The following is a 123,483-nucleotide window of genomic DNA, read 5'->3' on the forward strand; positions in this document are numbered from 1 at the left end:
GATCACATTTAGTGTAAACCATAGGACAACAAGACATGAGGGGAACATAAGGACCCTAACCTTCAGAAGGGCAAACTTTCCTATAATGTGCTCAATAACAGAGAACATTAATTGGGTCCTAACTAGGGATGATCGAACTTTTCAAAAGTTCGGTTCGGCCAGAACATCCGAACTTCCCGAAAGTTCGGCCCGGATTTCAGAACCCCATTGAAATCAATGGGACCCGAACTTCGGTAATCAAAAAACACAATTTTTAAGCCCTAAAACCCAATAAATGCCCCTAAAAAGTGCCTAGGGTTCTGGGTCATGCCCCATTAACTATTAATCACACAAAAAAAAAGTTCTTAAAAATTGTCATTTTTGATAAAAAAGCCAATTATTGAAAAATTAAAAAAAAAAAAAAGAGATTTTTTTATTTTTACTTTGGATTTCAGATCTGGGGGGTCTAAAAGGTGTACATGTGAAGTTTCAGCTCTGTAGCATGTCCAGAACCATGAAAAAAAAAAGATAATTTTTCAGTAGAACAGGGATGTGGGTCGGGACCCTCCTTTAACTTTAACACCTATATGATCTTTTTTTCTGGTTCTGGACATGCTACAGAGCTGAAACTTCACAGGTACACTTTTTAGACCCCCCAGACACTAAATCACACAAAAAAGTTCTTAAAAATTGTCATTTTTGATAAAAAAGCCAATTATTAAAAAAATTTATTTGGATTTCAGATCTGGGGGGTCTAAAAAGTGTGCATGTGAAGTTTCAGCTCTGTAGCATGTCCAGAACCATAAAATAAAAGATCGTTTGTATTAGAAAACTTTCAAACAGGGGGTTGGCTTCGCTGCTGTAACACCTTGCCGGTTTAATAGAAGGCATTTTTTTGGGTTCTTTGCAGTCAGGAAAAACATCTGAACTTGTGTATAGTGGTACTGTGCACAAGTTCAGATGTTTTGCCTGCCTCCAAAACCCCCCAAAAAATGCCAGCAAAAACACACCTGGGCATTTTTTTTTGACGCTAGCGTTTTTTTGGCATTTTTTTGGGTTCTTTTGAGGCAGGCAAAACATCTGAACATGTGTATAGGGGGTATATATAGACATATATGTCTGAATATATACCCCTAGACATATATAGGTGTGATAGTAGCAGAAATATATTACTGTAAATGATTTCATTAGCGCAAGCATTTATTTCTGCTACTATCACACCTATATATGTCTAGGGGTATATATTCAGACATCTATGTCTATATATACCCCCTATACACATGTTCAGATGTCATGTCTGACATCAAACATGTCCTCAAAAAAGCACTGGCAGTGGCAGCCCCTGCAGCATAAAAAATGCTTGCTGGTGAGAAGCCATATGCCTGTGCCGAAGCAATTCAGAGAAATGATCATTTCTCTATAGCGGTCACCCTGCTATGGAAGGGTTTGGTCACCCTGCCATAGCAGTCACTGCCAGTTAACCCTACACTACATTACGGTCACCCTGACACTTCACACTTTCCCTACAGAAACTAAATTTTTGAAGCTAACTTAAGTGTAAAGGAGCACTCTAACTACACTAGATATCCCTTTCCTGACACTAATAAATGCTAAATGACACTTTTAAAGTAAAATTAACAGAACTGCTTCCACTCTCTTCCATGTCCAGTATAACAATGCTAGGAATATGGCGGGGGCGATCTTATATACTGGGGGGCGTATTCACTAATGGTTGGTCTAGGGACCCCCTAGTCACTCCAATCACATTCCTAGCATTCTCCTGCCCCCTCAATTGGCTTTTGCTAATGGTTCTGGTCCAATCACGGGCTTTTAAAGCCCATTTCCTGAAACATTGCATTTTGGGTGGTTCTGGTTGCCGAATTCCAAACTTTTTGGGCAAAAAGTTCTAAATTCGGCCGAACCTCGAACACCCAATGTTCGGGCCGAACCGATGGTTGACCCGAACCGTTCGATCATCCCTAGTCCTAACCTTAGGAACATTGACCATGGAGGAAAAATGGGAATGCTTTAGGAACATATTAAACAAAAGTATCTCACAGTGCATTCCAATGGGAAAAAAATATAGAATAGCCAAGGTCAAAACAGGTTTTCTAAACTGTAATGTAAAAATGCTTATTAGAGAGAAAAAAAATGGCCTTTAAGAAATATGAATCGGAGGGGACCTTATCGGCTTTCCACCAATACAAGCAATCTAACAAGAAATGTAAAAACAAAATCAGGACGGCTAAAAATTACTTTGAGAGACGCATAGCAGAGGAGAGTTAAAAAAAAAACCCGAAGAAATTCTTTAAATATATTAATAGCAAAAAAACTAGGTCAGACCACGTTGCACACATAACTAATGATGATGGGACGATGGTTACAGAGGACACAGAGAAGGCAACTGTGCTAAATACTTTCTTCTCCTCAGTTTTTACACTCAAAAAGGAGGGGTATACCGACCATGACTGTATGGTTAGCAGCAAATCACAGGACTTGACACAGTGGCTAACAGAGGGTGAAATCAAGGAAATATTTGATAACATTAACAGAAATAAATCACCAGGACCGGATGGCTAACACCCAAGAGTACTCAAGGAATTCAGTAGGATTATATCTAGCCCAATGTTCCTAATATTTGCAGATAGTATATAGACAGGAACTGTACCAGGTGACTGGAGGAAAGCCAATGTGATACCAATATTCAAAAAAGGGGGCGGAGGCATATTTCGGGAAACTATAGGCCGTTCAGCCTGACATCGATAGTATGTAAATTATTGGAAGGGATGGTAAGGGACTATATCCAAGAATTTGCTGAGGACAACAGTATCATCAGTAGTATTCAGCACGACTTCACGAAAGGACGTTCTGCCAAACCAATCTGTTAACATTTTACGAAGAGGTGAGCTGTGAGCTAGATAGGGGGAGACCAGTGGATGTGGTGTATATGGATTTCGCTAAGGCATTCGACACAGTTCCCCACAAACACTTAATCTACAAACTAAGGTCTTGCAGGCATCGACCACAAGGTTTGTTCTTGGATAGAAAACTGGTTACAGGAGCGTGTCCAAAGGGTGGTGATAAATAACGCATACTCAGACTGATCTGAATTGGTAAGTGGGGTCCCCCAAGGCTCAGTCCTGGGACCAATTTTATTAAATTTACTGATTAATAACATAGAGGATGGAATCATTAGCTCAATCTCAGTTTTTGCGGATGACACAAAAATAGGCAGGGCAATAACTTCACATCAAGATATAGAAATCTTACAGAATGACCTGAACAAAATAACAACATGGCATATGAGGTTTAATGTAGAGAAGTGTAAGGTATTGCACTTGGGGGCTAAAAACATAAATGCAAATTATGCTCTGGAGGGGGAACCTCTGGGGGGAATCCAGGATGGAGAAAGATCTGGGGGTTCTAGTAGAAGATAGATCAAGCAATAGCATGCAATGTCAAGCTGTAGCTGTCAAAGCCGGGAGAATATTAGCATGCAAAAGGAAGGGGATATATTCCAGATATAAAACTATAATCCTGCCAATGCTCGAGAAAACAGGGGGAGGCACCAGAGAGCCGCTAGGATGAGTCATCCAGCCCTGGCCTCTAGTAACCCTGACCCAGATTCTGTGACTCAGGTTTTAATCGTAGAGCCACACAAATTATTTTACCTACACTATACTACTAGTAGCACACACTAGGGGGCGCTACACGTTCATTACAGGAGAAGAATTTAATTCAGGAAATCAGTCATTTTATCACTTGATGTCCGATACAATAAGCCCGGAGTGCTTTCTTTATTAAGAATCCATAATATCAAGGAATCCAGTAACTCCCATCAAGCCAAATCACCAAAATCCGAAATAAATCTGATAGTGTAGTATTTACCTTTTAACCACTTGCCGACCAGTCACGTTGACTGTACTGCGGCAAAGTGGTTCGTTATCGTCCAGCGACGTAGACTTACGTCGCTGGACTCCTCCCCTTGTGGGCGGCACGCGCGCCACCGGAGGCTAGCTCCCGCTGTTTTCAGTCACAGCGGGAGTCGGGCCAGGGGAGGAGAGGCGGTGATCGTCGGGGAATCGAGTGTGGAGATCCGCCCGCTTGTGTAAACAGAGCGGGCGGATCTCCTATGTGACAGACAGTGACAGATTACAGGGTTCAGCATAGCTCAACCTGCGATCTGTCCTTGTGTCACACAGTCACCTCCCCCCCACACACGTCAGTAAGCACCAGGTACACTTAACCCCTTGATCACCAATAAAAAATAAGGTGCCTGTTGAAATTTTTTTATATCACACATTATTTGTGCAGCCATTTATCAAACCCATGTTTTCAGGAAAAATAATACACTTAACCGCTTTACGACCGACTGCCACAGTTATACGTTGGTTGCGCGCAGGAGGCTAGGGGGCTCCCGCCCCCGCTCGTCAGCGGGGGAGCCGATGCAACGGGCAGGCGGCTCCGATTGCCGTCTGATACCCGCGATCGCTCCCCGCTGAGAGAGAAGAACGGTCGGCTGTTGTAAACACAGCTGATCGTTCTTCTCCCTGGAATGATCACAGAGCACTTGTGATCCTTCTATATAGGAACACAGGTCTCTATGGTCATTTCAGAAGCCACGCCCCCCACAGTTAGAATCACTCCCCTAGGTTTACATGTAACCCCTTGATCACCCACAATGTTTACCCCTTCCCTGCCAGTATTATTATTACAGTAACAGAGCATATTTATAGCACTGATTACTGTAGTAATGTCACTGGTCCCCCCCAAAAGTGTCAAAAATGTCAGTTAGGGGTCCGATCTGTCCGCCGCAATGTCGCAGTCCCGCAAAAAAATCGCAGATCGCCGTCATTACTAGTAAAAAAAACAAAAAACAATAAAAATGACAAATCTTTCCAGTAGTTTGTTGACGCGATAACTTTTGCGCAAACCAATCAAAATACACTTATTGTGATTTTTTTTTTACCAAAAGTATGTAGCAGAAAACAAATTGGCCTAAAAATGGTAAAAACATTTGAAAAAATACATTTTTTTGGGGGAATGTTATATAGCAGAATGTGAAAAATATTGATTTTTTTCAGAATTGTCGCTCTTTTCTTGTTTAAAGTGCAAAAATTAAAAATCACACAGGTGATCAAAGACCACCAAAAGAAAGCTCTATTTGTGGGAAAAAAGGACATCAATTTTATTTAGGTGCACGACTGCACAATTGTCCGTTAAAGTAACGCAGTGCCCCATCGCAAAATATGGCCTGGTCAGGAAGGGGGCAAATCCTTCTGGTCCAGAAGGTGTTAAATGGATTTTAATGCACACAAGCACAGTATAATACCCAATTTCCTAGTAAAATATGATCTTGCGTGGAGTAAATAGATACTAAACATGTCAAGATTTAAAATTGCGCATGCATGTGAATTGGCGACAAACTACGGTACCTAAAAATTGTTCATAGGCAACGCTTTAAAAATGCCTTTACAGGTTATCAGTTTAGAGTTAAAGGTGGGCTATGGCTCTGGGATTATTGCTTTCACTTCAATGTTTGCAGCAAAACCTCACATGTGCATAGCTCCCAACTGTCCCGGATTCCGAGGGACTGTCCCTGATTTGGAACAAAGTCCCTCTGTCCCTCTTTCCTCCTCATTTATCCCTCATTTTGGTCTGATCTATATAGCATACCTCCCAACTTTCTGAGATCGGAATGAGGGACATCAAAAGTATGCAGGTATAGGACACACCCCCCTGCCACGCCCGCTTAAAGGAGAATTGTACAAAAATAAATGATTGGTTAAACTCACAAGTGCTTTATTTTACCACTACTATTCCTTTTTATTGGCTTTTGGCATTTACAAATGCAGCAATTTAGAAATTGAATGAATGGTTTAGCACTGTAAAACACTTTTTGAAAGATAAATAGTGCATTTTAGATACATCTCTATAGATCAGACCAAAATGAGGGACAGATGAGGAGGAGAGAGGGACAGAGGGACTGTTCCAAATCAGGGACAGTTGGGAGCTATGTATATAGTTGTATATATATATAATGCAAATTATATTGTTCAAAAAGTGTTTCCCAGTGCTAAACATTTTATCCAATTTCTAAATTGCTGCATTTGTAAATTTCAAAAGCCAATATAAAGAAATAATAGTGGTAAAAAGAAGCACTTGTGGGTTTAACTAATCATTTTTGTATAATTCTCCTTTAACCACTTGCCGACTGCCGCAAGTACATATACTGCGGCAGTCAGCCCCGTGCAGGCAAAGTGACGTACCGGTACGTCACTCGCCTGCGAGCCAACAGGGGGCGAGCGCGCGCCGCCGGAGGCGCGCTCCCGCCCCCGCTCGTTCACGGGCACCCTCGCGCGAGTGACTGGTTTATCCGATGTCCGCCGGTCACTCGCGATCTCCCGCTAGAGAGGGAGAAAGGCAGGTGGCTGATGGAAACATAGCCGCCTGTCATTCTCCCTGGTGTAACAGCAGAGATCATACGATCCTGCTATGTAGGATCGTATGTCTCTGTGGTTACATCAAAAGCCACGCCCCTTTACAGTTAGAAGCACGCCCCTAGGGACACACTTAACCCCTCCTTCTCAAATAAAGTTAACCCCTTCCCTGCCAGTGACATTTTTACAGTAACAGTGCATATGTATAGCACTCAGGGCTTTTTTTCAGCGGGAACGCGGGGGAACGCAGTTCCGGCACCTCCTGCACTGACTGTATGTAATGGCAAGGGGTTCAAGGTCTATTAATGCTAGCTGCTGGGGGGATCTATTGTTGCTGGAGGATATCTACATTTTGACATTTTTACAGTAACAGTGCATATGTATAGCACTCAGGGCTTTTTTTCAGCGGGAACGCGGGGGAACGCAGTTCCGGCACCTCCTGCACTGACTGTATGTAATGGCAAGGGGTTCAAGGTCTATTAATGCTAGCTGCTGGGGGGATCTATTGTTGCTGGAGGATATCTACTTTTGCAGGGTGGGGAGGGGCGTCTACTGTTGCTCAGGGGGTCTATTGTTGTTGGTGGGGGGGGGGGGTCTACTGTTGCTGGGGGTCAGTTGTTACTGGGAAGGATCTAGTAATGTTGGCTGCAGGGAAATCTGTTGTTGCTGCTGGGGGGTCTATTGTTGCTAGGGGAGGGGGTATTTTGTTGTGAGTGATACATTGTTGCTGGGGGAGGGTCTACTGTTGCTGGCTGCAGAGGAGTCTATTGGTGCTGGCTGCAGGGAGAGCTGTTATTGCTGCAAGAGATCATTTGTTGCTGGGGAGGGGGTATTTCCTTCTGGGTGGTTCATTGTTGCTGAGGGGATCTATTGTTGCTGGCGCATGTGATCTAGTTTACTGTTCTTCTTGTTATTATTAACAATTTCCATACAAATTACTTAGTACCACAATTGTTACATGGTTTTGTATTCTCTAAAAGGAACAGTACTTAGGGGGTGGGTAGGGGGCGGAACCAAGAAATTGAGCAGGAGGTGGGTAGGGGGGCGGAGACTAGGGGTGACTCAGAAAGGGGAGTTCCTGCACCTATTGTCTGAGAAAAAAAGCCCTGATAGCACTGATTACTGTTACGCTGAGCGCTCCGGGCCTCCTGCTGGTCTCGGAGCGCTCACAGCGTATGCCTCCAGGCAGCACTCCAGCGTCTCGGCGTGTGCGTCCCTGCTCTCTAGGGCGTGCGCGCGCGCCGGGACTCTTAGATTCAAAGGGCCAGTGCACCAGTGATTGGTGCCTGGCCTAAAGTGGTTATTAGGGGTTAAGGTTTGTGAGAGGTAGTGCTGACTTAATTAGGCTTCACCTGTGCACTACCCATAAATACCTTCTCCTCCCACAGCTTCCTGCCGGATCTTTGTGCCTTGTGCCTTTGAGAAAGCGTTCCCTGCTGTGTTTGTTTGCTTTGCCTGTTGCCGAACCCGTTGCTACCGACTACTCGCCTTTGAACCTTTGCCGCCTGCCCTGACCTCTGCTACGTCCGACTACGCTCTTGCCTACTCCCTGTGTACCACGCCATATCAGCTGCCAGAGGGGTCGAGTTGTTACTAGGGGACATGACCTTGTAGTTACCGCCGCAGCAAATCCATCCCGCCTTGCGGCGGGCTCTGGTGAAGACCAGTAACTGCTTAGAACCGGTCCTCTAGTACAACCCGTGCCATCGCCTCTCTGGTCCAGAGGATCCACTACCAGTCCTGCCGGTTCGTGACAGTAAGATCCGGCCATGGATCCCGCTGATGTTCCCCTGCCAAGCCTAGCGGACCTCACCACCATTGTGGCCCAGCAGGGTCAACAGCTGGCCCAGTTGACCGCTATGTTGCAGCAGCTCCTGCCTTCTCAGCAACAGCCAGCACCTCTGCCTGCAGTTGCCACCGGTTCCAGAATCCGTTTGTCCCTACCAGACAAATATGACGGAGATCCAAAGCAGTGCCGTGGGTTCCTGTCGCAGTGCTCTCTCCACCTCGAGCTACTGTCCGACCAGTTTCCTTCTGAGCGAGCCAAGGTAGCCTTTATTCTCAGTTTACTGTCCGGGAAGGCCCTGGCCTGGGCTACACCACTATGGGACCGCGCAGATCCTGCCACCGCTTCCGTCCAGAGCTTCTGCCTAGAGTTCCGGAATGTTTTTGAGGAGCCTGCCCGGGTTACCTCCGCAGAGACTGCCTTACTAAACTTGACCCAAGGAGATTCTTCCGTGGGTGACTATGCCATTCAGTTCCGCACCCTGGCCTCTGAGCTGAACTGGAACAATGAAGCCCTTTGCGCCACCTTCAAGAAGGGACTTAACAGCGAGATAAAGGACGTCCTGGCTGCACGTGAGCTTCCTTCCACTCTTAGTGACCTCATCTTGCTGGCCACTAGGATAGACAAGCGTTTCGCCGAAAGACAAGAGGAACTCCTCCTTGAAAAGGATAAAACTCGTCCTAGACGTTACCCTCGTCTGGCTCCCGTTTTTCTGCGTCCACCTCAACCCGCTACTGGGCCTCCCACCATGGAGGCCATGCAGGTGGATCGGTCACGCCTGACTCCGCAAGAACGAAGCCGCCGCAGAGACGAGAACCTGTGTCTGTACTGTGCCAGTACTGAGCACTTCCTTAGAGATTGTCCTCTCCGTCCACCGCGTTCGGGAAACGCTCGCACCTAGTAAACGTGGGAGAGGCGTTGCTAGGTGTGGATTCTTCCTCTCCACGTCTCATCATACCTGTGCAGTTGATCATCTCTTCCAAGTCCTCTTTCTCCGCAACCGCCTTCTTGGATTCCGGTTCAGCAGGCAACTTCATTCACGCCTCCTTGGTTGACAAGTACCTTATTCCAGTAATCCGTCTACCCAAGCCGTTTTTCATCTCTACTGTTAACGGTGAGAGACTCTCTGCCACCGTGCAGTTCCGTACCCAGCCTCTGCAGATGGACATCGGAATATTTCATACCGAGACTTTAGAGTTCTTTGTCCTTCCCTTCTGTTCCTCCGAACTCCTCCTGGGTCTGCCGTGGCTTCAACGTCATAGTCCTGTCCTGAATTGGTCCACCGGTGAGATCCTGCGTTGGGGTTCCTCCTGTTCTGACCGCTGTCTCAAGCCTGCTCTGGTCAAACAGGACCCGCAAGTTTCTCCGCCTCCAGGGCTGCCCAAGCCATACCATTCCTTTGCAGATGTCTTCTGCAAGAAGCAAGCTGAGGTTCTTCCTCCTCACCGACCCTATGATTGCCCGATCGACCTGATACCCGGTTCTACTCCACCTCGGGGCAGAATTTATCCTCTCTCACCTCCTGAGACTCTTGCCATGTCTGACTATATACGTGAGAACATACAGAGAGGATTCATAAGAAAATCTTCTTCTCCTGCTGGGGCCGGTTTTTTCTTCGTGACAAAAAAAGACGGCTCCCTCCGCCCCTGCATTGACTACAGAGGTCTTAATAAAATTACCATCAAGAACCGTTACCCTCTGCCTTTAATCTCTGAGTTATTTGATCGTCTCCGAGGGGCAAAGATCTTCACTAAATTGGACCTTCGGGGGGCCTATAATCTGATCCGTATCAGTGAGGGAGACGAATGGAAGACCGCCTTTAACACAAGGGACGGCCATTTTGAGTATTTGGTGATGCCCTTCGGCCTCTGCAACGCACCTGCTGTCTTCCAGGAATTTGTCAATGATATTTTCAGGGACTTACTTTACACCTGCGTGGTCGTATACCTGGATGATATCCTCATCTTCTCCTCCAATTTGGACCAACACCGAGCCCATGTGCGACAAGTCCTTACTCGTCTTAGGAGGAATCGCCTGTACGCTAAGTTTGAAAAATGTATTTTTGAACGGACCTCCCTGCCTTTCCTGGGATACATTATCTCAGCCCAAGGACTTCAAATGGACCCAGCCAAGCTCTCTGCGGTTTTGGATTGGCCACGTCCCTCTGGTCTCCGAGCCATACAAAGATTTCTGGGCTTTGCGAACTACTACAGGCAATTCATCCCTCACTATTCCACTCTGGTAGCTCCTATCGTGGCTCTCACAAGAAAAGGAGCTAACCCCAAATCCTGGCCTTCCCAAGCCGAGGAAGCCTTCCAGTCCCTGAAATCCGCCTTTGCCTCTGCACCCGTTCTCTCTAGACCAGATTCCACCAAACCTTTCTCTCTTGAAGTGGATGCCTCCTCGGTGGGAGCCGGAGCTGTCCTCACCCAGAAGTCCTCCAGGGGCAAGACTTCAACTTGTGGCTTCTTTTCAAAGACATTCTCTCCCGCAGAGAGAAATTACTCCATTGGGGACAGAGAACTGCTTGCTATTAAATTGGCACTGGAGGAATGGAGACATTTACTCGAGGGCACCACACATCCTGTGTACATCTTCACAGACCACAAGAACCTGGCTTATCTCCAGTCTGCTCAGAGACTAAATCCCCGTCAGGCCCGTTGGTCTCTGTTCTTCGCCCGCTTTAATTTTGAGATCCATTTCCGTCCGGCTTGTAAGAACATTAGGGCAGATGCTCTGTCTCGCTCCTCTGATGTGGTGGGCGACGAGTTAACACCTCAATATATTATCCCTCCAGAACGCCTTATTACAGTCGCTCCCGTGGACCTGCGCCTTCTTCCTCCTGGCAAATCCTACGTACCTCCACGTCAGCGGTTGCGAATTCTCAAGTGGGGCCACGCCTCCCATTTTGCCGGTCATCCGGGGGTGCTAAAATCTCTCCAACTAATCTCCCAAAGGTACTGGTGGCCTTCTTTGGAGAAAGATGTCTCGGACTTCGTCCAGGCCTGTATGATTTGCGCCCGGGATAAAGCGCCTCGCCAGAAACCAACGGGTCTCCTCTTGCCTTTACCTATTCCTGAAGTTCCCTGGTCTCACATCGCTATGGACTTTATTACAGATCTTCCCTCCTCCCATGGCAAGTCCGTTATTTGGGTCGTGGTGGATCGCTTCTCCAAGATGGCTCACTTTGTACCCCTGCCCGGTCTACCCTCTGCACCCATGTTGGCCAAACAATTTTTCCAGCACATCTTCCGTTTCCATGGCCTTCCCAAACATATTGTCTCGGATCGTGGGGTACAATTCGTCTCCAAATTCTGGAGGGCTCTATGTGCTCAGCTCGGGATCAAATTGGACTTCTCTTCTTCTTACCATCCTCAGTCTAACGGCCAAGTAGAACGGGTGAACCAAATTTTGGGTGACTATCTGCGTCACTTTGTGTCCTCACGCCATGACGACTGGGCTGATCTACTTCCCTGGGCGGAGTTCTCCTACAACTACAAACAATCCTCTGCTTCTAACAAGTCTCCTTTCTTTGTAGTTTTTGGCCGTCATCCTCTTCCACCTCTGCCACAGTCTCCCACTCCTTCTTCTGTACCTGCCGTTGACAGTCTTGTACAGGACTTTTCCTCCATCTGGCGAGAAACCCACGCTGCTCTCCTCAAGGCTTCCGCCCGTATGAAGGTTCAAGCTGATAAGAGACGCAGATCTCCTCCGGAATTTCGCCCGGGTGACAAGGTGTGGCTCTCCTCTAGGTACATCCGATTTAGGGTCCCAAGTTACAAGTTGGGCCCTCGTTTCTTGGGACCCTATAAAATCAAGAGTTGTATCAATCAAGTTTCTTATCAGCTCCATCTTCCTCCCTCCCTCCGAATCCATAACTCCTTCCATGTTTCCCTTCTTAAACCTGCTGTCTTTAACCGTTTTTCTCCCAAGCTTGTTTCTCCCACCCCTGTCGCCGGTACCTCCGATATATTCTCTGTCAAGGAGATCTTGGCGACCAAGATCTCCCGGGGGAAAAAATTTTTTTTGGTCGACTGGGAGGGCTGCGGTCCTGAGGAGAGGTCATGGGAGCCGGAGGAGAACATCCTGGACCGCAGTCTCATCCTCAAGTTCCTCGGTACCAAAAGGAGAGGGAGACCAAAGGGGGGGGGTACTGTTACGCTGAGCGCTCCGGGCCTCCTGCTGGCCTCGGAGCGCTCACAGCGTATGCCTCCAGGCAGCACTCCAGCGTCTCGGCGTGTGCGTCCCTGCTCTCTAGGGCGCGCGCGCGCCGGGACTCTTAGATTCAAAGGGCCAGTGCACCAGTGATTGGTGCCTGGCCTAAAGTGGTTATTAAGGGTTAAGGTTTGTGAGAGGTAGTGCTGACTTAATTAGGCTTCACCTGTGCACTACCCATAAATACCTTCTCCTCCCACAGCTTCCTGCCGGATCTTTGTGCCTTGTGCCTTTGAGAAAGCGTTCCCTGCTGTGTTTGTTTGCTTTGCCTGTTGCCGAACCCGTTGCTACTGACTACTCGCCTTTGAACCTTTGCCGCCTGCCCTGACCTCTGCTACGTCCGACTACGCTCTTGCCTACTCCCTGTGTACCACGCCATATCAGCTGCCAGAGGGGTCGAGTTGTTACTAGGGGACACGACCTGGTAGTTACCGCCGCAGCAAATCCATCCCGCCTTGCGGCGGGCTCTGGTGAAGACCAGTAACTGCTTAGAACCGGTCCTCTAGTACAACCCGTGCCATCGCCTCTCTGGTCCAGAGGATCCACTACCAGTCCTGCCGGTTCGTGACAATTACTGTAGTAATTTCACTGGTACCCCCAAAAGTGTAAAAAATGTCAGTCAAGTGTCCGATCTGTCCGCTGCAAAATCGCAGTCCTGCAAAAAAAAAATCGCAGATCGCCGCCATTACTCGTTAAAAGAAAAAATAATAAAAATGACATAAATCTTTCCCGTAGTTAGTAAACGCAATAACTTTTGCGCAAACCAATCAAAATACGCTTATTGCGATTTTTTTTTACCAAATATATGTAGCAGAAAACAAATTGGCCTAAGATGTTAAAAAATTTAGATTTTTACATTTTTTTGGGGCAATTTCATATAAAAAAATTTGAAAAATATTGTTATTTTTTCAAATTTGTCGCTTTTTTTGGTTATAGCGCAAAAAGTAAAAATCGCACAGGTGATCAAATATCCCCAAAAGAAAGCTCTGTTTGTGGGAAAAAAAGGACGTCAATTTAATTTGGGTACAGTGTCGCACGACCGCGCAATTGTCCGTTAAAGTCACGCAGTGCTGAATCGCAAAATAGGCCCTGGTCTTTGAGCAGCCAAATCCTTCGGGGCTTAAGTGGTTAAGGGGGGCGTGGCAGGGGGTGTGTCCTATGCCTACATACTTTTGCTGATAGGTGTCCCTCATTCCCATCTCAAAGAAGTTGGGAGGTGTGCATGTGTGGTAAAATCCCCATTTACATATGAGTGGCAGACCTTTGTGTGCACTTGCATTTGCACTTAAGCATGGGGGGACAGGGGGTGCATTTATTTATTTTTATTTTTTTTATTTTTTTTATTTTTTACACTTTTTTTCATTTAACTGGGGGTGACCAACCCCCCTTGTGATAGCTTTGAGCAGTGACAGGTACTCTTTATGGAGATATCAGGGGTCTATTAGATCCCCAATGTCTCTCCTGCCCTCCAAGGCAGCTGATCAAACACAGTTCAAAACAAGAGGTTTGGGAGGTCCCCGCCCATGAGAGTCAATCTAAAACAATCTAAAAGGGAGGGGTAAATGATACAAAAAGTAGTAAGCGTAGGATGAGTTGATGGAGAGAATAAAAGTTTAATTTTTAGGGTAAGCTTTAGCACAGGTTACCAGGAAGGATCAAATTAGGGATCGACCGATTATCGGCAAAGCCGATATATCAAGGGCCGATCTGCACTTTCCCCGATATATCAGAATTGGCCCCGGAAGTTACCGATATTTATGGAAAGTGCTGTACCGGAGTGATGGCTGCAGCTAGAGGCATCACCCCGGTACCGGCGTCCATAGCAGACCGTCGGCTGTCTTGTAATGACAACCGATGCGGCTGAGAAGCCGCTCGGCTGTCATTACAAGGAGCGGGAGGGGACGTCCCCCCCCTCCCGCCGCCTTATGCGGCTCGCCTGGGTCTCCCGTCCCACCGGGAGACCGGAACAATCATCCTGCATGGTCGCTGAAGACCCGATCAAAGCCGCATTCGGCTCTGATCTGGTCTCCATGCAAAAACCCGGAAGTGATGTCATGACATCACTTTCGGGTACTCGGCGCCAAATTAAAAAAAAATGACAGCATTCAAAACAGCCAAACTAGGCGTTTTGAATGCTTTTAAGTGCAGAGGAGGGGTTTGGGGTCTTTTAGACCCCCCAGATCCCTCCACAAGAGTACCTGTCAAGAAAAAAAAATTAAAAAAAATTTTTTTTAAATGTACGAAAATATCAGCCGATACCGATACGAGATGACCAAAATATCGGTATCGGTAATAAAAAAACAATATCGGTCGATCACTAGATGAAATCCTTTGCACAGAGGGGAAATGAACAGGAATCAAGCATGGGACCATTGTAGTCCCTAGCGGCAAGTTCCTGGCACACGCAATCCTCATCTTTTTGTGGGTGCCTGAGGCCATCCATTATTTTTTTTTTTGCTCACACACTTTCCTGATCAGGACTGACCCCCATTTAAGGATGATGGAGGATGTATGCTCCACCCTCAGCACCATCCATGTGCTCTCACTGGTGGAAACATTGTCCCCATCCTATGGCGTTTGCATGCCTGACTACCTTGTTTTGAAGGGGGTACATTTTTTTGGTAGGTGGGAGACTTTTGTTTGTCAGACAGATTTTTCTTTGGGGGGGGGGGGGGTACTTCTGACTAAAAAATTGTGGCTTCAAGAGGAGGAAGATTTGTGCTCAGGGGTAACTGTAGTGGGATGATTGGAGGTGATGGATTATTGTTAAAGGGTTTTGCTTGGGAGAGGGCATATTTTTGCTGGTTGTGTGTTGCCTTGGAGGGGGGGCTGGGTTTTCTGGGGGCGGGGACTGACTGGCAAGGGGCAAGTACAAACCAGAGGCTCATGGTGCAGCGACCCGGCCCCCACTCTCTCTCTTTCCGGCCTCCTCCTGACCCCCATTCCAGGCTGAAGCTCCGCTCCAGGTACTCTCTACTCACTGGCCGAATCTGGTTTCCTGACCTTGCCAGCAGGGGGCAGTTGGGGGGAGCTGGGACAGCTCGGTCGGGGCTGGCTAGAGGAGGAGAGTCTCCAGTGGATCATGACACTGGCCTCTGCTCAGACACAGCTTACACCATCCATGCTGGGGGGGGGGGGGGGGGGTGGGGGGGAGGGCTGCGCTCTGTCCTTATCTTCATCCTGCACTCAGTAGGTCAGCGGTGGGAGCTTTTTACTTCTCTTCACCAGGAATTCTTTAGGCACGTCTGTGGCAGAGGCAGTGCAGCCTTTATATGTGGCATCAGAGTGGCCAGGGGGGGCAATTGCCCCCCTGGTCCAGTCCTCCCCTGCTTATGGCACAGGCAGCTGGGGCACAGAAGTCCAGAAGCTATACAGGACATTATTATTACTATTATTATCTTATCAGAAGATTTGACAATAGTGCCTTGCAAAGTGCTCATGAAATGCAAGTGCTGTATAGAAGCAAAAGCCACATGTGCTTCCCTTCCACATACACAGTGGCATATGCAGGGCTGGCCCAAGACATTGTGGTGCCTGGGACTAAGAATGAAATTCGGACCCCCCCCCCCCAAAAAAAAAAAAAAAAAATCACCCCCACATCCATTATTTTATATAAATATAAATTTTAGAAAATGTTATATATGCTGTTATCTTTTTCCATAACTAACCACCAGACCGGTCCACCAAACACCCGCTGTCTGTTCTCCTGTCACTCCTGTGTCTGCCGCGGCCACAGCCCTAGAAGATCCAGCCTGCCCTGCGTGAGATGGAGTGCGCTGATGTCTGACGTCATAGCGCATGGATCATGTGAGGGACGTTCCCTGGAGGAGACGCTCCACCTCCTCATACTCTACAGTTTGCACTATGGGCGGCAGTATGAGTTGGGAAAATGACGCCCGTAACCCGCCGCAAACTGATGACACACAAAACTGCTGGGAAAAAAATCTTGGGAGACAATTCGCTGCCCCTCTCCAAGTGCTGCCTGGGTAAATGGACCCAGCGGGACCCATGGTAGGGCAGGCCCTGGGCGTATGCCTTCCAATGAAATCTCCCATGTCAGACGGGAACAGATATCTACGGACTTTCATTGATGATTATTCCACGTACAAAAATACTTATCTGATGAAACACAAGAATGAAAAATCAGAGAAACTTCAAGAGTTTGTTGCCATGTCTAGCAACAAATTCCAACGCAAACCAGGAATAATACGCACTGACAATGGTGGAGAATACATAAGCAAAGAAGTGGCCTCATACCTGAGCAGAGGCGTAACTAGAACCTTCAGGGCCCTGTTGCAAGAAACCATGAAGGGCCCCCGGACCCCTGGCCGGGGGGCCCTTCCCTTCAAACCTGGGGCTCTTCCCACTGATCCTGGGGTCCTTTACTCACTTTATTACAGTACCGCAGCGGGACCCTTTCACAAATTCTGCAGTGGGCCCCTTTCCTTCCATCTTGGGGCCTGCAGCTACAGGAGGAAAAAGGAGGACAGTGATTTCTCTACATGCTGCCCCTGCCGCCACTACTATCCAGGTGTACAGGGGAGCTGCACAGGCCCCCTGGAGCATGGGGCCCGGTTGCGATTGCAACCCCTGTAGTTACGCCCCTGTACCTGAGGAGACGAGGAATGGTAGACCAGACAACCCCACCATACGCTTCTGAACAAAATGGTGTAGTAGAAAGGAAAAAAAAAATATATAGAAATGGCAAGGTGCATGTTGTCGGATGCCAACCTACCTCACAGGCACTGTGGAGAAGCAGTCATGACTGCAACCAACCTACCTAACAGACTACCCTCAAGAGCCAATTAAAAGTACTCATGGATCAAAGCCTAGCGTAGGGCACATCAGAGTGTTTGGATGTAAAGCATATGCATATATTCCAAGTGAGAAACAATCCAAGCCTGACAGAGAACAGAGCCATAGGGGGCATTCTAATAGGCTACAGTGATTAACCACTTGCCGACCACTCACGTTGAGCCTACTGCGGCAAAGCGGTTCGTTATCGTCCAGCGACGTAGACCTACGTCGCTGGACTCCTCACCTTGTGGGTGGCGCGCGCGCGCCGCCGGAGGCTTGCTTCCGCTGTGTTCAGTCAGAGCGGGAGTCGGCCCAGGGGAGGAGCAGCGGTGACCACCACCGCTCTTCCCCGATCGTCGGGGATCGAGTGTGGAGATCCGCCCGCCTGTGTAAACAAAGCGGGCGGATCTCCTAAGTGACAGGCAAGGACAGATTACAGGATTCAGCATAGCTGAACCTGCGATCTGTGCCTGTGTCACACAATCCCCTCCCCCCACACACGTCAGTAAGCACCAGGCATACATTAACCCCTTGATCACCAATAAAGGTTAACCCCTTCCCTGCCAGTGTCATTTTTACAATAACAGTGCATATTTATAGCACTGATTACTGTAGTAATGTCACTGGTACCCCCAAAAGTGTAAAAAATGTCAGTCAAGGGTCCGATCTGTCCGCAATGTCGCAGTCCTGCAAAAAAAAATCGCAGATTGCCGCCATTACTAGTCAAAAAAAAAAAAAACAATAAAAATGACATAAATTTCCCGTAGTTAGTAGCTGCGATAACTTTTGCGCAAACCAATCTAAATACGCTTATTGCGATTTTTTTTACCAAAAATATGTAGCAGAAAACTAATTGGCCTAAAATGTTAAAAAATTTTGATTTTTACATTTTTTTGGGAGGAATTTCATATAAAAAAAATGTGAAAAATATTGTTATTTTTTCAAAATTGTTGCTCTTTTTTTGTTTATAGCGCAAAAAGTAAAAATCGCACAGGTGATCAAATACCACCAAAAGAAAGCTCTATTTGTGGGGAAAAAAAATGACATAAATTTAATTTTTGGTACAGCATCACACGATCGTGCAATTGTCCGTTAAAATAACGCAGTGCCGAATCGAAAAATATGGCCTGGTCAGGAATGGGGTAAAATCTTCCGGTCTTAAAGCGGTTAAAAATACGCTCATTGAGAATTTTTTTGTCAAAGACATGTAGCTAAATACATTTTGGCCTAAATATATGACAAAAATTGAATATATTGGAAATTTTTTAACTGTCAAAGTAGAAAAATATTGTTATTTTTTCAAAATTGTTGCTTTTTTTTATTTATATCGCAAAAAAATGAAAAGCGCAGAGATGATCAAATACCAACAAAAGAAAGCTCTGTTTGTGGGAAAAAAAGGACATAAATTTTGTTTGGGTACGGCGCTGCATGACCGCGCAATTGTCAGTTAAAGTTTCACAGTGCCGAATCGCAAAAAGTGGCCTGGACGTAAGACAGCAAAATCCTCTGGTGGTAAAGTGGTTAAAGTAAGGGTTACAGAATCTTACACCCAAAGACTGACAAAGTGACAATAAGCCATAGTGTTTATTTTGATGAGAGCCCATCATCAGAAACATGGATCCCTGAAAGCTGTGAAATCAAACCAGAGAAAAAGGTTGACTAAAGTGAACCTGTGCAGGAGTCAGAACAAGAGGTGGAACTCACAGTGCCTAATGCCCCATACACACGTGCAGATTATCTGCAGATTGTCTGCAGACTTACCAAAACCATATAATATGAGGTCAAACCTAAACACTTTCAATTTGTATGCAATCCGGCAGTTCCTTGCACTACATAGAAAAGGTAAGTCTGCAGACAAAAGTCTGCAGATAATCTGCACGTGTGTACGGGGCATTAATCAAGTTCCCCACCAGATCCCGCTGAACTGCTTGAAATCTGAAGATCCACTTGGACTACAAAATCGGGATACCACCCCGCAAGCTGTCATTCACCATCAAAACTCACAGCATACTTGAACCAACATCCTGGGAAGAAACAGAAAAACTGCCAAAACGTGAAGCCAATAAATGGAGAAAGGCAGCAGAAGAAGAATTAAAGTCACTTCAAGAAAATAAAACCTGGTCACTCACAGAGCTCCCTCCTAACCACAAAACTATAGGAAGTAAGTGGACTTTCAAAGTTAAGCCAGACCCAGAAGGGAATATCCTCAAACACCAGCAATAAGGATGGGCCGAACAACCCCCATGTTCGGTTCCCACCAGAACATCTAGAGCAGGGAAAAAGTTCTATTCTATTTTCATTCGCTATTGTCACACAATGGGTGGGCTCGGGACGCACTGCTCTGCTCCCCGGGTCCACCCTTTGCATCGCCCTATTAAAGCCTCTGGCTCTAATCAGGTGATGCCATAAAAAAAAAAGCCCCATTGAACTCCATGCATCTGGCGCCCCTGCATGTAGATTAGGGGGCCAGACGCATGGATAGGGGGGGTGGCGCCCCTGCGCCCCCAACGCACCGGCCGCCACTGCTGGGGGGGCACACTGCATTGAAGGGGGCATGCACACACGCTGGTCACTGCATTGAAAGGGGGCATGTATGCTGGTCACTGCATTGAAGGGGGTGCATGTATGCTGGTCACTGCATTGAAAGGGGGCATGTATGCTGGTCACTGCATTAAAAGGGGGCATGTATGCTGGTCACTGCATTGAAGGGGGGCATGTACGCTGGTCACTGCATTGAAAGGGGGCATGTATGCTGGTCACTGCATTGAAAGGGGGTTTGTACGCTGGTCACTGCATTGAAAGGGGGAATGTATGCTGGTCACTGCATTGAAAGCGGAAATGTACGCTTGTCACTACATTGAAAGGGGCATGTATGCTGGTCACTGCATTGAAAGGGGCATGTATGCTGGTCACTACATTGAAAGGGGGCCTGTACGCTGGTCACTGCATTGAAGTGGGCATGTATACTGGTCACTGCATTGAAAGGGGGCATGTACACTGGTCACTGCATTGAAAGGGGGCATGTACGCTGGTCACTGCATTGAAGGGGGCATGTACACTGGTCACTGCATTGAAAGGGGGCATGTACGCTGGTCACTACATTGAAAGGGGCATGTATGCTGGTCACTTCATTGAAAGGGGCATGTATGATGGTCACTGCATTGAAGGGGGCATGTATGCTGGTCACTGCATTGAAAGGGAGCATGTATGCTGGTCACTACATTGAAAGGGGGCATGTACGCTGGTCACTGCATTGAAGGGGGCATGTACACTGGTCACTGCATTGAAAGGGGGCATGTACGCTGGTCACTGCATTGAAAGGGGGCATGTACGCTGGTCACTACATTGAAAGGGGCATGTATGCTGGTCACTACATTGAAAGGGGCATGTATGATGGTCACTGCATTGAAAGGGGCATGTATGCTGGTCACTACATTGAAAGGGGCATGTATGATGGTCACTGCATTGAAGGGGGCATGTATGCTGGTCACTGCATTGAAAGGGAGCATGTATGCTGGTCACTGCATTGAAAGGGGGCATGTACGCTGGTCACTGCATTGAAAGGGGGCATGTACGCTGGTCACTACATTGAAAGGGGGCATGTACGCTGGTCACTACATTGAAAGGGGGCATGTACGCTGGTCACTACATTGAAAGGGGCATGTATGCTGGTCACTACATTGAAAGGGGCATGTATGATGGTCACTGCATTGAAGGGGGCATGTATGCTGGTCACTGCATTGAAAGGGAGCATGTATGCTGGTCACTACATTGAAAGGGGCATGTATGCTGGTCACTACATTGAAAGGGGCATGTACGCTGGTCACTGCATTGAAGGGGGCATGTACACTGGTCACTGCATTGAAAGGGGGCATCTACGCTGGTCACTGCATTGAAAGGGGGCATGTACGCTGGTCACTACATTGAAAGGGGCATGTATGCTGGTCACTACATTGAAAGGGGCATGTATGATGGTCACTGCATTGAAGGGGGCATGTATGCTGGTCACTGCATTGAAAGGGAGCATGTATGCTGGTCACTGCATTGAAAGGGGGCATGTATGCTGGTCACTACATTGAAAGGGGCATGTATGATGGTCACTGCATTGAAGGGGGCATGTATGCTGGTCACTGCATTGAAAGGGAGCATGTATGCTGGTCACTACATTGAAAGGGGCATGTATGCTGGTCACTACATTGAAAGGGGGCATGTACGCTGGTCACTGCATTGAAGGGGGCATGTACACTGGTCACTGCATTGAAAGGGGGCATGTATGCTGGTCACTGCATTGAAAGGGGGCATGTATGCTGGTCACTACATTGAAAGGGGCATGTATGATGGTCACTGCATTGAAGGGGGCATGTATGCTGGTCACTGCATTGAAAGGGAGCATGTATGCTGGTCACTACATTGAAAGGGGGCATGTACGCTGGTCACTGCATTGAAGGGGGCATGTACACTGGTCACTGCATTGAAAGGGGGCATGTACGCTGGTCACTGCATTGAAGGGGGCATGTATGCTGGTCACTGCATTGAAAGGGAGCATGTATGCTGGTCACTGCATTGAAAGGGGGCATGTACGCTGGTCACTACATTGAAAGGGGCATGTATGCTGGTCACTGCATTGAAAGGGGGCATGTATGCTGGTCACTGCATTAATAGGGGCATGTACGCTGGTCACTACATTGAAAGGGGCATGTATGCTGGTCACTACATTGAAGGGGGCATGTATGCTGGTCTCTGCATTGAAAGGGGGCATGTATGCTGGTCACTACATTAAAAGGGGGCATGTATGCTTGTCACTGCATTGAAAGGGGGCATGTACGCTGGTCACTGCATTGAAAGGGGGCTTGTACGCTGGTCACTACATTGAAAGGGGCATGTACGCTGGTCACTACATTGAAAGGGGGAATGTACGCTGGTCACTACATTGAAAGGGGGCATGTATGCTGGTCACTACATTAAAAGGGGGCATGTATGCTTGTCACTGCATTGAAAGGGGGCATGTACACTGGTCACTGCATTGAAAGGGGGCTTGTACGCTTGTCACCGCATTGAAAGGGGGCATGTACTCTGGTCACTGCATTGAAAGGGGGCATGTATGCCGGTCACTGCATTGAAGGGGCATGTATGCTGGTCACTGCATTGAAAGGGGGCATTTACGCTGGTCACTGCATTGAAGGGGCATGTATGCTGGTCACTGCATTGAAAGGGGGCATGTACGCTGGTCACTGCATTGAAAGGGGGCATGTATGCTGGTCACTGCATTGAAAGGGGGCATGTATGCTGGTCACTGCATTGAAGGGGGCATGTATACTGGTCACTACATTAAAAGGGGGCATGTATGCTGCTCACTGCATTGAAAGGGGGCCTGTATGCTTGTCACTACATTAAAAGGGGGCATGTATGCTGGTCACTGCATTGAAAGGGGGCATGTATACTGGTCACTACATTGAAAGGGGGCATGTATGCTGGTCACTGTATTGAAGGGGGCATGTATGCTGGTCACTGCATTGAAAGGGGGTTTGTATGCTTGTCACTACATTGAAAGGGGGCATGTACGCTGGTCACTGCATTGAAAGGGGGCATGTATGCTGGTCACTGTTTTGAAGGGGGCACGCTGGTCCCTGTTTTGAAGGGGGCACACTGGTCACTGTGCATTGAAAGGGGGCATGTACGCTGGTCACTGCATTGAAAGGGGGCTTGTACGCTGGTCACTGCATTGAAGGGGGCATGTACGCTGGTCACTGCATTGAAAGGGGGTATGTACGCTGGTCACTGCATTGAAAGGGGCATGTACGCTGGTCACTACATTGAAAGGGGGCATGTATGCTTGTCACTACATTAAAAGGGGGCATGTATGCTGGTCACCGCATTGAAAGGGGGCATGTACGCTGGTCACTGCATTGAAAGGGGGCTTGTACGCTGGTCACTGCATTGAAGGGGGCATGTACTCTGGTCACTGCATTGAAAGGGGGCTTGTACGCTGGTCACTGCATTGAAGGGGGCATGTACGCTGGTCACTGCATTGAAAGGGGGCTTGTACGCTGGTCACTGCATTGAAGGGGGCATGTACGCTGGTCACTGCATTGAAAGGGGGCATGTACGCTGGTCACTGTTTTGAAGGGGGCACGCTGGTCACTGTTTTGAAGGGGGCACACTGGACACTGTGCATTGAAAGGGGGCATGTACACTGGTCTCTGCATTGAAAGGGGGCATGTATGCTGGTCACTGCATTGAAAGGGGGCATGTACGCTGGTCACTGCATTGAAAGGGGGCATGTACGCTGGTCACTGCATTGAAGGGGGCATGTACGCTGGTCACTGCATTGAAGGGGGCATGTACGCTGGTCACTGCATTGAAAGGGGGCATGTACGCTGGTCACTGTTTTGAAGGGGGCACGCTGGTCACTGTTTTGAAGGGGGCACACTGGACACTGTGCATTGAAAGGGGGCACGCTGGTCACTGTGCATTGAAAGGGGGCACGCTGGTCTCTCTGCATTGAAAGGGGGCACGCTGGTCTCTCTGCATTGAAAGGGGGCACAGTATACCTTAATTACTGAAGGCCCCTTTCACACTTTTGCAACCTCAAAGTCACGCAATTTTTTACAGCGTTTTTTTGCTGCAAAGCAATGCCTATTACATTTTTCTGTTTGCGCCCCCCCCCCCCCCAAAAATTTTGAGCACCAACCGCCACTGCTGGTAGCTGAAGATCATGCAGCAAACTCTGAGCGCATCCACTGTCTTATATAGGGCGTCTGGCGCCAATCCCGGCAGCAGGTGTGAACATGTATCACCCATGCTAACGCACACGTTTGTGCGCATTTATGTGCAAACACGCACGGCCCCATGCAACTTTGCCAGGGCTTTTTCTCAACACATGCTCAGTTTTATTCTGCTTTTTCTCAGCACATGCCCGCCTCTGCTCTGCCTGGTGCCCTGACAGGACCGAAGGAGAAAAAAGAAAAAAAGTTTTTCTTGTTCTTTAAATAAAAGTATTTTCTTTTTAACCCTTTAATTGCCCTGTTTTTATACCTAGTTAGCGTTTGTTGGATATAAAATGGGGTCAACAAAGGGTTCAGTAGAAAAGACTCTTCTTACTCTACTTTGCTTTTTTTCCAGTTTGTTATTTGCCACTCCTCTGACTTCCATCGCTTTTCAGAGGGCAGTTGACAGCCATCTGTGAGACGTTATGTCGGCTCCTCATCGCTTGTTTTAACCCTTAAAAGCCTGCAGTACTACGCCACAACTGCATGCATTGCATGTGGTTGCGGCACAACCCCATTCACTGGAACGGGTTGCGTTCAGGGGTAGTATTGCCCGCCAACTGCAACATGGGTTATAATTTTTGCTACATCTGTTAACCCTGTTATTGTTACCACCTCGCCCCCCCCCCCCCCCCCGAACAGCAAGCGTAAACAAGACCTAAAAGACCTGGAAAAGGGTTTTCCTTCAGTTCCATCTGTACTGGGATTCTGCCCCCATTCTTTGACAAACTGCCACCTTCTCGCTCGCCCATCTTCGCAAAGTCATCTCCTCCACCCCTCCATTACCAAAATTTTACCAAGCAATGGTAATGGAGTTGATGGTGGGTAAAAAGTTTGTTTTGTTCATTCAAGGAAACCTGCATGAAACAAGTATGGAGACCCCCATTGCTGGATTCCCCGCCTAAAAATACTACTTCCCTGGCTGTTAGGTGTATCCAATGGCTACAGTACTTTGTCAGTAATAACTGGCCAGTGGTACAGAATGGGTTACAGTCCATTTGCCCATCCGTGACATGATGCAGGTCCACTGTGACCCTGAACATATTGTTATCAGATCTTCCAGCTCTTTGTTACAGCTAATTACCTGTAACAAAAGGGCTGGAAGATCTGATAACAATATGTTCAGGGTCACAATGGAGACAGGCCAGACGTTGTGTGTTTACAGGCTGCGGTGGACCAGAATCATGGATCTGTATTTGGGCTGTAACCCATTCTTTACCACCGGCCAATTATTACAGCCACTTACTAATGCTGGCCAACCATGGATCAAAATGTGAACAGTTCAGCAAGGACTAGCTGAATTTCTATCCATGTATGGGCTAGCTGGTTGTATGCAAGTCAACCTAACGATCAACTTACAGTATGTACAGCCAGCCTGAACGATCAGTGCCACTAGCTATAGCAGGCAACACTGAACATTGTATTATGATGTTGGGGAAGGCCATATTTTTTCTCGTTCAACCCGCTGGTTATGCATCTAATTTGCTGCACTTTTCACATTTCTTGAGACCCTGGAGTGCCAGGACAGGAGAAACACCCAAAAAAAGAACCACATTTTAAAAAGCAAGTAAGTTTATAAGAAGCATAGTAAGCCTTTTCAAGATTTTTTTTTGCCACAAATTTTTTGGAAAGTTTCGAAATACGATGAAATTTTTTTTTTTTAATGCAAAGTTGTCAATTAATAAAATATTTATAACACACATCATGGGCATACTTAGAATTATACTCTATAAATACTACTACTCCCCCCAAGTATGGGGATACCACATGTGTGAGACTTTTCATATGTGAGACCTGTTGCATAGAGGGAGCCAAAGTCCAAGGAGCACCTTTAAGCTTTCAAGGGGCATAAATTAGGCATTGAATTTACTACCTCTGACATTTTTGAACATCATGGAGCACCAGGACATTATATACACCAAAAATGACCACATTATAGAAAGCAGACACCCCAAAGTATGTTTTAAGAGTCAAAGTAAGCCTTTTTAAAATTTTCTTTGGCCACAATCATTTGGAAATTGTGGAAAGAAGATGAGAAATTATTTTTTTAGTTGTCAATTTAAACATTTTTTTACAAAACACATCATGGGCATACTAAGGATTACACCCCAAAACATACTACTACCCCCTCCCCCCTCAAGTATGGGGATACCACATGTGTGAGACTTTAATTTGTGAGACTTGCTGCATGGAGGGAACCCAAAATCCAAGGAGCACCTTTAGGCTTTCAAGGGGCATAAATTAGGTATTAAATTTCCTTACTGCCTAACACATTTTTGGATATCCTGGAGCACGGGGATAGTATATGCAATTATAAAATTACCTCAAGGTATTTTCTAAGAGTCAAGGTGAGTCTTTTGAAGATTTTAGAAAATGCAGAAAATAAATGTAAATGAAAATGTATTTTGTTACACAAAGTTATAAATTTAATAAGATCCTTCTAACCCACAGCATGGGAATGCTTAGAATTACACCCCAAATCTCATTATGCTACTTCTCCCGAGTATTGGAGTTTGGACTGAATATGTTCTGGACATTGCATCTTGTGTATCACAAACAAATCAACCATCAAAAACAGTCTACAGCTCACCTCTGCATGAGTGGTCAAGGAATATAGCTTAGTGCAGACTCCGATCCTAAGGTCAAGCAAGCCTAGTCTACTGGTACATGACTGCACCCAGGAATGCCATATTTACTTGCTAGGAAGTACAGGAGGTTGAATAAAAGGGTGATCAAAAAGAATACCTGTGGTTCCAGGAGTGTAGTTTTCTGCAGAGGATGGCTGGGGCTGATGTCTTTCAGTATTTATCATAAACGTAAACCCTCCTTCATAATATGACATGGGCAATTCCTTAAGGCCAGTGGCGCATGAAAGACAGTACCCACGATCTTCTCACCCAGGAGTCTCCTAGGAAGGGACCTGATATCCTCCGCTATCATATGCGACCATCTAAGAATTTTCCAGCAATGGGACAACATAAGCCAGGAGGTTACCATGCTTGACCCTTAGGCTTTTCACTGGCCCGCCACTCTCCCAACAGCCCAGAAAAAGCCTAAACCAGATCTTGAAAATACCTACCCATCCAGGAGGTCTCTCTGCTAGCATGTTACCAAAATTATGTTTAAAAAAAATAACATAACCGGGTTGGCCATCCCAGGCTACCCTTCCGCCTAGATAGGTAAGTCACATTCAGCTTCACAAGATTCAGCCTGTTTCCTCATAACAATTGTAAGAAACAAACTATAAATCCTGGTATAGAAGGACTCTGGCAAGATGCAAACAAAGCTGACATACAGAAAGGTAGAAATCAGGTAGGTCTTAATCAAGGCCACCCTTATCCCTCAAGGAGGGCCACCACCCCTTCCAGTGTTTCACGTTGACATCGGTATCATTCAACCTGGCTTCACAATTTGACTTACCGTAATCATCAGGGCCAAACTCGATGCCTAATACTTTGATTTTCTGCTGAGGCCTTGGGAAGGTTTTCAAAAGTGCAAAGCTCTCACCTCCCTCGCTCATCCAAAAAACGTCACTTTTATAACGGTGGACCTTGGAGCCTGATGCCTCGGAATACTGCTCTATCAGTGAGACCACCTTGCACCTCCTCTGTCCCAGAGATAAAGACAGAAACATCATCAGCATAGGCTGCAACCCTCAAGGGCGGCTCACCAGTAATGCCCACCGGCACCCCGCACAACGGTCCGCTCTCTAGCCTTCTGACAAAGGGGTCAATTGCAAACACATATAGCGAAGGGCTTAGCGGACACCCCTGGCGCACCCTGAACCAACCCCGAAGGACTGTCCAACCCAATCGTTACAAGCATGAAGCTCTGCCTCTCTGTACAAAGTTTTAAACCCACCCTCCAGGCCATACTTGTCAAGGAGAAGCCAGAAGTACACATGATTGACACGATCAAAAGCCTTCGCCTGATCCAATGCCAGCAAATACTTTCCCCAGCCTTCAGCCCTACAACATTCCAGAGCCTCCCAGACAGCTAACACCGCTGAAAAAGTGCTTCTGCACTGGACTGAATAGTGCTGCTGACGACAAGTGCCAGAAAATTATCTTCGCTGGAATCTTTCTATCGACGTTGAGAAGGCAAATGGGGAGCCAATTCTCAATCTTCGCAGGATCCTTACCTTTTGACAACAGAATCACAGCAGATTGTCTAATGGTGGGATTGAGCGAACTCTCTTATTAATCCCCCATCTCTTACACCCCATTAAACTTGCCAGTGGAAGGCAATTTGTCAGACCTGGTGTAGAGTCCAGAAAACTCAACATCTTTGCCCGATCTAGGTACTTCTCCCACAGAAGATCCACAAAAAAAAAGACAGAGATCTCCAGAATCCCTGAGCTGAATTTCGTCAAAGAGCCCATAATATCCATTAGCCCAACAACCGTCTTAAGCTGCGCTTTGTTTGCAGTTCTGGTAAGGGTTGGGTGAGTGATATTTCACGTTGTCCCTTTCCAGAACCAAAGAAGCGTGCCAGTCATACTGATACTTCCTAAGGTGAAGTTTCACCTCAGAGATCGCCCCTGAATCTCCACCACTCAAGACAAGGTGATCAAGTTATCTCCTCAGCGGCTGGTAGGCAATGTATTTACTAAGCTGTTTCCTTTTTCCTATGGCCTTGAAAAACCCACTGATCCAACTTTTGGCAAGCTCCCACCACTCCGACTTACTGCTTCAGAAATCCAGGATGGTTACCTGAGCCAGAAAAAAATCCCGAAAGATTGTCTCACCTCCTCGTCATCCAGCAGAGCCAAATTCATCCTCCAAATACCCCTTCCTTTAGGTGGCGTATCTGAAGCATTGAGAATAACAAACAACATTACGTGATCAGAGAACTCCAGCAAACGACACTTAGAAGCCGAAAAAGAGTCCCCCTTAAAAAAAAAACCTATCCTGCTCTCACAACTGCCTCGCTTAGATGTGTAACCCATGCTGTATGAGCAACGTTCAATAAGCGCATCTTCCAGACCTGCTTCCCTGGCTATCATATTAAGAAAGATGCTATCATATCTCAGGCTGTCAGTGGAGCCCTTCCTGTCTTTGGGCTTAGTGACGGTGTCAACATCACCCCAAAGACAACTTACCGAGATGTAAAAAGGAAAGGCTTAATCTTTGTAAAGAGGCATTTCCTCTCCCACCTAGTTTGTGGTCCATAAATATTAATTAAATGTAGATCATGCTCCTATACAGAGACTTCCAGGACCATACACCTTCCAATCTCTACCTTGATAACACACCAACATGTTAGCATACCAGTAAAAAGTTCTGAAACTCCGCTGTAAGGGTCAGCCGCAAGAGGGAGGGCCCATGCCTCCACTCCCTCTTTGCCAGATGGACATCCGCAAGGCTATTAAACCGGGTCTCTTGCAAAAAAAAAAAATAACAGCATCCATCTCACTGAGCAAATATAAGGCCATATTATGAGCCCTTACAGATTTTATGCTGGCAACATTAATCGTGCCACCTTTATCGGAGTGGGAGCTGCCATCAGGGTGATTGAGGTAGACGTTAGCCTGAGCTCCCTCCCCCCTTACTGGAGACCCTGACCTCTTCAGAGTACCCTCTACTCCATCCTAATCCATCTGAGACGGACTTAGAAGACTCCTCCTCTCCCTCAGATATGGTCCCAAACTGGTTTTCCAGAGGTAGATCATCTACCTCCAAAAGATGAACTCGAGGAGGCAGAGGACAGGACTACCTTATTCCTCCTTCTCCCCACTTTAGTCCACTCTCCCTCCTCCCCTGAAGAAGCATCACCCTGAAAAGCCCTAGCTTTATCATCATTAGCAGTGGTAACTTCCTCCTCCCTCACCCTAGAGCCCCCTCTAGAGATCTTACGCTGCCTCAGGGAAGGCCCTGATGAAGCTGCCACCTCAGACCTGCACGAATCTTCCCCTTTGGCAACCTCAGCTAACCTAGATGGCTTAGATACATCTGAAACACTGGGCGCTTGAGACACTACTGGGGAAGATGACACAACTGAAGAAGACTCTGACACAGAAGGGAGCACAGACTGGGGAGTAGACACAAGAGGGTCCACATCTTCAGAACGGGAAACTGACACCTGGGAGCTCCCCTCAAGACAGACTAGCTAAAGCATCCCCACCAACCCCTTGTTGTCCCTTACGTTCCTCCTCCTCCATCCTCAACAGCTATTCCACTACCTCTGGCTCATTATGGAGTGCTTCAGGGCAAAGGCTATAGGCATGGCCCAGCTTGTCACACAGATTACAATGAATACGGTTGCAATCTTTTGCCACATGCCCTGGGTCCTGACAGAGGGAACATCTCTGCACAGAACATGAGCTTAAAAAATGTCCTTTTTCACCACAGCAATGGCAAAGCTATGGTTGTCTAGCATAAAAAGTGATGATCCTGTACCGACCTATGAAAGCTGATGAAGGAATGTGCTGAACTACATTGCCCATGACATGCAATTTCCCTAGCGCTGTCATACCCCCCTTCCATACCCCCCTATCATCTACAACTTTTCTCAGAGGGGCTTGGACATCTACATATCTCCCCAAACCACACTGCCAGATCTGCAGAGGGAATGGACTCATTACGTACTAATATAGTGACATTTTTGTACAGTGGCTGAGGAGCCTTAGGTGACAATCCTGCCCATCTTGGGGACTCTTTCCACCTTTGCTCATAACTCTCCCAAAAGATGTCCAATCCTTCAGCCTTCACAAAAGAGAGGTCGTACTCGTATGACCCAACTGGGCTGATAAGGGCAAAAATCTATCCTTTAAACTCCATCACTAGAATTCGGTCCACCATGTGACAGTACTCACCGTAACTGGAAGTGAAAAACAGATACTTAATGGTTTGGATTGCTTCAAGTGGGACAGTAATATTTGTCAGCTATATCTTCATATAGAAATGTGAAGATTTAATCCCACTTTACACTGGGAGACTTAGACTGTTGTAGACCATTGCCATGAAGTCTGTGACTTCTAAATAATGTGTGTATTCCATGTCCCTTAATGTCAGACAGGCTTCCCCTATTGTTTGTGTATTGAGATAATGTGCATTCCATGTATTGGAGTGTAGGAGACGGACAGACTGATACTGGGGTCTCTTCCTATTTTCTATCTATTGAGCTGGAATGTGGATTGTGCCTGTCCCATTGTTAAATGTTAATGACCTCACATTGTTCTTTCCAGATGTCTAGATAATTAGTTTAGGTTAATTCTGTTCCTGTATACACTTTCATCTGCATATGATACTGTAATCAGGCAGAGGGGAGGGCTTGTGTACACTGTATGGAAGTGACTGATTGTAAAACTCTGTTTTCATTGGATTGTGAATTTCAGGGCCTGTTCCCCACAAGGTCCACCTGAGTGGTAACCTTGTGGGGGAAAACTGTATAAAAGAGCAGCTGTACCATTAAAGTTTGAGTTCTATTTCACCCTCAATCTAGAGTCCTGTCTCTTATTGGCGGAATCTGCTACAAGGGATTGCTATGCTATTCATACTCCCTTAAATAATCACTAAGTTCTTGTAAGAGCTTGTTCCTGCTCCACTCACTGGGGAAAGAGAGGTTCACCCACTGGAACCTGGAGCCTTGTCGTAGATCCAAGGTGGGTAGGAGACGACGAGACCCCAACCAAGCTGCGGCGGTTCGTGGGGTATGAGGTGGCTATGGTATCTGGTGGAGTGCTTGGAGCCCTCGGGAAGCACTAGGAGCATCTGTCAACGGAGGTACCCAGTCAGGGTGCCGGTTGATCCCTTACACACCATATCCCTCCTGTTTGGGGGGGAGGGCTTCTACAATCCATCTCAATTGAACCACATTGCAGGGCTTAAAGGAGCTACCGGACAGTGCCACATTGGCCTGGCATCCACTGACATCACCCCTTGTGATTGCAGAATAGCTGGCCCTACTTAAAATAGGGACAGGTGCAGTCACCACTGCAGCATAAGAAATTACAGCATTCTTTGCTCCATCCTGCGCACCACTTTTAGTTACCAACCCCTCTTTAGATAGTGTATAAACAGCATTATTATCAGAGGTAGATGGAGCAGAGGCTCCTGACACAGAAACAGCATTTACATTACTATTGTCAATTCTTGCTTCATTACCAGCAACTAAGGGGTTACCAACAATGGAAATGTCCTCTTTAGCACTCTTCACAGCAGAGCCCATACACCCTTCACTGGCTGGCTGAACACAGGTGGGATTAAAAGCCTCAGCCAGGCAATTATCTCTATGCCCTCTGCACCATCCATAGGAACTACACCTTCATTTTGCTGCACAGGTATATCTTAAACAAAAACAGCTTTTTCTTTCATCTTTAGCTTTAATGGCTTTGGGGGTACATCATTATCCCCGTCTTCATCCCAACAGGGTAAACTTGCGACCATGTAAAGGCCATTCCAACTCCGTAATAAATGTTAGCATGCCTGATTCCTCCACAGGCTCAGATGGGTCACCTTGCTCCATAGGCTGTTGAGGGGATAAGGGCACAGATATTTCTCCACCCGATGGCACACTGCCGGTCAAATTTTTTTTGGCTGCTTATCACCCCCAGCCTGATTGGTAGAACTGTCATGGTCTTACCTTCTTGCTGTTCTCCTTCGTTTGACATGTGCTGGCGGCCATCTTGGTTTCTGGGTCTCTTGTAGCCTCCCACCCTGCGGCTCCTCCTTCCCACTGGGAGGAGCTGGATGCCTAGCTCATATATATAGGAGGTCTGTGGCTTCAGTTCCCTGCTTGGTCCTCCTGTGTTCACATGCTTCTAAGACTGCTGCTGCTTCTGGTTCCTGTTCCTGGCTTCGTCTGACTACCCTGCTGGTTCCTGATCCTGGCTTCGTCTGACTACCCTGCTGGTTCCTGATCCTGGCTTCGTCTGACTACCCTGCTGGTTCCTGACCCCTGGCTTCGCAAAGACTCTGCATCGGTTTCGCCATCCGTTTGGACTTTTGCTTTATAGCTTGTTTTTCAATAAAGCTTTCTTATTTTCACTTATCTGTTGTTGTACGTCTGGTTCATGGTTCCGTGACATTAGGACCAAGCCATGAATTCTGACGGTACAGGCCCATCCTCGCTACCCACGCTGGTTGCCAGACTTGATCAGCAGGATCACCTGTTGGGTCGGTTCGCCGTGGCGTTGCAAACCCTGCTTGAACGCACGGCACCACAGGCCATGAATTCTGATGGTACAGGGCCATCCTCACTACCCACGCTGGTTGCCAGACTTGATCAGCAGGATCACCTGTTGGGTCAGTTCGCCATGGCGTTGCAAACCCTGCTTGAACGCACGGCTCATTTCGCTCCCGTTGCCGATGGGTCGGTTGTCGCTCCTGGGCCCGCTCCTACTGCCGCTCCGGTTGTTGCGCCAGAGTCTACCCCGACACCTGTTGTTGAGCCTGCGGTGTTTCGGGGTATGTCCGGTTCTGCCCCCCTTCCACAGCGCTTTGGGGGAGAGCCAACTCAGTGCCGAGGTTTCCTTAACCAGGTGGGCATTTATTTCGAGTTGCTGCCACATGCCTTTCCTACTGAGAGATCAAAGGTGGGCTTCTTAATCTCGCTGCTCTCGGACAAGGCCTTGGCCTGGGCCAGCCCTTTATGGGAGAACAACAATCCGGTGGTTGCCGAGTTTTCCAGTTTTGTTGCTTCTCTTCGGAAGGTATTCGATGTGCCGGCTCGTGCTGCCTCTGCTGCGAAGCTCCTTATGTCCATCAGACAGGGTTCACGATCCGTAGCTGAATACGCCATTGAGTTTCGTACCCTGGCAGCAGAGGTGGGCTGGAATAATGAGGCTCTGGTCGCTGCTTTCTCTCATGGTCTCTCGGATGCCTTGAAGGATGAGGTTGCAGCTAAGGACCTACCAGTGGAGCTCGAGTCTCTTATTTCTTTCCTGATTTTGATTGACACCAGACTCAGGGAGAGACCTTCCTTTAAGGAGAGTCTGCGGAGGCCTCCTAACAGATTGGCGCCTACCTTTGTTGTCCCACCCGTGCCTCCCTCTCCTCCCACGCCTCCTGGGGATGACTTGTCTGGGGGTGAACCCATGCAGCTGGGGTTTGCTCGCCTGTCCGAGGGGGAGAGGGTACTCCGGAGACGCGAGGGCCGATGCATGTACTGTGGTCTCGGTGGGCATTTTCGGTTGGCATGTCCGAACCGTCCGGGAAACACTCGCACCTGAGATCCTGTCGGGGGCAGATCGTGGGTGGAGTCTCCTCGTCCCCGGTTTCCCGTGTTGACAAACCACTGATCACTGTTGTCCTCTCCTGGGTCGGGGGCTCGGTGACGACCCAGGCGTTGGTGGACTCTGGTGCTGGTGGTTTGTTCATTGATAGTGTGTTCGCTGCCGCCAATTCCATTCCTCTGCAGGCTCGAGGTTCTCCTCTGGCTCTTGAGGCGATAGACGGCAGACCCCTTCTGCCGCCACACGTGACTCATGAGACCCTTCCAGTGGGGTTAGCCATTGGTGCCGTCCACAGAGAGTCGGTCTGCTTCCAGGTTATTTCGTCTCCACACTACTCGGTGGTCTTGGGGTACCCCTGGCTCCAGAAGCATAATCCGATTTTCGATTGGAGATCGGCCGAGATCCTCTCATGGTCACCGCAGTGTGGGGCTAGTTGCATCCATGGGCCTGTCAAGTTGCTGTGTACTTCCTCGGACTCTCTGTTGCCCCCTGAATACGAGGAGTACCGGGGTGTATTCGATAAGGTGCGCGCGGTTGCCCTACCTCCGCACCTCCCATACGATTGTGCCATCGAGTTACAATCTGGTGCCGTTCCTCCTCGTGGCAAAGTCTATCCACTGTCGGTAGCGGAGAATGAGGCCATGGAGGAGTACGTGAGGGAGGCGCTTTCACGCGGACACATTCGCAAATCCTCGTCCCCGGCAGGGGCTGGATTTTTCTTTGTGAAAAAGAAGGGCGGTGAGTTGAGGCCTTGCATCGATTACAGGGGTCTCAATCGCATCACGATCAAGAACGCTTACCCGATACCCTTGATTTCCGAGCTGTTCGATCGCCTTAAAGGGGCCACGGTCTTTACCAAACTCGACCTGAGGGCGGCATATAACCTCGTAAGGATCAAGGCGGGCGATGAGTGGAAGACCGCGTTTAACACCAGGACCGGTCATTATGAATCCTTGGTTATGCCCTTTGGGCTGTGCAATGCGCCCGCAGTCTTTCAGGAATTCATCAACGATGTTTTCCGTGACCTGTTGCAGCAGTGTGTGGTGGTCTTTTTGGATGACATCTTGGTATATTCTGAGTCCATGGAGACCCACATTCTGGATGTCAAACGAGTGTTGCAACGGTTACGAGAGAACAAGCTGTTCGGTAAGCTTGAGAAATGCGAATTTCACCGATCCCAGGTAACCTTCTTAGGTTACATCATTTCCACTGAGGGGTTCTCCATGGATCCTGAGGAGGTTTCGGCTGTCTTACAGTGGCCCCAGCCCAGTGGTCTTCGCTCCCTGCAGCGCTTTTTGGGCTTCGCCAATTATTATCAGAAGTTCATCAGGGACTTTTCCATGCTAGCCAAGCCTCTCACGGATCTGACCAGGAAGGGCAGTAATTCCCAGGTCTGGCCGCCCGAGGCCATCCGAGCTTTTGAGGCTCTAAAGTCCGCCTTTGTGTCGGCTCCGATTCTGTCGCATCCCAACCCTGGGTTGCCCTTTGTCCTCGAGGTGGACGCGTCTGAGACGGGAGTAGGCGCCCTTCTGTCTCAGCGTAGAACACCAGAGGGTCCTCTGCTTCCTTGTGGGTTTTACTCCCGGAAACTGTCTTCCGCGGAGTGCAACTACCAGATTGGTGACAGGGAGTTATTGGCCATCGTGCAGGCTCTTAAAGAATGGAGGCACTTGCTCGAGGGTTCGGTTGTTCCGGTCCTCATCCTGACGGACCACAAGAATCTGACCTACCTCTCTGAGGCCAAGAGATTGACACCACGTCAGGCCAGATGGGCTCTGTTCTTGTCACGTTTTAATTACGTGGTCTCCTACCTACCCGGTTCCAAGAACATCAGGGCGGATGCCTTATCACGGCAGTACTCCGACCTGTCCAGGGAGGAGTCGATTCCGACTTCGGTCATACCTCCGAATCAGATCCTGGCCGCCATTCGCACCAGCCTGACCTCTCCCCTGGGTGAGCAGATTTTGGCGGCTCAATCTGGTGCTCCCTCTGGGAGACCCAACGGCAGATGTTTTGTGCCTGAGGAGTTGCGCACTCGGTTGTTGCGAACCTACCATAACTCCAAGACCGCGGGGCATCCTGGAAAGAATCAGCTGTCCTGGGCTGTTTCACGTCTGTTCTGGTGGCCTTCCCTACGTTCCGACATCACCGCATATGTAGCGGCATGCTCCGTTTGTGCCCAGAGTAAGTCCCCTCGACACCTTCCGTTGGGCCTTCTGCAACCCTTAGCCACCGGGGAGCGCCCATGGTCACACCTGGGGATGGATTTCATTGTGGACCTCCCTGCATCCCGAGGCCATACGGTCATTCTCATGATTGTGGATCGGTTTTCCAAAATGTGCCACTGTGTTCCTCTCAAGAAGTTACCCTCTGCACAGGAGTTGGCCACGATTTTTGCCAGGGAGGTCTTCCGGTTGCACGGTTTGCCCAAGGAGATTGTGTCGGATCGGGGGAGTCAGTTTGTGTCCAGGTTCTGGCGCGCCTTTTGCTCCCAGTTGGGGATTCATCTCTCCTTCTCCTCGGCCTACCACCCTCAGTCCAATGGGGCCGCAGAACGATCCAATCAGGCCTTGGAGCAATTCCTTCGTTGCTATGTCTCCGATCACCAAGACAATTGGGTTGACCTCTTGCCTTGGGCTGAGTTTGCCAGGAACACGGCGGTGAACTCTTCCTCTGGGACGTCTCCCTTCATGGCCAACTATGGGTTCCAACCTGCCGTGTTACCGGAGGTATTCTCTCCCCAGGATATTCCGGCTGTGGAGGATCACCTTTCCGTCCTACGTGCTTCTTGGGTACAGATCCAGAAGTCCCTTGAGGTCTCTGCGCAGCGCCAGAGACTCCAGGCTGATCGCAGACGAGCGCCTGCTCCTTCCTACCAGGCCGGAGACCGTGTATGGTTGTCCACCTGCAACCTCAACCTTCGAGTGCCCACTCCCAAGCTGGCGCCTCGCTTTGTTGGTCCCTTCCGAGTGCTTCGCAGGGTAAACCCGGTAGCCTATGCCCTTGCGCTTCCTCCTGGCATGCGGATCTCCAACGTGTTTCATGTCTCCCTGTTGAAGCCACTGGTGTGTAATCGTTTCACTTCCTCGGTTCCTCGGCCTCGTCCGGTCCGAGTGGGCAATCGTGAGGAGTATGAGGTGAGCAATATCCTGGACTCACGCCTGGTCCGCGGTCGGGTGCAGTTTTTGGTTCATTGGCGTGGTTATGGTCCAGAGGAGCGTTCCTGGGTTCCCTCCGCAGATGTCCATGCTCCTGCCTTGCTCCGAGCCTTCCACGCACGCTTCCCTCAGAAACCGTTCTTTACTCCGCGGAGGAGGGGCCCTTGAGGGGGAGATACTGTCATGGTCTTACCTTCTTGCTGTTCTCCTTCGTTTGACATGTGCTGGCGGCCATCTTGGTTTCTGGGTCTCTTGTAGCCTCCCACCCTGCGGCTCCTCCTTCCCACTGGGAGGAGCTGGATGCCTAGCTCATATATATAGGAGGTCTGTGGCTTCAGTTCCCTGCTTGGTCCTCCTGTGTTCACATGCTTCTAAGACTGCTGCTGCTTCTGGTTCCTGTTCCTGGCTTCGTCTGACTACCCTGCTGGTTCCTGATCCTGGCTTCGTCTGACTACCCTGCTGGTTCCTGATCCTGGCTTCGTCTGACTACCCTGCTGGTTCCTGACCCCTGGCTTCGCAAAGACTCTGCATCGGTTTCGCCATCCGTTTGGACTTTTGCTTTATAGCTTGTTTTTCAATAAAGCTTTCTTATTTTCACTTATCTGTTGTTGTACGTCTGGTTCATGGTTCCGTGACAAGAACTTTCACCACTTTCCACAAGCATATCGGCATTTGGTGGAGGATGCAAAGATTTTCCAGTGTGCTGGGCAGAAACACGATCCATTACCAAGGAAACATTTTTACAGGATACCAACTGTGATTTCTTACACTCTGATGATGCCTGTACTCCGTTGGCCTCCATGGGCCCTCTGCACATTGCATGGAACCGATCCTCATTGCTATATTTTTCAGTGAATGCCCAACTGGTTTCCTTCAGCACAGCCACCAGCAGACTCTGCCTCTCCACTTTAGCCTCCAAAGCCATTACTTCAGGCCACATCTGCTTACTCTTAGAACTGTGAAGCCGACCACTAGTATGTTTTTATGTTTAAAGTCAAACCTTAACTTTGCCAGTACCTCCTCCTCCTTGGCAACTTTTGCAATCCTCACACAAATTTTCTTCCTGTAGGTCTCCAAGCTGTGGCCTCTTGCTGGGTCATTTCCCAAGTCCTCAAACACTGGTATGGAAGGACCAGTACTTTGGCCGATCCTCTGGGTCCAACCCAGGCTCCTGCCTTCACTCTGGATATAGAAAACAATCAAGCTCCCTGTTGCTCTCCTGAGCTCCAATGAGGGCTACTGATCCAAGGGAGCTTGATTGTTTTCTTTAACCAGAGTGAAGGAAGGAGTCTGGGTTTGACCCAGGGGAAGGTCCCCTGGATGGCCAACCCCACACCATAACCCCCCTCCAAAAATTATTTGGACCAGTGCGCAAAGCAAGGTCCATAAAGACACGGATGAACGATTTTGGGGTGGAGGAACTTGACTGGCCTGCACAGAGTCTTGACCTCAACCCGATAGAACACCTTTGGGATGAATAAGAGCGGAGACTTCAAGCCAGGCCTTCTTATCCAACATCAACACCTGACCTCACAAATGCGCTTCTGGAAGAATGTCAAACATTCCCATAGACACACTCCTAAACCTTGTGGACAGCCTTCCCAGAAGAGTTGAAGCTGTTATAGCTGCAAAGGGTGGGCCAACTCAATATTGAACCCTACGGACTAAGACTGGGATGCCATTAAAGTTTATGTGAAATGACAAACAAACACAAGGGCGCACTGGCCTAGTGCATTATCCTTTAAGCAGGTTTATTAAAATAATGAATTAAAAATACTCACAAACGAGTTCTTGATAAAAAGGCACATCAAATAAAGTGTAAAATCCTCAGCATCGAGATCGGGATAGAATCGTCCCCTAAAGCTGTACAGGCTTTACGCGTTTCGAGGCAGCGCCGCTTCTTCAGAGCCTGAAGAGCATGTCTAAACCCATGCTTTATATAATGGACAATGAACAATGACTCAGTGGATCAGATACAATTAGGAAAGATCCCTCCCACTCCAGGGCGTGTGCATGGGGTGCCCACCCACAAGCTCCCATCTATTGTGGATAGAATCGTAACCCCATAAGCAGGAGAGGGCGGTAATATAGTGTATTTTTTTGGCCTAAATTTATGAAAAGATTTATGCGACCGGAGACAAAAATATAGGATATACTTCCCCTTATGAGAAGGACATTCGGGACTATTGAATACAATACTCTTTGACTACTCCTCCCTACCTATGTGACCATGAGATTACCTGGGTGCCTGGGATTACCATCTATATAACTACCTGCCTAATCCATTGTACACATCTTAACACTAAGGAAGTTGTATATCCTCTCTTCATGGTGGCGTCTGAATAATTATATACTAGTGCATTTGGACCTATACGATATAATAAAGAATTAATATACATATCACATAGAAGCGTACAAATACCTCTATAGTATATGCACTGGTACGCCTTATAAGGTGATTGTCATGCTAGGAGCCCCATCGCTGCGGACGTTAGGTATTCCTCCTGGCATTCCCTGTTGTCACCTCATTTGCCCCCTGATGCTGCTCTGAGCACCTTTACCATTTCACATTCTCTATCACTGCCCTTGGTGGTTTGGACACTTTTGCACCCTATTCCTTAATTTTCACTCCCATGGCTTTCCTATTTCTTTTGATTGTTACCTAGCACTGAGGCACCTCCCTCCCTTTTTTTCCCTCCCTCATTTTTCACTTTTATTCACCCTTTCACCTTTGCTTTCACAATTCGCACCTCACTTTATTCAGTCACCATTATTCACTCAATATCATTGCTGGGTGTGGCCTTTTACGTACATTCTCCAATATACATATATACACTCTCATATATTTTTATATATTTTTACCAATTAGTTTTCTCCTTTTTCAGCATTCCTGAAGTTTTTCAGATGATCCAGCTTATCTCCCTCGATTTAATTGAATTTAATTCATCTAGGTATTTATACTTACCTCTAGATTTACCCTTTATATCAACTTTATTACTCCCTACCTGTCACTGTAGTCACAGTGAAAAATTTTCTTTATATTAATCGAACATCCTTACCCATAGATATCCTTGGAGATCAACATCCTGATATCACCTCCCAAACACTTTTGTCACCTTCATGACATCGTAGAATGCCTGTGTGGTGTGCCTTTGTCCCCAGTCTGGGCTCCTACAGCTCCCGGAACAGACTTCTCTGACCCCTTGGGAGCACCCATCTACAACATCTTGTATGAAATGACCTTCCCTTGAAATTATGATTTGGGGTGCACTTGGCTCCTGACGAGTGGAATGTATCCACGAAACGCGTCAAGTCTAATATGGATGCACTCCTTACCAATATTAACATGTTACCTGTTTTAATGTTTTTATCAATGATCTATTTTTCTCATTGTGTATTTCTTGAGTTATGATTTGGTATTTACGATGCCTTTTATTACATTGGGATTGTGCCATTTCACACATGTATTGTTGATGTCACCTGTATCAATGTGTTTATGCCATATATGCTATTTCCTCATGACATACATTAAAACCTTTATCTTTATAAAATTGCATTCTTTATTGTGACCACCGACTCCGCACACCTCATTTAAAGTCCCGCTTTTGTCCCCCCCTTTCCCGTTTTACCTCATTATTACCTATATAGGGCATCGGCTTTTCTATAAACTATTTTACATTGATGCTATGTCATGTACTTTTATTTTATATATAATTCATACCACATTATATATATTCTACCAACATGCCGATCCCCTGCATTATCTTTTTTATCCCCTACTTTATCCTTCATATTCCCCTTCCCCCCTTATACAATGAACAGGGATGGAGGCGGCTAGCCCTGGGCAGGCACCGCCTCATTTAAAGTCCCAACTGTCTTTGTCTCTCTGTTTGTTTTGTCTTTGTCTGTCCTGTGTTTTGTTATATTTTTTGAGTAATTTGGATATATGGTCCACGTCTACTATACAACTGCATTCCGCGAATATCTGCTGGCCCACAGGTCCGCATCACTTGGGAACACTAGCTGGTTCTCTGGTCACTTAAGCCCTGAAGAAGCGAAGTCAAGCGAAACGCGTTGGCTGTACAGGGACCTTATCCATCCTTTTCTGACTGAGATCCCACTATCTGGTTACCTACCCTGTGTTCTCCAATTTTATATTTTATTTTTTATATATTTGTTAGATGTATGTGTGTCTTTTAGGCATGTTTCTTCATGCTTTTTATGCAACACCCAATAAACATGTATTTTAAACTTACTATTGTGCGGCGTTAAACATTTGACCACCTCATTTGGGCCCTCAAAACCCCATCTTTTTCTGTCCTTATTTCTGTACATTATGCAGGGGTGTGGCCCATATTTTACGGCATTTGTTTTTTGAATTTATGAAAAAAGATTATTTGTTTGCAAAATTTTATAAAAGAAACTAAGAAAAGTGTGTTTTCTTTCAATACTTTCAGTAATTTTTGTTTATGTAGCAAAAAAAAACAAAAAAAAAACCCAGAGGTGTTTAACCACTTTAACGCTGCTCACTGTGCTGCTACTGCGGCACAGTGGCTAGTTATTGTCTGGCGACGTAGGTCTATGTCAGCAGACATTCCCCTCTCTCGGCGGCGCGCGTGCGCCGCCGTAGGCTCGCTCCCGCTGTATTCAGTCACAGCGGGAGTCGGGCCAGGGGAGGAGCGTCGGGGATCGAGTGTGGAAATCCGCCCGCTTTGTTTACTTTGTTATCTCCTAAGTGACAGACAGGGTCAGATCACAGGGTTCAGCATAGCTGAACATGCGATCTGTCCCTGTGTCACTCAGTCCCCTCCCCCCACACACGTCAGTAAGCACCAGGCATACATTAACCCCTTGATCACCATAAAAGTTAACCCCTTCCCTGCCAGTGTCATTTTTACAGTAACAGTGCATATGTATAGCACTGATTACTGCAGTAATGTCACTGGTACCCCCAAAAGTGTCAAAAATGTCAGTCAAGGGTCCGATCTGTCTGCTGCAATGTCGCAGTCCCACAAAAAAAAAATCGCAGATCGCCGCCATTACTAGTTTAAAAAAAAAAACATAAAAATGACATAAATTTCCCGTAGTTAGTAGCTGCGATAACGTTTGCGCAAACCAATCAAAATACGCTTATTGCGATTTTTTTTACCAAAAATATGTAGCAGAAAACAAATTGGCCTGAAATGTAAAAAAAATTTTGATTTTTTACATTTTTTGGGGGGGAATTTCATATAAAAAAATGTTAAAAATATTGTTATTTTTTCAAAATTGTCGCTATTTTTTTGTTTATAGCGCAAAAAGTAAAAATCGCACAGGTGATCAAATACCACCAAAAGAAAGCTCTGTTTGTGGGGGAAAAAAAGGACGTCAATTTTGTTTGAGTACGGCGTTGCATGACCGCGCAATTGTCAGTTAAAGTCACACAGTGCCGAATCGCAAAAAGTGGCCCAGACGTAAGACAGCAAAATCCTAATTTAATTTGGGTACAGCGTCGCACGACCGCGCAATTGTCCGTTAAAGTATCGCAGTGCCGAATCGCAAAATATGGCCTGGTCAGGAATGGGGTAAAATCTTCCGGTCTTAAAGCGGGTAAAAATACACTCATTGAGAATTTTTTTGTCAAAGACATGCAGCTAAATACATTTTGGCCTAAATATATGACAAAAATTGAATATATTGGATATTTTTTAACTGTCAAAGTAGAAAAATATTGTTATTTTTTCAAAATTGTCGCTTTTTTTTTATTAATATCGCAAAAAGTAAAAATCGCAGAGATGATCAAATACCACCAAAAGAAAGCTCTGTTTGTGGGAAAAAAAGGACGTAAATTTCGTTTGGGTACGGCGTGGAATGACAGCGCAATTGTCAGGTAAAGGCACACAGTGCCGAATCGCAAAAAGTGGCCCAGACGTAAGACAGCAAAATCCTCCGGTGGTAAAGTGGTTAAATACCACCAAAAGAAAGCTCTATTTGTGTGAAAAAAAATATATAAATTTTATTTGGGTACAGTGTTGCATGACCGCGTAATCGCCAGTTAAAATAGCGCAGTGCTGAATAGCAAAAAATGGCTTGGTCATGAAGGGGGTAAAACCTTCAGGAGGTGAAGTGGTTAAATAAAAGTGATTGTTTATGATACACAATGTGCAGAGCAAAGTAAATGTCATTCAGTCTGGGTTTACATCACAGGGAGAATGAGAAGAAAGGCTTTCCAGGAAGGTGGAACAAAGGAGGACGGTGAGGGTTATGATTCTTCCTTGCAGACAGACAGACATGTATCTGCTCACTGATAAGATATGATAAAGAGTCTGATGCAGGACAATGATTGGGTCATTCTAGTTCCTGGATGACACACGGACAGACATTCCTTCTCAGAATCTCAGACTACTCAACTGTCAGCGAATTAAATCTCTGACCAAAGAGGAAGATGGAACTCAACGGGAACCCCCAGGGGGCTCTCTGCATCCTACTGTTCTTCTTTGCAGCTGGTAAGTTACATTTTATTTCATAGTAATTAAAGCAGATCAAAAAACAATAAAATATACACTGCTCAAAAAAAATTAAAGGAACACTTTTTAATCAGAGCATAGCATCATAAGTCAATTAAACTCCTGGGATATTGATCTGATCAGTTAAGTAGCAGAGGGGGTTATTATACAGAGATGTATAGTAACTAAGTAGAACTACTTCACTACTGTACTTAAGTACGGAAAGGCGGTATCTGTACTTTCCTAGAGTAGAATTTTTTTCTCCTACTTCCACTTTTACTTCACTACATTTTTTCAATGATTTCAATACTTCTACTCCAATATTTTTTTTTGTGCTGCATAGTTACTCGTTACAATTATAAAAATTACCACTGCCAGAACAGTAGATGGCAGGTTTCATGAAGCTCAAAACATGTGTATTATCAGCGCATACGAAAATAAATGCTACTGTGTGTATAAATAAAAGCTGCATTTGAAATAATAAAAAACAATATGATGTTCAAACTTTTGACTTCTTTCTTTAATAACTACATAACACAGTACTTGTACTTTTACTTTCAGTACTTGAGTAGGAAAATTTTAAAAAAAAAACTACTTGCAATACTTAAGTACAAAAAATGTTGAATACTTTAGTACTTCTACTCAAGTCACTTTTTGATCAAGCACTTGTACTTTTACTCAAGTATGGGTTTCGAGTACTTTATACAACTCTGGTTGTTAATCAGTTTCATCTGCTTTGGTGTTAATTAAATTAACAACAGGGGCACTAGATGGGCAACAATGAGACAACCTCCAAAACAGGAATGGTTTTACTGGTGGAGTGGAGGCCACTGAATTCTTTTCCCTACTCATCTTTTCTGACTGTTTTTCACTAGTTTTGCATTTGGCTGGGGTCAGTGTCACTACTGGTAGCATGAGGCCATACCTGGACCCTATAGAGGTTGCACAGGCAGTCCAACTCCCCCAGGATGCCACATCACTACGTCCCATTGTCAGAAGGTTTGCTGTCTCTCAGCACAGTCTCAGGAGCATGGAAGAGATTCCAGGAGACAGGCAGTTACTCTAGGAGAGCTGGACAGGGCCATAGACAGTCCTTAACCCATCAGCAGGACCGGTATCTGCTCCTTTGTGCAAGGAGGAACAGGATGAGCACTGCCAGAGCCCTACAAAATGACCTCCAGCAGGACACTGGTGGGAATGTCTCTGACCAAACAATCAGAAACAGACTTCATGAGGGTGGCCTGAGGGCCCAACGTCCTCTAGTGTGCCCTGTGCTCACTGCCCGGCACGGTGGAGCTCGATTGGCATTTGCCATTGAACACCAGAATTGGCAGATCCACCACTGGCACCCTGTGCTTTTCACAGATGAGAGCAGGTTCACCCTGAGCACATGTGACAGACGTGAAAGGGTCTGGAGAAGCTGTGGAGAATGTTATGCTGTCTGTAACATCGTTCAGCATGACCGGTTTGATGGTGGGTCAGTAATAGTCTGGGGAGGCATATCCATGGAGGGACACACAGACCTCTACAGGCTAGACAATGGCACCCTGACTGCCATTAGGTATTAGGATGAAATCTTTGGACCCATTGTTAGACCCTACGCTGGTGCAGTGGGTCCTGGGTTCCTCCTGGTGCACTACAATGCCCGGCCTCATGTGGTGAGAGTATGCCGCCAGTTCCTGGAGGATGAAGGAATTGATACCATTAAATGGCCCCCACACTCACCTGACCTAAATCCATTAGAACGTCTCTGGGACATTATATTTTGGTCCATTCAACGCCACCAGGTTGCACCTCAGTCTGTTCAGGAGCTCAGTAATGCCCTGGTCCAGATCTGGGAGGAAATACCCCAGGACACCATCCGTCATCTTATTAGGAACATGCCCCGACGTTGTCAGGCATGCATACACGCACGTGGGGGCCATACAAACTACTGAGGACCATTCTGAGTTGCTGCAATGAAATTTCAGCAAAGTGGACTCGCCTGCTGCATCGTTTTTTCACTTTTATTTTCGGGGTGTCTTTAAATTCAGCCCTCTGTAGGGTGATAATTTTCATTTCTATCAAACAATGTGGCATCCTTTCCTTCCTAACACATTACCCAGTCCATACCAGTATAGATCCTAACACATTACCCAGTCCATACCAGTATAGATCCTAACACATTACCCAGTCCATACCAGTATAAATCCTAAAACATTACCCAGTCCATACCAGTATAGACTCTAACACATTACCCAGTCCATACCAGTATAGATCCTAACACATTACCCAGTCCGTACCAGTATAGATCCTAACACATTACCCAGTCCATACCAGTATAGATCCTAACACATTACCCAGTCCATACCAGTATAGATCCTAACACATTACCCAGTACGTACCAGTATAGATCCTAACACATTACCCAGTCCATACCTGTATAGATCCCAACACATTACCCAGTCCATACCAGTATAGATCCTAACACATTACCCAGTCCATACCAGTATAGACCCTAACACATTACCCAGTCCATACCAATATAGATCCCAACACATTACCCAGTCCATACCAGTATAGATCCTAACACATTACCCAGTCCATACCAGTATAGATCCTAACACATTACCCAGTCCATACCAGTATAGATCCTAACACATTACCCAGTCCATACCAGTATAGATCCTAACACATTACCCAGTCCATACCAGTATAGATCCTAACACATTACCCAGTCCATACCTGTATAGATCCCAACACATTACCCAGTCCATACCAGTATAGATCCTAACACATTACCCAGTCCATACCAGTATAGACCCTAACACATTACCCAGTCCATACCAATATAGATCCCAACACATTACCCAGTCCATACCAGTATAGATCCTAACACATTACCCAGTCCATACCAGTATAGATCCTAACACATTACCCAGTCCATACCAGTATAGATCCTAACACATTACCCAGTCCATACCAGTATAGATCCTAACACATTACCCAGTCCATACCAGTATAGATATCCAGGATGATATTTTTCCCCATTGAGATCTGATGTGTTTTTAACCACTTTACCACCGGAGGATTTTGCTGTCTTACGTCCAGGCCACTTTTTGCGATTCGGCGCTGTGCGACTTCAACTGACAATTGCGCGGTCGTGCGACGCCGTACCCAAACGAAATTTACGTCCTTTTTTTCCCACAAACAGAGCTTTCTTTTGGTGGTATTTGATCACCTGTGCGATTTTTACTTTTTGGGCTATAAACAAAAAAAGAGCGTTTATTTCGAAAAAATAACAATATTTTTAACATTTTTTTATATGAAATTCCCCCCAAAAAAGATGTAAAAACCAATTTTTTTAAAACATTTTGGCCAATTTGTTTTATGCTACATATGTTTGGTAAAAAAAATCGCAATAAGCGTATTTTGATTGGTTTGCGCAAAAGTTATTGCGTTTACTAACAAAGGGAAAGATTTCTGTCATTTTTGGTGGTTTTTTTTAATGCGTAATGGCGGCGATCTGCGATTTTGTTTGCGGGACTGCGACATTGCGGCGGACAGATCAGACCCTTGACTGACATTTTTGACACTTTTGGGGGTACCAGTGACATTACTGCAGTAATCAGTGCTATATATATGCACTGTTACTGTAAAAATGACACTGGCAGGGAAGGGGTTAATTTTATTGGAGAGGGAGGGGTTAATGTATGCCTGGTGCTTACTGACGTGTGGGGGGGGAGGGGACTGAGTGAGTCATGGACAGATCGGATGTCCAGCTATGCTGAACAGTCCGATCTGTCACTCCCTGTCACTATGGAGATCCGCCCGCTCTGTTTACACACAGCGGGCGGATCTCCAGACTCGATCCCCGACGATTGGGTAAGAGCAGCGGCGATCGCCGCTGCTCTTCCCCTGGCCCGACTCCCGCTGTGAATGAAAACAGCGGGAGCGAGCCTCCGGCGGCGCGCAAGCGCCGCCCAGAAGGGGGAGTGTCTGACGACGTAGTACTACGTCGTCAGACGATAACGAGCCACTCTGCCGCAGTAATATTACTGTGAACAGACGTAAAGTGGTTAAAATATTCCTTTAATTTTTTTTGAGCAGTGTATTTAAATTGTTTCCTTTGTTTTCACCTGGTGGCTCTGACAGTAACACAAACACTTACTGGAGAAAGGTCCAATTACATTGGTAATCGGTGTAGAGTTCCATTACATTGGTGGTTAGTTTAGAAGGGTTTCCTACATTAGTGGTCAGTGCACAATTGCCTACTTACACTGGTGGTCAGTAGAGACGTAGCAGTTTACATTGGTGGTCAGTGATCACCAGCTCCCTTACATTATTGTTCAGTAGAGAAGAGCTCCCTTGCATTGGTGACCAGTGTAGAGGGATCCCCTTTTATTGGTGGTAGTGGAAAAGGGTCCCCTCATATCGGTGATTAATAGAAAAGAGGCCCCTTTACATCGGGGACCAATGTGGAAGGATTCCCTTACATTTGTGGCTAGTGGAAAAGGGACAATTATGTTGGTGATCAGTGGAAATGTGTCCTCTTACATGTAGGGACAATGGAAAATGACTCCCTTTTATTTTTAATGCATTACATTGGTAGTCATTGGGAACAATACTTCTTGGATTGATGCTCATTGGGAAGAAAGCACCTTACATTGGTGGTCAGTAAGAAGAATGCACCTTACATTGGTGGTCAGTGGGAAGAATGTCCCTTACATTGGTAGTCAGTGGGAAGAATGTTCCTTACATTGGTGGTCAGTGGGAAGAATGTTCCTTACATTGGTGATCAGTGGGAAGAATGTTCCTTACATTGGTGGCCAGTGGGAAGAATGCTCCATACATTGGTAGTCAGTGGGAAGAATGCTCCTTACATTGGTGGTCAGTGGGAAGAATGCTCCTTACATTGGTGGTCAGTGGGAAGAATGTCCCTTACATTTGTGGTCAGTGGGAAGAATGTTCCTTACATTGGTGATCAGTGGGAAGAATACTCTTTACATTGATGGTCAGTGGGAAGAATGCTCTTTACATTGTTGGCCATTGTAGTGTCCCATTACATTGGTGGTCATTAGAAATTAGGTTCCCTCACGATACTTACCTGGGAGGCTAGACAAGAGGCTCTCACCGGTCCCATGATTGTATATCCCAGTATATTGGGGACATACTAAGTATTAATACCCCAGTATTAGTAACATACTCCAGTATTTATTCCCCAGTGTATCGGTGGTTTACCCCAACAGCAAACAGAAAATGTATTTTATTGTGGATTCAATTGATTTTACCTTGATGCTCAACTATTTTATTGCTGATAGCACATTTTAGTTACAGTTGGCAGGCACAGCAATGGGCACAAGGTTTACACCAAGCTTTGCTGATTTATGTATAGCATCATTGTAAGGCTTATATCTTCTGGCCTGGGGGAAGGCTTGGCATGAACCTCATCATGTGGAAACGATTTATAGATGACGTCTTTTTTTTTCCAATAAAAGTTTTATTTTATTTAGAATAAGTGCACAAGATACAGCGATGATCAACATTCATCGAAGTCAAACGTAACACGCACCGTGGTACATAAACTTTTGAAGTTATTAACCACTTGCCTACAGGGCACTTTCACCCCCTTCCTGCCCAGGCCAATTTTCAGCTTTCAGCGCTCTCACGCATTGAATGACAGTTGCGCGGTCATGCTACTATGAAATCTTTATCATTTTTTTCACACAAATAGAGCTTTCTTTTGGTGGTATTTAATCACCTCTGGGTTTTTTATTTCTTACAAAAAAAAAAAGAAAAAAGACAGAAAATTTTGAAAAAAAAAAGTTTTCTTATTTTCTGTGAGTAAATTTTGAAAATAAATAAATTTTTTGTCCTTCACTGATGTGCGCTGATGAGGCGGCACTGATGGGCACTGATAGGCTGCACTGATGGGCACTGATGAGGTGGCATTTATGGGCACTGATGAGGTGGCACTGATGAGGAGGTACTAATATGCCGCACTGATGAGCACTGATAGGTGGCACTGATAGGCGGCACTGATGAGCACTGATAGGCAGTACTGATGAGCACTGATAGGCGGCACTGCTGGGCACTGAGAGGCGGCACTGCTGGGCACTGAGAGGCGGCACTGATGGACACTGATGGGTGGCACTGATGGACACTGATGGGTGGCACTGATGAGCACTGATGGGTGGCACTGATGAGCACTGATGGGCAGCACTATCAGTGCCCACACTCAGTGTCCATCAGTGCCTAGATGAGCAGGCACTGATGGGCACTGACAGGCAGCACTATGGGCACTGATTGTGGGCACTGATGGGGGGCACTGATGGCGGGCACTGTGGGCACTGATGGTGGGCAGTTATGGCATTTTATTTCCCTCTTGTGTAATCAGGGCACTGGTGATCAGTGCCCTGATTACATTTCTCTGTGTCCCCTAACCGCTGATCGGCTCTCCTCTTCTCAGTCTCTGTGTGAGGAAGGAGAGCTGGCAATGAGAGATGATCTCATATGTTTATATTTGAGATCATCTCTCATTGGATGTTCCGATCACGTGGTAAATGACCGCTGTGATTGGCCATTCACCACGATCTGTGATTGGCTGTGTCCAAGGGACACGGCCGACACAGATTTTCCACGATGCGCGCGCAGGAGCGTGCGGGGAGCCTGTTACTGGGAGGCCGTTTAAAGACGTCTTTCGGCTATAGCGCGGGCGGGAACTGGTTAACAAAGGTTTATAAAACTTAATACACATGTTGGAGGATGGGGGGGGGGGGAGGGGGTGAAAGGAAAACCATGTAGATATACAGAATCAATTTAGACAATCATTTATCAGTTAAAGGTACAACATATCTCTTTAGGAAACAACTTGGATCGAAGATGTTTATATCTACATAGCCAATTTGTTTGAGGAGAGACATCCCCTCACAGCCCTGGTGTGGGGGGGGGGGGGGGCGGATGGATGACATATTTTTTTATTTGTGTGGGAACCCATCAAAAGCTTTTGTCTTTTTTAGAACAAGTGAAAAAAATGACTCCTTTTAGCTTTTTATCTTTAGAGCCCATTCAGACTAGCGCGACACCACTTTGGGGGGCGACCTGTGAAGTCGCGGTGCAAGCTGTGCACTGCGACTTTGGAGGAGCGACATGCAGAGACTTCACATAATGGAAGTCTATGCAAGTCGCTCCGAGGTTGCCCCAAAGTAGTACAGGACCCTTTTTCTAAGTCGGAGCGACTTGTGTCGCTCCTATTAGAACGGGTCCTGTACTACTCAATGGACCACGACCGAGCGCGACTTGTCAGGCTGACAAGTCGCGCTAGTCTGAATGGGCTCTTATGTATATTTATTGATGATAAAATTGTAACCAAAATGTTTAGGAAATCGGTATATTATATTAGGTTTATTTTAAACACCAGTTGCCACCTATTCCAATAGCTAACTTTTCAGTCACCCTCTATCTGCAATATTTACATCTATCATCACCGGTGGTTGTTTCTCCCTGCTGAGACTACTCCTTTAGATCCGGCTGTCCGCATGCTTCTTCTTACTCTTTCAGCTTATATTTACATTTTAAATTTATTCATATGAATTTTTATTGTGTTTTTTTAGCGCTGCAGTTTTAATAAAAAAAATACCTTATCTCCTGGTCTACTATGAAGGTTAATTATGCTATAAAGTGCCCCTTTAATAAGTTTTACATCGTCCATATTAAAAGAAATGTCAAAATTCGAATGCATGAAGACTTTGAGAGGACGGATTTTCATGCACAAAATGTCCAGGCATCTGAATAGATTCTTCAATAGTCTCATCACTAAGGAGTTAAATAGTGACATTAAATTATTTGTGTTTGATAAACTACCTACTATATCCTGAACCAAACCTTCCTTAAATGGGATTCCTTCAGAGGTTACTAGAGGGGTTCCTTGAGAAATGAGTCATTTCTGCCTCTCGGATAAGCTTGTGGTAGATGGTTACTTTGTAGCAGAGGTATCAAGGAAAGTACACAACCCAGTTGCTCCTTTAACCGCTTGCTGACCGACCGTATACAGTACATATACGGTGGCAAGGTGGTGGGACCATCTTAATATTGCCTGGACCCTGAGCAAACATTTTCTTGGGCCCTCCCAAATCCACTTATCAACTATTTTCAGGCAGTGCGGGCTCAAGGGGCAGCTGCTTTGGGCCCCAAAACAATGACTGGGCCCAGGGCAGCTGCCCCTTTTGCCCTGTGTTAAGGATGGCCATGCCCTGATTACAGTAAAGAAAAGACAGTGCACATCAGTGACACCAATCAATGCCCATCAGTGACACCAATCAATGCCCATCAGTGACACCAATCAGTGACCCCAATCAGTTCCCACAGTGACCTCAATTGGTACCTATTAGTGATGCCAGTCAGTGCCCATCAGTGCCTGCTCATCTATGCTGCCCATTAGTGCTGCCCATCAGTGCTCATTAGTGCTGCCCATTAGTGCCCATCAGTGTCGCCCATCAGTGCCACCTATCAGTGCTCATCAGTGCCACCTATCAGTGCCCATCAGTGTGGCATATAAGTGCCTCCTCATCAGTGCCCATAAGTGCCACCTCATCATTGCTCAGAAGTGCCACCTCATCAGTGCCCATCGGTGCAGCCTATCAGTGCCTATCAGTGCCACCTCATCAGCGCACATCATTGAAGGAGAAAAATTACTTATTTACAAAATTTACTGACAGAAATTAAGAATCTGTCTTTTTTTTTTTTTGTAAAAAAATGTAAAACCCAGTGGTGATTAAATACCACCAAAAAAAGCTCTATTTTTGTGAAAAAAATGATAAAAATGTAATATGGGTATGATGGCGCAATTGTCATTCAAAGTGTGACAGAGCTGAAAGCTGAAAATTGGCCTGGGCAGGAAGGGGGTGAAAGTGCCCGGTATTGAAGTAGTTAAAGAGGTTCTAAAGGCAGAAGGTTTTTTTTTATCCTAAGGGGATGTAAACCCTCATTTTTTTTATAAAGATGTTAAATATGTCTATACTCACCTGCTCTGTGCAATCGTTTTGCACTGAGCAGCCCCAATCCTCTTCTTCTGGGGTCCCTCACTGGTGCTACAGGCCCCTCCTCTTCATTAGGTGCCCCCACAGAAAGCCACTTTTCCCTTGGGGCACCCGAGTCCTGCTGCTGCATCCATTGACCAAGAGAGCGTGACTCCCCCCCCCCCCCCATGTCCTTGGATTTGATTGACAGCAGCAGGAGCCAATGCTATCTATCTGTCCAATGAGGAAAGCGATAGCAGCTGCTGCCGCTGTGCTCTTGCATATGGCTGGATCGGATCGGGCTCAGGTAATAAAAAGGGGGGGTCTGGGGGGGAGCTGCAGCACAGAAGGTTTTTAATGCATAGAGTGCAAACCTTGAGGCTTTACAATCACATTAAAGCAAATGTAAAGGCAGAAGGTGCATTCTATGCATTAAGATAAAAAGCCTTATGTGTACAGCAGCCCCCCTTTAACCTCCCTAATACTTACCTGAGCCCCCTCTCGATCCATTGATGTTGCACAAGAGACTCAGCTGTCTGGGACTCTCCCTCCCACGGTGGGCGGCATTGGTTCCCGCTGCTGTCAATCAAAGTCAGTGAGCCAAGAAGGCAAGAAGTGGCGGGGACGAGCCGCGGCTCCGCCTCTAAATCGACACACAGAGCAGCAGTTCGGCTCGGGCACTCCCATAGCAATCTGTTTGCTGTGGGGGCACTCGGCAGGAGGGAGGGGCCAGGAGCGCCGCTGAGGGACCCGAGAAGAGGAGGATCATAGCTGTTTGTTATTTTTAAACAAACAAACAAAAAAAAGACTTTAACTACTTTACCACCGGAGGATTTTGCTGTTTTACGTCCAGGCCACTTTTTGCGATTCGGCACTGTGTGACTTTAACTGACAATTGCGCGGTCATGCAATGCCGTACCCAAACGAAATGTACGTCCTTTTTTTCCCACAAATAGAGCTTTCTTTTGGTGGTATTTGATCATCTCTGCGATTTTTATTTTTTGCGATATTAATAAAAACATGCCACAATTTTGAAAAAATAACAATATTTTTCTACTTTGACAGTTAAAAAATATCCAATATATTCAATTGTTGTCATATATTTAGGCCAAAATGTATTTAGCTACATGTCTTTGATAAAAAAATTCTCAATGAGCGTATTTTTAACCGCTTTAAGACCAGAAGATTTTACCCCCTTCCTGACCAGGCCATTTTTTGCGATTCGGCACTGTGTTAATTTAACGGACAATTGCGCGGTCGTGCCACGCTGTACCCAAATTAAATTGACGTCCTTTTTTGCCCCACAAACAGAGCTTTCTTTTGGTGGTATTTGATCACCTGTTCGATTTTTACTTTTTGCGCTATAAACAAAAAAAGAGCGACAATTTTGAAAAAATAACAAAATTTTTCACATTTTTTTATATGAAATTCCCCCCAAAAAAATGTAAAAATCAAAATTTTTTAATATTTTAGGCCAATTTGTTTTCTGCTACATATTTTTGGTAAAAAAATTGCAATAAGCGTATTTTGATTGGTTTGCGCAAAAGTTATTGCGTTTACTAACTAAGGGAAAGATTTTTGTAAGTTTTGGTGTTGTTTTTTTTTTTTTTATCGAGTAATGTCGGCGATCTGCGTTTTTTTTGCGGGACTGCGACATTGCGGCGGACAGATCGGATCCTTGACTGACATTTTTGACACTTTTGGGGTTACCAGTGACATTTCTATAGTAATCAGTGCTATAAATATGCACTGTTACTGTAAAAATGACACTGGCAGGGAAGGGGTTAATTTTATTGGAGAGGGAGGGGTTAATGTATGCCTGGTGCTTACTGACGTGTGTGGGGGGAGGGGACTGAGTGACACAGGGACAGATCGCAGGTTCAGCTATGCTGAATCCTGCAATCTGACCCTGTCTGTCACTTAGGAGATCCGCCTGCTCTGTTTACACAAGCGGGCGGATCTCCAAACTAGATTCCCCGACGATCGGGGAAGAGCAGCGGCGATCCCCTGGCCCGACTCCCGCTGTGACTGAATACAGCGGGAGCGAGCCTCCGGGGGTGCGCGAGCGCCGCCCACAAGGGGAGGAGTCCAGCGACGTAGGTCTACGTCGCTGGACGGAATCGAGTCACTTTGCCGCAGTACAGTCCCAGTGACTGGTCAGCAAGTGGTTAAACAAAAAAAAAAAAAAGACTTTAATATCACTTTAAGCCCCCATTCACACTGGGGCGACCTGTCAGGTGACCTGGTGTGGTTGGGGGGGAGCTGGGACAGCTCGGTTGGGGCTGCCCGGGGGAGAGTCTCGAGTGGGGCATGGACTCGGCCTCTGCTCAGACACAGTTTACACCATCCATGCTGGGAGGCCTGCGCTCTGTCCTTGTCTTCATCCCTCACTCAGTAGGTCAGCAGTGGGGACTTTTTACGTCTCTTCACCAGGAATAGTTTAGGCATGTCTGTGGCAGAAGCAGTGAAGCCTTTTTACAGGACATCAGAGTGGCCCAGGGGGCTATTGCCCCCCTGCCCCCTGGCCCAGTCTTCCCCTGTTAGAGTAGCGCTGCACTGGCTTTTGGTTCTAGGTGTGATGTAGCTCCCAGTGAAAACTTTTTGTTTTGTTTTTTTTAGGCTACGGTGACATGTGGGCGCAGCGGATCACGGGCAGAATCGCGGTAATTACCGCGATTCTGCCCGCATTCCGGAAATCAGTGCAAATCGCCGGACGCCTGTGCGATGCCCGTGATTTGCAATGGCACCCCAAATGCTGTGCGATGTTGCCGTGATTTCCGCCTGCCGAATCGCAGTAACATCGCGCAAACAGAATCGCGGGACGCATTACGTACAAAAGAAGATCCGGTGGGACGGAAGACCCGGGCAAAGCCACGGAAGGCGGCAGGAGGGGAGCGTGGGGGGGGCGTCCCCTCCCGCTCGTTGGGGTAATGATCGAGCGGCTCCCGAGCCGCATCGGTCATTACCGCCCGAAAACCGGCCGCCGGCTCTAAAAAATGGTACCAAGATGATGCCTCTAGCTGCAGGCATCACCCCGGTAAACAACCACTTAAATGCAGCCAATGTAGACCTACGTCGGTTTGTGTTAAGCGGTTAACAAAGTCGCCAACAGTGATCACTTGAAAAAAAACCTGACAGGCTGGTTGTACTAAAGTACTACCAGCCTGTCCATACACAGATTGAACTTTGTCCAATTCCTGCTGGAGTGGCCGGATTTCGATCCGTCTATGGCCAGCCTTAGTGAGAAGGCTTTCACTGAACACTAAAAAGATTAAAAGACGTTCACTAGAAACAACAAGCTATCAAAAAGCAGCACAACCTTTAAATATTTCTGGTCCACGCACAATGGGCTTAAAAAATGTCCTAATGTGCATGGACACATAGGATACCATTAGCTGATCCTACAGGCAAAATGCTTCCTCTAGAAGCAGCATATTTTTAAGCCTGCATGCATGGACCCTCACAGCGAGGATGCTGATTGCATTATCTAGCTCAGCCTTTCTCAACCAGGGTTCCTCCAGAGATTGCTATGGGTTCCTTGAGCATTAACTACTAACACCAATGATCTTTTAGCTACCAGTAATGGTGGGGCTCTTCTCAATGACTACAAATGTAAGGAGTATTCTTCCCATTGGCCATGACAAGTATTTTGAGGGTTCCTCATTGTTGAGAACATTGAGAAAGTTGGGTGTAGCCTATAGCCAGAAACTAGAATGAACACTTACTGATCTATATGTAGCAGGTTTTCCAGGCATAGGGTCTGCCATTGTTACCGGCAACACTCCCAGCACCTTTAAGCTGTAACTCCAGGTGTGAGAACTGAGACAATGACCATTCCGGCATCTTTGGTTTGTGTGTTTTATTATGTTTTGGGGATAAAAGAAAGGAATGAGTGGGATGCTCCTCTGGCTCAACTAGGTACAATTTTGGGACTCTTCTTGAAGAAAATGCCTGTCAGCGCTGTCTTGACGCCGGCCGACGCTACCCAACGCTTCCTGACGCTTTGATATACTGTAACACTGAAAACTGTGCTGGAACCTCAACCTTAATCCAGAAGATCCAGGACTGTAGAACACTTGACTCCTGAGACTGCTTTGCTCCCTAGTCACTGAACAGCTCCCTCCAGCCCTGCGCTGGTTTGAGGTAGCTCTTTGTACACTGCCTTGCGAAAGTATTTGGCCCCCTTGAACTTTGCGACCTTTTGCCACATTTCAGGCTTCAAACATAAAGATATAAAACTGTAATTTTTTGTGAAGAATCAACAACAAGTGGGACACAATCATGAAGTGGAACGAAAATTTATTGGATACCGTATTTATCGGCGTATAACACACACTTTTTCCTCCTAAAAATGGAGGAAAAAGTAGCTGTGCGTGTTATACGCCGATATGAGAAAAAAAATGTCCAGAAAGCAGCACCGAGAGGTAGAAGGGGGCGGGCGGCGCCAAGGAGAAGGAAGGATGCGCTGTCATCGGAAGTCCCGCCTCCTATGCCGACGTCAATCATAGGCGCCGGGACTTCCGATGAGAGCGCATCCTTCCTTCTCCTCGGCGCCGCCCGCCCCCTTCTACCTCTCGGCGCCGCCCACCCCCTTCTACCTCTCGGTGCTGCTTTCTGGACATTTTTAAAGCGATGTGTATAGTGGCGCTGGCGAGGCTGCAATTATTGGCGCTGGCGAACGCTGCATGTATGGGCACTGGCAAAGGCTGCATGTATGGGCACTGGCGAAGGCTGCATGTATGGGCACTGGCAAAGGCTGCATGTATGGGCACTGGCGATGGCGAGGCTGCAATTATGGGCACTGGCGAGGCTGCAATTATGGGCACTGGCGAAAGCTGCATGTATGGGCACTGGTGCTGGTGAGGCTGCAATTATGGGGGCTGGCGCTGGCGAGGCTGCATGTATGGGCACTGCGCTGGCGAGGCTGCATGTATGGGCATTGGTGCTGGCGAGGCTGCAATTATGGGCACTGGCGTGGCTGCAATTATGGGCACTGGCGCTGGTGAGGCTGCATGTATGGGCACTGGCGAGGCTGCATGTATGGGTACTGCAGTGACGAGGCTGCATGTATGGGCTGCTGCAAATCTCAACTGGTACATTCCACACTTTACAATGACTCTTCGGGGCCCAAACTGCAGGTACCCGCTCTATACTTCAGGGACCTCAACCTAGATACCCCCTCTACTACTTCAGGGTCCTCCGACCGGGCACCCCCTTTACTGCTAGCTGACTTTTGGATCCCAGAACCTTCTCCGGAGTGGTCCCCTCTGACACTAGGCAGACCCCCAGGGGTAATCCACAGTACTCATGACCTTTGTAGGCTTTCCTGGGACTGGACCCCTCTCTCTCTCTCCGCTGGTTCTCGGCACACCGGATTCTCTTCAGCTCAACTCAGCACTCTCTGGATTCTCAGGCAGCACCCAGAGACATCCACCTTCCTCAGACAGGAGGAGAGACAGCTGTACTCTTCCTCCTGGGACTCTGCTTCCCGCCAAAGGTGCTGAGTCATGCACTCCCCTCAAACTTATACCCACTCCCAGAATCCTCTGCGGCAGAATCTGCCTTCTGGGGTAGTTATAAGCCTGAATGTGTCCCTGATTGGGTTTCCTCCACAGCCCTATGAGAAACCTCTCACAGAGCCAGTGGGGAGACTCCCCCTCTCAGCAGACACACCTGAGAGCCATGACACCCTGACCAAAAATAAATCATGGCCTTGCTGTTAGGCAAACAAGGCCCACTATGCATTTACCTAGCACCTACCTATATGTAGGGTGCTACATCTATATCATCATGTAGCATTCAACAGAATATATGTAAAAATCAAAATCAATCATCAATGACCCTAAGTATGATGTTGATTGTATAGATGCAGTGATGGCGAACCTTGGCACTCCAGATTTTTTGGAACTACATTTCCCGTGATGCTCAACTACACTGCAGACTACGGGAGCATCATGGGAAATGTAGTCCCAAAACATCTGGGGTGCCAAGGTTCACCATCACTGGTATAGAGATTGCTCAAAAGTATCAAATCAACAATCAGTTCACCAGAAAGTTGCCAGTGATGGACATTTTCTATTCTATTAGTAATGTTTTACTCTATTTTAGTGACAGAAGATGTGACTCCAGTACCGATTACACCAACCACCCCGGCAAATAAAGAAGTCACTGAAGACTCCTTGTGTCAGAAGCTACTGGAAAAGTTGAAGAATATTTTCTCCCATTCTCATGAGGAGATGAACCATTCACCAGCTGGTCATGCTCTGACTACGTCAAAGCCTATGAACGACCTGGAGCTGCTGGAAAAGCTCTTCTGGTCTGCGGAGGAGTCACAAATATACCACCATCAACCAAAAACCCCTAAGCCAGAGATAACTCAAACGCTGCTTAAAAACTTGCGCTTGCCCAATGCAATGCTCAGGAAGACTGACAAAGGGGGAAATAAAGCTAAAACTACACCTACTGCTAAAAAAACTACACCAGCTGCTACAATCACACCTATCACTAAAATGAGGCCAACTGCTACTAAAACCACACGTATCCCAAAAACGAGGCCAAATACTACTAAAACCACACGTACCACAAAAATGAAGCCAACTGCTATTAAAACCACACGTATCCCAAAAACGAGGCCAACTATTACTAAAACTATACGTACCACAAAAATGAAGCCAACTGCTATTAAAACCACACGTATCCCAAAAACGAGGCCAACTATTACTAAAACCATACGTACCACAAAAATGAAGCCAACTGCTAATAAAACCACACGTATCCCAAAAACTAGGCCAATTGCTACTAAAACCACACAAATTCCAAAAACGGGGCCAACTCCTACTAAAACCACACGTACCACAAAAACAAGGCCAACTACTACTAAAACCACACGTATTCCAAAAACGGGGCCAACTCCTACTAAAACCACACGCACCACAAAAATGAGGCCAACTACTACTAAAACCATACGAGCCACTAAAACGAGGCAAACTACTACTAAGAGTACACCAACCACTAAAACACCTTTAGCTGCAAACCTTGGACTAAAAATTATAGTTCCCACCGAACTCCAACCTACTTCTAATGCCTTAGGAAGGTCCACTAATATAACAAATGCCAATGCTGATTTTGAGAGGAAAATTCTTTTTGATGGTAACAGAGCTGAAAAGATGATCAAAACCACAAGAAGACCAAATGAAAATGGCACAACACCCAACAAGCCACATACGTCGAGGCCAAGCACCAATGAACAGTGCCAGCCGTTCACTGTGCAGTATAACTTTACCTGTCTTTCACTGCCCAATGGCACTTTACATGACCTCCAAGAGAGAGTTTTCAGCATTATGAATAAAACTATCCAGAACATAATGGAGGAAATACAGGTGGTCATTAAAAAGTGATACTTCATCCTAGATGATGATGGCCATTATTCTCTAATGCACCAGCACAATAAAATTTAAAATCGTTAGATACCACAAGCTGCACTTTAAAAAATATTAGCAATAATAAAATTTATAAACTGACTAAGTTGTGTTTTATATGTAAATGTTTTCGGGTATTCTTTCAAATTTTCGTGGTAAGTTTTTTTTTAGAGCACATCTTTATTATTCTTCTTTTATATGTTATTTTTGGTCACATTTTATTGTGGCAAATACATTTTACCAGTTTTTTTTATTTTTTTTTTAACACAAATAAAAATGAACAGCTGAAGAGATTTGGAAAGCTGGGGAAGGATTAGACAGGAAAAACACACCTTTTTTAGCCACTTACCCACTCAGCACTTAATGGACTCCACTGTCTGTTTACACCCAACTACCCTCCGATCCACCAGAGGTGGAGCTCTAAGAGGAAAAGGTGGAGCATAAAGAGGAAGGGGTGGGGTTTACAGATGACAGGGCGGGTATGAAACAGGAAAGGGCGTGGCCTTGACAGGAAGGGGTGGGTCATAGTTAAATTAGGGGGTGCATGAAGTTAGTCAGGCCTAGGGCAGCACAAAACCTAAATACACCACTGCTTAAACCCCCTTCCTAACCGGACCAATTTTCAGCTTTCAGTGCTCTCACATTTTGAATGACAATTACTCAGTCATGCAACACTGTCACCATATGAAATTTCCGTCCTTTTTTTCACACAAACAGAGCTTTCTTTTGGTGGTATTTAATCATAATTGGGTTTTTTATTTTTTGCGCTATAAATGAAAAAAAGACCGAAAATTTTGTAAAAAATTACATTTTTCTTCGTTTCGGTTTTAAATTTTGCAAATTTAGTAATTTTTCTTCATAAATTTTGGCCAAAATTTATACTGCTACATATCTTTAGTAAAAATAACCCAAATAAGTATACATTTTTTGGTCTTTGTGAAGGTTATATAGTCTACAAGCTATGGTACCAATCATTGAAAATTAATCACACCTGATGTACTGAAGGCCTATCTCATTTCTTGAGACCCTAACAAGTCAGGACAGTACAAATATCCCCCAAATGACCCCTTTTTGGAAAGTAGATATTCCAAGGTATTTAGTAAGAGGCATGGTGAGTTTTTTGAAGTTGTATTTTTTCCCACAATTATTTTCAAAATGATGATTTTTTTTAAAAAACAATTTATTTTTCACAAAATGGTCATATTACCAAGTTATTTCTTATACACTGTATAGGCATACTTGCAACTACACCCCAAAATACATTCTGATACTCCTCCTGAGTATGGCGATACCACATGTGTGAGACTTTTCCACAGCCTGACCACATACAGAGGTCTAACATCCAAGGAGTACCTCCAGGCGTTCTAGAAGCAAAAATTACACATATAATTATCTGACGACCTATCACACTTTTGAAGGTCCTGGAGCACCAGGACAATGGAAATGCACACAAAATGACCCCATTTTGGAAAGAAAACACCCCAACACATAATCTAGGAGGCATAATGAGTCTTTTGAACATGTCATTTTTTTCCACAAGTTTTTGGAAAATGTGGAAAGAAACCCAAAACGCATTTTTTTTTTTTTTACACAAAGTTGTCCATTTATAAGACATTTCTAACACATAGCATGTACACAGCAAAAATGACACCCCAAAATACATTCTGCTACTCCTCCTGAGTATGGCGATACCACATGTGTGACACTTTTCCACAGCCAGGCCACATACAGAGGCCCAACATGCAGGGAGCACCGTCATTTCCTGACTTTCCATTACAATTTTGTGAGGCACTGTAGGGCACTGATAAGCATTGTAGTGGCACTGATGTGGCATGGATGTGGCCCGGATGAGCACTGACGTGGCATGGATGTGGCCCGGATGAGCACTGACGTGGAATGGATGTGGCACTGATGAGCACTGATGTGGCACAGAAGAGCACTGACGTGGCATGGATGTGGCACTGATGAGCACTGACGTGAGATGGATGTGGTACTGATGTGAGATGGATGTGGCACTGATGAGCACCCTGACGTGGCATGGATGTGGTACAGATATGCACTGACATGGCATGGATGTGGCACGGATGTGGCATTGATGTGGCACTGACGTGGCATGGATGTGGCATGGATGAGCACTGACGTGGGATTGATGTGGCACGGATGGGGTACTGACGTGGCATGGATGTGGCACGGATGAGCACTGATGTAGCATGGATGAGCACTGACATGGCATGGATGTGGCATGGATGAGCATTGAGGTGGCATTGATGTGGCACGGATGACCACTGACGTGGCACGGATGAGCACTGAAGTGGCATGGGTGTGGCACGGATGACCACTGACGTGGCATGGATGTGGCACGGATGAGCACTGACATGGCATGGATGTGGCACAGATGAGCACTGACGTGGCATTGATGTGGCACGGATGTGGCACTGACGTGGCACGGATGAGCACTGACGTGGCATGGATATGGCACGGATGAACACTGACGTGGCATTGATGTGGCACGGATGAGCACTGATGTGGCATGGATGAGCACTGACATGGCATGGATGTGGCACGGATGAGCATTGACGTGGCATGGATGAGCACAGATGTGGGATGAATGTGGCATGGATGAGCTCTGAGGTGGCATGGGTGGGCACAGATGTGGGATGGATGAGCATGGATATGGCATGGATGAGCACTGAGGTGGGATAGGTGGGCACAGATGTGGCAGTGATGAGGCACAGGTGAGGCATGGATGAGCACGGATGTGGCATGGATGAGCACCTAGGTGGCATGAGTGGGCACGGATGTGGCACAGATGATGCATGGATGATGCATGGATGGGGCACAGATTAGCCTGACACCTGCAATCGTTTCTGCCTGAGAGAGAACGGTCAGCTTTTCTAAACACAGCCGACCGTTCTTCTCTCTGGAATGATCACAGAGCGCCTATGATCCTTCTATATAGGAACACATGTCTCTATGGTCATTTCACAAGCCACGCCCACCCCCACACTTAGAATCACTCCCCTAGGCTCACATTTAACCCTTTGATCACCCACAGTGTTTTTTATTTATTTATTTATTTATTTATTTTTTACCTAATTTTACTTGTTATTTGTTGTTTCTTTTTTTAAAAATTTTTTTCATTTCATGTATTGTCGAAAAAAATGTAATAAAAACATAAATTAAAAAAAAATAAAAAAAGATCACTCACAGTGTTATATAAATATGTTATATATAAATATATTATAAAATATAAATATTATATTAATAATAAATATATTATAAAATATAAAATATATTATAAAATATATACATATAATATATATAATATATATTAATAATATAACTTATAATTTATAATATTTGATATTTTTCTGATACTAAGGTGATACAGTGTAATCCTCTCAGATTACGTTGTATCACCTCCTTTTTATGTGTGTGTGTTTTGTGCAACTTTTGAATTTCCCTCCCAGTTCCGCTCCCATGCACCATTGCTGCTGTAGGGAACGGAACCAGGAAGTCATCAGATCGATGGACGGCGCGGCGGGGATCTCTGCGGCGATCACAGCAATGGGAGATCATCGCTGGATCGCCAGTAGAAGGTAAGGAACCCCGCTGCACGGCTCTGCACATCTACCCCCAGCGTGACTCGGCAATACCGATCCTAGCATGAAAAAACCACCCGAGTCACTCTCGGGGGTTACCGCTAAGGCAGTTAACCAAAAATATGTAGCAGAAAACAAATTGGCCTAAAATGTAAAAAAAATTTAGATTTTTACATTTTTTTTTTCGGGAATGTTATATAGCAGAATGTGAAAAATATATATATATATATATATATATTTTTTTTTTTCACAATTGTCGCTCTTTTTCTGTTTATAGCGCAAAAAATAAAAAAATCGCACAGGTGATCAAATACCACCAAAAGAAAGCTCTGTTTGTTAGAAAAAAAGGACGTCAATTTTATTTAGGTACAGCGTCGCAAAAATAACGCAGTGCCGAATAGCAAAATATGGCCTGGTCATTAGGGGGGGGGGGGGGGGGGAATCTTCCGGTCCTGAAGTGGTTAAAATCCCTGCAATGTTCAGAGATCACCCCGAGGGGAACTCCAACAAAAGTGGAGTTACACTTTAAGGTTTTTCACCTAAATGCATTCTATGCTTACTGCGGCAAAGTGGCTCTATTGCCCGAAATCACGTACCTGTAAGTCATTACGTGCGATAGCTACTAGGTGGCGTGCATGTGCCTGCCGGCGGCGCGATCGCACGCTGTTTGGACAGAGGGGGAGTCCACCGCCCACCATCGATCGATACCGAGAGAGGCAGAACGCTGGTCTGTCTATGTAAACAAGGCAGATCGCCATGCTAACCAGAAACACAGATCTTTGTCTTCCCCAGTCAGAGCACCTCCCCCACAAATTTAATTTGGGTACAGCGTCGCATGACCGCGCAGTTGTCCGTTAACCATTTAGGCCCCAGGCCTATTTCTGACACTTTTTGTTTAAATCAGTATTTTTTCCTGGAAAACTACTTAGAACCCCCCAAACATTATATATATATATATATTTTTAGCAAAGACTCTGGAGAATAAAATGGCGGTCATTGCAATATTTTTTGTCACGCAGTATTTGCGCAGCGGTCTTTCAAACGCCATTTTTTTGGAAAAATTACGAAAAATCACATTTCACTGCATTTTTAAAAAAAACTAAACAGTAAAGTTAGCCCATTATTTTTGTACATTGTGAATGATGATGTCACGCCAAGTAAATAGATACCCAACATGTTACGGTTTAAAATTGCGCACACCCGTGGGATGGCGACAAACTACGGTCAATAGAGATCTCAATAGGCAACACTTTAAAAAAATGTAACGGTTACCAGTTTAGAGTTAAAGTGTAGCTCTTTTTTTTTAATTATTGCTCTCGCTCTGGCGATCGCGGCGATACCTCACATGTGTGGTTTGAACAGCGATTTAATTCGCAGGTCGACTTCCGTATACGTTTTCTTTCGTGCACGAGCTAACGGCGACGGGGGCGGCTAAAAAATTTTTTTTTTCCTATTTTATTTCTTTTTTTAACTTTATCACAGGTTTAAAAAAAAAAATCTGATCACTTTTATTGCTGTCACAAGCAATGTAAACATCCCTTGTGACAGCAATATGCAGTGACAGGTACTCTTTATGGAGGGATCGAGGGTCTAAAAGACCCCAAACCCCTCCACTACACTTCCCTGTACTCAAAATGCCAAAAACTGCATTTTTGAATACACTCGTTTTTTTAATCTGCCGCCTTTAGCAGCCGAGTAACCCATACGTGACGTCATGGACGCCGCCTCCGGGTTACGCAATCGGAGACCCGATCAAAGCCGCTTTCGGCTTAGATCAGGACTCCATCCAGACGGTGGATGTGCCGGCTGGTTGCTCGGGTCTCCCGGTGGGACGGGAGACCCAGACAGAACGGCGGAAGGTGGCGGGAGGGGGGGGGTTGTCCCCTCCCGCTCGCCTGGGTAACGATCGAGAGGCTCCCGAGCCGCATCTGTCCTTACCGCTGGAAAGCTGACCGCCGGCTCTAAACAACGGTACCGGGGTGACACCTCTAGCTAGAAGCATCACCCCGGTACAACCCTGCGAAGTCAGCCGACGTAAATATACGTTACTTTGCGGTGGTTACATTAACACAGTGCCGAATCGCAAAATATGGCCTGGTCAGGAATGGGGTAAAATCTTCCGGTCTTAAAGCGGTTAAAAATACGCTCATTGAGGATTTTTTTGTCAAAGACATGTAGCTAAATACATTTTGGCCTAAATAAATTACATAAATTGAATATATTGGATATTTTTTAACTGTCAAAGTAGAAAATGTCAATTTTTTCGCAAAATTTTCCCTTTTTTTTATTAACCACTTCAATACAGGGCACTTTCCTCCCTTCCTGGCCAATTTTCCCCTTTTAGCGCTGTTGCATTTTGAAAGACAATTGCGCGGTCATGCAGCACTGTACCTACACCAAATTTATGTCATTTTCCCCCCACAAATAGAGCTTTCTTTAGGTGGTATTTGATCACCGCACATTTTTTTCCTTTTTGCTAAACAAATAAAAAAAGACCGAAAAGTTTGAAAAAAAAAAAAAAAGTTTTTTTGTTTATGTTATACAATTTTGTAAATAAATATGTTTTTTCCTGCACTGATGAACACTGATGAGACTACACTGACAGGCACTGATGAGGAGGCACTGATGGAGTGGCACTGATGGGGTAGCACTGATAGGCGGCACTGATAGGCGGCACTGATATGTGTCACTGATAGGTAGCACAGATATGCAGCATTGGTGGGCACTGATAGGCGGCACTGCTGGGCACTGATAGGCGGCATTGATGGGCACTGATAGGTGGCACTGACGGGCACTGATAGGTGGCACTGACGGGCACTAATGGGCACTGATAGGCGGCACTGGTGGGCACTGATGGACACTGACAGGCGGCACTGATCAGCACTGACGGGCGGCACTGATGGGCACTAATGGGCACTGGTGGGCGACACTAAAAGATGGCAATGATGGGCACTTGTGGGCAGCACTGTTGGGGGGGCACTGGCGGGCAGCACTGATGGGGAGGGCAATGGGGGGCTCCCTGTAGTGGGCATCCCTGGTGGTTCTAGTGAAATCCCCCCCCGAGGGTCTGCACTGGTAATCAATGATCTGATTACCAGTGCTGACCCCCCCCCCCCCGTCAGGGGAGCCGCCGATCGGCGCTCCTTTACTCGTGCCTGTCAGGCACGAACTAAGGAAAGCCGATCAACGGCTGTTCCTGTTTACTATGTGACCAGCCGTGATTGGACACGGCTGATCACATGGTAAAGAGCTACGTCAGTAGTCTCTTTACCGAGATCGGAGATGCAGGGTGTCAGGCTGACACCTCGCATCACCGATCGCCGCTCTGCGCGCCCCCGTCATATGACGTCCAGTCAGGATAATACAACCACATTCCCGCCGTCAATTGCCTATAGGGCGGGCGGGAAGTGGTTAATATTGCAAAAAATGAAAAGCGCAGAGGTGATCAAATACCACCAAAAGGAAGCTCTGTTTGTGGGAAAAAAAGGACGTAAATTTCATTCGGTACAGCATTGCATGACTGCGCAATTGTCAGTTAAAGTCACGCAGTGCCGAGTTGAAAAAAGTGGCCTGGACGTAAAGCAGGAAAATCCTCCGGTCCTAAAGTGGTTAATTGATGAAGAAATTAGATTTTTTAAATTTTTTTTTATTAGATGTGTTTTATAGCAGAAATTGAAAAATATAGTTTTTTTTTCTTTTCAAAATTGTCGCTCTTTTTTGTTTATAGCGCCAAAAAATAAAAACCGTAGAGGTGATCAAATACCACCAAACGAAAGCTCAATTTGTGGGGAAAAAAGGACGTAAATTTTATTTAGGTACAGCGTCGCACGACTGCGCAATTGTCAGTTAAATAAAAATAGCGCAGTGCCGTATCGCAAAAAATGGCCTGGTCATAAAGGGGGTAAATCCTCCGGGGCTGAAGTGGTTTCGATGAAAAACCTTCTGTGCTGACGACCCCCCCCCCTTTTCCTTAACTGATCCGATCCAGCAATGTGCACAAGCAAAGCGTATGTATGCCACGCTGTTCAGATTCTGTTTTTGGTTGTAACATGACAAGATGTGGAAAATGTCAAGGGGTATGAATACTTTTTCAAGGCACTTTATGTGCAATATAGTATCCATTATTCAAGTGGACAAATTTGTAAATAAAATATAACAAAAACAGTGATATGTCTCTCAAAAAATTGTAGTAAAATGTCCTTAATAATAAAGTATCCTTAATAATATAGGTGTCCAGTCAGAATCAAAGTGCAAAAAATTGAAGTGCTCTATAAGAAATGACTCGTGCCCAATAGGCCTCCACCGCATGGCTGAAATGCAGGCTCACCAGACTTAATCGCTGTCTATATTATAAGATAGCAATTATGGCCTCAGGTAGGGGTATCTTTCCTCTCGGACTGTAATGGATCTCCGTAACGTACAAACAGAGGGTAAACAGGGATGTCTCAGCCAGCCACACCAGATAAATCAACCAAGGCATGAAAAAATGCTCATAGTGTAGTATTTATTGGAAACCAACAAAAATTAAAATAGAATAAAAACAAGCTAAAAAGCATTATCTAAATCTTGAAAATGCCAGAAACAACAGACTGGCAGTAGATAAAACAAAAGGTCCAATAAAGTGTAAGAAGAAACTGACCGTGCAAAAATACACTTACATCTGATGCCGCCAACCTAAACATCACCAAGCTCTGGTGATAGGCCTAAGGTCCATTCTATGTTTAGGTTGGCGGCCCCAGATGTAAGTGTATTTTTGCACGGTCAGTTTCTTATTGCACTTTATTGGACCTTTTGTTTTACCTAGTCCCTTACTAGTTCTTACGCGTTTCGTCACTCATTGACGTCATCAGATGCTATTGGTCAGACATACTACACTATTCTGGCTTGTTCTTCCTTTGAGGTGATTTGTCCATGTTTACATGGTTTTTATATTTGCATTGGCGCTGCCTCTATATTTTTTACAATTTTTTAGTTATATTTTATTTACAAATATGAACACTATATTGCATATATATTTTCATTTATTTCATGTTGGACACTTTATTGTGATGCAATAATTATTAGTGCCAAATTTCTCCGCTGCACTATCGCAGTCCCAACATAAATCGCTGATCGCCACCCATACCAGTATAAAAAAAAAGAAATTCCAGTATATATACCATAGTTTTTAGATGCTATAACTTTCACACAAACCAATAATATAAACTTATTGGAACATTTTTTTTTTTTTTTAACCAAAGGCATGTAGCAGAATACATTTTGGTCCGAATTAATAAAGAAATTAGTATTTTATTTTTTTTTAATATGTTTTATAACAGAAAATAGAAAAAAAAAGTTTTTTTTTTTTTATTTTTTATTTTTTACAAAATTTACGGTCTTTTTTCTTTTTTGGAATAAAAAAAAACAAAAAAAAACACCGTGGTCATCAAATACCACCAAAAGAAAACTATTTGTGTAAAAAAAGATTATATAAATTTATTTTGAGAACAGTGTTGTGTGACTGTGCAATTGCCTGTTAACCACTTTACCACCGGAGGATTTTGCTGTCTTACGTCCAGGCCACTTTTTGCGATTCGGCACTGTGCGAATTTAACTGACAATTGCGCGGTCATGCAACGCCGTACCCAAACTAAATGTATGTCCTTTTTTTCCCCACAAACAGAGCTTTCTTTTGGTGGTATTTGATCACCTCTGCGCTTTTTATTTTTTGCGATATTAATAAAAAAATGCAAAAATTTTGAAAAAATAACAATATTTTTCTACTTTGACAGTTAAAAAATATCCAATATATTCAATTTTTGTCATATATTTAGGACAAAATGTATTTAGCTATATGTCTTTGACAAAAAAATTCTCAATGAGTGTATTTTTAACCGCTTTAAGACCGGAAGATTTTACCCCATTCCTGACCAGGCCATATTTTTTGATTCGGCACTGCGTTACTTTAATGGACAATTGCGCGGTCGATGCTGTACCCACATTAAATGTATGTCCTTTTTTCCCCCACAAACAGAGCTTTCTTTTGGTGGTATTTGATCACCTGTGCAATTTTTACTTTTTGCGCTATAAACAAAAAAAGAGCGACAATTTTGAAAAAATAACAATATTTTTCACATTTTTTTATATGAAATTCTCCCCCAAAAATGTAAAAATCAACATTTTTTAACATTTTAGGCCAATTTGTTTTCTGCTACATATTTTTGGTAAAAAAAAATCGCAACAAGCCTATTTTGATTGGTTTGCGCAAAAGTTATTGCAGCTACTAACTACGGGAAATTTATGTAATTTTTATTGTTTTTTTTTTTTAACGAGTAATGGCGGCGATCTGCGATTTTTTTTTGCGGGACTGCGACCTTACGGCGGACAGATCGGACCCTTGACTGACATTTTTGACACTTTTGGGGGTACCAGTGACATTACTACAGTAATCAGTGCTATAAATATGCACTGGTATTGTAAAAATGACACTGGCAGGGAAGGGGTTAACTTTTATTGGTGATTAAGGGGTTAATGTATGCCTGGTGCTTACTAAAGTGTGTGGGGGGAGGGGATTGTGTGACACAGGGACAGATCGCAGGTTCAGCTATGCTGAATCCTGCAATCTGTCCCTTCCTGTCACTTAGGAGATCCGCCCGCTTTGTTTACACAAGTGGGCGGATTTCCACACTCGATCCCCGACGATCACCGCCTTTCTTCCCCTGGCCCGACTCCCGCTGTGACTGAAAACAGCGGGAGGGAGCCTACGCCAGCGCGTGCGCGCCGCCCACAAGGGGAGGAGTCCAGCGACGTAGGTCTACGTCGCTGGACGTTATCGAGCCACTTTGCCGCAGTACGCTCCATGTGAGCAGTCGGCAAGTGGTTAAAGTAATGCAGTGCTAAATAGCAAAAAATGACCTGGCCATGAAGGGGGTAAAACCTTCCGGAGGTCAAGTGGATAAAATAAAGTATTGTTTAAAAGATTGTATTTATAATTAACTGTAAAATGTTCTCTTACAGAAAATAATGAATTTATAAGTGCATATGGAGTCTGTCAACCATGTCATGGCCAATTTTGCCCAATTTTTTTTGAAGGCTAAATTGGTAATTTTATGGTCAAGTCAGTTTTAACAAAACCACATCCAGAAACATTATAAAGGAAAAAAATATGGTGAAAAAAACACTTGCTGGTTTATCCAATAATTTTATCCATCAAATGTGGACCTATCAGGGGAAGGAGGGGGAGGGGGGGCTTTGCTATATACATTGTGCTAGAAGGTGCTTATCCTTATTTTAGGAAATTGGGATGTAGCGACGCTTGGGGATGATTGATATGCAGGTTTTCTTTGCAAGAGGGTCTGCATTGACGATCTTCAGTTAGAGGAATTGGCTTACTTTCCAAGGCCTATTGGCAAGGGACTGCACAAGTATTCAACAGAATTTTCTGGGGCCCCAGTAGAGTGGTTGCAGTCCAGGTCTGTTAGAGGCTGACTACCCACATGACCCAAACACAATGTTGTCATGGTGGTGAGACAGACCGGAGACCTGTCACTGCGTCATGACAACCACGAGTCCATTGCCTAAGCCATAATTATCTTGTTTACCTGGTATAGGCCACTGGAATAATGAGGATCAGCACTCTTCTTGCTGGAACATTGCGTTACTTAGGTAAAATGCTTCACAACAGTTCATACAGCATTGTGTTTAGTAGTGCAAAGCAAAATAACTTGTAAAATCCATCATCTCATGGTTTCATCAGATATGGTTGTGTCATGGTCATGGGTCAGGCTTGGAGACCAGGAGCTATAGCAGTAGAGAGACTCCCACTGACCAGCAGGATAGGTATACAAGCAGGTCACCCTGGCGGAAGAGGCAGGCTCACCCAAGGTGCGGACTCTAAGCACTAACCCATTATTCACCAGAGATCCTCATGGTGCAGATACATTTTGCTGTTTGTTAGTACCATGTCGCAGTCCTCCAGGAGGAGAGCAAGCCGGGGTCCAGTAGCAGATGTAGCAGGTAGGGATCAGACAGAAGCGTAGTCAGTAAATAAGCCAAGGTGGGTAATAAGTGGTTGCAGGTTGGGATGAAGCAGAAGTGTAGTTGAGGAACAAGCCAAATGTTGGTAACGAGTGTTAGTGGAGATACGGAATGACGAGAGAAAGATATTGGCTGGAGAGAGCACAATAATCTGGCAAACAGGAATTGCAAAGACATGGCTTAAATATAAAGTTCATGGGAGGAGCAAAGCATTCAAGGATCACTAGAAACAAAGTGGGAAGGGCAGTGTGAAGGGGGGCAGTATGACGGGGGAGCAGTGAGACAGGTGGAGGGTGTTATGACAGGGGGCAGTGTTACAGTTGAGGAGGCAGTATGACAGGGGGGGCAGTGTGAAGGGGGGGCAGTATGACTGGGGGGCAGTGTTACAGTTGGGGAGGCAGTATGACAGAAGGGAACGGGTGATGGGTGAGCAATGTGGCAGGTGGGGGGCAGTATGATGGGGCAGTGTGACAGATGGGGGGAAGTATGATGGAGGGCAGTGAGACAGGTGGAGGGTATTATGACAGGGGGACAGTGTGAAGGGTGGGCTGTGTGACAGGTAGGGGGCAGTGTAATGGGGCAGCGTGACAGATGGGGGGAAGTATGATGGGGAGCAGTGAGACAGGTGGAGGGTATTATGACAGGGGGCAGTGTTACAGGTGGGGAGGCAGTAAAACAGGGGGAACAGAGTGAAGGGGGCAGTATGACAGGGGGCAGTGTGACATGTGGGGAGGCAGTATGACAAGGGGGACAGTGTGACAGGTGGGGCAGTGTGACAGATTGGGGGAAGTATGATGGGGGCAATGTGACAGGAGGAGGGGCATTGTGACAGGAGGGGAAGCAGTATGACAGGGGGAGGCAGTGTGGCAGTGGGGGGGGGGCAGTATGACAGGGGGCAGTGTGACAAGAGAGGGGCAGTATAATGGGGCAGTATGACAGGAGGGGGGCAGTGTGGCAAGGGAGCAGTATGATAGGTGGGGGGCAGTATGACAGAGGGGGCAGTGAGACAGATGGGGCAGTGTGAGAGAAGGGGGAGAAGTATGGCAGGGGGAGGCAGTGTGGCAGCAGGGAGGGGCAGTATGACAGGGGGGCAGTGTGACAGGAGAGGGGCAGTATAATGGGGGCAGTGTGACAGGAGGGGGGCAGTGTGGCAGGGGGAGCAGTATAACAGGTGCAGGGCAGTATGGCAGAGGGAGCAGTGAGACAGATGGGACAGTGTGAGAGAGGGGGAGCAGTATGACAGGTGGCTGCAGTGTGACAGGAGGAGGGGCAGTGTGACAGGTGTGGAAGCAGTATGACAGGGGAAAACAGTGTGGCAGCAGGGGGCAGTGTGACAGGAGAGGGGCAGTATAATAGGGGGGCAGTGTGACAGGAGGGGGGGCAGTGTGGCGGGGGGAGCAGTGTGACAGAGGTGGAGGCAGTGTGACAGAAGGAGGGACAGTGTGACATGAGGGGAAGCAGTAGGACAGGGGGAGGCAGTGTGGCAGCAGGGGGGGCAGTATGACAGGGGGGCAGTGTGACAGGAGAGGGGCAGTGTGACAGGAGAGGGGGCCAGTGTGGCAGGCAGCGCAATATGACAGAGGGGGCAGTGAGACAGATGGGGCAGTGTGAGAGAAGGTGTAGCAGTATGACAGGTGGAGGCAGTGTGACAGGTGGGGGGGGCATTATGACAGGGGGCAGTGTGACATGGTAGGGAGGCAGTATGACAGGGGGGACAGTGTGATGGGCAGGCAGTCTGACAGGTGGGGGGTATTATGACAGGGGGCAGTGTTACAGGTGGGGAGGCAGTATGACAGGGGGGGGCAGTGTGATGGGCAAGCAGTGTGACAGGTGGGGGGCAGTATGATGGGGGCAGTGTGACAGATGGAGGGGAAGTATGATATCTGTCCTGGGTATTTTCAGTCTCAAGATCAGAAGATCAGGAGTGATCACTTCTCAGATTCATACATTGTTTGTGGACTATAACTTTCCTACAGACTAAATAATATAAACTAATTAGGGTTATTTTCACCAAAGAAATGTAGCAAAATGCATTTTGGCCTAAATTTATAAAGAAAGATTATTTATTTGCAAAACTGTATACCAGAAACAAAGAAAAACACATTTTTGTCACAATTTTCAGTCTTTATTCGTTTATTTAGCAAAAAACAAACAAACAAAAAAAAAATAAAAACCCCAGTGGTGACAACAGAAAGCTCTATTTGTGTTGAAGAAAATGATAAAAATTTCCTCTGGGTACAGTGTTGCATGATCGGGGTGCTGTGGCCTAGATGGCAATATGTTTCGGGTGTGGCCTAGATGGAGCTGCGCTGAAACCGCTTCCACTTGTCTGACATTCGGGCTCTGTTTGGAGTGCGGGGTTTGGTCTTTCTTCATTTCCGCGCTTGCATATTTAGCCGGGACGGGCTTTTCCACACCGTCACCTTTTCAGTGTGAGTCACCCGGAGCCATTTGGGATAGGGACCTGTAGCACCCCAAGTTTTCTAATTTTATGGTCACAGATATTACTTTCAAAAAGTAGCAGTGACATCATCACTGTGTTGCACATAGCTTGTGCAGAGATCAGAGCCGTGGGAGGGACATATCAGGCTCCACCCACTACAGGCTGCCTGCAGGAAACTACAGGAGGAGGTGGGAACATAACCAGTCACCCTGCAGAAGTAGAGGGAGAGAGCAGAGCTGTATGAGGGCCCTAGCAGGCTCCACCCACTACAGGCTGCCTGCAGACAACTGCAGAAGGGGGTGGAGACAAGACCAGTCACCCTGCACAAGGGGAGAGAGCAGAGTAGTGGGAGGGGCCCAGCAGGCTCCACCCACTACAGGCTGCCTGCAGACAACTGCAGAAGGGGGTGGAGACAAGACCAGTCACCCTGCACAAGGGGAGAGAGCAGAGTAGAGGGAGGGGCCCAGCAGGCTCCACCCACTACAGGCTGCCTGCAGACAACTGCAGAAGGGGGTGGAGACAAGACCAGTCACCCTGCACAAGGGGACAGAGCAGAACTGTGGGAGGGGCCGAGCAGGCCCCACCCATTACAGGCTGCCTGCAGACAACTGCAGAAGAGGGTGGAGACAAGACAAGTCACCCTGCACAACGGGTGAGAGCAGAGTAGTGGGAGGGGCCCAGCAGGCTCCACCCACTACAGGCTGCCTGCAGACAACTGCAGAAGGGGGTGGAGACAAGACCAGTCACTCTGCACAAGAGGAGAGAGCAGAGCTGTGGGAGGGGCCCAGCAGGCCCCACCTACTACAGGCTGCCTGCAGAAAACCACAGGAGGGGCGGAGAAAAGACTAGTCACCCTGCACAAGAGAAGAGAGCAGAGCTGTGGGAGGGCCCCAGCAGGCTCCACCTGCTACAAGCTGCCTGTAGGAAACTAAAGGAGGGGGTGGAGACATAACCAGTCACCCTGTACAAAAAGAGAGAGAGAGAGAACGGTGGGAGGGGCCCAGCAGGCTCCACCCACGTCCGGCCACCTGCAGGAAACTACAGGAGGGGGCGGAGACAATACCAGTCACCCTTCACAAAGAGAGAGAGCAGAGCTGTAGGAGGGGTTCAGCAGGCTCCACCTACTACAGGCTGCCTGCAGGAAACTACAGGAGGGGGCGGAGACAAGACTAGTTACCCTGCACAAGGAGAAAGCACCGGTCTTTAAAGTCTCACACTGGATTACTGCACAGATCTGTGAGAAATACATAACAAGGGGTCTATTTATAAAAACTTTGCTACATGAATGTCTCAGCATTAGCACAGCTGTTACAGGATAATCCTCATCAATTTATTGAATACATGTGTTTCCTATTCACGAATAATCCCCATAATGTGTTTATTAAGTGTATTTCCTCTGATCATCAGCTCCATCTGGTGGTTATAATGGTTTATTTTCCTAATTACTATATTTAAGGGTCATACTGTATTAATTCCACTAGATGGAGCTGACGATCTGAGGAAATACACTTATGAAACAAATTATTGGGAATATTCAAGATGGCTGTGCGCATTTTTTTTTTTTCTTCTTTAAATTGACCCCCAAGGTTCAAGTAAGACACATGCCTCTTGGATTTAAACAATACAATACAAAACAATACAGTATATCTTTATCCTGAAGTTCACAGAATGTTTTGACTATACATACAATTTAAATTGTATTGTTGTCATTTTGCTCATCCAATAAACGAGGGTGAATCCAGACATGAGAATTTTTTATAAGCACGTCCCATGGTCCCTATGAATTGTATGCGGAGGTGAGCGCCAAATAATTCCAACATGGCGGACGCTATCGGGGGACTCAGCACAGATAAATAACCACGAGGAAGGCAGCGATGGATAGCCAGGACGTGATCTGAGAACTATGATTATTGGAACATCCCCCATAGCACTGCGTCTTTATAGCATCATGGCCGAGGTCCAGATCACAGGCCGTCCGTGTCGCGCATCCCGCCATGGCGAGGGAGCCTGTGGAGAGACATAGGAGAAGTGCAGATTTTGATATAATAACATTTAGATACATTTTGATTCAATTAGATACATTTAAAAAAGCAACTATAGTCAATACATGTAATGTCTATTGTATACTGATAAATGGGGCTCATTCACATAGCGGCCTCATCAGTCACTTTCAGGCACTCCAATCTGAACGTTCCCTTTGTATCGGCTCCTCTCCTGGACTGAGTGCCGGTTCACACATATGTGATGTCAGACATCGCATGCAATTCGGAACGCACTGCTGTGCAAATCCCATGTGATGTCTGTGCAATGCGAATTCAGTCATGCAGATTGTATGGCTGAATTTGCATCGGATTCGGACACAACTCCCAGAATGGGATCGCATGGGTGTTCACACCTTTGCGATCCGATTCCTGTCCGAACTGACAGTTTGCACAGCGATATGCAAACTGATCTGGGGGTGTCTTTAACTTTGTATTGACACCCCCAGCGATTTGCATATGGCAGTGTGAGCTGCCTGTGAGTTGAGTGCGATGAGGGAACCCGCAGTGGATTCGCAGGTATCCTGCACCGCATATATGTGAACCTGGACTGAAACGGCTTCCTCTGATTTCACCGCACACTGCGAGCGTCTGACCATGTGCATTAGAAGCTGCAGCAAGTCACTTAGAGCCCCGCCCAGGGCCGGGACAAGGGGTGGGCAGGAGGGAACAGCTGATGTGAGGTTGAAGGACACCGCAAGGAGATTGGGGGGGGGGGATTTATGTTGGAAAGGAGAATTTGGGGGCGGCAGGGGGTATTATTATAGGGGGGTGTGCTAAGAGTGTTGATTTGATGGATTTGTGTTGGGAGGGGGAATGGTGTGTAGAAGATTTGTGCTAGGAGGGGGGATTTGGAGTGGGGGGGGTGTGTACTAGGAGGGGAAATGTTAGGGGTAGAGGATTTGTGCAAGAAATTGTTATTTTTTTGGAGGGGGCATTTGAGTTGGGGGATGGGCAAAAATTTGTTCTGGGAGGGGGGGGGGGGAACTTCAGCAGGGGGGCGGATTTGTACTGGGAGGAGGGGGGATGGGGGGTAGAAGTTTTGTGCTAGGAGGGGATATTTGTGCTGGGGGTGAGATTTGGAGCGGGGGGGATGTGTACTATGAGGGGAAATGTTAGGGGTAGCGGATGGGCAAAACATTTTTCTGGGAGGGGGGGAAATTCAGCAGGGGGGTGGATTTGTACTGGGAGGAGGGGGGATGGGGGTAGAAGTTTTGTGCTAGGAGGGGGTATTTGTGCTAGGAGGGGGTATTTGTGCTGGGAGGGGGTATTTGTGCTGGGAGGGGGGATTTGTGGTGGGAGGGGGGATTTGGAGTGGGGGGAGGGTTGTACTAGGAGGGGAAATGTTAGGGGTAGAGGATTTGTGCAAGGAGTAGTTATTTTTTTTGAGGGGGCATTTGACGTGGGGGATTTGGGGGCGATGGGCAAAATTTTTTTCTGGGAGGGGGGACTTCAGCAGGGGGGTGGATTTGTACTGGGAGGAGGGGGGGATGGGGAGTAGAAGTTTTGTGCTAGGAGGGGATATTTGTGCTGGGGGGGGATTTGGAGCGGGGGGGATGAGTACTGTGAGGGGAAATGTTAGGGGTAGAGGATTTGTGCAAGGAGTAGTTATTTTTTGGAGGGGGCATTTGAGGTGGGGGATTTGGGGATGGGCAAAAATTTGTTTTGGGAGGGGGGGGGGACTTCAGCAGGGGGGTGGATTTGTACTGGGAGGAGGGGGGATGGGGAGTAGAAGTTTTGTGCTAGGAGGGGAGATTTGCGCGGGGGGGGGGGGGATTTTGAGTGCAGGGGGGGGGGATTTTGAGTGCGGGGGGGGGGGTATGTGTACTAGGAGGAAAAAAGTTAGGGGTAGAGGATTTGTGCAAGGAGTAGTTATTTTTTGGAGGGGGCATTTGAGGTGGAAGATGTATGAGCATTATGTGCCAGCCAAAATCCCCCCACAAGAACACTGAGCACTAATCTGTATGCTTACCCCTAAGCATAAATCCTCCCTCCTCCCTATACAAACCCACCCCCCCCTGCTGAAATCCCCCCTCTCAGCACAAATTTTTGCCCCCCATCCCAAAACAAAAACCTTCCTACCACAATTCCTCTACCCCTAAGATTTACCCTTCTAGTACACATCTTCTCCCCCCTACTTCAAATCCCCCAAATCCCTCCTCCTAGAACAAATCTTCCTCACCCTGACCCTCCTCCCAACACAAATCCCCCTAGATCACCACTCTTAGTGCACCCCCCCCCCCCCATTTCCTCTCCTAGAACAATATTTATCCCCCAAAATTCCCCCTTCCATAATAAATTCCTTCCCCCCAGTGGCGTACCAATGGGGGGGGGGGCGGGGGTGCGGCCCGCCCCGGGTGCCACTCACTGGGGGGTGTCAGCCGGTGTCCTGCCCGGTGTGTTTAGAGTCAGACAGATCCCGCAGTGTGAAGGCAGCTCCTTCAGTCCGTGCTGCTAGTGGGGGCGGAGCCACGGCGGGAATAAGGGGGCGGAGCCGCGGCGGGAATAAGGGGCGGAGCCACGGCGGGAATAAGGGGCAGAGCCTCGGCGGGAAGAAGGTGAGTGCCCATTGCAAAAGTGTGTGCTGGATAGGAGGGGGATGGGGCAGCTGCATATAGAGGAATTGATCTTTCTCTATTCTTCCTGCAGCTTCCTGCTGAATAACTGATTCTCCTCCTCTCCCTCCTGCAGGAAGAATAGGGAAAGATCAATTCATCTATATGCAGCTGCCCCATCCCCCTCCTATACAACTTCTTTTGCTGGCCCCCCAAAGTTCTTAACCTCCTCCAGTGCTCCTAATCCCTCCCTCAGTGCTTTTAGCCCCACCCCCAGTGCACTAGACCCCCCCTGTTCTTTAGCCCCCCCCCCATGCTCTTCAACTCCCCACAGTGCTTTCTCCCTCCCCCCTAAGTGCTCCCCGTCCCCCCAGTGCTCTCCACCCCCCTGGTTTTCCCTGCTCGCCCCCCAAGTGCTCCCTGTCCCCCACAGTGCAATCCACCCCCTGCACCTTCCAACCCCCCTACAATGCTTTCCAAACCCCCTATTAATTCTCTCCAGTTCCCCCCCCCCCCCCCCACCGTGCCCTTCAGCACCTCCAGTGCTCTCTGCTTCGTCTGTGCTCTCCGGCCCCCCTAGTGCTCTTCTATCTTCTATCATGTCCTCAGCCTCTGACCATCTCCTGTATCATGTCCTCAGTCTCTGACCATCTCCTGTATCATATCTGCAGTCTCTGACCATCTCTTGTATCATGTCCTCAGTCTCTGACCATCTCCTGTATCATTTCTGCAGTCTCTGACCATCTCCTGTATCATGTCCTCAGTCTCTGACCATCTCCTGTATCATATCTGCAGTCTCTGACCATCTCTTGTATCATGTCCTCAGTCTCTGACCATCTCCTGTATCATTTCTGCAGTCTCTGACCATCTCTTGTATCATGTCCTCAGTCTCTGACCATCTCCTGTATCATATCTGCAGTCTCTGACCATCTCTTGTATCATGTCCTCAGTCTCTGACCATCTCCTGTATCATTTCTGCAGTCTCTGACCATCTCCTGTATCATGTCCTCAGTCTCTGACCATCTACTGTATCATGTCCTCAGTCTCTGACCATCTCCTGTATCATGTCCTCAGTCTCTGACCATCTCCTGTATCATGTCCTCAGTCTCTGACCATCTCTTGTATCATGTCCTCAGTCTCTGACCATCTCCTGTATCATATCTGCAGTCTCTGACCATCTCTTGTATCATGTCCTCAGTCTCTGACCATCTCCTGTATCATTTCTGCAGTCTCTGACCATCTCCTGTATCATGTCCTCAGTCTCTGACCATCTCTTGTATCATGTCTGCAGTCTCTGACCATCTCCTGTATCATGTCCTCAGTCTCTGACCATCTACTGTATCATGTCCTCAGTCTCTGACCATCTCCTGTATCATGTCTGCAGTCTCTGACCATCTCCTGTATCATGTCCTCAGTCTCTGACCATCTCCTGTATCATGTCCTCAGTCTCTGACCATCTACTGTATCATGTCTGCAGTCTCTGACCATCTCTTGTATCATGTCCTCAGTCTCTGACCATCTACTGTATCATGTCTGCAGTCTCTGACCATCTCTTGTATCATGTCTGCAGTCTCTGGCCATCTCCTGTGTATCATGTCTGCAGTCTCTGATCATCTCCTGTATCATGTCCTCAGTCTCTGACCATCTCTTGTATCATGTCTGCAGTCTCTGACCATCTACTGTATCATGTCTGCAGTCTCTTACCATCTCCTGTATCATGTCCTCAGTCTCTGACCATCTCCTGTATCATGTCCTCAGTCTCTGACCATCTCCTGTATCATGTCCTCAGTCTCTGACCATCTCCTGTATCATGTCTGCAGTCTCTGAGCATCTCCTGTATCATGTCCTCAGTCTCTGACCATCTACTGTATCATGTCTGCAGTCTCTGACCATCTCCTGTATCATGTCTGCAGTCTCTGACCATCTCCTGTATCATGTCTGCAGTCTCTCACCATCTCCTGTAATATGTCTGTAGTCTCTGAATATCTCCTTTAGCAAGTCTCCAATCTCTTACTCAAACTTAAACACATTGCTAATAATATTAGCTATCTATCTATGCTGAAGGTAAGACTGTGCAGGGGAGGCAGAGAGTGCAAAAGGGGGAACTGTGATTAGAGAGATGGAGGGCAGACTGTAAGGGGCACTGTGATGGGGGGCTGTGAACTTTGTGCAAAAAATATTCTTGAAAACATTACATTTTTTTGTGGGTGTTTTTACATTTTAAAGTGGGGGGGGGGGGTGCCAGATATAGGATCCGCCCCGGGTGCCAAATGCTCTAGGTACGCCACTGCTTCCCCCCAATTACCAATTGTGATGCCCCCCACCTCACATGATACTACAGTGCCCAGGGCAGCCACCCCTCCTGCCCACTCCTTCTCCCGGCCCTGCTTGTATTTGCATAACTCCTCCCAAGAGTACTAAGGAAGGGTGCTGTGATGTTTTCAGGAACTACAGGGGTTGATTTACTAAAACTGGAGAGCACAAAATCTGACGCAGCTCTACATAGAAACCAATCAGCTTCTGATCGGTGCCCATCAGTGCAGCCTATCAGTGCCCATCAGTGCAGCCTATCAGTGCCCATCAGTGCAGCATATCAGGGCCCATCAGTGCAGCCTATCAGTGCAGCCTATCAGGGCCCATCAGTGCAGCCTATCAGTGCCCATCAGTGCAGCCTATCAGTGCCCACCAGTGCAGCCTATCAGTGCCCATCAGTGCAGCCTCTTCGGAGCACATCAATGAAGGAGAAAAATTACCTGTTTGCAAAATTTTATAACAAACTATAAAAACTGTTTTTTTTCCCATCATTAGTGATTAAATACCACCATAAGAAAGCTATTTGTTTGAAAAAAATGATAAAAATTTCATTTGGGTACAGCGTTGCATGACCGCGCAATTGTCATTCAAAGTGCAACAGTGCTGAAAGCTGAGAATTGGCCTGGGCAGTAAGGGGGTTTAACCACTTGCCGACCGCATATATACTGCGGCGGTCAGCCCCTCCTGGGCAAAGTGAGGTACCGATACGTCACTCGCCCACAAGCCTCTAGGGGGCGAGCGCGCACCGCCGGAGGCGCGCTCCCACCCCTGCTCGTTCCCTGACATCGCCACGCGAGTGACCGGCGCCTCCGATGTCCGCTGGTCACTCGCGATCTCCCGCTGGAGAGGGAGAAAGGGAGGCGGCTGATGTAAACAAAGCCGTCTGTCATTCTCCCTGATCTCACTGCAGAGATCATACGATCCTGCTATGTAGGATCGTATGTCTCTGTGGTTACATCACAAGCCACGCCCCCCACAGTTAGAATCACGCCCCTAGGGACACACTTAACCCCTTGATCACTAATACAGTTAACCCCTTCCCTGCCAGTGTCATTTTTACAGTGACAGTGCATATGTATAGCACTGATTACTGTAGTAATGTCACTGGTACCCCCAAAAGTGTCAAAAATGTCAGTCAGGGGTCCGATCTGTCCGCCACAATTTCGCAGTCCCGCTAAAAAAATCGCAGATCGCCGCCATTACTAGTTTAAAAAAAAAAAACAATAAAAATAACATACTGTATTTTCTGGCGTATAAGACTACTTTTGAACCTCAAAAAAATCGCCCAAAAATGGGGGGTCGTCTTATACGCTGAGTATAATATCTCCAAGGTAACCTAAGTGTAAGTATTACCAGTAGATGAAAATTAGGGGGGTCGTCTTATACGCCCAGTCGTCTTATACGCCGGAAAATACGGTAAATCTTTCCCGTAGTTAGTAAACGCAATAATCAAAATCCGCTTATTGCGATTTTTTTTACCAAAAATATGTAGCAGAAAACAAATTGGCCAAAAATGTTAAAAAATTTTTTTGATTTTTACATTTTTTTTTCATATAAAAAAATGTGAAAAATATTGTTATTTTTTCAAAATTGTCGCTCTTTTTTTGTTTATAGCGCAAAAAGTAAAAATCGCACAGGTGATCAAATACCACCAAAAGAAAGCTCTATTTGTGGGAAAAAAAGGACGTCAATTTCATTTGGGTACAGCATCGCATGACCGCGCAATTGTCCGTTAAAGTCAAGCAGTGCCGAATCGCAAAATAGGCCCTGGTCTTTCAGCAGCCAAATCCTCCGGGGCTTAAGTGGTTAAGTGCCCAGCAGGCAAGTGGTTAAGGAGGTTGAGAATGGCTGTGGTAGATTGTTTTATTATAAATCTGCCTGTACTCACCACCGCCCTCCAGGTATTTGTTGGAGTAGGTGAAGCACTGCTGCTCGCTGCCACGGCATTTTACGGACTTGTATTCCTGGCACGAGTCTGCCAACACGCTGAAACATCCCATACAGGTCAGGCCATTCTCAGACTGCTCACTGATCACTAAGAAGTAAAAGAAAATGGGAGAAATGAGAACCAGCGCCATGGCATTATGTAAAATGGTGTTGTTAGGTTTGAACCCTTCTGGATCATAGAATGAATGTCTCCTGGAATGCGATCTTCATTTTGACCATAATCAATACTAAACAGCTGGTTGTTCCGTGCATACAGTTGCGCTTGCATCTAGGGAGTCAGTATACAAATGACCAAGAGAGCTTCCATTGCGTAGTATAGTACATAATTGAGGGAAGAAATTAGCATCGACTCACTGTTAGGAAGTTCACCGTCAGCTTGTTTGGTGTGTCTCCAGTGTTCGGCCGCGCAGTACTTCCGCGTTCCACCGGCCGGAGCCACCTAACCGGAAGTGACGTTGACGCTGCTTTGCCGCTCTACGCGTTTCGTCACTGCGACGTCATCTGGGGCGGTACTAGGCCACGTACTCCCGGAGCTTATATAGGCCTGCGTATCCTAGCGACCATTATGTGTACCTCCGCCATCTTGGTACCCTCACGCGAGTCATACCGGCGGCCATCTTGGTATCTTTGGATATAATGGTCCGCAAATACCGGATACCAGGTTATTTGTTTACATCACGTGAACTTCCTTATACAGCGGTCCCCACATATTAATGCATACATCTCATAAACATAAAGTGACAATAATTAGTGAAAAAACGTGCCATAAAAGTGCTGAGAGATGAGCCGAGTGGGTGATCCGCTTTTTAATAGAAAGATATAGATTGTAAAAAATGTTAAACTTTTATTGTGAACACATTAAAACATTTAAAATGAGGATAAAAAATGAAAGATTAAAAATATATAAAAAATCAGCATAAAATTAAAATAAAAATAAAAATAAAAAAAAAAAAAAAAGATTTATTGCGGACGAAACGCGTAGAGCGGCAAAGCAGCGTCAACGTCACTTCCGGTTAGGTGGCTCCGGCCGGTGGAACGCGGAAGTACCGCGCGGCCGAACACTGGAGACACACCAAACAAGCTGACGGTGAACTTCCTAACAGTGAGTCGATGCTAATTTCTTCCCTCAATTATGTACTATACTACGCAATGGAAGCTCTCTTGGTCTTTTGTATACTGACTCCCTAGATGCAAGCGCAACTGTATGCATGGAACAACCAGCTCTCACAGGCATCAGGAGAAGGGAGACACAGTATATTAGAGTGAGAAGGGAGAGGACTTTTGGTAAGTGCTTTACCCACGGTATTAGCACTTCTCACTCCTAACACGCGCAACAGGCGTTTTTACTTTCTCACTTTACACTGCATAGTGTTCTGTAATATTCACCAAGGATGTCAGTTTCCTCTTTCAAAGGAGGCCACAATAAAGTATCTATTTGATCACCTACTGCACTTAGCACTTTTTTGCACTGGTCACTATATGATTGTTTACATCCGATGAGTGATACATACACGGTACAATCCAATTGATACACGATTACTACCGTTTTATAATTTTAATTTAATTTTAAATCTGCACTATATTGCACATTTAATATTTGCACAACACCTGTTCACCAACAAGCACTGTGCACTTTCATTTTTTGGATCATATACAACGAAGTAATTCGCTGTGCAAGGTGGTAGCGCCCCATACCAACACCTTCCAAAAAACCCCCACATTTCTTTACCCTTGTGGTAAGTTGGAGGCAGCATAACCATCTGATCCCCACACTCTGCATTTAAAACTGTTGGTTCAGTGCTTGTGTTGCTATCCATAGCGCGGGTGCACCCCAAACCTCTTTTTTACTAATACTAAACAGCGTCTTCCAGTGCCAAATCTCACCTTCTGTGTTATAGTACTCCAAAAATCAAAAAGTGAATGCACGTCCCTCATGTCCTCACAAAAAAAAAAAAAACAGTTTTCATTTTGGCATCTAAATTTGATTTAGTTTTAGTTATAGTCTTTTGACTAAAATGCCATTTTAGTTTTAGTCCCATTTTAGTCATCTGCAATTGTTTTTAGTTTTAGTTGTATTTTGGTCAACTAAAATCTCCAGTACATTTTATTTAAATAAAATCATTTTAGTCAACTAAAATCGAATGTGTTTAGGTAAATTGAAATGCATTATTTAAGCATTGCTAAAGAATTTCCAAACTCATTATATACTCCTGGAGTAAAAAAATCTAATATCATGTTATTATTTATGGTATTAGGGTTTGAACAAACTCACAGCTGATTAGGTCTGAGGGACAGCCTGTAATGCACAGTGCTCTGGATGCCGGTGGTCACTGGTCAGAAGAGGTCTGTAATGCTGCACAGTGCTGGATGTTGGTCTCAGGTCTGAGGGATGGCTTGTAATGCACAGTGCTCTGGATGCCGGTGGTCATAGGAGGCCTGTAGTGCACACACAGTGCTCTGGACAGACGGTGGTCTGAGTGGAGGCCTCAGGCCTGTAACTGTAATGTACAAACTTACAGTGGGTGCTCTCTGCTCTGGAGGGTCGTCATTGTGACTCGTGACTTTCATCGGGCCTGTAATGCACAGTGCTGCTCTAGACATTCATCTGAGGACTCGGAGGCCGGTAATGCTGGCTGCACAGCTGCTTGCTTGCTGGGAGAGGAAGCAGGCGTAGCTCCATGGAAACTGGAAGCTAGTACAGGGTAAACGTCCGTGCCTCACATTTTCGCTTCGTTTTCGTTCGTTAACGAAAACGGAATTGATTTTCATCATAGTTTTCGTCGGTGGATAAAAATGTGGTTTACTTTTCGTTTCGGTTTCGTCACTGTAAAAATGCAGCTAATGAAAATTTTTGACGAAAACGCTTTCGTTGATGAAATTAACACTGACAAAAAACAGAAAACCCTGTTTTTATTTTTTTAAGTGACGCTCAAAACCCTGTGAGCGAATAGAAAACATCATCAACATAATTTGATTACAGTATCTCACATAAGTGAGTACACCCCTCACATTTTTGTAAATATTTTATTCTATCTTTTCATGTGACAACACTGAAGAAATGACACTTTGCTACAATGTAAAGTAGTGAGTGTACAGCTTGTATAACAGTGTAAATTTACTGTCCCCTCAAAATAACTCAGCACACAGCCATTAATGTCTAAACCGCTGGCAACAAAAGTGAGTACACCCCTAAGTGAAAATGTCCAAATTGGGCCCAAAGTGTCCATATTTTGTGTGGCCACCATTATTTTCCAGCACTGCCTTAACCCTCTTGGGCATGGAGTTCACCAGAGCTTCACAGGTTGCCACTGGAGTCCTCTTCCCCTCCTCCATGATGACATCACGGAGCTGGTGGATGTTAGAGACGTTGCGCTCCTCCACCTTCTGTTTGAGGAAGCCCCACAAATGCTCAATAGGGTTTAGGTCTGGAGACATGCTTGGCCAGTCCATCACCTTTACCCTCAGCTTCTTTAGCAAGGCAGTGGTCATCTTGGAGGTGTATTTGGGGTCGTTATCATGTTGGAATACTGCCCTGCAGCCCAGTCTCTGAAGGGAGGGGGTCATGCTCTGCTTCAGTATGTCACAGTACATGTTGGCATTCATGGTTCCCTCAATGAACTGTAGCTCCCCAGTGCCGGCAGCACTCATGCAGCCCCAGACCATGACACTCCCACCACCATGCTTGACTATAGGCAAGACACACTTGTCTTTGTACTCCTCACCTGGTTGCCACCACACACGCTTGACACCATCTGAACCAAATAAGTTTTTCTTGGTCTCATCAGACCACAGGAGATGGTTCCAGTAATCCATGTCCTTAGTCTGCTTGTCTTCAGCAAACTGTTTGCGGGCTTTCTTGTGCATCATCTTTAGAAGAGGCTTCCTTCTGGGACGACAGCCATGCAGACCAATTTGATGCAGTGTGCGGCGTATGGTCTGAGCACTGACAGGCTGACCCCCCACCCCTTCAACCTCTGCAGCAATGCTGGCAGCGCTCATACGTCTACTTCCCAAACACAACCTCTGGATATGACGCTGAGCATGTGCACTCAACTTCTTTGGTCGACCATGGTGAGGCCTGTTCTGAGTGGAACCTATCCTGTTAAACCGCTGTATGGTCTTGGCCACCGTGCTGCAGCTCAGTTTCTGGGTCTTGGCAATCTTCTTATAGCCTCGGCCATCTTTATGTAGAGCAACAATTCTTTTTTTCAGATCTTCAGAGAGTTTCTTTGCCACAAGGTGCCATGGTGAACTTCCAGTGACCAGTATGAGAGAGTGAGAGCGATAACACCAAATTTACCACACCTGCTCCCCATTCACACCTAAGACCTTGTAACACTAACCAGTCACATGACACCGGGGAGGGAAAATGGCTAATTGGGCCCAATTTGGACATTGTCACTTAGGGGTGTACTAACTTTTGTTGCCAGCGGTTTAGACATCAATGGCTGTGTGTTGAGTTATTTTGAGGGGACAGGAAATTTACACTGTTATACAAGCTGTACACTCACTACTTTACATTGTAGCAAAGTGTCATTTCTTCAGTGTTGTCACATGAAAAGATAGAATAAAATATTTACAAAAATGTGAGGGGTGTACTCACTTTTGTCAGATACTGTATATGTAGCACTACCCCCAAAGGGGCCACTGTAGATTCCACAGGTTCTTTCCCAAGTCAGAGCAAGGCAGCCAGGCGTACAGCAGCAGTCCATCCTCTATGGTTTATTAAACAGTCTAGGAGATTTGTTGGCAGAACTTGGGAGGGAGGTTCAGGGTGGTGCAGGATACTCCAAAACAAAATATATTGCTAGCTGAGGACACCTCTCACTTAGCAACAGTAGTTTAGGTAAGCTTAAAGCGGAGTTCCACCCGATTTTGTGTTTATTAAAAGTCAGCAGCTACAAAAAGTGTACCTGCTGACTCCTAATATACACACACTCACCTGTCCCACGGTCCAGCGATGCGGCCGGCGGGAGCCTCGGTTCTTCCCTTCTTCTCCCCATGGTGCCATTATCTCTGGTGTGGGCACCCGGCTGTGACAGCTTGCGGCTTCACAGCTGGATGCGCACTGCACATGCGCGAGTCACGCTGCACGTCCTAAGTGGACGGCAATCTTCTGGGACCTCTGGCATGTCCCAGAAGATTGCAGAGAGGAAGGGGGAGAGGAGAACTTCCGCTCGAGCCACCTAGGTGGAAGTGGGAGCTGGTCCCTATCAAATCTAGGTACCCGCTCCCCCCCCCCTCCCCAAAAAAAATGATATGTCAAATGTGGCATGTCAGGGGGTCAGGAGGCCCTAAAGCGGAAGTTCGATTTTTTGGTGGAACCCCGCTTTAAGTAGTCCATGGTTAACATCATGGACTACGTTTCCCAATTGGCCAAAAGGAGAAGCCATGCCATTGGCCATGGAGGAGGAGGGAGGAGATGCAGAAGACTGAGGGGGAAGAAGCCGAAGTGGCCGCCACTGTCTTTGCTGCTGCCGCCTGCCCTCCCTCCACTTGTCCAGGCAAGGTGAGTGAGCCGGAGATGGGGGTGGGCATGAAACAGAATGAGCACAGACTAAGGCGGACTTGGATAGCTACGGTTCATGACTGAGGACCATGAATTAACTTTAGTGCAGAAAAAGAGACTCCACTTCAAAGTCCTGGCAATAGTCAGTCCATGGGGGCAGCCTTCAGTAGGGTAGTCCAGTCTCCAGTCCAGAAAAGGGGTCCAAGGATAAGCAGTCCCCCTTCTCTCAGTGCAAAGATCCATCCCCACAGGGGAAAAAAGACAATCTCCCCAGGGCTCCAGACTATTTAACAGTAATCCAGTCACCATCTGAGCACACCTCCCCAGGGATTAGCTAGGCCAGTGGCGGCTGGTGCATTGGGGGCGCAGGGGCGCTGCCCCCCCTGTAAATGCGTCTGGGCCCCTAATCTACATCCACCCAGTTGTGTGACAATAGCGAATGGAGATCCTCCTCCTGGCCAATCAGGAAGCGGGTCCTGAGACCCGTTTCCCAACTGGTCGAAAGGAGAAGCCATGTCATTGGCCATGGAGGAGAAGGGAGGAGACGCAGAAGACTGAGGGGGAAGAAGCCGAAGCCGCGGCCACCGTCGTTTGCTGCTGTTGCCTGCCCTCCCTCCACATGTCCAGGCAAGGTGAGAGAGCCGGCGATGGCGGTGGGTATGGTGCGGTCTGTCTGCCACCCCCCACCCCCACCCCGGCCCATGAAGCACCAGCCGCCACTGAGCTAGGCTCTACCGTATATTCAGGCCGGGTATTTGAATTCTCCCTCCTATGATCTAGAAGCTTCTTCCAGAGGCATGGGGAGAGAATAACACTCCTAGCCTGGGAGGCTCTTGGCAGGCCAAACAGAACAATCCCCGCTCCTGTGACTACAGCAGAAGCCAAAAGACTAAATTTACCTAACAGCCTAAAATGGAGGACACAACATATACAGTGGGTACGGAAAGTATTCAGACCCCCTTAAATTGTTCACTCTTTGTTATATTGCAGCCATTTGCTAAAATCATTTAAGTTCATTCTTCTTCCTCATGAATGTACACATAGCACCCCATACTGACAGAAAAACACAGAATTGTTGACATTGTTGCAGATTTATTAAAAAAGAAAAACTGAAATATCACATGGTCCTAAGTATTCAGACCCTTTGCTGTGACACTCATATATTTAACTCAGGTGATTTCCATTTCTTCTGATCATCCTTGAGATGGTTCTACACCTTCATTTGAGTACAGCTGTGTTTGATTATACTGATTGGACTTGATTAGGAAAGCCACACACCTGTCTATATAAGACCTTCCAGATCACAATGCATGTCAGAGCAAATGAGAATCATGAGGTCAAAGGAACTGCCTGAAGAGCTCAGAGACAGAATTGTGGCAAGGCACAGATCTGGCCAAGGTTACAAAAAGATTTCTGCTGCACTTAAGGTTCCTAAGAGCACAGTGACCTCCATAATCCTCAAATGGAAGACGTTTGGGACGACCAGAACCCTTCCTAGAGCTGGCCGTCCGGCCAAACTGACCTATCGGGGGAGAAGAGCCTTGGTGAGAGAGGTAAAGAAGAACCCAAAGATCACTGTGGCTGAGCTCCAGAGATGCAGTCAGGAGATGGGAGAAAGTTGTAGAAAGTCAACCATCACTGCAGCCCTCCACCAGTCGGGGCTTTATGGCAGAGTGGCCCGACGGAAGCCTCTCCTCAGTGTAAGACACATGAAAGCCCGCATGGAGTTTGCTAAAAAACACCTGAAGGACTCCAAGATGGTGAGAAATAAGATTCTCTGGTCTGATGAGACCAAAATAGAACTTTTTGGCCTTAATTCTAAGCGGTATGTGTGGAGAAAACCAGGCACTGCTCATCACCTGTCCAATACAGTCCCAACAGTGAAGCATGGTGGTGGCAGCATCATGCTGTGGGGGTGTTTTTCAGCTGCAGGGACAGGACGACTGGTTGCAATCGAGGGAAAGATGAATGCGGCCAAGTACAGGGATATCCTGGACAAAAACCTTCTCCAGAGTGCTCTGGACCTCAGACTGGGCCGAAGGTTTACCTTCCAACAAGACAATGACCCTAAGCACACAGCTAAAATAATGAAGGAGTGGCTTCACAACAACTCCGTGACTGTTCTTGAATGGCCCAGCCAGAGCCCTGACTTAAACCCAATTGAGCATCTCTGGAGAGACCTAAAAATGGCTGTCCACCAACGTTTACCATCCAACCTGACAGAACTGGAGAGGATCTGCAAGGAGGAATGGCAGAGGATCCCCAAATCCAGGTGTGAAAGACTTGTTGCATCTTTCCCAAAAAGACTCCTGGCTGTATTAGATCAAAAGGGGGCTTCTACTAAATACTGAGCAAAGGGTCTGAATACTTAGGACCATGTGATATTTCAGTTTTTCTTTTTTAATAAATCTGCAACAATGTCAACAATTCTGTGTTTTTCTGTCAGTATGGGGTGCTATGTGTACATTCATGAGGAAGAAGAATGAACTTAAATGATTTTAGCAAATAACTGCAATATAACAAAGAGTGAAAGATTTAAGGGGGTCTGAATACTTTCCGTACCCACTGTACTTAGCCAATAAATAGGTGCATGCATTGTATTGTGGAATCCTGTGAGATCGTAGGGGATGTACCAGAACTAATGCTGGTTGGTGGCAGACTTTACCTGGGGGTTTTGAAGGTAAGCAGTTGTCACTCTTGCAACATTGGTTGCTGGTCACCATTCTGGTGTATGAGGTCCTCAGTGTGATGACATCTGAACATTGATCCGAGCTCCCGCAGGCCCTCAGAAATACCCAGGTAGGCACTGAAAATGAAAGAGGAAAACTCAAATCTACAAACATAAACAGAGGAAACACAAAAAGGGAACATTCACCGTCTACTGTTTACCTTGACACAAATCAGGGCTCGTTTACACTTGCTTCAAAATGTGGCATTGGGCACGCTTTTTTTAAACCACTCTGAATGCCAATCAAAGGTCCTGTCACTAAATAAAATGGTTCCTTACAGTCCTCGTCACACGTTGTGTTTGCTTTGCTTCAAAAATTATACCTCCTGTCACTTTCTTGGTGCTTCAAAGCCTCCATAGAAGTCTATGACAACTCTCTCTAACAGCACCTGCAGCTTTTGAGAGGCTTTTATTCAGCTTTAGCTTTGCTTTTTTTTTTGGAGGAATTGCAGATATTAGATATCCCAGGATGCACAAGCGAACTAAAAATACATCCTCAGCAGTCACTCCAGTTCATGTGTATATATTTTGGAAGTATCTGGCCACATGTCACATATGTTGTGCAGCGTGAAGCAACAGGAAGGTGAGCGGGGCCCGGACTGGAGCGGAACAACTAGCAGTCGGCACACGTGGTGCGCAACATGGGAATTCTATAGCAGAAGGTGAGTGGGGAGAAAAGACTGAGCAGCGGAGGATTAGCAGAGCAGAAGAAACTAGCAGATGTCACATGTGGTGAGCAGCATGGGAGCAATATAGCAGGATGTGAGCAGGGACTGGAGAGAAAGGAGAATCAGCAAATCAAAGGATAAGCAGAGCTGGGGGATACTAATGAGTGGGGGATCAGCAGAGCTGGGGGTTTAATCCTGAGTGTGGGATCAGCAGAGTTGGGGGTTACTAATAAGCAGATAATCAGCAGAGCTGGAGGTTACTACTGAGTGGGGAATCAGCAGAGCTGGGGGTTTAATCCTGAGTGTGGGATCAGCAGAGTTGGGGGTTACTAATAAGCAGATAATCAGCAGAGCTGGAGGTTACTACTGAGTGGGGGATCAACAGAGCTGGGGGTAATACTGAGTAACACTAATGAGCTGGGGATCTCCTTGAGCTAAGGTACTAATGATCTGGAGATCTGATAAACGGGGGTACTAAAGAGATGAGAGTATTACAGAGTTGGGGGTTCTACTGAGCCCCTTTGAAAAAAATAGAACATCAACACATAGAGGGCATTTACCAAGCTTCATAAAATCATCACCGAAGCATCAGAAACACATCAAAAAAGCAAGTTAAAGTGGTAGGTGCTTTAACCACTTAAGCCCCGGAAGATTTTACCCCCTTCCTGACCACGGGGTTTTTTGCGATTTTTTACTGCGTGACTTTAACGGACAATTGCGCGGTCGTGCGACGCTGTACCTAAACGAATTTGGCGTCCTTTTTTTTCCCACAAACAGAGCTTTCTTTTGGTGGTATTTGATCACCTGTGCGATTTTTACTTTTTGCGCTATAAACAAAAAAACAGCGTCAATTTTGCAAAAATAACAATATTTTTCAAATTTTTTTATATGAAATTCCCCCCAAAAAATGTAAAAATCTGAATTTTTTAACATTTTTGGCCAATTTGTTTTATGCTACATATGTTTGGTAAAAAAAAAATTGCAAAAAGCGTATTTTGATTGGCAAAAGTTATTGCGTTTACTAACTAAGGGAAAGATTTCTGTCATTTTTGTTGTTTTTTTTTTAACGCATAATGGCGGCGATCTGCGATTTTTTTGTGGTACTGCGACATTGCGGCGGACAGATCGGACCCTTGACTGACATTTTTGACACTTTTGGGGTTACCAGTGACATTACTGCAGTAATCAGTGCTATACATATGCACTGTTACTGCAAAATGACAGTGGCAGGGAAGGGGTTAACTTTATTGGGGAAGGAGGGGTTAAGTGTGTCCCTAGGGGCGTGCTTTTTACTGTGATTGGCTGTGGCTTGAGGTGTAGGAACAGTGATCAACGGTCCTACATAGTAGAACCGTATGATCACTGTTTCTACACAGGGGAGAATGACAGGCGGCTTGTTTACATCAGCCGCCTGACTTTCTCCCTCTGCACTGACGATCGGCGAGTGACCGGCGGACATCGGGTCCGCTGGTCACACGCACTGACTTCCCTGTGAATGAGCCGCGGCGGGCGCGCGCCTCCGCGGGTGCGCGCTCGCCCGCTATTGGCTCACAAGGAAGTGACAGGCAAGTGACGTATATATACGTCACTTTGCCTGGCCGGGGCTGACCGCCGCAGTATATAGTCGTGCAGCGGTCTGCAACCGGTTAAGCACTTCCCATCTGGGCAAATTCTGAAACTTCGCTCCTACGTGTAAAAATCTACTTTTTTTTTTTGCTAGAAAACTATTTAGAATCACCAAACATTATATATATATATATATATATACAGTGCATTGCGAAAGAATTTGGCCCCCTTGAACTTTTCAACCTTTTGCCACATTTCAGGCTTCAAACATAAAGATATAAAACTAATTTTTTTTTGAAGAATCAACGAGTGGGACACAATCATGAAGTGGAACGAAATTTATTGGATATTTCAAACTTTGTTAACAAATAAAAAACTTAAAAATTGGGCGTGCAAAATTATTCAGCCCCTTTACTTTCAGTGCAGCAAACTCTCTCCAGAAGTTCAGTGAGGATCTCTGAATGATCCAATGTTGACCTAAATGACTAATGATGATAAATAGAATCCACCTGTGTGTAATCAAGTCTCTGTATAAATGCACCTGCACTGTGATAGTCTCAGAGGTCCGTTTAAAGCGCAGAGAGCATCATGAAGAACAAGGAACACACCAGGCAGGTCCGAGATACTGTTGTGGAGAAGTTTAAAGCCGGATTTGCGTACAAAAAGATTTCCCAAGCTTTAAACATCCCAAGGAGCACTGTGCAAGCGATAATATTGAAATGGAAGGAGTATCAGACCACTGCAAATCTACGAAGACCTGGCCGTCCCTCTAAACTTTCAGCTCATACAAGGAGAAGACTGATCAGAGATGCAGCCAAGAGGCCCATGATCACTCTGGATGAACTGCAGAGATCTACAGCTGAGGTGGGAGACTCTGTCCATAGGACAACAATCAGTCGTATACTGCACAAATCTGCCCTTTATGGAAGAGTGGCAAGAAGAAAGCCATTTCTTAAAGATATCCATAAAAAGTGTCGTTTAAAGTTTGCCACAAGCCACCTGGGAGACACCAAACATGTGGAAGAAGGTGCTCTGCTCAGATGAAACCAAAATCAAACTTTTTGGCAACAATGCAAAACGTTATGTTTGGCGTAAAAGCAACACAGCTCATCACCCTGAACACACCATCCCCACTGTCAAACATGGTGGTGGCAGCATCATGGTTTGGGCCTGCTTTTCTTCAGCAGGGACAGGGAAGATGGTTAAAATTGATGGGAAGATGGATGGAGCCAAATACGGGACCATTCTGGAAGAAAACCTGATGGAGTCTGCAAAAGACCTGAGACTGGGACGGAGATTTGTCTTCCAACAAGACAATGATCCAAAACATAAAGCAAAATCTACAATGAATGGTTCACAAATAAACATATCCAGGTCATAGAATGGCCAAGTCAAAGTCCAGACCTGAATCCAATCGAGAATCTGTGGAAAGAACTGAAAACTGCTGTTCACAAACGCTCTCCATCCAACCTCACTGAGCTCGAGCTGTTTTGCAAGGAGGAATGGGCAAAAATTTCAGTCTCTCGATGTGCAAAACTGATAGAGACATACCCCAAGCGACTTACAGCTGTAATCGCAGCAAAAGTATTAACTTAAGGGGGCTGAATAATTTTGCACGCCCAATTTTTCAGTTTTTTATTTGTTAAAAAAGTTTGAAATATCCAATAAATTTCCTTTCACTTCATGATTGTGTCCCACTTGTTGTTGATTCTTCAAAAAAAATTACAGTTTTATATCTTTATGTTTGAAGCCTGAAATGTGGCAAAAGGTCAAAAAGTTCAAAGGGGCCGAATACTTTTGCAATGCACTGTATATATATATATATATTTTTTAGCAGAGACCCTTTAGAATAAAATGCTGGGTGTTGCAATTTTTTATGTCACACTGTATTTTTGCAGCGTTTTTTCAAACGCAATTAAAAAAATAAATAAAACAACTTTCTTGAGTTAAAAAAAAAACAATTTTTTTTTGGTTTTTTTGTTTTTTAAATAATGTGAAAGACGATGTTACTTTGAGTAAAAAGATGCCACACTTTAAAATTTTGTCAGCCCGTGGAATGGCTTCAAACTGGGGTGCTCAAAATTCCCCATAAGCGACCGTTTACACGCCTTTACAGGTTACCAGTTTAGAGTGGCACAGGAGGTCTGGTGATAGAATTACTGCTCTTGCTCTAACGTTCATGACAATACCTGACATGTGTTTACATATGCTTTGGGGACTAAATTGTGTTCGCATTTGCGCGTAAAAGCGGTTGGAAAGGGGGTGCTTTAACCACTTAAGCCCCGGAAGATTTTACCCCCTTCCTGACCAGGGGTTTTTTTGCGTTTTTTTACTGCGTGACTTTAACGGACAATTGCGCGGTCGTGCGACGCTGTACCTAAAATAATTTGACGTCCTTTTTTTCCCACAAACAGAGCTTTCTTTCGGTGGTATTTGATCACCTGTGCGATTTTTTTGATCATGCGCTATAAACAAAAAAAAGCGACAATTTTGCAAAAATAACAATATTTTTCACATTTTTTTATATGAAATTCCCCAAAAAAAAATGTAAAAATCAAATTTTTTTAACATTTTAGGCCAATTTGTTTTCTGCTACATATATTTGGTAAAAAAAAATCGCAAAAAGCGTATTTTGATTGGTTTGCGCAAAAGTTATTGTTATAAGTTATTTACTAACTAAGGGAAAGATTTTTGTCATTTTTGTTGTTTTATTTTTTAACGAGTAATGGCGGCGATCTGCGATTTTTTTTTGCGGGACTGCGACATTGCGGCGGACAGATCGGACCCTTGACTGACATTTTTGACACTTTTGGGGGTACCAGTGACATTACTACAGTAATCAGTGCTATACATATGCACTGTTACTGTAAAAATGACACTGGCAGGGAAGGGGTTCATTTTATTGGAGAAGGAGGGGTTAATTGTGTCCTAGGGGCGTGTTTCTTACTGTGATTGGCTGTGGCTACTAGTGTAAGAACAGAGATCAACGGTCCTACATAGTAGAACCGTCTGATCTCCATTTTTACACAGGGGAGAATGACAGGCGGCTTGTTTACATCAGCCGCCTGCCTTTCTCCCTTCCTGGCGAACGATCGCGAGTGACCGGCGGACATCGGGTCCGCCGGTCACACGCACTGACTTGTTAGGGAAAGAGCCGGGGCGGGCGCAGGCCTCAGCGGGTGCGCGCTCGCCTGCTATTGGCTCACAAGCCTAGTGACGTACCGGTACGTCACTTTGACTGGCCGGGGCTGACCGCCGCAGTATATGTGCTTGCGGCGGTCGGCAAGTGGTTAAATTGTTTTGTTTTTTATTATTTTTTTTTTTTCTTAAATATTTTTATTAATTTTTACTTGAGTACAAAAGAAAAACACAACATTTCAAGACAAAACCACACAATCAGAAAATATAAAAAGAAACATACATACAAATATAACATTCCCAAAATAAATACATAAATATGAAATATCCCTCCATGCCTCTATGCTTCCCTGATTCGAGAAAAAAGAGGGAAAAGAAGTAAAAAAACAAAAACAAAAAAAATAAAAAACCACACTCACCACTGTGAAAACAATATCTGTTAATGTAGGAAGGGGGAGCCCCCCCCCGGATCCACCTACCAAAACTCAAAATTACCTAAATCCTCATTCGGTGAATCACACAAGAAAAAAAAAGGGGGGGGGGAGGGGGATGTGAGTGAATTATATTTATTATTAGTCAAATAAATAATTATTTGTTTAACCACTTTACGTCCGCTCACAGTAATATTACTGCGGCAGAGTGGCTCGTTATCGTCTGACGACGTAGTATTAACGTCGTCAGACACTCCCCCTTCTGGGCGGCACTTGCGCGCCGCCGGAGGCTCGCTCCCGCTGTTTTCATTCACAGCGGGAGTCGGGCCAGGGGAGGAGCAGCGGCGATCGCCGCTGCTCTTACCCGATCGTCGGGGATCGAGTCTGGAGATCCGCCCGCTGTGTGTAAACAGGGAGTGACAGATCGGACTGTTCAGCATAGCTGGACATCCGATCTGTCCATGACTCACTCAGTCACCTCCCCCCCCCACACGTCAGTAAGCACCAGGCATACATTAACCCCTCCCTCTCCAATAAAATTAACCCCTTCCCTGCCAGTGTCATTTTTGCAGTAACAGTGCATATGTATAGCACTGATTACTGTAGTAATGTCACTGGTACCCCCAAAAGTGTCAAAAATGTCAGTCAAGGGTCCGATCTGTCCGCCGCAATGTCGCAGTCCCGCAAAAAAAATCGCAGATCGCCGCCATTACGCGTTAAAATAAAAAACACCAAAAATGACAGAAATCTTTCCCTTTGTTAGTAAACGCAATAACTTTTGCGCAAACCAATCAAAATACGCTTATTGAGATTTTTTTTACCAAACATATGTAGCAGAAAACAAATTGGCCAAAATTTTTTTTAAAAATTGGTTTTTACATCTTTTTTGGGGGGAATTTCATATAAAAAAATGTTAAAAATATTGTTATTTTTTTCAAAATAAACGCTCTTTTTTTGTTTATAGCGCAAAAAGTAAAAATCGCACAGGTGATCAAATACCACCAAAAGAAAGCTCTGTTTGTGGGAAAAAAAGGACGCAAATTTAGTTTGGGTATGGCATCGCACGACCGCGCAATTGTCAGTTGAAGTCGCACAGCGCCAAATCGCAAAAAGTGGCCCAGACGTAAGACAGCAAAATCCTCCGGTGGTAAAGTGGTTAAGGGACGGAACCTGAGATGTCTACATAGTCCATCTCCCGATTCCACCCTCCACCCTATTTATCATGTTTCATACCCAAATACCAACTTTACACTGCTCCATTACCTTGAACAGAAAAAAAAAAGGGGGGGGGGAATTATTATTTATTTTATACAATTTTTTTTTTTTTTTTACACTTGCTTTTTTTTGTACTAACTTTATTGCTATCACAAGGAATAATCAACATCCCTTGTGACAGCATGGACCGTGACAGGTCCTCTTTATGGAGAGATCTGGATTCTATTAGACCCCAAATCTCTCCTCTGCCTCCCCCATGCAGCCGATCAGACAAAGATCAGTCTGATTGGCTGCTTTCTGTTCCTTGCCGTTTCGCCAGGTGAACAAAGAGGCGAAACCAGAAGCGTCAAACTGCTCGTCACTCCTGGGGTTACAGAGAGAGAGAGGAATGACGTCAGTTCCTCTCTCTCTGTACTGGGCAGCCATCGCCACCAACCGCAGCATTTCCGGGCTCCGCGAGAGCCCGGGAAAGGCGACGGCGATGGAGGGAGGGGGTGGGACCCTCCTCCGCCACCCGCAAAAGTGATTAAGTGGTTAATTAGCCACTTGGATTACTTCTGCATTGCTCAAAATGGTTGGCTGAAAAGAATAATACCGGGATGATGCCTGTAGGTAATACTGGAACTGAGTGACGTCATCATGGCTCCAGCCAATCACACAGCCTGGAGTGCGCAAACCCAGAAGAAAGACAGATGGAAGATGTCAGCCCTCTTGGTGGTGACAACACGCCGCTGGAGAGCTTTGTTCCAAGGTAAGTAATTCATAATTGGCCAGTATGCAATGCATAGTGCCGGGGCAAGGTCATCTAAAGCCCAGGGCGAACATGCCAAATTTTCCACCCCCCCACCCCAAGATGTATAAGCATTATGTGTCAGTGAAAATCCCCCTCCCCCCTAAAAAATGAAATTGAGCACTAATCTGCATGCTCACCCCTAAGCATAAATCCCCCCTCCTCCCAGGCTCATTGCCCCCCCCCCCCCCCCCAGGCTCAAATACTCTCTGTCTCCAAATGCCCCCAGCACAGATTCCCCCTCCAAAAAAAAAAAAATTCCCCCTCATAACACAAGCCATCTACCCCTTTCTCCAAATCCCCCCCCCCCACCACAAATACCTCCAAATCATTCCTACTAGCACAACCCCCCCCCCCCAAAAAAAACAAGTATATCCCCTCCATCATATTACTTTAATAGCACAAATCCCCCCTCATAACACATTTCCTCTGCCACCATCCCCCCTCCCAACATAAATCCCCCCCAATTAACCATTCCTAGCACACCTCCCCAAATCTGCCTTCCTAGAACAAATTTTACACCCTGTTATCCCCCAAATTCCCCTCATTAGCACCACCCCCCCCTCCCCAATCTCCTTGTGGTGCCCCTCCACCTCAAATGATGCCACAGTGCCCATGGCAGCCGTCCCTCCTGCCCAGCCCTTGTCCCGGCCCCGGCGATGCATACTAGCACATTAAGCAATTGCCTTACAGGTGTTTTTTTTTTTTTTTTAATAAGCTGCAGTTTGCTACCGCTTTAAAGCTATTAATTTATTAATTTTCAAGTATCATTTTTAAGAATAATTGAACCTTTAAAACACATTATCCCTTTTAAGCTGTACAGAGAATAATTTGTAATATACGGTAATGTCTTCTTTCCTTCTGACTTTTTTTTTTGCATCTGCTTTGAAAGCTATTATCATATCCAGACTGTGTAAACATTGCTCTGCTTACTTTCATCCTGTCTGCAGTCTGCACTTTGCAGAAGACAAGAGCTCTACTCCACATACAGTACCTGTTTGATTGAACGTCTTCAGTGTGATGTACAGCCCAGCCCAAAGCCTAATTTGGAGACTATAGCTGGCAGGACAACCAGTACTTGGTTGCCCCTAGGTCTTAGTACCAGTGGTGTATTTTGGTTTTGTGCTGCCCTAGGCAAGACTAAAATTGGGCGCCCCCCTCCCCCTCCTATGTAAATTTGCCGTACTCCTTCTTTTTTAATGGATGTGACTCCTTTCAAAATTGAAGGACTACAAGTCCCAGCATGAACCCCTGAGAGAGAGAGAGAGAGAGAGAGAAAGGGAGGTGGGTGAGGGGAGATGAGAGAGCAAGGGGAGGGGTGAGAGAGAGAGAGGGAGGGGGGATGAGAGAGAGGGGGGGTGAGAGAGAGTGAGAGAGAGGGGGGATTAGAGAGAGGGGGGATAAGAGAGAGTGAGAGGGGGGATGAGAAAGAGAGGGAGAGGGGGGATGGGAGAGAGGGGGATGAGAGAGCGAGAGAGAGGGGGGGATGAGAGAGAGAGAGGGGATGAGAGGGAGAGGGGGGGGATGAGAGAGAGAGAGGGGGTGAGAGAGAGAGGGGGGGGGGAGAGAGAAAGAGCTGGGGATGAGAGAGACAGGGGGGTAAGAGAGATGAGAGATAGAGAGGGGGAATGAGAGAGATGAGAGAGAGGGGGGGTAACAGAGAGAGGGGGTGAGAGAGAGAGAGGGAGGTGAGAGAGAGAGGGGGTGAGAGAGAGAGGAGGGTTGATAGAGAGAGGGGGGGGGTGAGGGGAGGGGGATGAGAGAAGGGGTGTGAGAGAGAGAGGAGGGGTGAGAGGGGGGGTGAGAGAGAGAGGGGGGGGTGAGAGAGAGAGAGAGGGTGAGAGAGAGGGGTGGTGAGAGAGAGGAGGATGAGAGAGAGTGAGAGGGGGGATGAGAGAGGCGGCTCTAGCAACCAGTGGCCAATAGAGTCTCAGGTGGAGGGGGGGCGGCTTCTTTGCTGCCCCCCTGCAAAGTGCCGCCCTAGGCCTGGGCCTTGTTGGCCTAAGCCAAAATCAGCACTGCTTAGTATACAATGCTATAGTTCCTGGCCAGACGGAAGTGGGACCGAGTGAAGATAACAGGCAAGAGTCATAGTCAGTGCAGAAGAGGCAGGTGGTGGTTTGGTAAGGCTGGTAGCGTAATCCAGAGAACAGTTCCAAGGTCAGGGCAGTTAGCAGGCAATTGTAATCCATCCAGTAAACAGTCCAGGGTCAAGGCTGGTGGCTATCCGAAAGAAGAACCCAAGTTCAAGGCAGAGGTCAGCAACAAGGGAATCCAAGATAGGTTGACAGGCAGGGACCAGTGGCAAAACTACCAGGGTTGCAAAGGTCTCACTTGTGTAGCACTGCCCCCTAGGGAGCTGCTGAGATTGGATTCCCCTGGATTACCCATAGCAACAGTCAGTAAAACTTATCACTTTAACGCTTGGCTCAGACAATAAACCGTCCAGTGGATTTGGTTTTTGTGTTTTATTTTGAACTGGGATGGGAGAAGGGATGAGTGGGACACTCCAACTATGAACTATGCACAAATCTTGAGGACAACTGACTGTAGAGTGTGCGGCAAGGCCGCTGCTTCACCTTGTCACTGAAGGGAAGTAGAAGATATGTTCCTGAATTGATTCCTCTTCAGGGTCCTAACTTGGCACCCCCTTTCTCACTTCCTGCGCATGCTGGCTCCTGTCCACTGACTCTCCACTGGAGTGGCCCCCTTCCTGGGCAGACCCCTGGCAAGTTTCCCGGTACTCACGAACACTGTTTTTCCCTGGGTTGCTCTGCCTCCAACTCTCTTGTCAGTATCCTGGACCTTCTGGCTCAGCATCATATACTTGATCCACTAGGCCAACTGCCTGTGATCACCTTCCACATCAGACAGGAGGAAAGACAGCCGTCACCCTCCTCCTGGGTCCTGGCTTCCTTCCCAAAGATGCCCTGTCACATGTGCCCTTGGCTTTTATAACCTATCCCAGGATGCACCGCTGTTCTGCCCACCCACTGGGACAGCCACAAAAGCCTGTGTGTCACTGGCTGGGTTTCCTCCACTGTCCAACAGGCTCCCCTATTAGATACAGCGGGGACATTCCCTCAGCCCAGATGAATCACACATGGACACATGCAACAGGCCAAACTATTGATCAGGTTCTCCTGATAAGCAGATGGAGCAGGCTATATTTTACCTGCTACTTCACTGTTAAGCAGGCAGCGTAAACTATCCTCCTTTCCTAGCACCTTTCTAGGAGGGTGTTACACTTGCGACCAGGCCTTGGCATTCCATCACTGTGGGTCCAAGATGGCAGAAACCGCCCAGCTGCAGAACATGTGAAAGTAAGGCTTGGTTCACCCTGCTGTGACCACAAAGTTGTGTGACTTGATTGCAACTTGCTTGCATTTCCTTGCGACTTGCTTTGCAATTGCTTTCACTTTCCCTGGGACTTCCCTGGGACTTGCTTTGCACTTGCTTGCGATTTCCTTGTACCGTATATACTCGAGTATAAGCCGACCCGAGTATAAGCCGAGGCTCCTACTTTTACCACAAAAAGATGGGAAAAATGATTGACTCGAGTATAAGCCTAGGGTGAGAATGCAGGGTGGCGGGCATGGTACAGGAGAATGCAGGGTGGCGGGCATGGTACAGGAGAATGCAGGGTGGCTGGCATGGTGCAGGAGAATGCAGGGTACTGGCATGGTACAGGAGAATGCAGGGTGGCTGGCATGGTACAGGAGAATGCAGGGTGGCTGGAATGGTACAGGAGAATGCAGGGTGGCTGGCATGGTACAGGAGAATGCAGGGTGGCAGGCATGGTACAGGAGAATGCAGGGTGGCAGGCATGGTACAGGAGAATGCAGGGTGGCAGGCATGGTACAGGAGAATGCAGGGTGGCTGGCATGGTACAGGAGAATGCAGGGTGGCAGGCATGGTACAGGAGAATGCAGGGTGGCAGGCATGGTACAGGAGAATCCAGGGTGGCAAGCATGGTACAAGAGGATGCGGGGTTGCGGGCATACTAGTGCGGCTGTGTTTCACTTACCTGTTCCAGAGGCGCCTTCATTTTAAAAATAGCGTCGCCCGGCGCCGACACGTCATTGCGCACGCGCCGCCGCCGCTCGGGAAAGCTGGTATACGTTCGGCTATTCCCGGCCTGTCCCGAGCGGCGGCGGCGCACGCCCGGTAACATGTATACGCCGGGCGGCGCCATTTTTAAATCTTAAACGGGTCGGAGCGGCCCGGAACTTTTTTTTTTTTTTTTGACTCGAGTATAAGCCGAGGGGGACGTTTTCAGCACAAAAAAATGTGCTGAAAAACTCGGCTTATACTCGAGTATATACGGTAAGTTCCTTGGGACTTGCTTTGCAATTGCTTGGGATTTCCTTGTGACTACCTTGCCACTTTTGTGATCCAACAATGCAGTTTAGAGTCGCATTAGACCCCACGACTGGAGAAAAGGGCCCTGGGCTCGGAGGAATGGGTCCCAGGACCTATGGAAAGGGCCCCGGAACCAATGGAAAGGGGCCCGGCAGTCTTTATGGTTTATTGCCCTGGGGCCATAAAGATTCTAGTTACGCCTCTGGCAATGATAAATGAGTCATGACTGATAGGGAGCCAAGAAGAAAACTCTATCACAAGCAGTGCTGTATTTTTGCCTAGGCCAACAAGGCCCAGGCCTAGGGCAGCACTTTTCAGGGGGGCAGCAAAAAAGCCACCCCCCCCCCTTCACCTGAGACTCCATTAGCCACTGGTTGCTATAGCCACCTCTCTCAACCCTTCCTCTCTTTCTCACCCCCCTTCTCTCTCTCTTTCTCACCCCCCTTCTCTCTCTCACCCCCTCTCTCTCTCTCTCTCTCTCACACCCCTCTCTCTCTCATCCCCCCTCCCTCGCATCCTCTCATCCCCTCTCTCTCTCTCTCTCTCTCTCTCATCCCCCCTCTCTCTCATCCCCCCCTCTCTCTCTCATCCCCCCTCTCTCTCATTCCCCCCCTCTCTCTCTCTCTCTCTCTCTCTCTCTCATCCCCCCTCTCTCTCATCCCCCCTCCCTCTCTCTCATCCCCCCTCTCTCATCCCCCCTCTCTCATCCCCCCTCTCTCTCATCCCCCCTCTCTCTCTCTCTCATCCCCCCTCTCTCTCATCCTCTTATCCCCCCTCTCTCTCTCATCCCCCCTCTCTCATCCCCCCTCTCTCTCTCACCCCCCTCTCTCTCTCTCGCTCTCACCCCCCTCTCTCTCTCTCTTCCCCACCCCTCTCTCTCTCCCACCCCCTCTCATGAGATCTCAGGGGTTCATGCTGGGACTTGTAGTCCTTAAATTTTGGAGGGAGTCACATCCATCTAAAAGGAAGGAGTGGGGCAAATTTACATGGGGGGGGGGGCGCCCAATTTTAGTCTTGCCTAGGGCAGCACAAAACCAAAATACACCACTGATCACAACAAGCCCAGAGGTCTGGGCTTGTGGCATTCAAATAGAGTGCCACAGCTGTGAAACCAGAAGGGGCAGGGTGTCCTTGACTGACCACTGCCTAGTAACTAGGACACTTAGCACCGCTTGGCACAGTGCCGCCCGCCAATCAATATGTGAAATGCGTCAGGCCAGGAGGGGAGAGCAGCCACAGCCCTCCTAACCTTCAATGCCCGGATGATTTATTTGCTGCACTGCATTCACTTTATCCCTTAGGTAACAAACTTCTGGAAGAAGGTATTTCCTGCATAGGCTCTGCTCATCCTCCAGAATGCATACCCAGGCCAGCCATCAGAAATGTTGGGGCCCCTTACACAGCTTTAGGCCTGAGCCACCCCCTGGCCTGACCACCAACACGACAAGGCAGACTCTTTTGAGCATGACCCTACACTAACACTAACTGCATTACCCTTTTAAGGCCCTCCAAATCTATCCTCCTCTAGCAAATCTAAGAGACATCCCAATCCAGCAAAGAGACAGCCTCATATATTCAGCAAGGAGACATTCCAATCCAGCAAAGAGACATCCCAATATAGCAAAGAGACAGCTCAATCCAGCAAAGAGATATCCCAATCCAGCAAAGAGGCATCCCCATATAGCAAAGAGACAGCTCAATCCAGCAAAGAGACATCCCCATATAGCAAAGAGACAGCTCAATCCAGCAAAGAGACAGCTCAATCCAGCAAAGAGACATCCCAATCCAGCAAAGAGACATCCCCATATAGCAAAGAGACAGCTCAATCCAGCAAAGAGACATCCCAATACAGCAAATATACAGTCACAGCACAGGCCCACATCCAGCAACATTGCCAATTAATTTACCATTGTGATGTCTAACAACTTGTCTCCAGACCAGTTAACAGTGAGCACTGAGCAGTCCTGCTGTAGACTACATGCAGCGCAGCACTTCCATATGGCTGAGCTGCGACTGGCATGGTGTCCAAACCAGCATCCGGTCTGCAGAGTACAGATAATATTACTCCGCCTTCCCCTAGCAACCGGAACTAATGCCCCGTACACACGTGCAGATTATCTGCAGACTTTTGTCTTCAGATTTACCTTTTCTATGTAGTGCAAGGGCCTACCGGATTGCATACAAATTGAAAGTATTTAGGTTTGACCTCCTATTATATGGTTTTGGTAAGTCTGCAGACAAAAGTCTTCAGATAATCTGCATGTGTGTACGGGGCATAAGTGAGCTACATAAGCTCACTCTGTGGCCGCCCTGCATTATTAGTTGCTAGTTACTACAGCAGCAACAACTCGGCATGCCCGGGCCCCTCGTGACACTGGGGCTCCTACATATGTATGGGCCCTGATGGCGGCCCTGTGCATACCTATATTGACCCCCCTCATGCCGTTCTTGTTCTCAGCCTTGGTCCATAGAGGTATGCTCTCTAAAATGTAGCTCCTCCTATGTGGGAGCAGTCTACTTGCAGCAGTTTGTGGTCTCCAGTGATTACGTGAGTGTACTGCAGCATAGTGATCCTCACTTATGGGTCTTAGCAGTGAAGAAGTGGAATATAGCATGTATAAGTAGCAAATGCCTTCTTTGATCTCAGTCCTTATCTACAGTCACAATAAACACTGCAGACAGGATGGATGTAAATTGTGAAATGGCTACACTGCACAGGAAAGAAACACATAAAGAAGAGTTATTTTTGCAAATTAGCTTAATGTGTTTAACCACTTAAGCCCCGGAAGATTTTACCCTCTTCCCGACAGGCCCTATTCTACGATTTGGCACTGCGTTACTTTAACGGACAATTGTGCGGTCGTGCGACGATGTACCCAAATGAAATTTACGTCCTTTTTTTTCCCCACAAACAGAGCTTTCTTTTGGTGGGAATTGATCACCTGTGCGATTTTTACTTTTTGCGCTATAAACAAAAAAATAGCGTACATTTTGAAAAAATAACAATATTTTTCACATTTTTTTATATGAAATTCCCCCCAAAAAATGTAAAAATCTAATTTTTTAAACATTTTTGGCCAATTTGTTTTCTGCTACATATGTTTGGTAAAAAAAAAATCGCAATAAGCGTATTTTGATTGGTTTGCGCAAAAGTTATTGCGTTTACTAACTAAGGGAAAGATTTCTGTCATTTTTGGTGTTTTTTTTTAACGAGTAATGGCGGCGATCTGCGATATTTTTTTTTTTGCGGGACTGCGACATTGCGGCGGACAGATCGGACCCTTGACTGACATTTTTGACACTTTTGGGGGTACCAGTGACATTACTGCAGTAATCAGTGCCATACATATGCACTGTTACTGTAAAAATGACACTGGCAGGGAAGGGGTTAACTTTATTAGTGATCAAGGGGTTAAGTGTGTCCCTAGGGGCGTGCTTCTAACTGTAAAGGGGTGTGGCTAATGGTGTAACAACAGAGACATACGATCCTACATAGCAGGATCGTATGATCTCTGTTATTACACAGGGGAGAATGACAGGCGGCTGTGTTTACATCAGCCGCCTGCCTTTCTCCCTCTCCACGGGGAGATCGCGAGTGACCGACGGACATCGGGTCCGCCGGTCACTCGCGCGGACTGCTTAGGGAACGGGCGGGGGCGGGAGCGCGCCTCCGGCGGCGTGCGCTCGCCCCCTAGAGCCTCACAGGCGAGCGGCGTAGTACTAGGACGTCACTTTGCCTGTGAGGAGCTGACCGCCGCAGTAAATAGTCGTGCGGCGGTCGGCAAGCAGGTTAAAAAAGTACAACCATACCTCAACTCAGCTCCAAAATGTATTAATATGCCTTATATATACAGATGAACAATTGCTGCTCTTTTTCACATTCTGGAAGGCACATCACATTGTGACACACAAGGGAGAATATTGTCATTTGATATACAGTATATTATCCAGCACCTGACTGCGGCCCTCATTCAACACACAGATCCTATATGACTGTAAAGGAAATTTGTACATCCTGTATTTTATTGTGTAGCAAGGTTTCCAGGCCTGTGGCCTGATGTGGGTCTGCCATTAGTACCAGAGATGTATAGTAACTAAGTAGAACTACTTCACTACTGTACTTATGTACGGAAAGGCGGTATCTGTACTTTCCTAGAGTAGAATTTTTTTCTCCTACTTCCACTTTTACTTCACTACATTTTTTCAATGATTTCAATACTTCTACTCCGATATTTTTTTTTTTTGCTGCATAGTTACTCGTTACTATTATAAAAATTACCACTGCCAGAACAGTAGATGGCAGGTTTCATGAAGCTCAAAACATGTGTATTATCAGCGCATACGGAAATAAATGCTACTGTATGTATAAATAAAAGCTGAATTTGAAATAATAAAAAAACAATATGATGTTCAAACTTTTGACTTCTTTCTTTAATAACTACATAACACAGTACTTGTACTTTTACTTTCAGTACTTGAGTAGCAAAAGTTTAAAAAAAACTACTTGCAATACTTAAGTACAAAAAATGTTGAATACTTTAGTACTTCTACTCAAGTCACTTTTTGATTGAGCACTTCCACTTCTACTCAAGTATGGGTTTCGAGTACTTTATACAACTCTGCCTATATGACTGTAAAGGAAATTTGTACATCCTGTATATTATTATGTAGCAAGGTTTCCAGGCCTGTGGCCTGATGTGGGTCTACCATTAGTACCGGAATCCTCTCCAGCCCATGTGAGCTGAGTCCCTGGGTGTGACAACTGAAGCAACGACAACTCCGGCATCTTTGTTTGTGGTTTTCTACTATAAGTTAAAGGGGATGGGAGAAGGGAATGAGTGGGATATTCCTTTCGGCTCGAACTAATTACAATTGGGACTTTGATCCTGAAAATGCTTGTTGGCGCTTCCTTGACGCCAGCCAGCGCCAGCCAACGCTCACTAACACTGAGCATACACTGCAACTTGATAGAAGTGCTGAATCCTTCATTGAAAGTCCAGAAGATCCAGGACTGTGAAAATGTAGAACTCCTGACACTGTTATGCTGTACAATTCACTGAATACTGTCCCCCCCGCTTTGGCCAGCTTGAGGTAGGATGAAGTAGAACTCTGCAAATCTGTACTTGCAACTGACACACTCTGTACAGTTCAGGGCCCAGACTGCAGGTGCCCCCTTGACTGTAACTCTTCAGGGTCCACTGACTATGTACCCCCTTTGTAACTTCAGGGTCCTCAACCTAGGCACCCCCTTTACAGCTAGCTGGCACTGGATCCCAGAACCTCTTCCGGAGTGGTCCCCTCTTTCAGGGTCCTCAACCTAGGCACCCCCTTTACAGCTAGCTGACACTGGATCCCAGAACCTCTTCCGGAGTGGTCCCCTCTGACTCTAGGCAGACCCCCAGGGGCAATCCTCAGTACTCACGACCTGTGTAGTCTTTCATGGGACTGGACCCCTCTCTCTCTCCGCAGGTTCTCGGCACACCGGATTCCCTCAACTCAACTCGGCACTCTCTGGATACTCAGATGACACCCCGAGACATCCTCTTCCTTAGACAGGTGAAGAGACAGCCGTCCTCTCCTTCCTGGGACTCCTGCCAAAGACACCGTGCCACGCACTTTCCCCCCAAACTTATACCCACTCCCAGAATCCTTTGCAGCCTAATCTGCCTTCTGGGGTAGTTACAAGCTGGGATGTGTCCTCTGATTGGGCTTCCCACACTGCCCTATGAGAAGCCTCTCACAGGAGCCAGTGGGGATACTTCTCCCCTCAGCAGGCCCATCTGGAAGCCCTGACACCCTAACTAACAAATCACAGCCCTGCTGTTAGGCAGACGGGGTCCCACTATAGTTTTACCTAGCACCTATTTGTAGGGTGCCACAATTGTATTATATTTTGTATGCATTGCACACAGGGCAGCCATCAGAAATTTTGGGGCCCGTTACACAGCTTTAGGCCTGGACCCCTCCGGGCCTGACCACCAACATTCCCCCCTCTGGCCGTCCCACTGAATCCGCCCGCTGGCCATTCCACCGAGTCCTTCAGTGCACCCACTTCTATTTTAACACTCTTACACCTTAACCGGTTGCCGACCGCCGCACGACTATATACTGCGGCAGTCAGCCCCGGCCAGGCAGAGTGACGTATGGGTACGTCACTTGCCTGTCACTGACTTGTGAGCCAATTGCGGGCTCACAAGTCAGTGCATGTGACCGGCGGACCCGATCGCTCCGGTGAAAGGAGAAAGGCGGACGGCTTATGTAAACAAGCCGCCCGTCATTCTCCCTGTGTAAAAATGAAGATCAGACGGTTCTACTATGTAGGACCGTTGATCTCTGTTTTTACACCAATAGCCATGTCCCTTTACAGTTAGAAACACGCCCCTAGGCATACATTAACCCCTCCCTCTCCAATACAGTTAACCCCTTCCCTGCCAGTGTCATTTTTGCAGTAACAGTGCATGTGTATAGCACTGATTACTGCAGTAATGTCACTGGTAACCCCAAAAGTGTCAAAAATGTCAGTCAAGGGTCCGATCTGTCCGCCGCAATGTCGCAGTACCGCAAAAAAAATCTCAGATCGCCGCCATTACGCGGTAAAAAAAAAAACACCAAAAATGACAAAAATCTTTCCCTTTGTTAGTAAACGCGATAACTTTTGCGCAAACCAATCAAAATACGCTTTTTGCAATTTTTTTTACCAAACATATGTAGCATAAAACAAATTGGCCGAAAATGTTAAAAAATTTTGATTTTTTTTCATTTTTTTGGGGGAATTTCATATAAAAAAATGTGAAAAATATTGTTATTTATGCAAAATTGACGCTCTTTTTTTGTTTATAACGCATGATCAAAAAAATCGCACAGGTGATCAAATACCACCAAAAGAAAGCTCTGTTTGTGGGAAAAAAAGGACGTCAAATTCGTTTAGGTACAGCGTCGCACGACCGCGCAATTGTCCGTTAAAGTCACGCAGCAAAAAATTGCAAAAAAACCCCTGGTCTTTTAGCAGCCAAATCCTCCGGGGCTTAAGTGGTTAATAAATGAAAATGAATCCAATCCATCAAAGAGACATCCCCATATATTCGGCAAAGAGACACCCTAATCCAACAAAGAGACGGCCTCATATATTCAGCAAAGAGACATCCTAATCCAACAAAGAGACGGCCTCATATATTCAGCAAAGACACATTCCAATCCAGTAAACAGACAGCCTACAATTTTCAGCAAAGAGATAGCGCAATCCAGCAAAGAGACATCCCTTCAGCTGCATCGGCGTACTCTGCAGGCGCCATGTTTTAGCAAAATCTAGTTACTACTGCAGCAACAACTCAGTCTCATTGGCTAGGGCCTGGGGGGCGGGGCCCCTGGGAACGCCTGGGCCCCCTACATGTGTTATGGGCTGTCCCCCCCTGATGGCTTCCCTGATTGCACACTGCACTCATTCTGCACACGGCACTAATTATCTTTTCATTACATGTTTGCATTCTTTCGAGTCCTGATTAGAATGAGCCTGCCTATGTTACGCCCCTTGTTACCATAAAAGTACAATTGTAATAATAATGTGATACCTACGTAATCATGTGTATAAAAGCCTTCAATTTTCGTCAAACAAAGCAGAAAAGTTATTTTGGAAATAATTTTTTTGTGTCTGTTCCCTACTGCAGTAGTTATTAATTTGGAACCACTAATCAATATGAGGATAAGAGTTGCCCATCTATAAAATGTCCAGAACAATGACATATACTGATTTAGTGATTTTACTGTGCACTTACCCCCACCAAGATTCTGACTTCCAGGATATGAGGGGTCTGTTGAAGGAAAAAAAAAAAATTATCAATATTTTCCAGCACATTGCTCCTTAGTAGAGTTGCTCCATTACTCATGGTGGCTCCTGCAGAGCTGGCTTCTGGTTTCTACCAAGGCTCTGCTTGCGTGGAGTTTGTATGTTCACTCTGTGTTGGTGTGGGTTTCCTCCAGGAAGGGTTGGCAAGAGCCAGTTTGGGCTTGGGGCAGGGGCGTAACTACAGGGGTTGCAAGGGTTGCAGTCGCAACCGGGCCCCATGCTCCAGGGGGCCTGTGTGTCTCCCCTGTACACCTGCATAGGAGGGGCGGTGGGGGCAGCATGTAGATAAATCACTGTCCTCCTTTTTCCTTTGTATGCTGCCCCCGCCACTCCTCCTATCCAGTTCACTTGTGTTCTGCTGTCTCTGGGCCCCTGTGTGCTCCCCTGGTCCCCCCCCCCCGCCACTGTGCCCCCTCTCCTGCCGGCTACTGCAGGGGATGTGTCACAATAGAGAACCAGGAAGGGGTCGGTAAATATGTAATTTACCAGCTCCTTCCTTTTCTGAATGGACAGAGTCATAGTCAGTCACATTGTAAAAAAATAAAATAAAATGATAAAAAATAATACAATTAAAATACCAAAAAATAAAAACTACTGACACCAGTGGGTGAACTTCCAGGATCGCAAAGGTCACACTTGCGACCCAGCTCTGGCATTCCACCATCGTGGGGAGGCCCCAAGATGGCAGGAAGGGGGCCCACTGCAGAACTTGTGAAAGGGTCCAGCTGCAGGACCGTAATAAAGGGCCCCCGCAATGAGAGTAAAGGGCCCCAGGATCCGTGGGAAGAGCCCCAGGCTTGAAGGGAAGGGCCCTGGCCAGGGGTCCGGGGGGCCCTTCATGGTTTCTTGCACCGGGGCCCTGAAGGTTCTAGTTACGCCGCAGGCTTGGGGGCAGACCCATTTTCGAACCCCTCCAAACTCCTCTCCTCCCTGGAGTAGAGTAATGCTGGCCAAACACTAGCCGAAAAATCGTTTCAAAATCTGTCATCGGGTCCGTTCGTTAGATTTTTCGTCCAGTTAATGGGGACAAATAGAAAATCGATTTGAACTTTTCAGAGCTGAAAAATCATAGGAACGGTTTGGAAAATTCTGCCAAACGAACGATGAATTGAAAGGTTAATGTATTTCTCGCTCAAACTGTTTGCACTGGTCATATGTGACAAAACGAACGAAAAACGGATTAATTTATGTCCATTGAACAGGGTAGGGGGGGAGTAACGCGCTTCGGGGAGGTTTTTTTTTTTTTAATAAATATGTAAACGATAGTCTAATGTAAAATCAAAAATAGATAAATGACTGTGATAGTGCTCAAATAGATTGTGATATCTTCTAAAAAAAATATTAAATATGACTCTCCAATCAAATAATATGTCTTAAAAGGTTGCCGACTGCGCACAGTATATTTACTGCGGCATTCAGCCCCGGCCAGGCAGAGTGACGTAGATCTACGTCACTCGCCTGTCACTGGAATTGGAGCCAATAGCGGGCGAGCGCGCGCCCGCTGAGGCGCGCGCCCGCCTCGGCTCGTTCAGGGAGGAGTGCGGGCGTGTGACCGGCGGACCCGATGTCCGCGGGTCACACTACGATCGCCGGTACAGCGGGAGAAAGGCGGAGCGGCTGATGTAAACAAGCCGCCTGTCATTCTCCCCTGTGTAAAAATGAAGATCAGACGGTTCTACTATGTAGAACCGTTGATCTTTGTTTTTACACCAATAGCCATGTCCCACTACAGTTAGAAACACGCCCCTAGGACACACTTAACCCCTCCCTGTCCAATACAGTTAACCCCTTCCCTGCCAGTGTCATTTTTACAGTAACAGTGCATATGTATAGCACTGATTACTGTAGTAATGTCACTGGTACCCCAAAAGTGTCAAAAATGTCAGTCAAGGGTCCGATCTGTCCGCCCCAATGTCGCAGTACCGCAAAAAAAAATCGCAGATCGCCGCCATTACTCGTTAAAAAAAAAAACACCAAAAATGACAAAAATCTTTCCCTTTGTTAGTAAACGCGATAACTTTTGCGCAAACCAAAATATCAAAATACGCTTTTTGCGATTTTTTTTTTTTTACCAAACATATGTAGCATAAAACAATTTGGCCGAAAATGTTAAAAAATTTTGATTTTTACATTTTTTTTGGTGGGAATTTCATATAAAAAAAAGTGAAAAATATTGTTATTTTTTCAAAAATTACGCTCTTTTTGTGTTTATAGCGCATGATCAAAAAATCGCACAGGTGATCAAATACCACCAAAAGAAAGCTCTGCTTGTGGGAAAAAAAGGACGTGAAATTCGTTTAGGTACAGCGTCGCAAGACTGCGCAATTGTCCGTTAAAGTCACGCAGTAAAAAATCGCAAAAAAAAACCCTGGTCAGGGATGGGGTAAAATCTTCCGGGGCTTAAGTGGTTAAAATATTCAGTCAACCATAATCAATCTAAACATATAAAGTGCAACAGTGCTTATCCTGTTGATGAAAAAAGGTGCTAAAATAATACCACTAAAATTGTAAAGTGATTAACAAATATACTCATAAAAGTGACAGTAAAGTGTCCAGTGCTCAACACATTCACAGGTGAATAATCCGGTGTGTTAGCCTCGGTTCACACTAGGGCGACCTGTGAGGCGACCTGGTCGCCTCACAGGTCGCCGCAGGTCGCCTCCCATAGGGAAGCTGCGGACCCGTTCTAATAGGAGCGACACAAGTCGCTCCGACCTAGAAAAAGGGTCCGGAGCTTCTTTGGGGCGACCAGGAGGCGACCGCCATAGACTTCAATGTTATGAAGTCCGTGGCGGCCGCTCCGGAGGTCGCCCCTGGAAGTAGCGTCGCGGTAGTGTGAACCGGCGCTTATACAATCTCCAAATAAGTTGCTTTCAATATTTATAAAGTGCTTTAAGTGTCCCAAAACAAACAATCACAGGCGGTGTTTTTCCTTTTTCCGGTGTTTCAGTCTTATGCCTCCACCTTTCACCGTGTAAATCTATGGGGTGCTTCTTAGTGCTCTTTACCCCTATGGGTGTGCTAGCCGCTCACCTCAAGATTTTAAATAATGCGCCTCTTTTCTAAATGGATATGCCAATCATCTCCTCTCCTTCCTGTGTCTACGATTGGGGGATGGTGGTCGGCCTCTTTTATATGGATCGGGGTGAGTGCCCTCGAATCTCAAAATAAGGGGCTCATATAGTACAGTATTGCCAAACTATAGACGTTTATTAGAATAAAATGTATCAACTCACATACAGCCGAAGTTTTCTTAGCTGGTTACAAACCGCTGCGGACCTTACTTCTGCATTCAATACGTCACTTCCGGTGCTCTGCCCAACAGGCGACTGTCCTTCTCACTCAGCAGGGAGCGATCGCGGGTGTCAATCGGAGCTCGCCTGAAACATGTATATATATAAACCTTTCTTGGTTTATATATATACATGTTTATATTGCTAGTATTTATTAGCGCTGCACTTTTTTCCACATTTTGCTATTCACAATTTTCAGGCGGCTCCGATTGACACCCGCGATCGCTCCCCGCTGAGTGAGAAGGACAGTCGGCTGTTGGGCAGAGCACCGGAAGTGACGTATTGAATGCGGAAGTAAGGTCCGCAGCGGTTTGTAACCAGCTTAAGGCTAAGAAAACTTCGGCTGTATGTGAGTTGATACATTTTATTCTAATAAACGTCTATAGTTTGGCAATACTGTACTATATGAGCCCCTTATTTTGAGATTCGTGCCTCGGCTTCCCCGCTGCCGAGTGGGGGGCGGGAGCTTGCCCCATAGCTTCCCGCGTGCGACAGACGTAGATCTAGGCTGGTTGGCGCAGGAGAGCCACCCTGCCTCAGCGGGTGGTTGGGAAGTGGTTAAATGTGTCCAATGCTTTGTATGGCTTTTTATTACTTTTTAGCCTAATGTTTTTTTAATCTTTTATAATAAAGAATCATATTTTTATGAAATGTATTTGTTCCCCACTCAATGCCATTAAAGTCCTTTGATTTTTTTTGTCTTGGTATACACTTATTTTGGATGTGAGATATAAGCGGTTTATCATTATATTCCATCAGAAGTTTATTAGAAGATGGTCTGGACTCACCTATCTGGTACTGGACCAGGCTGGAGATGCACACATCGGATCCATTCTGACAGAGCACAGATTCCCCCACACAGGGGTTTCCAGATAGATCTTTACATTCAAAGCATTTCAATGCATTACCTGAAGAATGGAAATCTCAGATCAATATCATCCATAAAATCTCAGCTTACATAAGTAGAACTAGCAGAAATGGTATTATTATATAGGATTTATTTAGCACCAGCACTTTACAAAATAAAAGGAGACAGTATAGGTACAATACAATTCAGTGTAAGAGGAATAGGAGGGCCCTGATCGTGGAAGCTTACAATCTAAAAGGAACGGGTAAAAACATAAGAAGTAGTTATAAAGACCACAAGCTGCCTAAGAAAAGCGTCTTCCCTGCCGTGCCTTCCCTGGTAAGTGAGACCACCATTCGTGTGCCCTGCTTTCTGATCACTTAACCCAACCACTTATTCTCACTCTCATCTTTTCCCCTCGTGAAATTAAAATGCAATGTTTCAACATGTCAAACCTGGAGACATGTTGGTGGGGGGGGCTCTCTTTCCCTAGTGAAGAAGCACTCTTTCCCTAGTGTGGAGGTTCTTTGTCCCTAGTGGGAGGGGGCTCATAGTCTCTAGTGGGGAGACTCTCTGTCCCTAGTGGGTGGGGGCTCTCTGTTCCTAGTGGGAGGGGGCTCTCAGTCTTTAGTGGGGAGGCTCTCTGTCCCTAGTGGGAAGGGACTCTCAGTCTTTAGTGGGGAGGCTCTCTGCCTCTAGTGGGGAGGCTCTCTGTCCCTAGTGGAGGGGGCTCACTGACCCTAGTGGGCTCTGTCCATAGTGGGGGGGGGGATCTATTTCCCTAGGGGATGGCTCTCTGTCCCTAGTGGGGGAGGCTCTCTGTCCCTAGTAAGAGGGGGATCTTAGTCACTAGTGGGGAGACTCTCTGTCCCTAGTGGGAGGGGGCTCTCTGTCCCTAGTGGAAGGGTCTCTGCCCCTAGTGGGAGTGGGCTCTTTGTCTCTAGAGGGGAGACCCTCTGTCCCTAGTGGGGAAGCTCTCCTACTCTAGTGGGGAGGTTCTCTGTCCCTAATGGGGGGCTATCTGTCTCTAGTGTGTGAGTGGGGGGGGGGGGCTTTCAGTCTCTGGTGGAGATGTTTACTCTCCCTAGTGGGGAGACTGTTTGTTTCCAGAGGGGAGATTCCCTGTCCCTAATGAGGAGGCCAGGGGCGTAACTACAGGGGTTGCAGGGGTTGCAATCGCAACCGGGCCCCATGCTCAAGGGGGCCCATGTGGCTCCCCTGTACACCGGGGGCAGCATGTAGATAAATCACTGTCCTCCTTTTTCCTTCTGTAGCTGCAGGAAGAAAATGGAGGAGATTGGTTCCTCTGTACGCTGCCCCCCGCCACTTCTCCTATCCAGTATACTTGTGTTCTGCTGTCTCTGGGCCCCTGTGTGCTTCCCTGGTCCCCCCCCCCTTCTGTGCTGCCCCCCCCCCCTTCAGAATGCTCCCTTCCCTCTCCTGCCAGCTGCTGCAGGGGATGTGTTACAATAGAGAAACCAGGAAGGGGTCGGTAAATATGTAATTTAACAGCTCCTTCCTTTTCTGAATGGACAGAGTCATAGTCAGTGACATTGTAAAAAAATTAAATAAAATGATAAAAAATAATACAATTAAAATACCAAAAAAAAAAAAAAACTACTGACACCAGTGGGTGAACTTCCAGGATCGCAAAGGTCACACTTGCGACAGGAAACTGGCATTCCACCACCGTGGGGAGGCCCCAAGATGGCAGGAAGGGGGCCCACTGCAGAACTTGTGAAAGGGTCACGCTGCGGGACCGTAATAAAGTGCCCCGCAACTAGAGTAAAGGGCCCCAGGGCGCCAGGGGTCCAGGGGGCCCTTCGTGGTTTCTTGCACCGGGGCCCTGAAGGTTCTAGTTACGCCTCTGGAGGAGGCTCTTTGTCTCTAGAGGGGAGATATTGTACCCCTAGTGGAGAAACTCTGTTTCCCTAATGGGGGGCTCTCTGTCCCTAGTGGAGGGGGGCTCTCTCTCGTTTCTAGAGGAAGATCCTCTGTCCCCAGTGGGGAGTCTCTGTCCCTAGTGGGAAGGCTTTCTGTCTCTGTTTGATAGGCTCTTTGTCTCTAGTGGGGAAACTCTATTTCCCTAGTGGGGGCTCTCTGTCCCTAGTGGGGGCTCTCAGTTTCTAGAGGAAGATCCTCTGTCCCTAGCGAGGAAGCTCTCTGTCCCTAGTTGGAGGTGGGGCTCTCAGTCTCTTGTTGAGAGGTGCCCCATTTCTTGTTGGGAGGTGACTTTTCCCTAGTGGGGAGGTGCCCTGTCCTTAGTGGGGAGGTACTCTGTCCCTAGGACTCTGTTTCTAGTTGGTAGGTGATCTATTAGTGGTGGGAAGATGCCCTTTTCCTAGTGGAGAGTCTCTGTCCCTAGAGGACAGGCTGCCATTCCTTGGTATAGAGGAGCTCTCTCCCTCGAGGGCAGGTGTTCTTTCCATAGAGGAGGTACTCTAATGTTTGTGAAGTGTTTTGGCCCTTCTGAAAGGAACCTGGGGCTGTGGGGAGTTCCTGGACACCGAAATAACTTTACATTAGTGATGAGCAGAATTGAGACAATCTGCAGTGTATTTTCCCCTCAACCAATGAAGGAGACTTTGGACACCATTTTACAGGAAGCAATAAAGTGGGTGAACTCTCGTGGTGGAACACAGAGTGGGCTCCTTGGGTACACTAGATAAAGAGATTCATTTAATTATCCAGCAGCAGAATGAATCCCCCTCCACTGTGAAATGTTGGCAGGATAGCTTTCTAAGGTTTTCTCATGGTTATTGACTACTTGATGTCTACTAAACTAAAGGGACCCCTTTGAGGAATAATTTGCCAACCACCCAGTAATGTATGGACAGTTGATGAAAAGTACAGATGCATTAAGGTTGCAGATAATGATTGTACAACAAACAAAAATCCTGCATTCAGTATCAGTTAATCAAGGTTTATTCATCCTATCTAAGATTAATTACCAAAAACACCAAAACAGCACAATTTTGTATATATAAAATAATCTCAAATTTTATTACACTGTACGCGATGCATTAAAACATTGATTACATCATAAAAATAGGATGCCACATAATTACAATGTGCAAACCCATACATAATGATATACTGTATATCCTTTCCTCTGCAGACCAACTCGCAGAGTTAATCCAATGTAACATAACCATCCTATATTCATCATATCATAATATACAACTGAATGATAGACCATCAAATAGTATATTAAAAAAGAATAGCGCACACGTGCAAAAGAAATGACTATCAAATATGAAGACAATCCATAAATAAAAATGGGGATTTGGTCCCACCATATGGCCAGATCGTGCTCAAGCCCACCACTGCGTCAAAGTACCCCATTATCAGTGGGTCCTACACTATCCATAAAAAAGGATGAATCCAGCCTCTCTAACCCTTGGAGACAACACTCCTTGCTGGGAGAGATGTGCTAATGCACTACAAAGGACTCCTCCTATATCTACTTGATAGTGGACACCAATAGAGTACAGGTGTGTGTGGGGGGCTGTGGGGTGGGGTGATCAACCTCAGAAGTCTGGTCAGACCGAATACATAATAAACAAGCAAAAAGTTGGGGGAGCAAACTCTGAACATGTATATCTAAAGCTGGTGCAGCTATGAACCAAGAGACATGCATATTAAAAAAGAATAGCGCCCACATGCAAAAGAACTGACTATCAAATATGAAGACAATCCATAAATAAAAATGGGGATTTGGTCCCACCATATGGCCATATCGTGCTCAAGCCCACCACTGCGCATTAGCACATCTCTCCCAGCAAGGAGTGTTGTCTCCAAGGGTTAGAAAGGCTGGATTCATCCTTTTTTATGGATAGTGTAGGACCCACTGACAATGGGGTACTTTGACATAGTGGTGGGCTTGAGCACGATATGGCCATATGGTGGGACCAAATCCCCATTTTTATTCATGGATTGTCTTCATATTTGATAGTCATTTCTTTTGCATGTGTGCGCTATTCTTTTTTAATATGCATGTCGCTTGGTTCATAGCTGCACCAGCTTTAGAAATACATGTTCAGAGTTTGCTCCCCCAACTTTTTGCTTGTTCATCAAATAGTATAGAGATCTCCACAATTCTCACAGCCATGCTTAAAAAAAAAAAAAAAAAAAAAAAAAAACACACCATATAACCAAAGCTGACAATTTTACCAAAATTTGAGCTGCAATTTGTTGGCCATAAATATATTCAACTTTTTCTGGGGAAACTCCTCTGGTCTCCATCATGGACCGTTGTATATTAGACCTAAAGGGTGTGAATTTCTAGACTCTAAGGGATAGAGAAGGGGGACACTTACCTCCAGTGATGAAGAAGAAGGCCATGACGCAGATTAGACAGAAGGCTGGCGAGGTGGCCCAGGCACCCCGTGCTCGTTCCATGGATGAGAGTGGCAGAGTTTAATGACCTACTGAATTCATTCCTGACTGCAGTGTGTCAGTAAAATCACGGTGCTACGAGGGTGTGATGTGACAGCCTAATCACAGGTAAACCAGTTCAGTCATTGTGGGGTGTGAGGTGTTTGGTGACACTTCTTGTACAAACGTGTTCACCCATCACTCAGCTATGAAAAATCCCCCTCCGAAGAGCTATTACCGTGATTTTGTTGCTAAATTAAATAGGCTGAAAAAGACTCAGAGCCATAAAGTGGTTGTATGACAAACTCCACCAGTTTTGGTCCAGAGGAGGCAACCAACTCCCTTCCCTCACTGGGAAATGTGGCCACTTTATTGTTATTATTATTATACAGGATGTACTGTATACTGTATATCCATCATAATGCACAATGCTTTATAATATAGGAAGACATTACAGTTACAAAACAATTTAATACATGAGGATTAGAAGGACCCTGCTTCTGAGAGCTTACAATCTAACAGGGAGGGGTGAGTGGTACAAGAGGTAAAAATGCTGGCCGTACACTAACACATTTTTGAATGAAAACTTCTACAAAAATTCTCATCCGTGCATTCAACAACTTGATGAATGCCGTTCAAAAGTACTTAAAAAAATGTTTGCTTTTATCCACTTGATTTTGCGGCAGACAATTTGGACACTAACTGACACTTCTGACCAGTGGCGGCCCGTCCATAGGGGGCTCAGGGGCACACCCCCCCCTATTCAAGCGTCTGGCCCCCTAATCTACATGCAGGGCGCCGGACGCATGGATTCCAATGTTTTTTTTTTTTTTTTAAGCACGTGATTAGAGCCAGAGGCTCTAATAGGTTTCAAAAAAGGGTGGGCCTGGGGCGCAGAGCACTGCGCCCTGAGCCCACCCAGTTGTGTGACAATAGCGAATGAATATTCGCCATTATCACACTGATGCTCCTCCAAGCCAATCAGGAAGTGGGTCCTGAGACCCGTTTCCCGATTAGCCGAAAGGAGAGGCCATGCTATTGGATAAGAAAGAGGGAGGAGATGCAGGGGAAGCCGCCGCCACCGGGGGAAGCCGCCGCCGCTGCCTACCTTCTACGTCAGTCCAGGATGAGTGAACTGGCGATGGGGTGGGGGTATGGTGTGCGAGCTGGTGTGGTTGGGGGGGGGGGGTATGGTGTGGTCTATCTGCCGCCCCCCCCTGGCCCATGGAGCACCAGCCACCACTGGTTCTGACACTTTTTGGGGACCAGTGACACTGATACAGTGGTCAGCAGTAAAAATATGCACTGTCACTGTACTAATGACACTAGCTGGGAAGGGGTTAAACCGTGTGCCTAGCCAGTGTTTTTCTAAACTGTGGGAGGTGATTTTACTAGGGGAAGGCAGAGATTGGTGTCCCTGCCTTGCAGGAACACAGGATCCATGTCTTCCCTTCTGACAGAACGATGATCTGCCTTATTTTCATAGGCAGACCGCCATTCTGCCTCTCTCCTCAATCACGAGTGGGTGCCAGCGGACATTGAGCCTGCGGTACCCGCCGCTGGTTTTTAGTATTTTGCATTTTTTTTGTTGGGCACATGGGGAAAATAATTCCTCGCTTATCTCATAAAGGCAGTTGGATCAATTTCCTGCATTTAAATATTTCTGGTAGAGAAGGCCAAAATGTAAAGGTTTTGCTTTACCAACATTTTTCTGAAAATCATGAAATTTCTGATAAATTACCACTTTAGTTAATTACATTGGAGTCAATGGGTAAGGATAAAATACTGGTGGGTTTAGATGTATTTTTGGCTCTGTAATAGGGCAGTTCCATATTTAACCACTTCTGGACCGGAAGATTTTCCCCCTTAATGACCAGGCCATTTTTTGCGATTCGGCACTGCATTATTTTAACGGACAATTGTGCGGTCCTGTGACGCTGTACCCAAATAAAATTTATGTTCTTTTTTTCCCCACAAATAGAGCTTTCTTTTGGTGGTATTTGATCACCTGTGCGACTTTATTTTTTGCGCTATAAACAAAAAAATAGCGACAATTCTGAAAAAAAAATTATATTTTTCACATTCTGATAACATTTCCAATAAAAAAAAATTTAAAAATCTAATTTTTTCATCCTCCTAGGCCAATTTGTATTCTGCTGCATATTTTTGGTTAAAAAAATCCCAATAAGCGTATTTTGATTGCTTTGCGCAAAAGTTATCGCGTCTACAAACTAGGGAAAAGATTTATGTAATTTTTATCTATTTATTTATTATTTTTTTTTACCAGTAATGGCAGCGATCAGCGATTTTTAGAGGCACTGTGACATTGCGGCGGACAGATCGGACCCCTAACTGACATTTTTGACACTTTTGGGGGGACCAGTGACATTACTACAGTAATCACTGCTAAAAATATGCACTGTCACTGTACTAATGTCACTGGCAGAGAAGGGGTTAACACTGTGGGTGATCAATGGGTTAAATGTGTACCTAGGGGAGTGATTCTAACTGTATGGGGGAGGGGCTTGTGGAATGATCATAGAGACCTGTGATCCTATACAGGGCCGTCTTTAATATTGATTGGACCCTGGGCAAATATTTTCTTGGGCCCTCCCAACACCACGTATTACCTATTTGCAGGCAGTGTGGGCTCAGGGGGCAGCTACTTTGGGCCCCGCAACAATGACTGGACCCAGGGCAGCTGCCCCTTTTGCCCTATGTTGAAGATGGCCCTGATCCTATATAGAAGTATCACAGGCGCTCTGTGATCATTCCAGGGAGAAGAACGGTCAGCTGTGTTTACCCAGGGGCGATCAAAGGGTTAAATGTGAGCCTAGGGGAGTGCATTTCCCATGATGCTTAACTACACTGCAGAGTGCATGAGCATCATGGGAAATGTAGTTACAAAACAGCTGGGGTGCCACAGTTCGCCATCACTGGCCTATGGGTGTTTTCTAACTGTGGGGGGGCGTGGCTTGTGAAATGATCATAGAGACCTGTGTTCCTATATAGAAGGATCACAGGCGCTCTGCGATCATTCCAGAGAGAACAATGGTCTGCTGCGTTCACAACAGCAGACCGCCGTTCTCTCTTCACAGGGAGCGAGATCGCGGGTGCCCGGCAGCACTCGCGGCCACCGGCCCCGTGGATCATCTTCCCCGCTGGTGAGTGGGCGCGCGCTCCCAGGATCGCTCCCGCGAACCGCCGTACATGTACGGCGATTTGTGGGAACCTGCCCCCGGTGGCTGGTCGGCAAGTCATTAAAAAAAAGTTCCGCTTTAAACTGATGCCCATCTCTGCTGTCCAGAGCCGCCTGCGTTTTCCCAGGTGATTGCACTCGTCGAGGTTCTCACAGTCACCGCGCTGCGACAATTTCTCACATTCCTGGGTCGGGGACATTAGATGACAAATCTGAGACGTCATAATTCCACATTGACAGCAGGAAAGACTTTATGACTTGTTTGTCATTCCTCAGCTCTTAATTGGCTTCATAATCGGGTAATCCGCAGAGCTGCATTGTGGGGGAGGAGGAAGTGTCGCCGGGTTCTGTGACACCATAGAGGCTGACGCTTCTTCAAAGGCCAAA

At 46.5% G+C, this 123,483-nt stretch overlaps 1 protein-coding gene across 1 annotated transcript; it reads right to left on the reverse strand.

Annotated features, from left to right (window-relative positions):
- Positions 1–76,116: 76,116 nt before the first annotated feature.
- On the reverse strand, positions 76,117–119,864 carry LOC309555545 (phospholipase A2 inhibitor gamma subunit B-like; the record flags this gene model as incomplete). Its single annotated transcript, XM_082257610.1, has 6 exons — positions 76,117–76,283; positions 83,072–83,218; positions 91,305–91,445; positions 111,310–111,345; positions 115,462–115,581; positions 119,840–119,864. 6 exons carry the CDS (start codon positions 119,862–119,864, stop codon positions 76,117–76,119), a joined length of 636 nt encoding a protein of 211 aa, XP_082113736.1.
- Between the last annotated feature and the right edge of the window lie 3,619 nt (positions 119,865–123,483).

This window comes from Pelophylax lessonae (assembly GCF_965119305.1).
Source record: "Pelophylax lessonae genome assembly, chromosome: 5".
In the NCBI taxonomy this organism is placed as follows: Eukaryota; Metazoa; Chordata; class Amphibia; order Anura; family Ranidae; genus Pelophylax; species Pelophylax lessonae.